The 144,179-nt window shown below is 44.1% G+C and overlaps 1 long non-coding RNA gene across 1 annotated transcript; it reads right to left on the bottom strand.

Annotated features, from left to right (window-relative positions):
* Positions 1-76,774: 76,774 nt before the first annotated feature.
* LOC122802583 lies at positions 76,775-136,127 on the bottom strand. The gene is made up of 2 exons (XR_006364960.1): positions 135,373-136,127; positions 76,775-77,714 (listed from the first exon to the last, which is right to left on the bottom strand). It is a non-coding gene; the product is annotated as an uncharacterized LOC122802583 (long non-coding RNA).
* Between the last annotated feature and the right edge of the window lie 8,052 nt (positions 136,128-144,179).

Below are 144,179 nucleotides of genomic sequence, written 5' to 3'. Positions count from 1 at the left end.
TGATCCTTTCCATAGCTTTGCAGACCAAGCTAGTCAGGCTTATGGGGCGATAGTTTCCAGGATCCGTTGAGGCACCACCTTTATGGAGAGGGACCACTGTTGCTGTACGCCACTCTTTGGTCACATATCCTGTAGTAAGGCGGAGATTGAACAGTAGTTTTATGTTTGGGTTTAGCTCTTCTTGGAGTTCATGTAGGACGCAGCCCGGGACACCGTCTGGTCCCATTGATGCTGTGTTTTTTTGCTTTGGAGAGGGCGGCTCTTACCTGAGCATCTGAGATGTCAGGGGGGCAGCACTCTGCTGGGATAGATATTTGCCCTTTTGGGGGGGGGGTGGAGTTTGCGCTGAACCTGTCAGCTAGGATGTTGGCAATGTCTGTGGGTTCGGTGTATTTTTTTTGTCATTTTGGACTAATTCTGAGCATATCTGGGAATTACCACCCAGGTTCCTAACATAACTAAAGAAAGCCTTGTGATTATCCTTAGTGTCCTGTGCAATTTTTCTCTCGAAGCTGGCCTTAGACAATTTTGTGCGTGTCCGTAGTTTTTTGCTAATACTGATCAGTGATGCCTTCCCTTTTTGGGATTTTGCTCCATCATTTAGTAGCTTCCTCCTTCTATTGTATAGTTTGTTTATGGCTGGGGTCCACCAGACAGGAAGTCTCCCTTTGGAGGATTGGGTCTTGGTTTTATTTGGGATCGCATGATCCATGCATTCCTGAAGGTGTTCATAGAATGCGTTTATAAAGGATTCTGCGGTCTGGGCCGTATTTTCCACAGGCCGGGGGGCTTTGAAGGATTCCACCTCAGTTTTGAGGAGTGTGAAATTTGCTTTAGAGAAGTTTTTCACTGTGGTTTTCTGGGCAGGGGGTGGGGTCGGGATGTGAATATCCAGTGAGATTAGTTTATGGTCTGATCTTACCAGTGAGGGATACACTTCTGGTCTGGAGCATAGAGTCCCCATGTTGGTGATAAGGTTCAGTATGTTTTCCCCTCTTGTGGGAGTGGTAATAAATTGTTCCATAGCAGAGTTTATAAATTCTAGGAACCTTTGGGCTAGGGTGCTGGAGCTAGAGTAATGCTCCCAGTCTATGTTTGAGTAGTTGAAGTCGCCCAATATAATGGTGTTTGGAGAGACCTTCATATTTTCCAGTGTTCTCAGGAAGGCTGAGTGGGGTTCCTGGGTTTGAGAGTGGTCTGTAGCAGGCTATAAACTGGAAGGCAGTTTTACCCACTGTTAGTTGCACATGGATAGTCTCTGATGCTTCGTGCTTTGCCACCAACCTGGAGGTGTGGGTATCTGATGAATATCGATACTCCCCCTCCTTTTGTGGTTCGGTCCAAGCTTTGGGGCCGAAAAGCATGGTATGAGGTATAACCTGGTAGTGCTGGGGTGCTCTCGGGAGCCCTGAACCAGGTTTCTGTTACTGCACAGATATCTATGTTCTCCATGCTAAGGAGAGTTTCGAGTGCATGCATCTTGAGGTTTAGACTTCTGGCGTTGAGTAGCATTACTCTTAGTTTCTTATCCCTTGTGATACCTATGGAGGTGGGTTTGTCTTTTGAGCCTTGCCTAAAAAAGGCACTATGGGGGTAGCAAGAGCCTTTGCCAATATCCGAAAGCCCAGGGGTGACAGGTGCAAGCCGTCCCTAGCGAAGCATCGTGGCTGGTCGAGCATATCATCCCAAGCTGACAGGCTTTGGATCCCCTTTGAATGACACCAGTACTTAAGCCAATTGTTGAAATTGATCATCTTGTCTTCATATTGTGGCATCATTCTTGGTGAGGGTAAGATGCTACTCAAGGTCAGGGTCATACCGGCCTGGACTACATGCTCAGAGAGCTCCTTTATGTCTCTTTTCATGCAGTCCAGGGAGGTACGTCTCAGGTCATTCACACCAGCATGGACAATGAGTCATATTTGTACTTGCCTTGGAGTGACCCGAGTGCTTGTGTTATGTGGCGGATCCTAGCGCCCGACAGGCTGCTCACCGTGACCCTCTGAGCGGGACGTCAGTGTGCCTGACGATAGAGTCACCTATTACAAGTGTATCAGGTGTGTTGTTTAGTCTTAAGGGCTGTGACTGTTCGGCACACTGGCTTTGAGATGTGTTGCGCGTGTTTTGTTTTGGGGTTGCGGCTGCTTGGGTGTCCGCTTTGGAGGTCTCTGCTGCTTCGGCAGATCTTTATTTAGAGCCTCAGAGTATGTTTTTGTGTGATTATGTGTTTGCTTTGCTGTTGTGGTAGGTCTATGTGAGACTGGAATTGTAGTGAGTGTGGTTTCCTTCTCCTCCTGACTGGTTATACCAGTACTGAGTTGAGAGAGCTTAGCCTCCAGTTTAGCTATATGGTTGCATCTCTCATGTGTTGGAATTTGTTGGGAGGAGGAGAGGGTTGTCTGTGTACATGAGGCAGTTGTAACACTGCCTCAATATTCCCAGATTCACCAGCTGGACCGGAGAGGAGATTGACAACTGACCTTTGGACATGCTAGAATAATATTGGGAATTCCTTTGGACATGCTAGAATAATATTGGGAATTCCTTAATTGAAAACCAGGGCCAGTGGGGAGTGAGGGTGTAGTGCTTTTAATTTTTAGTGCTGACTTATATAATTGCTTTAGTGAGCAAGTGCCAGGTAACTTAAGTGCAATGTGTTACAGGTAACTTAAATGCAAAAACGACAAACAGTAACTTTCAAGTGAAACAAGGAAATAAGTACAGTAAGCAATGCAGATATCACTAGCGATCCACAGAAGCGCTGAGAAGCTGCGTATTAGGTGGAATTAGCGTTCCAGGAAAATAACAAGCAAACAAACAACAAGCATATAAACAAAGCTAGATTCAGCAGGCCTGGATCTAGTCTATGCTATAGCAAACAAGGTGTACCAATTTCAGTAAGATACAGTTCAAATATTCAGGCACTATAAACCTTCAACCAGAAGTTCCCAGCTCAGAAGGGCAGAGTCCAGCCTCTTCTCCCACAAGAGTGCAGACCACAAACCTTCTTAATGTAAAATAACTGGCCTGAAAGCCCAAGTGCTTAAACCAGAACTAATACACTTTAAGAACAGACACTGGGCTCTCAATCAGCAGTTCCCAACTTAGGATGAAAGCTACCTGTCCTGCCACCACAGTGCATGCCACAAACCTTCCTAATGTAAAACAACTGGTCTGAAGCCCAAGTGCTTAATCCAAAAGACTTAGAATGATAGCTACACTTTAATCAAGTTACTACCAAGCAGTAATAAATACAATTGAATACTTTAGAGAATGCCTGGATTAGTGCTCAAGTTACACGAGCAAAGCTAGATCCAGCAGGCCCGAATCCAGTCTATGCCACAGCAAACAAGGCGCACCAACTTCAGTAAGAAGCAGTTCAGATATGCGTGCACTATAAGCCTTCAACCAGAAATTCCCAGCTCAGAAGGGCAGAGTCCAGCCTCTCTTCCCACAAGAGTGCAGACCACGAACCCTCTTAATGTAAAGTAACTGGCCTGAAAGCCCAAGTGCTTAAACCAGAATTAATACACTTTTAGAATAACAGACACTGAGCCCTCAATCAGCAGTTCCCAACCTAGAAGGATGCAAGCTACCTGTTCTGCCGCTACAGTGCAGACCACAAACCCTCTCAGTGCAAAACAATTGGTCCGAAGCCCAAGTGTTTAAACCAAAAGGCTTAGAATGAGTCTTCAAAAGGGGAGTAAGAATGTTCCTGATCATCAGAATGCTCTGAAATAATGGAGCCCTGATCAGAGGAGGGGGAATCTTCCTCCACTTTGGGCCTTTTGTCCGGTGGGGGCTGAGAACCTCTGATAAGAGTAATTAAATCCTCAGCCATTTTAAGCATCTGTTCCTTAGGCATGGGACCTGGAGATGGGCCCTGTGTAGCTGGTCTCAGAGTGCATGGTTGCTTTAGACTTTGTGAAAGCCTTGATGGAGAAAGAAGAGGAAGGTCTGAAGACCCCTTGAGTGGAGGTGGACCTGTCCACATTCTGAGATTCAACGCCAAGAGTGGCTTCGGTTTCTGTAGTCGGGGTGTGGGCCAAGCAGCCTGCGACCTCGGGCACAGGAGACACCGTCAAAGAAGTGTCGTCGGTAGTCAGGGGCTGCATAGGCGCCTCGCTGAGAACCAGACCACGTGTAGTCGGCTTTGGCGTGGTGTCGGTAGAGGCCGCGGACCTCGTGTGTCTGTCCTTGTCTTTGCGTTTTTTAGACAAAACCGGAGTCGGAGTATCCGACGACATAGTATAGTTAAATGCTTTCCCAAAATAATGCGGGGCGAACTCCGCCCGACGCTTAATAGTGCGTTTTTTGAATGTAGCACAAAAACCGACAGACCGAGACGTCGTGGTCTGGGCCTAAACAAGGTATACAGAGGGAATGGAAATCCTTATACGGTATTTGCTTCCCACAAGAAATACAATTATTAACTTTGTCTGACATCGGTCTGAGGCAAGAAAAGTTTCCCCAATGGGGTACTTAGCTTTTAAGACTACTTCGGTTTCCAAATTTTCGTGATCTCAGGAGCTGGCCGACCGGCACTTGCGAACTGCTTCTGCTTCGGGCACCGTGCGGCAAGAAAGACTGAAGAAAATGGCGTTGGCTGGTTCCTTTATACCCCTGTCGCACTGACGTCAGGGAAGAAGCGACAACAACCGACGCCGGAGCTAGACTTTGGAATTCGGCCGACCGAGGGGTTCTTCTGCCGTCAGGCGAGTCATCTGTTATGACTGCAGCTGTATGCACGATGAACATCCCCAATCTAGTTTCTATTTGTGTGTGTTCTTGCTCAACTTGTCTGCCACACAATTTTACCCTGACAGAAAGCAGGGTGCTGTATCGTGAAATTGTCCTATAAAGTTATATCCTATGCTAACACGGCCAGTCTGCAAGGGGGAGCGGGTTACTGTTTCCCCCTTGATAGCTGATGTTCCACATGACAGTGGTATTAGTTTTAATAAAGTATAAAGATCCAGGGGACCAAAGATTACTCAGAAAATTGAGTGCCTATTTATATTTATGCACTTATCTTTTCTTGGGTTCCCAAAAACACTGCACATTTATCCCTCCTGACACTTCTCCCAAAGAGAAGTCCAACACATCTTTACTAACGGACTGCTTTGAAGCAGGGAGGGAGAAGCGGTGACCTGGACTTAACACTTCTCTTCAGATAAATTCTAGCACTGGGATTTGAAAAGATAAAGGGTGTTGATGCTGGGACCAAACATATTTCAGATACCATCGTCTCTCTCTCATGTGGAGTCTTGCCAGGGGCATCCTAAGAATCATATATGTCGTGAGACCCAAAAAACTGAGGTATTCCCCTCGCAGTGGCCAAAGTCTGACAGATATACAGGTCTAGATAAAGATCTATTTTTTGCCTGAGTAAGAAAAGCTCTTGAATAGAAGTGTCTAGTAGACATCCTTCAAGAAGACTTCTGAATTTTCTCTTGGAATCCTAGCTTATATAAAAGCTCTCTCACCAGAGAGAGATTTCAAACACTTTGAAAAAAACTCTGCAAAGATATTCAAGTCATCCAAATATGGAAAAAATGTAGATAGCCCGTAACCTACATCAGCTATAACTTTAGACACTGTGAGCACTCTTACTGCAGTAAATAATCCAAAGGGTAAGTCAGAGAAATAAGGTTGTGCCTGGATAACATTAAAAAACGTCTAAAGTCTGGAAGAAAGGAATGTGATGAGCATATTTTAAGTCTAGTATTACCAAATAACTTGGCAGGAGAAGAAAAGACGACAAGTTGTGAAGTGACATCATTTTGAATTTGGGCACCATCACTAACAGGTTTAGTAAAGGAAGATCCATAACTGGCCTGAAAGTATTTTCTCTGGCATCGCTGCATAAAAACCTTTCCCAAACGGGAAGGAGGAACCAGCTCTATTATTCCCAGAGATGACCTGTTTAAGTACAGGAGTGAAATAGAGAAGTCTGGTCTAGTGGAGGAGGAATTTCCTCATACTGCCATCAGAAAAGTACAGTTTTGTACCTACCATAAATGTAGATGTTCGAAGATCCACATTGCTGCAGTCCTTACATATGGGTAGTCCGCTGTCCTCGGTCGGCCCGAATACCAAAGTATTAGGCTGACGTCGGTCAAGGCGCTTAAGACTGACATCAGGACGTCAGGGTACAAATGCGCATGACCGACGTCATATCCTCAGTCTTTTCTTGCCCCAGATGTCAGAAGGCCCTAAAAAGAAAGGCCAAAACCAAAAGACAGCAAAAAACAACCAACCACCCCTGCACTAATCCTATTTACAATATTTACAATATTCACAACCCAAACCACACAACCGCCTCTAACTACAGAGGGGAAGGAGGGAGGGTAATTGGACTGCAGCAATGTGGATCTTGAACATCTACATTTATGGTAGGTACAAAACTGTACTATGTTCTTCATCTCACATTGCTGCAGTCCTTACATATGGGTAGAATCCCAAAGCAGAGGTAAGGGAGGATGGCAAAACTATAAAGCATTAGGAGCTGCCAAAATGCCCTGTAAAATTGCAGTGGCAAAACCAGCCCTAGATTTAGAGTAAAGTGGAAGGTGGTAATGCTTAGAGAAAGTATGCACTGAACTCCAAGTAGCTGCCTCCAAAATATCTTTAGTAGCCACCCCTTAAAAAGCTGTAGAAGTGGCAGTAGCCCTAGTGGAATGAGGCCTAATCCCAGCTGGAATCTCCTTACCATGATGGGAATAACAGAAAGCAATACAAAACCAATCCACTTAGAAATAGTTTGTTTTGAAACAGGCTTGCCCTGAGAACCCAAAGCAAATGAAACAAATAACTGCTGAGACTGCCTGAACCCTTTAGTTCTGCTCAAATAATATCGCAACTGCCTGTGTATATCCAAAGTGTGCAAAATCTTTTCCCCTTTATTTTGGGGGTTTGCATAAAAAGTAGGCAAATGAATAGTTTGGTTTAAAGCCACACTAGAAACCACTTTAGGCATAAAGGAAGGATTAGTACGCAAAGATACCCTATCCTTATAGAAAATTAAGAAAGGCTCAACCGCCATAAGGGCCTGTAATTCAGAAACCCCTCTCGCAGAGGTAATGGCCAACAAAAAAGCAGTCTTCCATGATAAATATTTCAACTCGGCAGTAGCTGCAGGCTCAAAAGGTTGTAGAGTGAGTTTCTCCAACACAAAATTGAGATCCCAAGCAGGAGTAGGAGCTCTACGTGGGGGTCTTATATTCTTTGCCCCTCTAAGGAATTGCTTAAACAAAGGATGAGAAAACAATGGTGGGTCACAGTCATAGTGAGCAGAAATTGCTGCAGCATGAAGCTTAGAGGAGAAGGACAAACCTTTGTCCAGTAACTCAGTAAGATATTGAAGAGCCACACTTAAATTAGGCTTAGAAACATCAAATTCCTCTGCTGTACTCCAAAATAAAAATCTCCTCCATTTATCTGAGTACACTTTCCTTGTACTAGGCCTTCTGGCCTCCAAAATAACATTCAAAACTTGCTGTGGAAGCTGAGACCCTCCAGGGTTTAAAACAGAATATGCCAGGCTGTTAGATGTAGAGAGTGAAGTTTGACAAAGAGTAAATGACTGTTCTCCTGAGACAGCAGGTGTGGAATCGAAGGCAAAGGCCATGGAGGCTCCCGTACCAGACTTCTCAGTAATGGGTACCAGTGCTGTCGAGGCCAATCTGGAGCTATTAAAATCATCTTTGGCTTGTCCTGTCTGACCTTCAGGAGTACCTTTGGGAGGAGAGGCAGAGGTGGAAAGGCATACACATGAAGATTGCTCCAATTGAATGAGAGAGCATCCACTTTCCAGGCTGTGGGATGAAACCTTTTTGTGCAAAACTTTGGCAGCTGGTAGTTTAGTGGAGAAGCGAACAGATCTAAGCCTGGAGTTCCCCATAACACTGTCAATTTCTGAAATACATGAGGATCCAATTTCCACTCGTGGGGATCCATAATTTGTCTGCTCAACACATCTGCTAAGGAGTTCTGTGCTCCCGGCAGAAACCTTGCCTGAAGATTTAGCTGTAAACTGAGAGCAGTCTCCCACAAAATCATTGCTTGTCTGCATAGAAGATAAGAATGCGTTCCCCCTTGCTTGTTGATGTACCACATGACAGTTGTGTTGTCTGTTAGAACCAACACCTGCCCTGGAAGAAGTAAATCCTTGAAAGCTATTAATGCAAATTGGACTGCTAACATCTCCTTCAAGTTGATATGTAGATGTTGAAGTCTGGCAGGCCACGTGTCTTGTACCCACTTTCCATTTAGATGAGCTCCCCAAGCTTTGTCTGAGGCATCTGTCGTTAGAATCTGACTCTCCTCTGGCCGGGTCACAGAGAGTCCCTTGTTTAGGTGACATTCCTGAGCCCACCACAAAAATTCCTTTTGAATGCAAGGTATTATCTGAATGACAGTGTCCATATCTTGGCAGTGCTGTGTCCATACATTCTTGAGATACCACTGTAGCTTCCTCATATGCAGTTTGGCATTGGGAAGTACCAGAATACAAGATGCCATGAACCCCAAGGCTTGAAGGACTGTCCTTGCAGTCAGCCTGGACTGACGAGACAATTGATGGAAGTAAAGAGAAAGATTCTTTTGTTTGTCCGGGGTCAAAAAGGCCATCTGGGATGCTGTATTCAGTCTCACACCCAGAAAGCACATGTCCTGAGAGGGTACTAGACTGGACTTTATTTCGTTCACAGAATACCCCAGGCATCTTAACACTGCTATCACATACTGCAAATGATGAAGAAGTTCGTCCTTTCCTTGGGCCAGAATCAAGCAATCGTCCAAATAAGGATAGATTTGTATTCCTCTTAGCCTGAAGAAAGCTATCACTGGAGCCAGAACCTTCGTGAACACTCTGGGCAGTAGATAAGCCAAAGGGCAATGCAGAGAACTGATAATGAGAAGTCCCAGCCCGAAAACGCAGATACTTTCTGCAACTGAGCCTGATAGGAACATGAAGGTAAGCCTCCTTGAGATCCAGAGTCACCATCCAGTGATCTTTGCCCAGCAGAGGTAAAAGCTGTTGTAACGTCAACATTTTGAACTTGGGAATGTCCAGATGTGTGTTGAGGATAGATAAATCCAAGATTGGTCTCCACGTGTTCCCTTTCTTTGGTACTAGGAACAGGCGAGAATAAAATCCTAGGCCCACTTCTGGCAGAGGGACCGGTTGTATGGCCCTTATTTGAAGTAGCAGAGAAATTTGTTTGTGAGCCTCTAGTCTTTGCTGAGGAGGAACGTCTGGCATGCCTTTGAAAGGAGGCAAGGTATGGAAATAAAACTTGTAACCTCGGTGAATGATATCCAATACCCATTTGTCTTGGGTAATCAAATTCCAATTTTCCTTGAAGAGTGCCAACCTTCCTCCCAAAGGTGCTGCCAGGCAAGAAGGATCTGGCAGCTGAAAAGGTAGGTCATTGGGCCTGTTTACGAAAGGACTGGCCCCTGCCCTCACCAAGATTGTGCAGGTGAACTCCCTGTTCTAGGTCTGAAAGAACTCTGAGCTCTGCCCCTACCACGTCTAGATCTACCCCTAGACTGAGAATCATAAGAAGGATACGTCCACCCCTTAGCAGGCCAATTCCTACTAAACTTCGGAGGCTGAACTTGCAAAAAATCTTTAACAGCCTGCATAGACTTAGCCTTGTCTTCCATTTTCTTCAAGACTGACTCCACAGGTGAACCAAACAAATCAGACTGTAAAGGAGCATCCAAAATCCTTGTCTTAACATGGTCAGATAAATTCTGATCCCTCAGCCATGCGTGCCTGCGAAGAACTGAACCAGTGGCAGCCACCCTAGACGAGGCCTGTACAGCATCAAAACCACATTGTAAAGAATGCTTACCCACCTGTTCAGAAACATGCACCAAATCTTGTAATTCTTTACACTCAATGCCTTCCGCCAGAGCATCCACCTTAGACTTCAATTGAGAAAGAAGATAGTTTTGATATTTCACCATATGAAACTGGCAATTCAAAGCCCTCATAGCTAAGGTAGAAGATGTATAGACTTTCTTTCCCCATCTATCCAAAGCTCTGGCCTCTATCTGGAGGAACCGGATTTTTTACAACAGAGGCCTTGACACCCTTAGGTCCCTGACTAACAGTTTCTGGGTCCACCCTAGGACTCTTATAAAGATATTTATGAGCCTCAGGCACCCTGTAATACCTATCCGGTTTAACAGGAGCAGGAGGCAGAGAATCAGGATTAAGTGAAGCCTCTGCAAACACATCTTCCACAACATCCAGAACAGGGGGTATAGCAAAGGGCCTATGCTGGGGTAATAGCAAAAATTCCCTAAGCCTTTTCCTGGAATCAGAGAAGTCCTGACCTTCCCACTTAAAATGCTCCCTCACGGAATGAAGAGTCTCTGAAAAAGAAAAATCCTCTGGAGGAGAAGCAGGAGTCGTCGAATCATCCGCATGAGAATCAGAATAAGGAGAGTACTCCTGCAAGTCTTCAGCCGAAGACTCAGAAACATCCGAAGCCTGCTCAAAACTCCCCAACTCTGGCTCCACCCTAGGCCTCTTATCAGGAGGGGGCAAAGAACCTCTAATCAGAGTAATCAAATCTTCTGCCATTTTAAGCATGTGCTTCTTGGGCACAGACCCTGCTGCACTAGGAGTGACACCAACAGAAGCTAAACCTGGCCTGCCTCTGGGAGAAGCCTTTGAAACAGAAGGAGAGGGCCTAACCACCCTAGGAAGGGAGGGGAGTACAGTAACCTGAGAAGCCCCTTCAGCCTGACCTGCCTCCTGAGAGGCCACATCCTGCAATATCAAAGTCTCCCCCTGGGACTCCAGAGAAGCCTCCGTCGGAACCACCGATTCCACTGACGCCTCTAAAGAACCGGCGTCCGGAACAGACGACTCTTCTTGCCTGGGTTTAACTGCTTTGTCTTTGCGCTTCTTCGAAGAAGCGGGCGCCGGAGAATCCGACGGCATATTATAATTGCACCGCTTCCCGAAGACCAGCCTAGCACAATCTAACCTTCGCTTAATAGTGCGCTTATTGAACCTAGCACAAAAGCGACACCCAACAACGTCGTGCTCAGGCCCCAAACAAGGAATACACAAAGAATGATAATCCCTATGCGGTATCTGTTTCCCACAAGAAATACAGTTATTCACTTTTTCTGACATCCGGTAAAACACTGAGGCAAGACAAAACCAAAATATTCCCCAACGGGGTACTTAGCCAACTTTGATTCGGTCTGAAACTCCGAACTCGAAAAATTTCAGAACGCCGAACGGCACTTGCAACGCTGCTTCTGCATCGGACCATGCGGCAAAAAAGACTGAGGATATGACGTCGGTCATGCGCATTTGTACCCTGACGTCCTGATGTCAGTCTTAAGCGCCTTGACCGACGTCAGCCTAATACTTTGGTATTCGGGCCGACCGAGGACAGCGGACTACCCACATGTAAGGACTGCAGCAATGTGAGATGAAGAACATCTTTGAAGAATGATCTTCAGTACTCATTTGTCTGAAACTGTTGCCAAAAGACAGAAGTGCAGATTCAGAATTTCTGGAGGGGAGAAGGTACTGCCAGGGCAGGAGGGGGTCCAAGGTTCCTTTAACAGTCATTTTGACTGGCTGGATTGGCCTTTTAGGGGAGTTCCTGATTTGCAGCAGTGGGACTAAAAACTAAATTTCTATCCAAAGCAGAATTTAAAAACTCATTTTTCACATCCTCTGGGAGGTTCTGAGAAACCAACCAGGCAAACCTCGTCAGAACACTACCATTGGCCACAGGCCTATTAGTAGCATCACAGTTACATAAGTCACCTTTAACAATAACTTGTGACCTGTACAATAGAGAGGAAAGAAAACACATACACAAGACACACACAGACGCACACCAATTTCCCTTTGCAAGAAGAAACTGCAGACAAAATATTCCTCATATTTTCACAGTTAGCCGGAATGTACTTTAACACACGAGCCCAACAATTCAAAATTCTGAAAATCAAAGTTGTAGACGTATACATCCCCCGCCCAGTACTTCTTAATTTCCCATCCCTGCCAGAAAGTTTAAGACTGGATTTAAACAAACGTTTAGCAGCATAGGATTAACTAAAGCTGTACTGCTGGGTCAGGTTTACACTGTGGGTATAAAACTAAAGAAGACTGAGGAACTTGATAAAATTTAGCTGCCTTTCTTAGGGGCAGCAGGTTTACTATCAGGAACATTGCAGGGAGTGACACACACATCCTCCAATGCTGACCAGCACTGGAGGAATGGGTGAAAGTTTGTTGGAAATTCCATTTAAAACAGTTCATTATTTTCTGAGGGACTAAGAAATTAGAAGTTATGTACTCACCATAACGTTCCATCTGAGTAGGTGTATTCATTTGTCTGCAACCTGTGGGTTATGGATCCGATATCGGATCCGAACCGGCATAGTTTTCCAGCTATGGATCCAAGCTCTCAGCTCCTCCCCTCACCCATAATGCCCTGCTCTACCCTCATGACCTCAGATCGAGTTTGCCAAAGCAACAATACCCTCAAAAGGGTAACAAGTAATATGCAGGAAACTGAAAGGCCAGGGGGATAGGAGGGCGGGATGGTTGCAGACAAATGAATACACCTACTCAGATGGAACGTTATGATGAGTACATAACTTCTAAATCTGAAGTAGGATATTCATTTGTCTGCAACCTGTGGGACAGAGTCCCCAGCTACCTGAATCTTGGGCGGCCATCATGGAAGGATATTCCGGAGCACCGCGGAGCCAAAGGATGCTCTACCCCTAGATGCAAGATCCAACTTATAGTGAGAAATAAATGTATGAGATGAAGCCCACGTGGCTGCTGCACAAATATCATCTAGAGGAATCCTAGCCTTGAAGGCTGCCGAGGTAGATACTGACCGGGTTGAATGGGCATGAACACCCTCCGGTGCGGCCTTCCTGACGCTTGATAAGCCAATAAAATGCACTGTGAAATCCAGCGGGACAGAGAAACTTTAGAAATTGGCTTGCCCAAATTGAATTTTGCAAAGGAAATAAACAGCTGGTCGGATTGCCTATGACCAGCTGTCCTGTTGAGATAAAATCTTAGTTGCCTGTGAACATCTAGTGAGTGTAGCCTATATTCACCTTTGTTTTCATACTTAGGGAAGAAAACAGGGAGGTTAATGGATTGATTGATGTTTGCTTCAGAAGCGATTTTAGGAAGGAAGGACGGGTTGGTCCTGAGGGAGACACGGTCCGGATAAAACCAAGTAAGGAGGTTTAGCTGATAAAGCTTGAAGTTCAGAAACTCTCTTGGCTGATGTAATGGCTACCAAGAAGGCTGTCTTGTAAGACAAGAATTTGAGATCCACTGTAGCCGCGGGCTCGAAGGGGAGCGGTCAAGGCCTGTAGGACCAAAGAAAGGTCCCAAGGAGGAACTGCTTGCTTTATAGGGGCCTGAGAAGGAAAGTACCCTTAAGAAAAGTTTTGCACAATTTGGCTGACATAAGAGGATTAGACTCTTGACCAATGTGATAGTGAGAAATAGCCGCCAGTTGAACTTTGACTGTGGAACTGCTGGCACCATCATTAAAGAGAGAGGTTAGAAAATCAAGCACTACAGGGAGAGGAACCGTGAAGGGATCTAGGCCTTGCCGCTCCGCCCACACAGAGAAGCGTTTCCATTTGCTTGTAAACCTTTCTAGTGGATGGTTTATGAGCCGCCACTAAAATAGCCTTTACGGAGAAGAAATACCGGTAAGTCCTTATCAAGAGTGGAACTGGAGCAGCCAAGCGGTCAGCTTCAGGTTGTCCAGGTTCGGAGGAGGAATGCAGGAAGGATGGGATATCAGATCCGCAATGGGATCTAGAATCCAAGGAGGATTCACCGAGTGAGACCTTAGGAAGGGGAACCAGATCTGTCGAGGCCAGAATGGAGCAATGAGAATCATTCTGCAACCCAGCCGAGAGGCTTTCTGAAGAACTTGCAGCATCAGAGGCAAGGGTGGATAGGCATACAGAAGACCGGGTGGCCAAGTATGCACCAGAGCGTCTCTTGGGGTACCTCCGGAGGAGGTATTAGAGCGAAAAACTGTCGCACTTGGTGTTTGAGGGAGAAGCAAAAGATCGCATGAAGGGTTCCCCACCGTGCGAATATGCGTTCGCTACTTGACAATTGAGAGACCACTCGTAAGGTGTCAGAATGGTGCGACTGAGCTTGTCCGCTAGGATGTTGGACCGACCGGAATGTGCGTTGCTATGAGAAAGCGATTGGTGGAGGTTGCCCATTCCCAAACTCTCATGGCCTCTCGACAAAGAGGGTAAGACCTTGTTCCCCCTTGCTTGTTGATGTACCAGACAACAGACATATTGTCCGATTGAATCGCAATTGTTCCCAAGGGAAGAAAGTCCTGAAGTGCTAGCAACGCTAAGAGCACTGCTCTCATCTCTAGAACATTGATATGCAGTAAGGTCTCTGAATCGTTCCACGTGCCTTGGACTGTCCGGCCATAAGTGCCCCACCCGAGGCGGGGCGTCCGTGGTCACCGTGGCGAGAGGGGAGAAGCACAAAATGGGCGACCCTGTGGAGATCCGGGAGTGGAGCCACCACAAGAGGGACCGCTTGCAAGCCTTGCTGATCGCTATGGGATGATGCATGGGGAGAGCAAGGTATGACCACTGAACTAAGAGCGTCCACTGTAGAATGCGATATTGAGCCTGGCAAGAGGAAGAAGTGCTATCGCGAAGCCATGGACCCTAGAGCCCTCAGGACCAACTCCGCTGGAACAGAACATGAATGGAGAATGGCCCGCACCTGGAGCTGCAGATTTAGAACTCTGTCCGCAGTGAGGAAGGCTCGTAAACTCCTTGTGTCTAGTCTGGCCCCTATGAAATCTAAGAGCTGAGTGGGTGCCAGGTTGGACTTGTTTGTATTTATTGTGATGCCCAGAAATGGAGCAAGATGGAGAAAGGAGTCTCGCCGAGAGAAGTAGATGCCTTGTTGGGGCGTAAGGAGCCAGTCGTCCAGGTAGGGAAAGACCTGCACCCCTGAAGCCTCAGGTGGGCCGCTACCACTGCTAGTACTTTGGTAAACACCCTGGGGCTGTGGTGAGACCAAAGGGAAGGACCCGAACTGGTAGTGACTGGCTCCCAGCCGAGGCGGAGAAACCTCCTGGAGCGTCTGTCCATTAGGATGTGGTAGTACGTCCTTGAGATCTATCGAGCACATCCAGTGGCCTTCTCCCAGAAGGGGAGAATAGATTGTAGAGTGACCATTCGAATTTTTCTTTGGGGACTGCCAGGTTCAAGAGAGAGAGGTCTAGGATTGGTCTTAGTTCCCCGTCTTTTTGGCACTAAAAGAACCTGGAGTAGAACCCTGATCCGATCTGGTCTGGGGAACGGGCTGGATGGCTCTTTTCTCTAGCAGATGGCCAATTTCTGCCAAAGCGGCCTCCCTTTGACCGGGTGGTACGTCTGGGAGGGACTTCAACTTTGGAAGGTGAAGGAAAGGAATGCGATATCCCTGGATATGATTTGGAGAACCCAGCGGTCCGATGTTATGGACTCCCATGCCGCTAGGTGCCCCGAACGTCCCGACTGCCTCCAGAGTAGAGCAGTCGGGCAACCCTCAGGGTTGCTGCGCTGGCCGTTCAGAGAAAGGTTCCCTGGACCCGAAGTTTCTGGGAGCCCCTCTGCCTCTAGGGCGGCGTCCTCCCTGTCCTCCTCTGCCACGGAAGGACTGGTTGTCCGGAGCAGGCTGGGACTGCTGCGACTTCGGAACCACATCTTCTTCTGACCCTTTTGGTTCCTAGAATAGGGCCTCTGGGGTGCAGAGAAGCGGATTCCGACGGCAGACAGCGTCTTCCGTCCTTCTCGCTCTGGGTCAACGTCTCGCGAACGGTCTTGCCAAACAGAGCAGAACCATCAAAGGCGTTCGCAACGACGCCTTGAAGGGCTCAGAAAAATGCAGTGGCGGAGCCAGGCCTGACGTCTAGTGACCAGTCCTGTCCCAAGCAGCTCTAGCGGCGCCTCCGTAGCATGGGAGAGTAGCCGCATAGAAGTATTGTGACTGACCTGAGAGTGGCCATTTTGGTGGAGTGCAGAGCTCTGTCCTCCTCCGAAATGGACTCAGGGGGGGTTGCAGCGTACTCCTTAATAAGGTCTCGCTGCATCCGAATAACATGTGCCAAATAGTTCAGCCCTTACCGGCAAGGTGGCCGAACTGAACATCCGCTTCCCAAGCGGTCCATCATCCGAGACTCCTTGCTCGGTGGGTGGACTGAGGGACTCTCCTGAGCCAGTTCCCTCTTTGTGGCCGCCATCAACATGGCATCTACAGGAGGCCCCTTACTCCAATGGGTCCTGTCAGAAGGCGGGCTAAGGATTCTATCAGGTCTTTTGGGAATTGGCTCCACGGTGTCCGGTTCCTTCCACGCCCTGGTGGTAATAAGGTCCACCAGGGGGTCGGCAGGGGGGGACACCCAAGAGGTAGACGGGCCCGTTTCGAATGCCTCCAAGAACACGGACTCGTCCGAGGAAGACTTGGGGGCAGACCACCCCCCCCTAATACGGAGCATTTCCATGATGTCTCCGAAGGAGACATCCTCGGGGGGTGACCGTGGGGAGCCTTCCCCTTCCTCCAAGTCCGTGTCTTCAGTGAGAGACTCAGGGGAGTCAATGTGCCTCCTTTTGCACGTATGCTTGCGAGCCTCCTCTGGGGGCTGTCAGAGGAGTCCTCAGCAGCAATTTGCTCCATGGGAGCAACTTCGGGCTCGGATACGGGCAGTCCCAGGGGCCGGATGGTCGAAGCCTGGGGCAGTGCAGAGGGAGCGGGCGGAGCCGAAGCAAGTGCCGGGGTCCGGAGACCCTCAACAGAGCCCTCTCCACTACATCAAAAGCGAAGGGAGCCGACTCGACCAAAGGATCCGACAATCGGCTCCCCTCGGATCCGAAGAGTGGATCGGAGCCGGCGCCAAGCACTCGGATCCGGCGACAGTGCGCTCCGACACAGACGGCGCCCGAGGAGCACTGATCCCCGGATCCGGCTCGGATCCAGGCTCCGAGATCGGGTCCGACGCACTGAGGGCATGGTCGGATCCGGTACCAAGTACTATCGGCTCCGACCTCCCCGCCCGGCTGCTCGGCTCCAGTTGCTCCGAACCCGGAAGCGGGTCGGAGAAGGAGCAATAGGCTTAAAAAGGGTGTTGAGCTCCCCGAGGGGGAGGCAAGAGCACTCCCATCTGCATCTGGGCCTGGATGAACCTTCTCATCATCCGGTCCAGATCAGCATCAGGCTATGGGTAGATCTCGACGAGGCTACCGAGGTAGGCCTGGAATGCCTCCTCGATAGCCTCGACGGATCGGGTCTCCGCCTCCTCAGGACCCGGTGAGAAGCACACAGGTGACCGGAGCCGGGAAGGAGGAGACCGCACCAACAAGGAAGCCGGGAGAAGCCGCTTGGCTGGCGGGGCGAAACAGAGGTCTCGCCCGCCGCTTGTGGTGCTTCTCCTCCGGTCCTTTTAGATGCATCCCTCTCCTGTCCTGAAGCGGGAGTTTGAGTCCCAGGAGCAGGAGGGGTGCCACAGGGAACAACTGCAGCCAGGAGTCCCGAAGGAGCGGAGGTCGAGCCGAGTCGGCGGTAAAGACCCGCCAAGACCAGCTTGGACCTCCGCTCCCTCAGTGCCCTGGGGTTGAACCCTGCACAAATGGAACAACCAGATGTGAGGTGTTCAACCCCAAGACACTTAACACACCGAGTGTGGCCATCAGCCGGTGAGAGCTTATGGCCACACTCGGAGCATTTAGAAAATATTGACTTAGGCTGTTCAGCCATAGTCACTAAATTTAACCTAAAGTTACAGAAAGTAACTTAACAATAAAGAAGCACACAGGCCTCACACACACTCTACGCACAGCGAGGGGAGGGAATAAAAATTACTACTGAAAATTAAATTAAACTAAAAACAGTCAATAATAATAGGAAACCTACAACTTTCACACAAAAAAAGTTAAAGAAGGAAAAAATTCTCTATTTTTTAACAAGAAAAATCCACTTAGCTGAGAGCTATGAAATCCACATCTAGTTACCAGCGCGGCAAACAAGATCTGAGGTCATGAGGGTAGAGCAGGGCATTATGGGTGAGGGGAGGAGCTGAGAGCTTGGATCCATAGCTGGAAAACTATGCCGGTTCGGATCCGATATCGGATCCATAACCCACAGGTTGCAGACAAATGAATATCCTACTTCAGATCCTCTGTTCTCCCACTGCAAACACTGGAACGTTTTGGAAATAGTTACAGAGAAAGATCAACTCAGAGAGGATCAGATGCTGTGCTCGCTGCTCAATCTGAAACAGAAATCTGAGGGGAAAAACCCTGCATCTATCCCTTCATCTTCCTGCCCACATGCAGAATCTCGAATCTCATCAGGAAAAGAAGCATTTTACCAGAAATCACCTTATAAGGCTCAGCAGACTGAATTAGACCCTTATGCCAGATCTAAAAAATTACTCTCGTCCAGAGAAATATGAGCAGCAGCAGGGACATGTTTAGTGCTCCGTTTCTTCAGATAGGAAAAATGAGGACAACAGGATTGTTAATGGCAACAGCTTCCACAAGGATGGGTACATCATTCTGACTAAAGAGGGAAGACTTTCCTTCTCCCAAGACAAATAATAGGGTATCTCCTTTGCCCACTGTGGATCAATGTGTGTGCACATACCTTTAAGAAGCTATCCAAGGGCTTGCACATATGTATAAATAATGAGCATGTGCAAGTCAGACTGCCAGTTTGTAGTTCGCTGTTACAGGCGCAAAAGCAAGGAGTCCCGAAACAGAATTTTCTTAAATTTACTATAGTTGGGGGGGGGAAACCAGATCTGCCCAATATTTTGCTCACAGATGGACCAATTCCTGGAAAAACTCTGAGCTTAGCTTTCCATTCCTGTGGGTCTGTCCTCATCCTTTTTATCTTATCAGATACTTTCCATCAGAGTAAAATATAGTAAGTAAACTAACAGGGGGGGGGTTAGAACCTGGTTACCCCCTAACTGTTAACAGGGTCTGGTACTGATGGATAGCTCAACGATTTAGGAAACTTTTAGTAGATTCATCATCTGTTAAAATTTACATATCTTTTTAAATTTCATGGTTGTTTCAGAGACCTTGAAATTTCTCTCTCTCAGGCACAACTATCCAAAGACTGATGAAGTGAGTACAGTTTGGAAACCTTTTAGTTATGTACTCACCATAACTTCAGATGTTTGGGATCCATCTCGCCTACATTCTGTACTGATGGGTTCGGAGCCGATCCCTCGGCTCCGACTCGGCACGCTTATGCTATAGAGCGAGGCCTCTTATTGGCTGAGCTATCTTTATCCCAGGATGCACCACCACTAATCCCCCAGATCTTGTTTGTCCGCATTCATGCACACATGCACAACTTGATTATATAACATTGTTAGATGTTTCAAGATGAAACAGGATTCGGACCTTCTGATATCCTCTGAACTCCAAGGAAGGGGGAAGGAGGGTGGGTTATTAGGAATGCCCATTCCCAAACTCTCATTGCTTCTCTGCAAAGAGGATAGGATCTGGTCCCTCCCTGTTTGTTCAGGTACCAAACAACTGACATGTTGTCTGAGTGAACAGCAATTACGCCGTGAGTGAGATAATCGTGAAGGGCTTGAAGGGACAGAAGTACTGCCCTCATTTCCAAGATGTTGATATGAAGCAAAGTCTCTTCCGGATGCCATTTGCCTTGGACTGACCTGCCCAGGGAATGCCCCCCCCCACCCCGTCTGGGAGGCGTCCGTGGTCAAAGTGGCCGCCGGAGGAGGAAGAACAAAGGGTCGTCCTTGATTCAAGTTGGAGGGCACTAGCCACCAACGATGGTCCCGTCTGCAAGATTCCGTGATCCATACAAGGTGACTGAGGAGAAGTTCCTGAAAGGACCACTGAGCTGAGAGAAGCCACTGGAGAATTCTCATGTGCAACCTTGCCAAGGGGACTAGAAGAACCGTGGCGGACATGGATCCCAATAGCTGCAGAACCATTCTGGCTGGGGCTTTGGATCTGGGAAGTAAGGCTCGAACTTGAGCCTGTATGGTTTGTATCCAGTCTGTAGGTAGATAGACCCGCATTTGGTTTGAGTCTATCTCTACCCCTATGAATCTTATTCGTTGAGATGGCAGCAACACAGACTTTGGCCAATTGAAGGTGATTCCAAGGGAATTGCCCAGTGATACAGTGGCTTGTAGGCTCCGCAGAAGTAGATGCTTGGAGGTGGCAGTTAGGAGCCAGTCGTCTAGATACGGAAACACCTGGAATCCTAGACTTCTCAGGTGAGCAGTCACGACTGCCAAACACTTGGTGAACACCCTGGGGGCTGTGGTGAGACCAAAGGGCAGCGCACGGAACTGAAAAGGACTGCCAACTAGGCTGAAGCGCAGATGTCTCCTGGACGCTTGATGTACCATGATATGATAATAGGCGTCCTTGAGATCTATGGAGCACATCCAAACACCTTTCTCCAGCAATGGGAGAATGGTTTGTAGGGTGACCATTCGGAACTTGGACTTTCTGACTGAACGGTTTAGGATGCTGAGGTCCAAAATGGGCCTCAAGTCCCCGGTCTTTTGGCACCAAAAGAATCTTGAGTAAGTCCCTAATCCGATCTGGTCTGCGGGGACCGTTGGATGACTCTTTTGCAGCAGCTTTGAAACTTCTGAGGCTGCGGTATCCCGTTGACTGGGTGGCGGGTCCGGGATTTTTTTGGACTGAGGGGGGGGGGGTGAGAGAATCGGATGGAGTAACCTCCGGCGATAATCCGAAGCACCCATCGGTCCTGAGTGATACCTTCCCAGGCCTTTAGGTGCTTGAGCGACCCCGACTGGCTCCGAGCAGCACAGCCGGGCAATCCCTCAGGGACTATGAAAGGCTGAAGAGCCACGAAAGGACTCGCGGTCTCCAGTGTTGCGAGGGTCTCTGCCGCCCCTGGGACGGCGTCTTCCAGATGAATTTCCCCCTCCTCTGCCTCTGGAAGGGGAACCCTCCTGCTGAGAGGGGCAAGGCTTCTGAGATCTACGGAACCACATTTTCCCTCCTCTTTTAGCCTTGGGATAAGGCCGAAAGGGAGTAGAAAATCGTGCCCCTACGGCAGTCAGAGTCTTACCCTTCTGTTCACAGCGGGTTAGTGTGTCCTTTACCTTGGGTCCAAACAGGGAGGACCCATCAAAAGGGGCGTCGGCAAATGAAGACTTAAAGGCCTCTGCGAAATGACACAGACGGAGCCAGGCTTGTCTCCGTAGAGCAATGCCTGTACCCGCCGCTCTACTCGCCTTCGCCGCATAAGAAATGAGCCTCATGGACGAGTTCGAAATGGACGACATTGTAGCCAGCTGAGAGCCAACCGTCTGGGCCAGCTCCTCAGGCAGGTTACCCAAGAGGGTATCTGATCGCTCCTAATCAGATCCCTCTGAAATCTGGTAAAGTGCGTAAGGTAGTTCAAGGACCTCAGTGTAAAGGCCGCTGAACTGAGGGTGCGCTTTCCGTACCGATCCATGCTCCTAGACTCCTTATTAGGAGAATGGACGGACGTAGAAGCCTCTGCTACATCTTGCTGGGTAGCAGATGCCACCACCAAAGCATCTACAGCCACACCTTTAGTTAGGAACTCTCTATCAGGGGGCGCCGAGAGAAATTTGTTCGGACGAGCAGGCACCGGTTCCACCGAGTCTGGGTGTTCCCACGCCCTTCGACAGATCAAATCCAAGAGCTCGTCGAAGGGCGGAGACACCCAAGAGGTGGAGGGCCGAGCCCCGAAGGCCTTCAGGAACACCGACTCATCAGCAGAGGGAGGTTTGGACTGCCAGCCGCCTCGTTGTTTTAGGGCTTCCAGGATGTCTGCAAAGGAGACATCATCCGAGGACGACTTAGGGGACCCCTCTGCATCATCGAGATCAGTGTTGGATGTCAGAGACTCATCAGGGGAGTCAACGTGCTTCCTCTTGCACGATCTTTTCCTGTGGGGTTCTTCCGAAGAGGCTTCAGAAGGACCTCCAGGAGGGGGAGAAACCCCAGCGGGGGTAACCTGAGGCCCGGGGGCTCTGCCGTCTAAAGACAGGGGGACTGCCAACGACCCAGTTTCCATATGCAGGGAAGGAGCTGGGGAAACCATGGAGGTAGCCAAGGAAGATTTGGCTAATGCACTCCTCATAGCCCTGAAGGCGGGACCACCAGAATCCTGGGAGGGTCCCACCTCCGTGGCCATGACAGTGGACGGCACTCCCGCCGCCGACGCACCAAGAGGGAGACTTGGGACCGAAAGCATCAACCCCGAAGCCTCCCCCCCAGGGCCGAAGGAAGAAGTCCGTGTACTGAACTCCGACCCAAGAGCCGGAGTTGGAGCAAGGGTCGGGCCTGACCCTAACACCTCCACAGGTTCCACCAGCACCGGCTCCAACGGTGCCGAGGCTGTTGGAGGAGGAACCACAGAAGGGGAGTGGACCATCGGCTCCGAAGCCAAATGGGCTGGAGCCGAAACTAGCTTTTGGAACGCCGGAGACTGGAAGAGTCGAAGGAGCACCCTGTCCATGTCCGAATCAGACATCTTGGATGATCTATCGATACCGATCGGGCCCGAACCGATTTCTCCATCGGCTCCGAAGGGCTCGGGGACCGGCTCCGAATGGACTGAACTATCGGCTCCGAGGAAGGTTTCAAGGAAATTTCCCTCGGTGCCGATAAGGACTTCGGCTCCGAGGGGGAAGAGTCGGAGCCGGTAACCCTTATCGGCTCCAATATCAGTGGAGCCGATGAGGGTGACCCGCCTCTCGATGCCCCAGACCTCGGCTCCGAAAACAGAGGGGTCGAGGCTGGAGGCATCGAGGCAGACCGTTCCGACCTCTGCTCCGAAGTCCGTGGAGCCGATGGAGAAGTCTGCTTAGATTTTTTAGCGGTCGGTTCCGACTGACTGGTCGGAGCCGACGCTTTCTTCTTTTTAGAAGGAGACTGAGAGGAAGATAAAGCCTCCTCGAAGGAAGGCTTGATTAATCCCTTGAGGATTAATTTGTTTTTCCTCTCCTGGAGGACTCTAGAAGAGAACGCGTGGCACACACTACACGACTCTTGTAGGTGCTTAGCACCTAAGCAATACGACGAGGAGTGGTCGTCCGTTATGGACATTTTAAAACCACACCTCGTGCATTTCTTAAACCCGGAGGGTTTGTGTTCTTTAGACATAACTGCTTTGCTTTGCCACAGAACCTAAGTGAAAAACACTAAACTTTAGTTAAAGGTAAAGTTAAATCCAACAACTTTAACAAATTATTATTTTTTTTTTTTTTTTTTTTTTTTAACTAAACAGTTAACAGACAAAAAAGAGAGAAAGAGAGTCAAGACCCTCTAACTTAAACGGGTACTTGACCCAAGAAAGATACACAAGCAGCAAAGTAACAGGGGAAGGCCCCTCTAACTGAAACGGGAAACCTTCCCTGACTAAAAAAATCACTAATTTACCAACAGAAATTCACCAATCACACTAATATAACAATAGCTGTTAAAACAGCTTTTGGGTTCAAAGTAAGGAAATTTGTGACAGGAAAAAGCCTAAATAAATAGTACTTAGCCCAGCCAATGGTGAGACCACGTCTAAGCTTGTTAGCGGCAAACGAGATCTGGGAGATAAGTGGTGGTGCATCCTGGGATAAAGATAGCTCAGCCAATAAGAGGCCTCGCTCTATAGCATAGGCGTGCCGAGTCGGAGCCGAGGGATCGGCTCCGAACCCATCAGTACAGAATGTAGGCGAGATAGGATCACATAACATCTACTGTTTAATCTGTTACAAAACCAGCATGGCAAACAAAATCAAGAAAAAGTACAGTTTTGTACCTACCATAAATGTAGATGTCCGAGAGGTATGCATCTGCAGTCCTAACAAATGGGTTGTCCTGCCTCAGGCAGCCCTTCGGTCGGCCGGATTCCAAAGCCTGGGTCTGGCCTCGGCTGATGTCGCACTTCACCCGACGTCATAGCTGCAGTTCAGCGGGTATAAAGGCATCAGCCGACGCCATTTTCCTCAGTGTTTCTTGCCCCAGATGCCAGGTGCCCTCTAGGAAGGCTAAATTTGGATAAATGCTTCCAAACAATAGAGAGCAAATAGAAATAAACATGTATATACATATATACAAACAAATACACCATAATAGATTCCCCCAGCTAGCTACAAGATGGGCAAATACCCTAGGAGTACCACAGAGGGGAAGGAGTGTGGGTAATCCTGACTGCAGATGCATACCTCTCGGACATCTACATTTATGGTAGGTACAAAACTGTACTATGTCCTTCAAGGATGCATCTGCAGTCCTAACAAATGGGTAGAATACCATAGCCAAACTCGGGGAGGAGGCACTAAGGAGGCACTAAGAGTTTATGGTGTAGTTAAGATCCCTTGCAAAACAGCAGTGGCAAAACCTGCTCGGGATCTGGAGTATAAAGGTAGATTATAATGCTTGGCAAATGTATGCACGGAGCTCCAAGTAGCAGCCTCTAAAATGTCTTTGGTAGCCACTCCTCGTAAGAAAGCTGTAGTAGTGGCTGTAGCCCTTGTGGAGTGAGGTCTGGTGTTTTCTGGAGTTGCCTTTCCATGAAAAGAGTAACAAAATCTAATGCAATTTCCTATCCATTTTGAGATTGTTTGTTTGGAAATTGCTTTTCCTTCCATTCCTGTCGCATATGCTACCAGAAGCTGGTCAGTTTATCTATTGTTCTTGGTTCTGTCCAAGTAGTAGCGCAATTGTCTGTGCACATCCAAGGTATGCAGTAATCTTTTCCCCCCTGTTCTGCGGGTTGAGGAAGAATGTTGGTAGGTGTATTGCTTGGTTTAAAGATACCCTGGAGACCACTTTTGGCATAAAGGTAGGATTAGTTCTCATGGACACTCTATCCTGATGGAAGATAAGGAAGGGTTGTACTGCCATTAATGCCTGTAATTCAGAAACCCTTCTAGCTGAAGTGATTGCAAGCAGGAATGCAGTTTTCCAAGGTAAGTACTGTAATTCTGCTGTTGCTGCTGGTTCAAAAGGGGGAAGTGTCAACTTTTCTAACACAAAGTTAAAGTCCCATGTAGGTAATGGTGGTTTCCTTGGTGGCTTTACATTTTTAATTCCTCTCAGAAACTGCCTGAGTAGAGGTTGAGAAAAGACTGGAGGATCCATGTTGTATTGTGCTGAAATTGCTGATGCATGAATCTTAATGGAGGAGTAAGACAGGCCATTGTGGAAAAGCTCTGCTAAATATTCCAGGATGTTAGCTATGTTTGCCAATGATGCATCTACTCCTTTTGTTGTACTCCAAAGGAGATATCTTTTCCATTTTGCTGAATAAGTTTTCCTTGTTGGGTCTGCGAGCCTCCAATATAATGTCTTTAACCCTTTGAGATAAATCTGGGTTATGTTGGCTTATGTAATGTTCCAAGCAGCTAGCTGCAGTGTTTTCAAGTTTGGATGCAGGATTTTGAAGTTGTTCTGTGTTAGCAGCAGAGGTAGTAAGGGTAGAGGCCATGCGTGTTCCCGAGACATACTCCTTAGTAGCGGGTACCAATGTTGCCTCAGCCAGTCTGGAGCTATCAAGATGATCCTTGGGTGATCTTCTTTGATCTTCAGTAGCACCTTGTCCATCAAAGGGAGAGGTGGGAATGCATATGCTGTCAGGTTTTCCCAACTGAAGGATAGGGAGTCCACCTTCCAAGCAAGTGGGTGGTATGTCCTTGTGCAGAATTTTTTCAACTGGTGGTTGTGTGGGGATGCGAACAGGTCTATTTCTGGTAGTCCCCATTTCCTTGTAATGGATTTGAAGATGTCTGGATGCAGCATCCATTCGTGGGCATCCGTGGTAGTTCTGCTTAAGATGTCTGCTAGAATATTTTCTTTTCCTGGCACAAATATGGCCTGGAGCTGAATGTTGAGGTTCAGGGCCACATTCCAGAGGTCCATTGCCATCCGGCATAGAGGATATGAATGTGTGCCTCCCTGTTTGTTGATATACCACATAACTGTGGTGTTGTCCGTCCTTATCAGCAAATGACCCTGTTGAAGAAACTGTCTGAATGTCTGAATTGCCTGCTTTACTGCCAGCATCTCTTTTTGATTTATGTGTAGGTTCATCTGGTCTTGAGTCCATAAGCCTTGTATGCACTTGTCCACCATGTGTGCCCCCCAACCGAGGTCTGAGGCATCCGTGGTGATGGTCTGGTTTGGGTGAGGCCTGTGGAAGGGCAGTCCTTTGTTCGATTGACAGGCCTGGGCCCACCACTGGAATTCTTGTTTCAGGCATGGAATTATTGGAATTTGGGTTTCTAGGCTGTGCTTGTGCTGAGACCATAAATTCCTCAGGTACCATTGCAACTTCCTCATATGTAGTCTGGCATGTGGAATCAATATTATGCAGGATGCCATGTAACCCAGGGCTTGCATGATTTTTCTTGCTGTAAGCTGGTTCTGTGCTGTTAATGCCATGAAATAAGGTGGTAGTTGCTTCTGCTTTTCTGCTGTGAGGAATGCCATCTGGTTTGATGTGTCCAGTTCTGCACACAAGAAAGTTATCCTTTGGGATGGGATCAGCCTTGACTTTTTTGTGTTGACTGTGTATCCCAGGGCTTGTAGTAGGTGAATAAACTTTTTCAAGTCTTTTGTTAATTTGTCTTTGCTGTCCGCTTGTAACAGGCAGTCGTCCAGGTATGGATAAATTTGAATTCCCTGAAGCCTGCAATGAGCAATTACTGATGCCAGGCATTTCGTGAATACTCTGGGCGCAGTAGATAAGCCAAAAGGCAATGCTGAGAATTGATAATGCTCTGATCCTGCAAGAAATCTGAGGTATCTTCTGCAATTTGGTCGTATGGGGACGTGCAGGTATGCCTCCTTGAGATCCAGAGTCACCAGCCAAGACTCCTTGCCCAGCATGGGAAGAAGTTGCTGTAGGGTCAGCATCTTGAATTTTGGAACAATAAGATATGTGTTCAGAGCGGACAGGTCGAGGATAGGTCTCCATTGGTTTTCCTTTCTTGGTACCAGGAAAAGCCTGGAATAAAATCCTTGTCCTTGTTCCATAGCCGGTACCTTTTCTATAGCTCTCATCCTTAGTAAGTGGTCTATTTGCTGCAGAGCGTTTGTCTTTTGGTTTGGAGGTAGGTTTGGCATTCCTCTCTTCCTTGGAAGAGTATGGAAGTGAAACCTGTAGCCTTTGTCTATTGTCTGCAAAATCCATTTGTCTCCTGTAATGTAATGCCAATTTACTGAAAATATGGCTAACTTTCCGCCTAAGGGTGCTTCTAGTTGTTCCCTGGTAGGCGGTTTCAGAGCCAAGTCACTGTGATTGTCCTGTGGAAGTGGTAGTGGCTGGATCTGTGGCAGTACTTCTCTGGCTGTTAGGCTGCCACTGACGTCCCCTGTAGGCACCACTGAATTGACCTCTGCCTCTTGGGCGCCTATTTCTGCTTCTCTGTGCTCTGGTGGTGTCTGGAAAGGACCAATTCTTGGAAGGCCAGTTCCTACTAAACCTCGGAGGCTGGACCTGTAAGAAATCCTTGACTGTCTGGACAGATTTAGCTTTTTCTTCCACCTTCAACACTTGCTGTGCAGGGGAACCAAACAAACTGTGCTTTTCCATGGGAGCATCTAGAAGCTTGGACTTTACATGGTCTGGTAAGGATTGCTCTTTTAACCATGCATGCCTTCTGATCACTGTACCAGTCATAGCTGATCTAAAGGAAGCCTCCAGTGCATCATAGCCGCATTTTAAGGAATGATTACTGACCTGCTGAGTGTTATGTACCAAATCCTGAAGGGACTTACGGTCTAAAGGCTCAGGTGAGGACAGTTTTTTAGTTAGCTGATCTAACAGGAATTCCTGATATTGAATCATGTGGAATTGACAGTTTAAGGCCCTGGCCGAAAGAGTAGCATAAGTATACACTTTTTTACCCCATCTCTCCAAAGCCCTAGATTCTCTTTCAGAGGGGAGGGGGTTTTTGGTAGAGGCAGCTGCTACAGCTTTGGGGCCCTGTGAAATAGTTTCAGGATCTGCAATAGGAGCCTGATACAAGTGATAATGGGTGTCCGGAACCCTGAAGTATCTGTCGGGCTTAGCAGGGGCCGGAGGAAGAGGGTCAGGAGCAGTACAAGCATCAGTAAATGCATCATCCACAACTGTAAGTACTGGAGGAATGGCTAAAGGCCTATGCTGTGGCAAATGTAAAAAGGTCCTAAGCCTTTTCCTAGAGTCTGAAAAATCCTGGCCCTGCCATTGAAATTGTTCCCTCATAGCATGCAAGGTTTCCCCAAAAGAAAATTCCTCAGGAGGAGAGGCAGAAGGGATGGAGTCTTCTGCATCCGAGTCCTCATATGGAGAATAAGGGCCTTCTGGGGGATTTGTGTTGTCTGAATCATCAGAGGAGTAATCAGTAGAAACTGGCTCAGGGGGCTCTGCTCTAGGCCTCTTCTCTGGAGGGGGGTGAGAAGCCCTGTCGGGGTGAGGCTGGGATCCCCTGATCAAAGAAATGAGATCCTCTGCTAGACTAAGCATTTGAGTACTAGAGCTAGGCCTGTGAGAGGGGGTTTTAGCAGGCACGGCCTTTGTTGATTTAGCTGCTTTAGCCCTGGCAAAAGCCTTAATTGACATGGATGCAGGGGGCCTAGCAGCTCCACGTGCAGGAGTACATATATCTAAGGGGATAGTATCTGATAAATCCTGAGAACCTGTAAGAGCAGGTGGAATTTCCGTAGCAGATTCAGCCATGCTGGATGAGGCCTCGGTAGGAGGCATGCTTTCGGCCAAAGGAAGAACCGCAGACTCTGTTTCGGCCGAAACCGAGACACTCACGGTTGGCTTAACTGCGGTTTCGGCCGAAACCACGGACCGCGAGTGTCGGTCCTTTTCCTTACGCTTTTTAGTAAATTGTGAAGTCGGAGTCTCCGACGGCATGATATAAGCAAAAGCGGAGCCGAAAAACTCCTCTGCAAACTCCGTCCGACGTCTAAGTGTCCGTCGGTTGAAGGAAGCACAGGCTAGACAAGCTGCTACGTCGTGGTCTGGGCCTAAACAAGGTAGGCAGTAAGAGTGGAAATCTTTATGAGGTATTTGTTTCCCACAAGTTAAACAGTTATTCACTTTTTCTGACATCGGCTGAGGCAAGAAAGAGTCCCCAACGGGGTACTTAGCTTTTTAGAAGTCTTCGGTAGTAGCAATCTCTGGTTCTGACCGACCGGCACTTGCGAACAGCTTCTGCTTCGGGCGCCACGCAGCAAGAAAGACTGGGGAAAATGGCGTCGGCTGATGCCTTTATACCCGCTGAACTGCAGCTATGACGTCGGGTGAAGTGCGACATCAGCCGAGGCCAGACCCAGACTTTGGAATCCGGCCGACCGAAGGGCTGCCTGAGGCAGGACAACCCATTTGTTAGGACTGCAGATGCATCCTTGAAGGACATCAGTAAAGGTCCTTAAATCTCAAGTTCTGATAACCTCAAGTTATGATAATTTCCTAAGAAAATGTCAGATTTGGCTCGGAAAATCTCAAAAATTGTTGCTAGAATATTTCACTTTTTCCTATGAAAGGGAAACCATTATAACAAATGGGTTTTTTTTCAGACATCCCATAAAAACATTTCTAAGCAAAAGAATGAGAAAAGATGTTTCTCAGTCTGACAGCCAATCACAGAAAGAGATCCTTTATTTGGGAAAGAAGATTTAAGAAGTTGTAAATCGATATGCACAGATAAAATTAGTTGTCTAATGTAGAAATAAGGGACTACCCTGCTGGCTGATACAGCCCATTACAGGAGCCAGGCCCTCTGGAAAACTCAGAGCAGTTGACACACCAAAGAGTACGCCAGAAAACAGAAAATCTGAACCAGACCCATAAAAACTGCAAGCATGTCAAGCTATCACGATCCAGGTCAAAAGTCCAAACCACTATAGGTGAGAAAACTGAAGACCATCTTACCTCCCACCAGGAAAGTTAAATGTTTAAAGTAAAATGGTTTAACGATAATCAAACATCTTGGCTCCAACACTTAGAAGCCAAATCTGGGAGAGAGAAAATGCACTTTTACAGAGAGTAAATTACTAGGGAATATACACACGGAACCAAAACTAGTTTGTAAACAAAAGATGACTGTCAAACAGATAGACATTTTTAAATAAAGGTAAAGGTATGAACATAAAAAACTAAAGGATGAACAAAAAAAGAATCCCTTGACAAAGTGAGAAAGGCCACTGCCAGTTACATAACGTAAAAGAATCTCAGTCTTCGACTGACTGAAGACCGCTGTAGTCACAATGGAAAAATAAGGCCAAGACTTTGGAACATAACATAATAATGGCAGGGTAGGAAGAGAAAAGAACAATTGGGGGGGGGCATATAGTATCTCTGCTAGCTGAGAAACCCTAAGGTCTATGAAGGACTTAAATTTCTCAATGAAACTTCCTGCCATTATATCATGAAACCGCACTCTTGTGTTGAAAGGCTTAGCAATATTCCTGATTTCCAGGAAGACTGCAAAATATACAGAGACAAGGGAAACCCTAGTCCATAACCTTATCTTGTCACTACTCTTTGTTAAGGCCTCAATACAGGAAAGACCAGATAATGCAGTCTACCAAGGAAACTAAAGAATAGCTTAGCTTCGATAAATATGAGCATGTAAGAAGGCATCTGTTCTCATCACTATCCCCCATGGAAACTGCTATTAGAAAGCAACATTAAAATAACCAGCAAAAAGGCAAATCTGTGGGTCTGGAGTTGTAAATACTTATTTAATGGACTTATTACAGATAGTTGTCAGACTGTCAAAGTTCAATGCAATACGCATCTTCAAAGAATGTCCACACAGAAGGAACAGCTGTAGAAAACCCCTTTACTCCTTCCTAAAAAAAAAAATTCTAATTTAAGAGACAAGCTCTCTCAGAATACTATTTTGTGGAAGGTAATCCCCAGTAAGGAACACATCTGTCCAGGCCTGACAAAATTCTAGTTTCCTGTGGTCACTCTCTCAAAGACAGCAGAGGAACATATTGCGACAGGAAGAAAGTTCTGAAACTCTGATGCCATAGCCAGAGTTTATCCTGCTCACTTGTTCAGGATACTGGCTAGGGCACACAATGTGGCCAAAAGTTTTGAAGCTTGCAGACGAGTCTGATTCTTGACAGGACATCCCATATTGCTTAGGCTACTGCAGCAGTGATCCAATGGTGGACATCCAGTCCTAAGGAATTGGATAGTAGGTGGGAGGGGGCACAAAGAAACACCCCTGTTCATGAGATGAATGTGCCCTGAAGCAGAGGGGCTAACAAGTCTAATTGTGGAGCTCATCGCTGGTGGACCACCTCTAGCAGCAGCGGTCAGTGTAGCTCACAGAGACTGTAACGGAGTTCTACTCTGATGGGATGCAAGTTGCCTGAAAAAAAAAAAGTTATGTTTAATTGCCAAGTCACATGCAAGAATGACCAGTCTGCAAAGGGAAACGGTTTATGCACCACATCATACTGGTGTTGTCTGTAACCATCAAAAGTGATCCTAGGACCACAGCTGTATACATAGCATTTGTAAGAATCATGCCCTTCGGGTTAATATTTGTGACAGTGATGCGACTCCCAGATTCCCTGCACCTGTCCACCCTGAGAAACAATATTTCAAGCAAAGTCCAAAGCATCTTTGGCCACTGTCTGAGATGGGCTGACAGGAGATAAATGGAGTCTTGGGTTGCAAAGTATTCAAGTAGCCCACTAAATCTGAGAACTGGTAAAGGAAAGAAAACAGGATAAGAGTGTCATCTAAATTATTGGATACCCTAATGAAATTCACATGGACTCCAATATCCAAAGGGTAGAAGAGACCATAAAAAAGTGTCACAAATTCTTTTCTTGCTGCAATCAACCAGAGTGAAAGTGATGGAATGCTAATAAGGCTTTTTTTTTTCTGGAAGGAAAGTGGTCAAAGTATCCAACAGAAGACCTACCAAGAATACTAATCAAGAGGTTGGAACAAGGGATGAAATGTTTAGATTTAGCGTGAATTCCATACTTGAAAGATCTGTGGCATACTGTAAGGTTGCGATGTCCAGAGAGGCAAACACTGATCGGGGAATCATCCAGATAAGAGAAAATGGTGTCCGCCTTAAAGTCTGCAATGAGCTACCACTAGAGCAAGGCATTTATAGTGAAGAGTCTTGGGGCAGTGGAGAGACCTTTTCAGGAAAGACTACATCTTGCAAACTCTAGCTCCTTCTCTATCCCACAAACCCCAGCTCCTGACAGGTTCCTGATAGAGTGCGGAAGATTAGCCAACATACATACACTGTAAATGAAGGTAACAGTAGAACAACATGCAATTAGGAATCAAAGTGGAAACGAGGCCTCTAGGAATCAAAGTGGAAACAAGGCCTCTGGTATTCCTACAAATTCTTTAAGTGTTACACTGGAGGGGATTAGGTAAATGGCTTATTTCAGTGCCCAGACAGACCAGATAAATCCAACATTCTGGTCAGTACATAACTTGCACATTTTATCTGGTCCTGTCCATACAATGAAAACTGGTGGACACGATCCCCAGACCACCTTGGGCAGTCTAGGACAATAAGCATTTAAGAAAGGAGGCTCCAAATGAAGCTCAAGCTCTAGACAATGAACCCTATTAATAATGCTTGGCAAACAAATGAAAGCTTGCAGAATGCAGCAGAGGTTATAATCTATTCCACATGGAAAATGGTGCGGAAAGGCAGTGGAAGCAGCCTAGGCCCTGAGAGTGTGCGCGCTTTTGGCTTAGTGATAAAGGGTCTCGCCACAGAGAGCAACAATAAATCAATACAACTGTACTTTTGTTTTCTAATGCCAGCCAGAAAATGTCCAAAACAAGTAATCTTTCCTGATTTTTTTGTGTGTGTGATAAAGGTAAAATCTAAACTGTCTGTATACATTCTCAGCACTACAACTGATAATGACCTTTCTTAGACTAGTTCAGGTCAAACGTGACTATGTCCTGATGGAAAATCGGGTAAATAAATTTAGAAGATAGAGCGGCAAAGTCATTCTGCAGAGTCTTTTCTACCAGATAAGAAAATGGGTTTATATTACGTGATCGAACATGTAATAAAATCGACCCCTAAATCTCGAACAGTCAGAATGTCGAAAGGTTCAATGGAGATCTTCATACAGTCCGGGCATGGAAGTTTTCCATTGTCTCCATTGTCTGTGTGATCTCAGAGTTGGGTATATTTAAGTAGCAGGGGGTGTGGGGGGAGCTTGCCCCTCATTTAGAGCATTTTAATGGTTTGTTTCAGTGTTTTTTTTTTTTGCCGTTCGACATTACAGCATGTTGATATTTAGGGGTCGATTATTACATGTTCAAACATTTGACTGTTCGATCACGTAATAGAGACCCAAGAAAATTTAGTATCTGTGGAATTTATTGGCTGAAATGGTCAGTCAAGCTCTTTAGTACAAAATACATATCCTCATGGGGATCACGACAAACCAAGGGAGATCTGAAGTAGAAAACTCCTTTAAAAATCCTTTGCTTACCTTATGTGACACTAGGGAGGCAAAAGAAGAAACTCCCAGATGAAAAGATGATGTAGCTGATAAACTCTACCAAAAAGAGTAATCAGCTCATTTTTGAATATGTCTAGTTAAGCTGGAAATGTGTCTATTTTACTGATGAGCCTAAACTGAATTTTTTTCCACTTCCCTTTATAAATGCTCATCAAAGGTCTTAGAGAAACACTTATCAGACTGATTTATCCCAGAAGAGAGTGACTTGTCCTTCCTGCTCATCACTGGAAGTGGGAAAAAAACAATGTGGTCAAGTATAGGGACCGCATGTCCAGGGGAAGCTACCTGGATGGATGAGAAAGCAGTAGAGGGTTATGTGAAAGACCTTCTCAATATTGGTCCATAGTAGGGGTACTGTATCTGGCATGGCCAGAACAGAGTTATGAGAATGACCTTTGCTCTGCACACCCTGGATTTCTGTAGGAATCCAGTTACTGGCAAAAATGGGGGAAAGCATACAGGGGACCTGCAGGGCCAAATGTGGGAGAAGGCATACAGGGGACCTGCAGAGGCAAATGTGGGAGAATGAGTTTCTAGGGGGTCTCTCTCTTGGGGGACAATGTCAACGTCAAGTCAAATCAAAGTAAAAAGTAACTTTACTGTCATTCAGATCTACACAAGTGTAGATTAAATGAGATTCCATGCAATCAGCTCCTCATAAGACAGACAAAAAAAAATGAAACCACATACATAGCAAGACATAATTTAAAACAAAATACTACCATCATCTTATAAATCAACTCTACACTTAAGTATAGAGCTACATATAATCCTAGAAACATACACTTAAGATACTAAACACACACAATTAGCAGCAAAGTTCAAGTAATTGTATTGCACATGAAAAATGAACCACATTATGAGTGAACAAGCATATAGCATTAGCAGCTAAAAAAAATTGCACCTCAATTACAACGGTTAGCTGGGCTTAATAAATAAAATATCACAAACTGAATGGGAAGTCCCAACATCCTGACCTGCATGCTGAATGGTTGAACAGACTGCAAAAGTTAAGTCTCCACCTCTTCAACACCTTCTAGGTTACCATCTTGTTGAGGGACCATTCGTGTGGAAGCAATGCCAGTCTGCTCAAACTATCTGCAATCATGCTGCATGTTTCCAGCATATGTGCTGCTGTGAGTGATGTAATGTTAAAGCCCATTCCATCAAGGGTGGTCTGCAAATGACTTAAGATAGTGCTCTGCACTTTTTTTTTTATGCACCACACCACTGCAATGTTGTCAGAAGATGGATACTGTACCACGGCAGAGCAATTTTTGAAATTTCAACAATGGTTCCTTACTGAAATGTTAGCACTCATCACGTTGAATTCTGAGAGAGAAGAGAGAAATTGAAAATCCAGGAAAAGATCTCATCTTGCTCTACTCCTCCTCTGAATTTTATTGTGGGGGTCAAGCCCCCCTACATACCCCAGAACTTGAACTTTGTATAGTACACCAACTCCATGATTATCATGCCTCGGAGAAAAGGGAATATTATCAGGAAATGGCAATAGCAGTTCATTTTTTCGTACAGTCTCTGTGTTGTTTCGGGACTTGCTCTAGTGGGTCCCAACATTTCAAAAGGTTCTTTGCCAGCAGTACAAGGATGAGTGCTCTCATCTCCAGAATACTAAAGTATGATATGGTCTCTTGCGATGTCCATGTACACTGAACCATCCCACCTAGACAATGATGCACAGACAACACTTGTCAAGTTTAACAGACTCCCTAGTACAGGAGAGGGGCAGCTTCAGCACCCCCTGGAGACTTCATGCTTGGTGTCAGCAGACACCATTTTGGAATCTATAATTCGTCATTTCATTCCGTCTACCTTTGGGATCTGCAACACGCACTGGTTTTAAGGGGACATCCATGTCTTTCTATACTTTGACGTGCAGCACGTCCACAAGTTGTTAGAAAGAAAGCCAAACATCATTTGTGCGTTTTAGGGACAGGGAGGGAATAAGGGATGAAAAACTCGAGAGAAAGAAAGACATGTATAACGGCCTTCGTGATAAGTTCTGAAAACAGTATAAATTTAAACAGTAATAAACAAGACTTGAAAAGTACAGCTGTGTACACTTACCATAAATTTAACGTTAAAAGTGTATTCACTGTTGCAGTCATTACATCTGGGTTATCTGCTTGCAGGTAGCCCTCAGCCAGCCCGATTATCAAAGTCTTGGGTCCTGCGTTGGTTGCAGTCTCTTCTTCCATGACGTCAGGTAGCCAGAGGTATAACGCATGCAGTCGACGCCATTACATCAGTTTTTCTTGCCCCAGATGTCAGGTGCCCTCATAATGGGAAGCAATTATATACAAGGCTACACCTCCAACTATAGGCAAATACACCAGAAAGCTTAAATATAGTAAACAAGAAGAGAGGTATAGCAAATAGAAGTCAGGGGGCTGGAGGGTAACCAGGACTGCAACAGTGACTACACTCTAACATCTACATTTATGGTAGTGTACACAACTGTACTATGTTCTTCATGTTTCACTGTTGCAGTTGTTACATTTGGGTAGATTCCCAAAGCTAAGGAAGAGAGGAGGCAATTAGAGAGCATTAGGACCAGCTATTAGGCCCTGCAAGACTGCAGTGGCAAATCCGGCTCTGGATTGAGAGAAAATAGGCAAGTGGTAATGCTTGGTGAAGGTATGAACAGAACTCCAGGTAGCAAGTAGATGCAGCCCTGGTGGAATGGGATCTTATCCCCTGTGGGGTAGGTTTTGCATGGTGCTTATAGCAGAAATGAATGCAATGGCCTATCCATTTAGAAATGGTTTGCTTTGAAATGGCCTTCCCCTCTGCCCCTGCAGCAAAGACAACTAGCAGCTGTTCAGTTTTTCTGAGAAGCTTAGTCCTGTCCAAATAAAAGCTAAGTTGTCTGTGCACGTCCAAAGAGTGCAGTATTCGTTCTCCTTTGTTCTGTGGATTAGAAAAGAAGGCTGGCAAATGAATGGACTGATTAAGGGCCACACTGGATACCACCTTGGGCATAAAGGAAGGATTGGTCCTTAGGAACACCCTGTCTGCATGGAAGATGATGAAGGGGCTCCACTGCCATGAGGGCCTGTAATTCAGACGCTCTTCTTGCTGAAGTGATGGCTAGAAGGAAGGCCGTTTTCCAAGAAAGGAATTTCAACTCTGCAGTTGCAGCTGGCTCAAAGGGAGGAAGAGTGAGCTTTTCTAATACAACGTTAAGGTCCCAGGCTGGAGTAGGGGCTCTCCTGGGTGGTCTTATAATTTTGGCCCCACTGAGTAATTGCTTCAGCAGGGGGCGGGAGAAGAGGGGTGGCTCTGTATTACAATTTGCTGAAATGGCAAAGACATGAATTTTAATAGAAGGGAAGGAAAGGCCCTTGTGAAGCATCTCTGTTAAGTACTTAAGAATATGCGGTAAACTGGGCACTGTTGTGCCCATTCCCCCCCCCCCCCCCGAGTTTGGCTCCAGGAACAGAATCTTTTCCATTTTTCAGCATAGGATTTTCTAGTACTAGGCCTCCTTGCCTCCAGAATGACATCCAGCACTTGTTTACTGAGGGATGGTAATAGAGAGCTCAGGTAATTAGCCAAGCTACAAGGTTCAGGGTTTGAAGCTGGGGGTGCAGAATCTGGCCCCTCCTACTGGGACAGCAGGGAAGGGGTCTGAGGCAGGTGCCATGGTTTCAGCAGTGACGCTAGGGGGCACCAGTGTTGGCATGGCCAGTCTAGTACAATGAGTATTGTCCTTGGTTTGTCCTATTTCATCTTTAGTAGAACTTTGGAGAGGTGAGGCAGAGGGGGAAAAGGCATAAACTGGGAGGTTTTTCCAGGTGAAGGACAGGACACTCACTTTCCAAGCTTGTCTGTGGGGAGTCCTTGTGCAGAATTTGTTCAGTTGGTAGTTCTGAGGGGAGGCAAACAGGTTTATCTCTGGGCTCCCCCATTTATTTCTCAACATGTTGAATATCTTTGGTTCCAGTTTCCACTTGTGTGGGTCCATGAGATTTCTGTTTAAGTCATCTGCCAGTGAGTTTAGCCTGCCTGGCAGGAATTGAGCCTGTAGGTGCACTTGGTAGCTCAAGGCCGTGTTCCACAGAGCCATGGCTAGTCTGCAGAGGGGGTTTGAGTGGGTTCCCCCCTGCTTGTTTATGTACCACATAACAGTGGTGTTGTCTGTTTTTACCAATAATTGTCCTGGAAGGATGTGGTCCTTGAAGGCTGTTGGAGCATTCTGCACAGCTAACATTTCTTTTCGATTGATATGCAGGTGCATTTGAATCTGGTTCCATTTGCCCTGAATGCACTGCCCTGCAAAGTGAGCCCCCCATGCATAGTCTGATGCGTCTGTTAGGGTTTGGGTGGCAGTGGATAGAGTGAATGGCAGTCCCTTGTTGAGTTAAGCAGGCCTCTGCCCACCAAAGGAATTCTGTCTTTATACAAGGGATGATGGGAATCGCTGATTCCAGGTCCTGAGAAAGTTGACACCATAGGCTTTTTAGATACTGTTGTAGTTTCCTCATATGTAGTCTTGCATATGAAGTTAGTAGGATGTAAGAGGCCATGAACCCCAGAGCTTGCAGTATTTTCCTTGCAGTTACCTGGATCTTTGTAGCCAGTAATTTGAAGTAGGCTGTCAGATAAACTTGTTTCTCTGGCGTGATATAGGCCATCTGGGAAGCTGTGTTTAAGCTTGCTCCCAGGAATACAATTTGTTGGCAGGGTACTAGATGAGATTTCTTTTCATTTATGGTGTACCCCAGTGAGGTTAGCAGTTTCTTTACAAATGCCAGATGATTTAATAGAATGTCCAGGCTTTCTGCCTGAATTAGACAATCGTCCAGGTATAGGTATATTTGAATATTTCTTTGCCTGCAGAATGCAATGACTGGAGCTAGGCATTTTGTGAATACCCTGGGTGCAGTAGATAAGCCAAAGGGCAGTGCAGAGAACTGATAAGGGATTCTTGCAGAAAATACCTATTGGGATGTGCAGGTAAGCTTCCTTTCAATCCAATGTTGCCAACCAGGCATTTCTGCCTAGCATGGGAAGCAGGTGATGAAGAGTTAGCATTTTGAAGTTTGGAATTACAAAAAACGTTGTTTAGGATAGATGGGTCCAGGATAGGACGCCAGTTGTCTTTTCTGGGTACCAGGAAAAGTCTGGAGTAAAAACCTTGTCCCCATTCTTCTGCTGAGACAGGTTGAATTGCCCTAAAACGTAGAGCTAGAACCTGTTGTTGAGCCTCTGCCCGCTGATTTGGGGGTAGGTCTGGTAAGGTGTGGAAGTGGAATCTGTATCCTTGGGAACCATATTTAAAACCCATTTGTCTTGGGTAATGAGTTCCCACTTTTTTGCATGCAGGGCGATCTTTCCCCCTAAAGGTGCGGTCAGTTGAGCAGGGCTTGGAAGGTTTAAGGTTATGGGGGGTGTCTTACTGCTTCCAGCTTTGGAAGCGGGAGCCCCCCACTGCTTAGGCCTGTGAGTACCTTGAGACTGTGGCCTAGGTGGTCTGCTGTTCCTGGGTTTGGACTGAGAAGGCCTGGAAGAGACAGGAAAGGACCAATTCTTAGAAGGCCAATGCCTACTAAATCTGGGAGACTGTACTTGCAGGAAATCTTTAACAATTTGCATAGATTTATCTTTTTCCTCCATCTTTTTAAGAACTTCTTCTGCTTTGTTGCAGAACAAGCGGTCTTGGTTTAAGGGAGCATCCAGTAATTTGGCTTTAACATGATCTGGCAGTTTGCTCCTTAAGCCAAGCCTGCCTTCTAAGAACAGACCCAGTAACAGCAGCCCTACAAAATGCCTCTAAGGAGTTAAAACCACACTACAAATTATGTTTGCCAACTTGTTCAGCAGAATGCATTAAATCCTGTAATTCTTTACTTTCAGCACAGTCAGGAATCAACATCAATTTCTGTTTAAGTAATCCAAAAATATGCTGCTGGTACTTTAACATATGAAACTGGCAGTTTAAGGCCCTAATGGCCAAAGCAGCAGAAGAGTATACCTCCTTACCCCCCATCTGTCCAGGGACCTGGAATCTATCAGAGGAGGTAGGGTTTTTGGCAGTAGTAGCCTTAATGCCTTCGGGTCCCTGTGAAATGGTCTCTGGGTCCGCAGTAGGATTCTTAAAGAGGAACTTGTGAGAATCAGGTACTCTGTAATACCAGTCAGATTTCCTGGGAGCCGGAGGTAAGGCATCTGGGGCCAGGCTAGATTCCAAGAAAGAATCATCTACAATGTCCAGTACAGGGGGATAGCTAAAGGCCTGTGTTGGGGCAGGAGTAAGAATTCCCTAAGCCTCTTTTTGGAGTCAGAGTAATCCTGGCTTTCCCAGTGGAAATGCTGCCTAAGAGTGGGCAACGTTTCACCAAAAGAGAAATCTTCTGGAGGGGAAGCAGAGAGAATGGAGTCCTCTGTATCAGAACCCTCATAGGTAGATAAGGGCAAATCCTGGTCATCAGAAGAAACAGAAATTTCAGAATCCTGATCAGAACAATCGGAACAATCGGAAGGAAAATCAGTTCTAGGTCTCAGAGTGAGAGGGTTGGCTTCCCCTAATTAGAGTAATAAGGTCTTCAGCCATTCTTACCATTTGCCTTTTAGGCATATGGGCCTGACCATGCGGTTCCAATGTCTGTTTTCTAGGTGTGGATCGAGTTTTAGGCCTTGAAGAAGATGGCATCTGTTTGATATGCAAGTCAGCAGGTCTGAATATACCCTTCGAAGCTGGTGCCTGCTCAGCGGCTCCGGACCCATCCAAGGTAGAGACATCCACAGGTTCCATAGCCGAAGAAGCATCTCACGGCATACCGGACTCCGAATGGGTCTCAGTAGAGGCCTGTGTATCTGAAGTAGCGGGTATCAGGGGCTGCGAAAGCACCTCACTGAGTACCGGCAAACTGGCGACTAGCTTAACGGAAGCATCGTCGGCAGCTTTGGACCTATGCGGTCTGCGTCTGTCCTTATCTTTACATTTTTTTCAGAATGTCAGTAGTCTGATGGCTTACCGAAGCCATTTCTGGACAATTAAACAAAGTACCGAAATAGATGCGGAATGAACCGACGACAAATAGTATGACGACTGAATAAGGCACAAAACCGACAGCTAGGGACGTCGTGGTCTGGGCCTAAGCAAGGAATGCAGTACGAATGAAAATCTTTGAGGTATTTGCTTTCCACAAGTAATACAATTGTTAACTTTTACTGACACTGACAGAGCAAGAAAAAGGATCCTCAACGGGGTACTTAGCTTTTTTGAAGACTTCGGTTCTGAAACTCAGAAACGAAAATTTCAGGAGTTGGCCGACCAGCACTTGCAAACCGCTTCTGCTTTTGGGCACCGGACGGCAAGAAAGACTGATGTAATGGCATTGGCTGCATGCTTTATACCCCTGACTACCTGACGTCATGGAAGAAGAGACAGCAACCGATGCAGGACCCAAGACTTTGATACTCAGGCCGGCTGAGGGCTACCTACAAGCAGATAACCCAAATGTAATGACAACAGTGAACAGATAACCCAAATGTAATGACAACAACAGTGAAACACGAAGAACAACCAGAGGCTCAGGTGAAAGGAGACGCACAATGTAGCTGCAATAGCACCAACAAAACCTGGAGTTCTCTTTGTCTCCAAGTCTTTTGGGTTGCTAATACCATGGCGGAAATGGACCCCATTCTTAAATCAAAGTGCAATGAAAGTTCATGAAATTAGTACCGTTTCAATCTTTGTCAGCCAGAAGTGGTCTTTGCAGCACCCACAATGTGCCCAGCAATGACTCTTTCTGCAATTAATACATGGTTACATGTATTGGTAACATAAGATACGACTGTAAATTATTTTTTATAAGACTTGTTGCTTCTACTGCTATTGGAACTGTCTGGGTATCTCATCCACACTGCTCTCGTTTCTGCCTGCAAATTCTGATATTTAAGACTTTGGGTGTGGCCATTTCGATGATCAATGCCACGTTTGTCTTCTTTTCATGGACCACTGTATCTGGTTTTCTAGCATCTATCTTTTGAACTGCTGGTAATAGGTGATCCCATGTGATATAGACATTTCCTAGGATGCTCTGCGGCTCATGTTTCCAGTGATTTTCAGCCACTTCAATACCATAAATGTTTGCACACTGCAGTGCAACAGTCTTGCTACATTATTTTGCCTTTCAGTATATAGTCTTTCTGCCATTAGTATGTCACAACCAGCAAAGAGGCGTGCAACCGTTTCCAATTCTGTTTTACAGAACCTACATTTGTCCATTCCTCCCACATGTTCAACGAACTTTGTAAACCAATGTATAACATAGCCCACTATCTTAGGCCGGCAATGTTAACCTTTCATCTCTTGGTTTGAATCAATTTCAAGGAGGCCATCCCTCCTTCAGAACAGAGAATATATAATCTTGGTATGCACTGACTTTTATAAATCATTTGGCGAGAATGAAGCATCCTTCTTGTTTTCCTGTCTAATCTATCCAACACATTTAGGGCCAGTCAATCACTCCAATACTAAGTCAGGACAGGAAGAGCAAACTGGTCTAGAGCTTGAATTTTGTTCCTAGATGTCAACACTGTTTTCAGGATTAATTTACATCTTCTAATGAATTTTACTAAGAATTATTCACATTTGCTCATGTTTTATTGTTGATCCTTCATCAATTCCCAAATATTTATACACTCCCTCTTGCTCAAGTTTTTTTTTTATATCACATTCTTCTTGATGCTACAGTTCTCCTGCTTTAAAGGTTGCGTTTGCAGATCAACACCAAGTAACACTCTTATCAGAAAAAGTTTTGGCAACTTGCAGTTGTGCTTTCAGTTCCTCATCTAATGAGCTATATAGTTTTAAAATCGACAAAGAGAAGATGAGAAGTCTTTACACTGTTTTCTAGCAGCCAAATTATAGCCATTGCCTAAGCTGTTAAGAGGACAGCTTAATGCATTAAATGCAAAGCAGAATAGCAGCAGTGACAAAGAATCACCCTGGAATAGCTCCTTTTGAATTTTTATCCCTGGGATAATAACTTGTCCTTTATCACGACTTAATTGAAAAGTAGGTCTGCTACTGTTTCATGATCACTGTAATGTAGTCAAATCAATGTAGGGTCTATCTTATACATTTTTAAGCACTTTTATCCATGAGTGTGTGATACTATCAAATGCTTTTTTGTAGTCCCATCCATGCCATACTTGGAGTATTCCCCTTTTTTACAGTTCTCCACTATGACTAACAAATTATCCTCGTTCCATATGCCTTTGTTTATTGTCCTTTTGTTTTACTGCCATAAAATGAGTTTTCTTCTAAATGACTATAAACCCTGTCGGCATCAATTCCAGTGTACAGTTTAAACGTCATCGGAAGGCAAGTTACTGGTCAGTTTTTAGGGTAGCTTACGTAGGAGCATTGTTTTCCCAGTTAGCCATGTTTGAGTCTGTTCTGGGTGCGCATATAAATAGTTGTTACTCATGGCTAAATCTCCATGCAAAGATGTTTATACTGTTAACCAGAAGTTAGATACTGCATCTGGGCCTAAGGTTTTCCTATTACAGGTTTTTCTTAACTTTGTTTCAATCTCTCTGGCTGTTACTTCTACTAAGTTCTCCTCTGAGGAGCAGGCATTTATGAGACAGAGGAGGAGGAGCACAAAATTGCGAGGAGTTGCTGCTGCTGGAGAAAAGGCACCAAGGCAACCAGTCCAGTGTCTGGACAGGACCACATTAGATGCAGTTTAAAGTGCTAGCATTTTCAACTTTGGGATGAAAAGGAAAGTGTCGGAGTTAGACAGATCTAAAACTGGGCCTCCACATACCTTTTCTGGAGACCAGAAAAAGCCTTGTCCTGGTTACTGTAGAGGTACTGGTTCAATGAGGACCTGAGACAACTCCTCTACAATAGATTTGAAGCATAAGATGGATCTGGGTCTTTTGGGGGTAGAGGAGATTATGCCCACTGAAGTCTATCATGTTCAATGACACCCGTCAGCCAAGAGTCTCTGGTTATCGGTTTTCTGGCAAGAAGGCATAGGGAAAAACAACATGCAATTTTCAAGAAAGTCCCAGGTAGGAAGGGCAGTGGAGATACGAAAAGAAAAGTCACAAGTCTTTCTTTTGGGTGGTGGATCCTTGTAATTCATTTTCTTTTTGCCTTTAATTTGTCATCTGTTTAAACTCACTTGTCATTGTTTTATTAGCCTGACTTGAACAGCTTGCAAAAAATGTTCCAGGATTACAAGGGTAATTTCTCTGGTGTTTGGAAATGGGAGACAAGAATAACTGCTAGACTGCCAGCATAATTTTACCCCTCTCCAAGACTTTTTGGGTAGACTTAGCACAGGAATTACTAAACAAAAGGTCCTTTTCCAGAGTGGAATTTATCAATTCACCTTTGACATCCTCTGGGAATGTATCAAGTCATATCCAGACATGTTCTCTCATGACTGTCCCAGTAACAGTTGCCCTAGAAACAGCATCTACAGCATCATAGGCACATTTAAGAACATTTAGTGACCTAAAATGCTGAATTTAACATTTCCATAAGACTAGATTTAACCCCCAAATGAGGAAGGCTAGCCAAAAGAAAGGGATACCTGGAAAGTACAGCTGTGTACACTTACTATAAATGTAGATGTTAGAGTCTATTCACTGTTGCAGTCCTAATTTGTGCGATTTCCTGTTGTGGAAGTCCTTAGCCAGCTCAACTACCAGAGTAAAAAATCTTCCTCATGCTAAGAATGGCAGATGCCCTACCCTAACATCAGTATGCTTGGGTATAAAGAGAACCAGTCAACTCCATGACATTTTTTTTCTTCCCCCTTAGAAAGTAAGAGCCCCCCAGGATGAACCATAATTAGAAGTTATGTACCTACCATAACGTTCCATGTTGTCTTCTTCTCGCCTTCTTTCTTGCTGGATGGGTTCGGAGCCGAACCTCGGCTCCGACTCGGCCACTCTAAAAGCTCAAGAGCTAGTTCCACCGGCTCGAGACTCCCCTATATCCCACCATGCTAGGCGGTAACTCCTCAGATCTCGTTTGAAAGCTAGGCCAAGCAGGAAAAAACTCCATAACATGGAGAAAGGTAACCCACCTCTATAAAGCTGAGTGTGAGGTGTCCTAAACCTAACAGAGGCGTATATAGAGGTGGTAGCATGGGAGAAAGATAAAGAGGTCACAAGACAATCTCCTCTAGGTCTGTCCAGGCTAGGGGGAAGGAGGGTGGGACGCAAGAAAGAAGGCGAGAAGAAGACAACTAACATGGAACGTTATGGTAGGTACATAACTTCTAAATGTTAAGTTGTCTATCTCGCCTTCATTCTTGCTGGATGGGACCGCGTCCCTAGCACCTTGTCCCGGGTGGCCTATCGGAACAGACTCTTGAGTACAGTGGAACCAAAGTTGGCTCGGCCTCTAGAGGCCAAGTCCAACTTATGAGATATGAAGATATGGGGAGAAGCCCAAGTAGCTGCAGAACAAATCGAATCAATAGGCAGTCTGTCTTGAAAAGCTATAGATGTGGCTAAAGCTCTAGTCGAATGAGCCTTGGGTTTGGATGGCAGCTGTTGATGTCTGATCTCATAAACAAGGGTAATCAACGAAGTAAGCCATCTAGAGAGAGACACCTTAGAAACTGGAAGGCCCATTCTACCTTCTGCATAGGACACAAACAGTTGATCGGATTTCCTGGATTGTTTGGTCCTGTCTAAATAGTACCCAAGTTGGCGATGAACGTCCAAGCAGTGTAATCTCTGTTCTGATCTGTTCGAATAGTTAGGGAAAAAAACTGGAAGATCAATGGTTTGATTCAAATTTGCAGGTGATGCTACCTTAGGCAAAAAGGACGGGTTAGTACGTAAAGATACCCTATCCTTATGAAACAATAGATAAGGGGGTCGACTACACAGAGCATGGAGTTCAGAGACTCCTCGAGCTGAAGTGATAGCTACCAGCAAGAGTGTTTTCCAAGATAGTAACTTCATTGAGCATGAAGCCGCGGGTTCAAAGGGGGAAAGAATTAAGGACGCCAGAACCAAGTTGAGATCCCATAGAGGAGGAGGATCCCTGATAGGTGGTTTGAGGAGAAAAAATCCCTTTAGAAAAGCTTTGCAGAGCTTGTGAGACATAATGGAAGACTCTGAGACACCGACATGAAAGTTAGATATAGCCGCCAATTGAACCTTGATGGTGGACGGAGATGAACCTGAGTGGAAAAGTTCGGCTAGAAAATCCAAAACAGACTGAATAGCAGCAGTGAAAGGATCTATATCCTTTGACTGTGCCCAACAGGAAAAACGTTCCCACTTACTATTATAAATCTTCCGAGTGGATGATTTATGAGAGGCTATCAAAATATCGCGAACTGAGTGAGATATTAGAGGAAGCCTGGCTAAAGTTGGAATTGGAGAAACCACGCTGTGAGGTTCAGAGAAAGGAGGGAGTGGTGCAACTGTCCCGACTGATGGGTCAGGAGGTCTGGAACTGGGTCCAGATGCCAGGGTTGCTCCAACAGATAACGGTGAAGAAATGGGAACCAAACCTGTCGAGGCCAGTAAGGGGCAATGAGGATCATGGAAGCTTTCTGAGCGATGGCTTTCTGAATTAGTTGAGATATCAGTGGGAAGGGTGGAAAGGCATACAGAAGTCCCCGGGGCCAAATGTGGACTAGAGCGTCTCTGCTGGGGTGGCCTGGTTGGGGAAAGAGGGTGAAGAAATCGTCGCACTTGCTGTTTTGGGGAGTAGCAAAAAAGGTCGCAGCAAGGCCGGCCCCACTTTTGAAAAACTTTCTCCAACACTGAATTCTTCAGAGACCACTCGTGAGGCATGAGAATAGCTCTGCTCAATTTGTCCGCAATCACATTGGACTTCCCGGGAATGTGCGTTGCTAGCAGAAATCGCTGAGAAGAAATCGCCCATTGCCACAGTCTGAGTGCCTCTAGACATAGGGGGTAAGATCTGGTTCCGCCTTGTTTGTTGATGTACCACACTACAGACATATTGTCTGTCTGAATTGCTATAGTTCCCTTGGGAAGAGAGTCTTGTAAGGCTTGCAACGCTAGAAGCACTGCTCTCATCTCTAGGACATTTATGTGCAAGTGGCACTCGAAAGGTTGCCACATGCCTTGGACCGTCCTGCCCTGGTAATGCCCCCCCCACCCGATCAGGGAGGCATCCGTTGTCACTGTAGCAACCGGAGGGGAAGGAACAAAAGGTCTCCCTAGGAAGAGCTGGGGAGATGTGATCCACCAAGAGAGATGATTCTTGCAAGATTGTGTTATCCGAATAGGATGGGACATTGGAAGTCATTGGAAAGACCATTGTGTGAAGAGCATCCATTGTAAGATTCTCATATGGAAGCGAGCTAATGGTAGAAGAGGGATGGCCGCTGCCATTATCCCCAAGACCTTCAGGATCAGTCTGGCTTTGACTTTGTTGCTCTGCAAGACAAGAGAGACTTGTCTGCGTATGTCTGCTATTCTCTGCTCTGTGAGTCTGGCTGACATGTTGACTGTCTAGATTTGCGCCTATGAAGGTAATAACATGACAAGGCGACAAGACAGACTTTTCGTAATTTATTGAAATGCCTAGTGTTTGACGTGTGTAAGGTGTAGTCTCTGGCTAGAAGGAGAAGATGCTTGGTGGGGGCTGTTAGGAGCCAGTCGTCTAAATATGGAAACACCTGGAATCCTTGTTGTCTCAGCTGAGAGGCGACCACTGCCATGCATTTGGTAAACACTCGGGGGGCTGTAGTGAGACCAAAGGGCAGGGCCCTGAACTGAAAATGACTGGTTCCCAGCCTGAAGCGGAGAAATCTCCTGGAGCGTCGGTTCATTCTGATGTGATAGTACGCATCCTGGAGATCTATAGAGCACATCCAGTTGTCCCGCCCCAGAAGGGGTAGAATGGACTGCAGCGTGACCATCCGAAATTTTGTTTTCTTGACAAACTTGTTCAAGTTGCTGAGATCCAAAATAGGTCTCCAGTCCCCTGTTTTCCTTGGAACCAAAAAGAATTTGGAGTAGATTCCGGATCCTTGTTTGTCTGCTGTAACTGGTTGAATAGCTCTTTTTGCTAGCAGCTTTGAAATTTCTAATGCTGCTTGCTCCATTTGACTGGGTGGAACGTCTGGAAGGGATTTTCCGGACTGCTTTGGTATGCGAAAGAAAGGGATTTTGTAGCCTTTGGAAATGATAGACTGTACCCAATTTGTCTTGAGTAAGGGAAAGCCAGGCTTCTGGGTACAGAGATAATCTTCCCCAGACTGCCTCCGAAGGTGGACAGTCGGGCAACACCTCAGGGATGCTGAAAGGGCTTGTCAAAGAAGGATTCTCGACTGCCCTGATTCTGCGGGCCCCCTCTGCCTCTAGGACGGCGTCTATTATTATTGCTCCCCCCTCTGCCTCTAGGGGGGAACCGACTGAGTCAGGCGAAACTCCTTGTGGTTGTTTGCGGAACCACATCTTTCCCCCCTTCTGGCCCTTGGGGTAAGGCCTAGGAGGAGTAGAAAAACGGACTCCGACGGCAGAGAGAGTCTTGCCATCAGTCTCGCACCTAGTCAGGGTTTCCTTCACTTGAGGACCAAAGAGGGATGATCCATCAAAAAGGGAGTTAATGAAGGATGCCTTGAAAGGGTCTGCAAAGTTACACAGCCGCATCCAGGCGTGCCGACGTAATGCCACACCTGTACCTGCCGCTCTACTCGCCCCATCCGCCGCGTATGAAAGAAGGCGCATGGAGGAGTTAGCTATTGAGTTGAGGGTCGCTAGCTGAGAGTTCATTCTATCCTGAAAACCTGCAGCTGTTGGATCCTTTAACATTTCACTCGCTTCCTTGAGCAAATCCCTCTGGAGACGAGTGAAATGACACAGGTAATTCAGCGAGCGCATAGAAAAGGTCGCTGACGAGAACATCCGCTTCCCGTACCTGTCCATAGTCCTAGACTCCTTGTTAGGAGGATGAACAGGCACTGAAGGATCAGCAAGCTCCTTCTTGGTGGCTGCAGCCACCACCATAGCATCAACAGAGATGCCTTTGGTCAAGAATTCTTTGTCTTTGGGGGCAGTGATAAATTTTGATGGTCTCCTGGGGGTGGGTTCCACCGAGTCAGGAGCCGTCCAGAACTTCCTCGCCACCACTTCCATGAGGGGGTCAAAGGGAGGGGACACCCAGGAGGTGGAAGGGCGAGAGCCAAACGTCTCAAGATACACTGACTCATCCTCTGAAGGGTTGAGGGCTGGCCAATTCTCCCTCTGTTTTAAGATTTCGAGGATGTCTGCGAATGAGACATCTTCAGAGGGGGAACGAGGGGAACCTTCAGAATCCTCTAAATCAGTGTCAGAGGTGACAGACTCAGGGGAGTCTATGTGCTTCCTCTTGCACTGCCTCTTCCTAGGGGGCTCTCCTACTGGGTCAGGAGAGGCCTCAGAAGAGGAGGAGATCCCCACTGGGGATACTTGAGGCGCTGGCTCTCTACGATCCGGGATGAGGGAGTGAGAAGAAATCACCGCAGGCACCGTGGAGGGAGGGGCAGATGGAGCAGACTGTGGGGTTGAACCAGGTTCCAACACGCTCCTCATGACCTCAAAGGCACCCCTGTCAGGCAGAGCCAGAGGTCTCCACTCCAAAAAGCTGAAAACCTCCCTCAGCACCGACAGTGAAGGCTCCGAGGTCTATGTCTGAGCCAAACTCACAAGCGCCGAAGCACCGAGAGGGAGAGCGGGGTCGGACAAGGGTCCGATGCCACTCGCCCCCTCGGAGCCGACGAGGGAAGTCCGGTGCAGAGATTCTTCCAAAGAAGACATCGGAGCAGACGATGGCACCGAAGACAAAGGTATTGGTTCCGACGCACCCACAGTCTCGGGTCCGAGCTGCCCCAGCTCCAAACTCGAGAGTCAGAGGAGGAACATTCTGAGTGACAGGATTAGCCATCAACTGTTGTGTCGGGCTCTGAAGCATTTGGGCCAGTGCCTCGGACTTAAGTCGACTCACTACCCTCTGAAGGTCATGATCTGACAGTCTCGATGACCTAGAGGAGTGAGATCTATGGCTCCATTCAGACAACAATGGAGATGCTGGAGCCGAATGAACGGAGCCGATAGATGGTGACCTGGACCTCTTTCTAGAAGTCGGTTCCGATAGTCTTATCAGAGCCGACTCAGCAGTGACTACCTCGGCTCCGGCCAGAGCAGAGGGAACAGTGGAAACATGTGTTCGAGAATCATCGGCTCCAGCCGGAGCCGATGTTCGAACTGGTTTCGAAGTCCCCGAAGACAACTCAGATACAGGAGCCGACGGTCTGGTAGGCTTGGAGGGTTTCCCCAAAGATTGAGTCAGGGGACCCTCAGGCTTCAATAAGCCTCTTAAAATAAGCTTATTTTTTCGCTCCTGCAGGACTCTAGGGCTGAAACCATAGCAAACAGCGCATGAGTCCTGCAGGTGCAAAGGTCCCAGGCAGTATACACAAGAAGTGTGACCGTCTGTCAGAGACATCTTCTGACAGCACGAGTCACACTTCTTAAAGCCTGAGACCTTCGATTCTTTAGACATTTCTAAAGAAGATAGTGTAATCACTCACACAGATTACACTAAATGAAATTAAACTGAATTAATTTAAATTAAACTAAATTAAACTAAATAATTAAACTAAATAATTCCCTACAGAAAAAAAAAACAGTCACTCCAACTACTAGGAAGGGAGGGACAGGGCCTAAAGGCCTAAGGGAAGAACTCTAAAAGTTCTTGGAAAAAGGGGGGATAATTTGCAAGGGAATGTTAAAGAAACTACCTAACTACGTAAATAATACAGAAAAACTAACTTAAAGGGGTCTAACTTAGTTAACTTTGTTTTTAAAGTAACTAACCTGAAGAGCCGGTTGGAAGAGCACCTCGATCGCTAAAGCGGCAAACAAGATCGAGTTACCGCCTAGCATTGTGGGATATAGGGGAGCCTCGAGCCAGTGGAACTAGCTCTCGAGCTTTTAGAGTGGCTGAGTCGGAGCCGAGGTTCGGCTCCGAACCCATCCAGCAAGAATGAAGGCGAGATAGACAACTTAACATGCAAAGGACAAAGGTAGAAAAGTGGGCCTGCAGGGTAAACACCCAGGGGGTCCTATGGTTAGTGAAGAAAATAGAAGCAGACTACTGTAGGCAAAAGGTGGAAGGAAAGTAGACTGCAACAATGAACACACTCAAACATCTACATTTATACACAACTGTACTATGTTCTGTGTATTTCACTGTTGCAATCTTAACTAGCGGAATGATTCCCAAAACTGAGATTAGTGTGGAAGGTAGATTATAGAAGAGAGGATGCCTGCAAGATGGCAGTGGCAAATCCTGCTCTAGACTTGGAGAAGGCATATAAGTGGTAGGGTTTGGTAAATGTATGCACAGATGACTAGGTAGCACCTTCCAAAAATGCCTTTGGTAGGAACTCCTTTCAGGAAGGCAGCAGAGGTAGAAGTGGCCTTAACAGAGCGAGTCCTTATAGTTTCAGGAGGCTTTTGCCATTCTGGCTGCAACAAAAGAAAATACAGTAGGAGATTTACTTGGAGATGGTCTGTTTGGAGACTGGTTTCCATTCAAAGCCAACAGCAAAGGACAACAGTTTGGTCGGATTTTCTGAAAGATTTAGTTCAGTCAAGATAGTACTGAACCTGTCAGTGTACATCCAAGGAGTGAAGGAATCTTGCCCCCCCCCCCCCCCCCGGTTCTGAGGCTTGTGGAAAAAGGTGGGCAAGTGTACGGCTTGATTTACAATGGGTCAGTGACCACACTGGGCATAAAGAATGAGTGGCTACACATTAAAGTGTGACAGCCTTTTCTGATAGTTTGTAGTCGTTTAGAGCTGTTTTGAGTGCATTTTATTTTACTGTTTTTGATTTACCTTTAAAAAAAAAAAAAAAAAAATCCTTGTTTCCCACCTTTCTAAGCTAGTCTACTATAGTCCAGTTTTAAGGGTAGTGCTGAATTCAGGGCTGTGATACTAGTTTCTGAGTTGCCCATACCTTACTTGGATAGAAGGAAGTTTCTCTGTTCACCTGTGAGAGAGGGGAGCTTTGAGCAACCTATCTGTCCTTGGAGGAGTGGTTCCAGCCCAGAAGTTAGTAGTTTACTGGCCATTTTGGGCTAATTTCTCTCTCATTTCCCTACTATAAAAAACTGCGTTTGCACGGTTTTGCGCACCAGGCAGTGCCAGTTAGCTACAGTTAAATTATTCCCAGCTCCACTAAGTCTCCTCTTCAGTTTTTCCCTTGAAACTAGTCTAACTCTCAACCTAAGCACTCAAAGTATCTTACAGCCCAGCACTTGCTCAGACCCAATAGCAAGCACTAATATACCCTGACACTGATTGCCCAGCAGGGCAAGGCTCTTTATTCACCCCTCACCAACTACGCAGCTCACCCTACTATTCAGGCATGACCAAAGGGCAAATTCAGGTGCACTCTCCAGTCCAGCTGGTGAATCTGGGTATCCTGAGGCAATGTTACAACTGCCTCATGTACACAGATAACCCTCTCCTCCTACCACAAAACACTAACAAATGCAAGAGATGCAATTATACAGCCAAACTAGAACCTAAGCTGTCTCCAATCAAGACTGGAACAGACAGTTAAGAGGAGAAGGTTAACACTTGCACCACAACTCCAGCCGCACACAGACCTACTAATACAGCACTGGCAAAAAAATACACAAAATCATACTCTGAGACTCTAAATAAAAACCTGCAAAAGCATCAGAGACCTCCAAAGCAGACACCCAAACAACCTGCACTTCCCGTCACAAACCAGACAACACATAAAACACAAAATCAGCGTGCTGCACAATCACAGTCCATAAGGCGAAATAACATACATAACACACTAGTAATAGCAGACTCTATAGTCAGGCACACTGACGTCCCACTCACTATAATGGACAAGCAGAAGATTACTGTGAGTTGTCCGTCGGGAGCCAGAATCCATCACATAACACAAGCATCCAGGTCACTCCAGAACAAGTACAAATATGACTCTTGTCATTGTTCATGTTGGTGTGAACGACCCGAAACGTACCTCCCTGGACTACATGAAGAGAGACGTGGAAGAGCTCTCTGATCATGTAGCCCAGGCTGGTATGACCCCGACCCAGAGTAGCATCCTGCCCTCACCAAGAACACCACCTCAGTATAAAGAAAAAAAATGATCAATTTCAACAATTGGCTAAGCTTCTGGTGTCAAAGAGAATCCAGTGTCTGTCAGCCTGGGACAACAAACTCGACAAGCCGCGTTGCTTCGCAAGAGACAGCTTGCGCCCGTCACCCCTAGGCTTTAGAATACTGGCCAAGGCTCTTGCTGCCCCCCATAGTGCCTTTTTTAGGCAAGGCTCAAAAGTGAAACCCACCTCCATAAACAGCACAAAAGTACAGTTTTGTACCTACCATAAATGTAGATGTCCGATAGACATGCAACTGCAGTCATAACATGTGGGTTGTCCTGCCTCAGGCAGCCCTCGGTCGGCCGGATTCCAAAGTCTGGGTCAGACGTCGGCTGATGTCGCATTTCTCTCCGACGTCAGAGCGGCTGGAGTACATAAGCATCAGCCGACGCCATTTTCTTCAGTGTTTCTTGCCCCAGATGCCAGGTGCCCTCCAAGGAAGGCTGTAATCAAATTGGAAGACAAAAACAGGATTCCAAACAAATAAATGAGCAATAAAACAAATACACCATAACAGATATCCCCAGCTAAGAGAAACAGGGATAGGAGTGGACCCTAGGCATGGAGGGGTATGGAGGGTGGGAAAATCCGACTGCAGTTGCATGTCTATCGGACATCTACATTTATGGTAGGTACAAAACTGTACTATGTCCTTCAAGAATGCAACTGCAGTCATAACATGTGGGTAGAATACCATAGCTTAGCTGGGGGAGGAGGAATGCTCTAGCAAAAAGATGGTGTGGCAATCAAACCCTGCAGGACTGCCGAAGCAAAGCCTGCTCTGGATCTGGAGTATAGAGGGAGATTGTAGTGTTTGGAGAATGTATGCATGGAGCTCCATGTAGCAGCTTCTAGAATGTCCTTAGTAGGCACCCCTCTTAAGAATGCTGTAGAGGTGGCTGTAGCTCTGGTGGAATGTGGTCTGACATTGGCTGGAACAATCTTTCCATGAAAGGAATAACAGAATCTGATGCAATGTCCAATCCATTTTGAAATAGTCTGTTTTGAAATTGCTTTTCCTTGGACTGCAGGGGCGTAAGCTACAAAAAGTTGTTCAGACTTCCTACTGGCCTTGGTTCTGTCCAGGTAGTAACGAAGTTGTCCGTGAATGTCCAAGGTATGCAACAGTCTTTCCCCCTTGTTCTCAGGATTGGGGAAGAAAGCAGGCAGATGAATTGCTTGATTTAAAGAAACCCTAGATACCACTTTTGGCATGAAAGTAGGGTTGGTCCTTAATGAAACCCTGTCTCTGTGAAAAATAATAAAGGGTGGTACTGCCATTAGGGCCTGTAGCTCCGAAACCCTTCTTGCTGATGTAATTGCCAACAGGAAAGCTGTCTTCCATGAGAGAAATTGCAAGTCAACTGAAGCTGCTGGCTCAAATGGAGGTAGAGTCAGTTTTTCTAGGACAAAATTGAGGTCCCAGGCTGGCACTGGGGCCTTTCTTGGTGGCTTAATGTTCTTGATTCCCCTGAGGAATTGCCTTAGTAAAGGGTGTGAAAAAACAGGAGGATCAGTGTTGTATCTAGCTGAAATAGCAGATGCATGTATCTTTATGGAAGAATATGAGAGGCCGTTCTTTAACATATCTGCCAAATACTCCAAGAGGAGTGGGATGTTCAACAATGATGCATCATGTCCCTTGCTGGTATTCCAATTGCTGAATCTTTTCCACTTTGCCAAGTAAACCTTTCTGGTGGATGGTCTTCGAGCCTCTGTTAGTATCCGCTGAACTTCCTTGGAGAGAGATAGGCTGAAGTTATTTATGGGATCTCCCAGGCTGTTAGCTGCAGTGTCTGTAGATTTGGATGCACTGTTTCGAAGTTGTGTTGAGTCAGAAGTAGAGGCCATTGGGGAAGGGCCCACCTCCTGGTGTGACATATGCTCCGTAGTAGTGGGTACCAGTGTTGTCTTGGCCAGTCCGGAGCTATTATGATTCCCTTGGGTCTCTCTGCTTTGATCTTTAGTAATACTGAGGTCATCAGTGGCAGAGGTGGGAATGCATAGATTGTTACAGAGTTCCAGTTGAATGAGAGGGCATCTATTTTCCAAGCTTTTGGATGGTATGTCCTTGTGCAGAATTTTGGTAGAAGATGGTTGAGATGAGAGGCAAATAGGTCCACTTCTGGCTTGCCCCATGTCGAAGGGAGTTGTCTGAAGGCCTTCGGATGTAACCTCCACTCGTGTGGATCTGTGAAATTCCTGCTTAAGCTGTCCGCCAACACATTGTCTTTTCCTGGAACAAACTGGGATTGTAACTGGATGTTTAGGCTCAGTGATTTCTCCCAAAGACGCATTGTCAGTCTGCAAAGGGGGTAACAGTGGGTGCCCCCTTGCTTGTTTATGTACCACATCACAGTGGTGTTGTCTGTCCGTATCAGTAAATGTCCTTGCTGGAGTTGGTGTTGAAAAGCCTCGATGGCATGCATTACTGCCAGCATTTCCTTTTGGTTTATATGCAAACGTGTTTCCTTTGGAGACCATTCTCCTTGTATACACCTGCCTTCCATGTGCGCCCCCCCATCCAAGGTCTGAGGCGTCTGTGGTCATGGTCTGTGTTGTGTTTTTTTGAATGACATACCTGTGTTTGCCTGGCTCACCGAGGCCCACCATAGGAATTCCTTTTGTAGGCATGGAATGAGCGGTATGATTGTCTCCAAGTTGTTGCTGTGTTGAGACCAAATGCTTTTTAGGTACCATTGAAGCTTTCTCATGTGTAGTCTTGCTAATGGAACCAGGAGAATGCAGGATGCCATGTAACCCAGGGCCTGTAGGAATCTCCTTGCAGTCATCTGGGTGAGTTTTGCTAAACCTTTGAAGTAATGAGTTAACTTCTCTTGCTTGTCCTCTCTCAGGTAAGCCATCTGAGAGGCTGTGTCTAGTTTGGCTCCTAAGAAGATTATTTGCTGGGATGGCTGCAGTCTTGACTTTTGGAAGATGACTGTGTATCCCAGAGCTTGAAGTAATCGTATGACATAATCCAGGTTTTTTGTCAACAATTTGTCGTCCGCTTGTATGAGGCAGTCGTCCAGATACGGGTAAATTTGTATCCCCTGGAGCCTGCAATGAGCAATTACTGAAGCCAGGCATTTTGTGAATACTCTGGGCGCAGTAGATAAGCCAAATGGCAATGCTGAGAATTGATAATGCTCTGGTCCTGCAAGAAATCTGAGGTATCTTTCTGCAGCTGTGTCTGATAGGGACATGCAGGTATGCCTCCTTGAGGTCCAGAGTAATCAGCCAAGACCCCTTGCCCGGCATGGGAAGGAGTTGCTGTAGAGTCAGCATTTTGAACTTTGGTACTATGAGAAAGGTGTTTAATGCAGACAAGTCCAGTATTGGTCTCCATTGAGATTCTTTTCTTGGAACAAGGAACAGTCTTGAGTAAAACCCCTGGTCTTGTTCTTGTTGTGGAACTCTTTCTATTGCTTTCATCCGAGTCAGCAGAGTGATTTGCTTGATAGCCTCTGCCCTCTGGTTTTGTGGTAGGTTTGGCATGCCTTGTTTTCTTGGTAAGGTATGAAAATGAAACCTGTACCCTCGGTCTATAATGTCCAAAATCCATTTGTCCTTTGTCAGTCTGTGCCAATTTTCTGCAAACAGAGATAATTTCCCAAGGGAGCTTCTATTTGTTCCCTGGTAGGCGGTAGTAGAGGAAAGTCATTGAGATTGTGGTTGTGGGGCAGGTGAAACCCCTGCGTCACTTCTTTGGTTTCCTGGCTGCCATTGTCGTCCCCTGTAAGGGCCTCTGTATTGGCCTCTTCCTCGGCCACGTCTGTTCTTACCCCTTTGAAACTTTTCTGCATTAGGAAAGGACCAGTTTTTAGAAGGCCAATTCCTACTGAATCTGGGGGGTTGAACCTGGAGGAAATCTTTCACCGTCTGAACTGATTTTGCTTTTTCTTCGATGGTCTTTAACACATCCTTAGCATTCGCACCAAAAAGCTTGTTCTTTTCTAAAGGTGCATCCAGAAGTTTTGCTTTTACATGATCTGGTAGAGGTTGATCTTTTAACCAAGCATGTCTACGAATGACTGCCCCGGTCATAGCTGCCCTACATGAAGCTTCCAGTGCATCATATCCACACTGCAGGAAGTGATTGCTTACTTGCTGAGTGTTATGTACAGCTTCCTGCAAAGTCTTCCTGTCTAAAGGATCAGGAGTGGCTAAGGTTTTTTGTAATTCTTCTAAAAGGTAATCCTGATATTGTAACATATGAAAAAGGCAATTTAAAGCTCTCATAGATAAGGTAGTGGATGTGTAAACCTTTTTACCCCATCTCTCTAATGACCTGGCCTCCCTGTTGGAGGGCAATGGATTTTTAGAGGTGGAGGCTGAAACTCCTTTAGGCCCCTGTGAAATAGTTTCCAAATCAGCAGAATGGGCCCTGAATAAATGGGAATGAGTTTCTGGGACCCTGTAATACCCGTCTGGCTTGGCTGGAGCAGGAGGAAGAGAATCAGGGGTAGCACTAGAGTCAGAATATAAATCATCCAGAACATCAAGTACAGGAGGAATAGCTAAGGGCCTGTGCTGGGGCTTCTTAAGGAAAGTCCTCAGCGTTTCCTAGAATCAGAATATTGCTGACCTTGCCACTTGAAATGTTCCCTCATGGTGTGCAGAACTTCCCCAAAAGAAATATCCTCAGGAGGAGAGGCCGAGGGGATGGAATCTTCTGCATCCGAGTCCTCATAGGTCTGGAAGAGCTCTTCCTGGCTATCAGAGTGGACAGAGCCCTCAGAATCTTCATCTGAAGGAATAGGTTCAGAGGGTTCAACCCGGGGCCTATTATCAGAAGGAGGCTGGGATCCACTCTCAGGATGGGCCTGTGAACCTCTAATCATGGAAATTAAATCAGCAGCCATGGACATAATTTGTGTCTCTGGAGTAGGCTGAGGTAAGGATATAGAAGTAATATGCTTTGTTTTGCTGGCTGCCTTAGCCCTAGTGTAGGCCTTAATAGACATGGCCATAGGTGGCCTGGCAGCTCCACGTGGCAGGAGTGACCTTGTCTACAGCAATGGTCTCAGGCATTTCCTCGGTTTCGGTATCTGGAGGAAAATCGCTAACTGGCGAAGTGATGTCCGGAATCGGAGTAGTCGGTAATGCGGTGTCTTCGGTTCGGAGCGGTGGAGAGACTGTCTCAGAGGGAACCAGAGCACTCGCGCTAGGTTTTGGCGTGGAATCTGTGGTAGACGCGGACCGAGGATGTCGGTCCCGGTCTTTTCGCTTTTTGGGAGTTTGCGATGTCGGAAGATCCGACGGCATGGTGTAAGCAAATTTATCGGCAAAAAAGTCGCGAACTCCGCCCGGCGCCTGAGAGTGCGCTTGTTGAAGCGAGCACAGGCTGAGACGTCGAGGTCTGGGCCCAGGCAAGGAAGACAGTAAGAGTCGAAATCCTTATGAGGTATTTGTTTACCACAAGAAAGACAATTGTTAACTTTTTCAGTAATTTCTGACATCAGCTGAGGCAAGAAAAGGTCCCCAACGGGGTACTTAGCTTTTTTGATGACTTCGGTATCGAAGAATACAGGAGCTGACCGACCGGCACTTGCGAACTGTTTCTGCTTCGGGCACCGCGCGGCAAGAAAGACGGAAGAAAATGGCGTCGGCTGATGCTTATGTACTCCAGCCGCTATGACGGAGAGAAATGCGACACCAGCCGACGTCGGGCCCAGACTTTGGAATCCGGCCGACCGAGGGCTGCCTGAGGCAGGACAACCCACATGTTATGACTGCAGTTGCATTCTTGAAGGACATCAACAAAAAACTGAGGGTTATGCTACTCAACGCCAGGAGTTTAAACCTCAAAATGCACGCACTCTAAGCACTCCTCAGTATGGAGAACAGACATCGGTGCAGTAACTGAAACCTGGGTCAAGTCGCCAGACAGCACCCCAGCACTACCGGGCTACAACTCATACCACACATTTCAGCCACAGAACACAGACCGAAACAGAAAAGGAGGGGGTGTATCCATATTCATCAAGGATACCTACACCTCCAGGTTAGTGGTGCAGCATGGTACCTCTGAGATCATCCATGTGCAACTAACATCGGGCAAATCTGCAATGCAAATAGTGGCCTGCTACAGATCACCCTCCATGACCCAGGACCACCACTCCACCTTTCTGGAGACATTGGAAAACATGAAGGTCCTACCAAAACACCCTGACATCACCCTACCATTTACTGGGAAAACTACTAGATTACAAATTCCCAGGCCCAGCGCTTCCTGGAATTCATCAACTCAAACGCCCTGGATCAGCTGGTAAACTCCCCTACCAGAGGTGAAATCACATTAGACCTGGTCATCACCAACATGGGCAACAGGTGCTTCACACCGGAGGTCAACCAGTCATTGATTAGATCAGACCATAAACTAATCACTCTGGATGTCCACACCCCACCACCCCCCCAACTAAGAAAACCACAGTAAAAAACTTTTCTAAAGCAAACTTCACTTTACTTAAGACAGAGGTGGTAAGTTTCACAGCACCCACGCTAAAGGATAATGCTGCCAAAGATGCAGAAACCTTTACACATGCACTCTGAGTGCCTACAAGGATGCATGGATCGTGCCATCCCTAGCAAAACCAAGACTCACTCCTCTAAGAGAAGGAAACCAGTTTGGTGGACCCCTGCAATAAACGGGCTACACAATAGGAGGAGGAAACTAGTTCAGAAAACAAGCAAATCCAGAGGAGGAAAGACATCCCTGATCAGTATCTGTAAGAAACTGAGGTCCCTCATGAAATCATCCAAGGCTAACTTCAAAAGAAAAATAGCCAAGGATCCAAAAGATGACCACAAAGCCTTCTTTAGCTAGGTTAAGAATCTAAGTGGCAACTCGCATATATGCACTGAACTAGTGCAAAATAGCACAAAATATACTGAACCTACTGATATTGCCAACATCCTGGCAGACAGATTCAGTGCAAACTTCACTCCTCTCTCACCTCCAAAAGGGCCCACAACGATACCGGAAAAAGTGTCCCAAAAATCAGACACACAGGTGAAAACAACCCTTTCAAAAGCCAAAAACACAGCGTCAATGGGACCCGATGGTGTCCCAGGATGAGTCTTGTACGAACTACAGAACGAACTACCCCCCCCCCCATCTAAACACACTGTTCAACCTCAGTCTCTCCACAGGCTACGTGCCCATAGAATGGCGCACAGCTCTCCACAAAAGAGGGGCCACAACCAACCCTGGTAACTATCTCCCCATAAGCCTGACTAGCCTGGTCTGCAAGGCTATGGAGCGCATCATCATGGAACTCATTAAAGACATTGGGAACCTCCAAACACTTGACCCAATCCAGTTTGGCTTTAAGGGCAGATCATGCCTACTAAACCTGATTGGCTTCTTCGAGACGGTCACAAAGGCCACAGACGAGGGAAAGGTGGTTCACACAGCCTACCTTGACCTCGCCAAGGCTTGACACCATTCCCCACTCGGGTATTACAGAAAAACTCACCAGCCTGAGCACAAACCCCTACTTCACGAGCTGGGTTTCCAACTGGCTTGCAGACAGAACTCACACGGTAAGATAGCAGGGTCCAGGTCTGACTCCAGTCATAAGTGGTGTCCCGGAAGGCTTGGTCCTGGGACCCCTACTGTTCGGCATTTACTTCTCAGAAGTACAGGCAAACACAGGAGGACTATGGCTAACCAAGTTCACCGATTACTGCAAACTGGGAGACATAACTGACTCTCTGGCCGACACGGACATCCTCCAAAAGGGCCTTACTGAGAGACGCCTGATGTCAAAGTCATGGCCTCAAGCTAGATGGCAAAAAAATGCATAGTCATCCTGTTTGGGAAAAATAAAACACCCACAAATTACCACATAGGTGGCAGCCCCTGTAATACAAAAGAGGTAAAAAGAGATCTGGGGACCCAGGTAGATAGTAATCTCTCCTTTGACAATCATACTGCCAAAGTAGTTAGGAAATCCTTCTACGTGGCCCATCTAATTACTAAAGGGTTCGCATCTAGAAATAAAGAGGTTACAGTGCCCCCTCTTCTAGTCACTCAGACCAATCAGAGCACAATGCCCCATTTGAGATGTACCTCACAAGACACTTCCAACAGCTGGAAAGACCACAAAAGTGCCTCACCAAGAGGATTACTGGTATCAAACATATGTCCTATGCAGCCAGACTGAAAAAAACTCCGGCTGTACTCAGTGGCATATCACTTACTCAGAGGTGATCTCTGCCTGACTTACAAAGCCATGTCCAACTCAGAATTGATGGACATGCTCCACCTATAGAAATCCAAGTCACTGCGAGCCACGCACTCTAGTGAGCTAAACCTCGCCACAACAATAAATAGAACATGCTGGAGGGATAGATCCCTGTCACAAAGACTCCCCATGCTTTGGAACAAAATTCCAAATTACATCAGGCAGAGCTCATCACTAACATTCTTAAAGAAAAACCCTGACAAGTGGATGGGCAACAGAAAATACACCCCTGGGATCACTTCATTGGCTCTGCTTGACAGAGGATCAGTTAATCAATGAGGCGGCGAAAGCAGACACTCTGGCTAGGCTTATAAATGCCCTCAGGCAGATAGGTTCATAGGTAGGTACTAGGCTATTTGTCCTGAGTAATACTCTGTCTGGGTGGAATAGAATAAACGGTTCCACTGCTATGACAGCTTGCAGCTTAAAGGCCCGCCTAGCTGAGGTGATAACCAGTAAAAGAGCAGTCTTCCAGGTTAAAAAATTAAATTCAGCAGAAGCTTCTGGTTCAAAGTGCGGTAGAGTCATTTTTTTTTTTAAAACAAAACTGAGGTCCCATGGAGGTGTGGGTTGCCTCCCAAGAGGTCTGATGTGAACCACTCCCTTAAGGAATTGCTTCATCAGGGGTAGAAAAAGATAGGAGGAAGAGTAGGGATGTGGGTTAAAATGGCAGAGGCATGAATGCTGATGGAAGAAAAGGACAGGAACTCTCCACCACAATAGCCAGGTAATCTAAAATGGCAGACATACTGGCCAAGTTCAGATTCAGGCCTTGCTGCTGACAGCAAATGAAGAATCTTTTTCACCACAGACTCTTGAGGTATCACTGGGGCTTCCTCATGTGTAGCCTAACCAGAGGGATTATGAGGATACAACACGCCATGTAGTCCAGTGCTCTCAGGAATTCTCTTCCTGAGAGGCACCGTCTCTGCATAATGTTTTGGAAGTAGAGAGTCAAGGAGATCACCTTTTCTGGAGGGAGGAAGGAATCCAGAAGAGCCCCAGGAAAAAAAGTACAGTTTTGTACCTACCATAAATGTAGATGTTCGAAGATCCACATTGCTGCAGTCCTTACATATGGGTAGTCCGCTGTCCTCGGTCGGCCCGAATACCAAAGTATTAGGCTGACGTCGGTCAAGGCGTTTAAAACTGACATCAGGACGTCAGGGTACAAATGCGCATGACCGACGTCATATCCTCAGTCTTTTCTTGCCCCAGATGTCAGAAGGCCCTAAAAAGAAAGGCCACAGCCAAAAGACAGCAAAAAACAACCAACCAGCCCTGCACTAATCATATTTACAATATTTACAATATTCACAACCCAAACCACACAACCGCCCTAACTACAGAGGGGAAGGAGGGAGGGTAAATTGGACTGCAGCAATGTGGATCTTCGAACATCTACATTTATGGTAGGTACAAAACTGTACTGTGTTCTTCATCTCACATTGCTGCAGTCCTTACATATGGGTAGAATCCCAAAGCAGAGGTAAGGGAGGATGGCAAAACTATAAAGCATTAGGAGCTGCCAAAATGCCCTGTAAAATTGCAGTGGCAAAACCAGCCCTAGATTTAGAGTAAAGTGGAAGGTGGTAATGCTTAGAGAAAGTATGCACTGAACTCCAAGTAGCTGCCTCCAAAATATCTTTAGTAGCCACCCCTTAAAAAGCTGTAGAAGTGGCAGTAGCCCTAGTGGAATGAGGCCTAATCCCAGCTGGAATCTCCTTACCATGATGGGAATAACAGAAAGCAATACAAAAACCAATCCACTTAGAAATAGTCTGTTTTGAAACAGGTTTGCCCTGAGAACCCAAAGCAAATGAAATAAACAACTGCTGAGACTGCCTGCACCCTTTAGTTCTGCTCAAATAATATCGCAACTGTCTGTGTACATCCAAAGTGTGCAAAATCTTTTCCCCTTTATTTTGGGGGTTTGCATAAAAAGTAGGTAAATGAATAGTTTGGTTTAAAGCCACACTAGAAACCACTTTAGGCATAAAGGAAGGGTTAGTACGCAAAGACACCCTATCCTTGTGGAAAATTAGGAAAGGCTCAACCGCCATAAGGGCCTGTAATTCAGAAACCCTTCTCGCAGAGGTAATGGCCAACAAAAAAGCAGTCTTCCATGATAAATATTTCAACTCGGCAGTCGCTGCAGGCTCAAAAGGTTGTAGAGTGAGTTTCTCCAACACAAAATTGAGATCCCAAGCAGGAGTAGGAGCTCTACGTGGGGGTCTTATATTCTTTGCCCCTCTAAGGAATTGCTTAAACAAAGGATGAGAAAACAATGGTGGGTCAGTCATAGTGAGCAGAAATTGCTGCAGCATGAACCTTAATAGAGAAGGACAAACCTTTGTCCAGTAACTCAGTAAGGTATTGAAGAGCCACACTTAAATTAGGTTTAGAAACATCAAAGTCCTTTGCTGTACTCCAAAATAAAAATCTCCTCCATTTATCTGCGTACACTTTCCTTGTACTAGGCCTTCTGGCCTCCAAAATAACATTCAAAACCTGTTGTGGAAGCTGAGACCCTCCAGGGTTTAAAACAGAATATGCCAGGCTGTTAGATGTAGAGAGTGAAGTTTGACATTGAGTAAATGACTGTTCTCCTGAGACAGCAGGTGAGGAATCGAAGGCAAAGGCCATGGAGGCTCCCGTACCAGACTTCAGTAATGGGTACCAGTGCTGTCGAGGCCAATCCGGAGCTATTAAAATCATGTTTGGCTTGTCCTGTCTGACCTTCAGGAGTACCTTTGGGAGGAGAGGCAGAGGTGGAAAGGCATACACATGAAGATTGCTCCAATTGAATGAGAGAGCATCCACTTTCCAAGCTGTGGGATGAAACCTTTTTGTGCAAAACTTTGGCAGCTGGTAATTTAGTGGAGAAGCGAACAGATCTATGTCTGGAGTTCCCCATAACACTGTCAATTTCTGAAATACATGAGGATCCAATTTCCACTCGTGGGGATCCATAATTTGTCTGCTCAACACATCTGCTAAGGAGTTCTGTGCTCCTGGCAGAAACCTTGCCTGAAGATTTAGCTGTAAACGGAGAGCAGTCTCCCACAAAATCATTGCTTGTCTGCATAGAGGATAAGAATCGTTCCCCTTGCTTGTTGATGTGCCACATGACAGTTGTGTTGTCTGTTAGAATCAACACCTGCCCTGGAAGAAGTAAATCCTTGAAAGCTATTAATGCAAATTGGACTGCTAACATCTCCTTCAAGTTGATATGTAGATGTTGAAGTCTGGCAGGCCACGTGTCTTGTACCCATTTTCCATTTAGATGAGCTCCCCAAGCTTTGTCTGAGGCATCTGTCGTTAGAATCTGACTCGCCTCTGGCCAGGTCACAGAGTGTCCCTTGTTTAGGTGACATTCCTGAGCCCACCACAAAAATTCCTTTTGAATGCAAGGTATTACCTGAATGACAGTGTCCATATCTTGGCAATGCTGTGCCCATACATTTTTGAGATACCATTGTAGCTTCCTCATATGCAGTTTGGCATTGGGAAGTACCAGAATACAAGATGCCATGAACCCCAAGGCTTGAAGGACTGTCCTTGCAGTCAGCCTGGACTGACGAGACAATTGGTGGAAGTAAAGAGAAAGATTCTTTTGTTTGTCCGGGGTCAAAAAGGCCATCTGGGATGCTGTATTCAGTCTCACACCCAGAAAGCACATGTCCTGAGAGGGTACTAGACTGGACTTTATTTCGTTCACAGAATACCCCAGGCATCTTAACACTGCCATCATATACTGTAAATGAAGTTCGTCCTTTCCTTGGGCCAGAATCAGGCAATCGTCCAAATAAGGATAGATTTGTATTCCTCTTAGCCTGAAGAAAGCCATCACTGGAGCCAGAACCTTCGTGAACACTCTGGGAGCAGTAGATAAGCCAAAGGGCAATGCAGAGAACTGATAATGAGAAGTCCCAGCCCGAAAACGCAGATACTTCCTGCAACTGAGCCTGATAGGAACATGAAGGTAAGCCTCCTTGAGATCCAGAGTCACCATCCAGTGATCTTTGCCCAGCAGAGGTAAAAGCTGTTGTAACGTCAACATTTTGAACTTGGGAATGTCCAGATATGTGTTGAGGATAGATAAATCCAAAATTGGTCTCCACGTGTTCCCTTTCTTTGGTACTAAAAACAGGCGAGAATAAAATCCTAGGCCCACTTCTGGCAGAGGGACCGGTTGTACGGCCCTTATTTGAAGTAGTAGAGAAATTTGTTTGTGAGCCTCTAGTCTTTGCTGAGGAGGAACGTCCGGCATGCCTTTGAAAGGAGGCAAGGTATGGAAATAAAACTTGTAACCTTGGTGTATGATATCCAATACCCATTTGTCTTGGGTAATCAAATTCCAATTTTCCCTGAAGAGTGCCAACCTTCCTCCCAAAGGTGCTGCCAGGCAAGAAGGATCTGGCAGCTGAAAAGGTAGGTCATTGGGCCTGTTTACGAAAGGACTGGCCCCTGCCCTCACCCGAAGATTGTGCAGGTGAACTCCCCGTTCTAGGTCTGAAAGAACTCTGAGCTCTGCCCCTACCACGTCTAGATCTACCCCTAGACTGAGAATCATAAGAAGGATACGTCCACCCCTTAGCAGGCCAATTCCTACTAAACTTCGGAGGCTGAACTTGCAAAAAATCTTTAACAGCCTGCATAGACTTAGCCTTGTCTTCCATTTTCTTCAAGACTGACTCTACAGGTGAACCAAACAACACATCAGACTGCAAAGGAGCATCCAAAATCCTTGTCTTAACATGGTCAGATAAATTCTGATCCTTCAGCCAGGCGTGCCTGCGAAGAACTGAACCAGTGGCAGCCACCCTAGACGAGGCCTGTACAGCATCAAAACCACATTGTAATGAATGATTACCCACCTGTTCAGAGACATGCACCAAATCTTGTAATTCTTTACACTCAATGCCTTCCGCCAGAGCATCCACCTTAGACTTCAATTGAGAAAGAAGAAAGTTTTGATATTTCAACATATGAAACTGGCAATTCAAAGCCCTCATAGCTAAGGTAGAAGATGTATAGACCTTCTTTCCCCATCTATCCAAAGCTCTGGCCTCTTTATCTGGAGGAACCGGATTTTTTTACAACAGAGGCCTTGACACCCTTAGGTCCCTGACTAATAGTTTCTGGGTCCGCCCTAGGACTCTTATAAAGATATTTATGAGCCTCAGGCACCCTGTAATACCTATCCGGTTTAACAGGAGCAGGAGGCAGAGAATCAGGATTAAGTGAAGCCTCTGCAAACACATCTTCCACAACATCCAGAACAGGGGGTATAGCCAAGGGCCTATGTTGGGGTAAAAGCAAAAATTCCCTAAGCCTTTTCCGGGAATCAGAGAAGTCCTGACCTTCCCACTTAAAATGTTCCCTCATAGAATGAAGTGTCTCTGAAAAAGAAAAATCCTCTGGAGGAGAAGCAGAAGGAGTAGAATCATCTGCATCAGAATCAGAATAAGGAGAGTACTCCTGCAAGTCTTCAGCCGAAGACTCTGAAACATCCGAAGCCTGCTCAAAACTTCCAAACTCTGGATCCACCCTAGGCCTCTTATCAGGAGGGGGCAAAGAACCTCTAATCAGAGTAATCAAATCTTCTGCCATTTTAAGCATGTGCTTCTTGGGCACAGACCCTGCTGCACTAGGAGTGACACCAACAGAAGCTAAACCTGGCCTGCCTCTGGGAGAAGCCTTGGAAACAGAAGGAGAGGGCCTAACCACCCTAGGAAGGGAGGGGAGTACAGTAACCTGAGAAGCCCCTTCAGCCTGACCTGCCTCCTGAGAGGCCACATCCTGCAATATCAAAGTCTCCCCCTGAGACTCCAGAGAAGCCTCCGTCAGAACCACCGGTTCCACTGAAGCCTCTAAAGAACCGGCGTCCGGAACGGACGACTCATCTTGCCTGGGTTTAACTGTTTTGTCTTTGCGCTTCTTAGAAGCGGGCGCCGGAGAATCCGGCGGCATATTATAATTGCACCGCTTCCCGAAGACCAGCATAGCACAATCTAACCTTCGCTTAATAGTGCGCTTATTGAACCTAGCACAAAAGCGACACCCAACAACGTCGTGCTCAGGCCCCAAACAAGGAATACACAAAGAATGATAATCCCTATGCGGTATCTGTTTCCCACAAGAAATACAGTTATTCACTTTTTCTGACATCCGGTAAAACACTGAGGCAAGAAAAAACCAAAATATTCCCCAGCGGGTACTTAGCCAACTTGGATTCGGTCTGAAACTCCGAACTCGAAAAATTTCAGAACGCCGAACGGCACTTGCAACGCTGCTTCTGCATCGGACCATGCGGCAAAAAAGACTGAGGATACGACGTCGGTCATGCGCATTTGTACCCTGACGTCCTGATGTCAGTTTTAAGCGCCTTGACCGACGTCGGCCTAATACTTTGGTATTCGGGCCGACCGAGGACAGCGGACTACCCATATGTAAGGACTGCAGCAATGTGAGATGAAGAACATCTAACCTGGTGGATGGGTGTGTTATACTTGCAAAGATTTATGATGAACCCCAAGGAAGTAAGGAGGGCCTGAGTGAAGGCCAGATCTTTGACAGACTCATGGCTTGAATGCGGCAGATGTCTAGATAGGGGTAAATCTGGATCCCTCTTGTTCTACAGAAAGTGATCACAGGAGCTAAACACTTTGTGAAGACCCTGGGAGCAGAAAACAAGCCAAAGGGCAGTACAGAGAAATAAAAATAACTGGTACAATCTCTGAAACGAAGAAAACTTCTGCAAGATTCCACTATGGCAGTGTGCAAGTAAGCATCTTTTAGATATAAGATGACCATTAAGGCTTGAGGGGCTAACATGGGAAGAAGTTTCTGAAAATGTCAACATTTTGACTTTTAGTACCAACAGGGATTGACTGAGGGTGAACAGGTCTAGGATATGGAGCCAAGAGCCTTCCTTTCTGAGAACCAGGAACAGTCTGGAGTAGAACCCTTTCCCTATTTGATGATGTGGTACTGGTTCTACAGAGCCCTGTAAGCACAGATTGTGAATATGAGAAAGGGCCTCTGCTCTTTGATTTTGTGGAACATTTGGCTAACCTGCTTATCTTAATGTCTCTTTTGAAAGTGAACCTGTAACCATCTGAGAACTTTCAGAATCTACTTGTCTGAAGTAAGGAGGGACCAGTTTTCTTTGAACAGGGATAGCTTTCCTCCCATCTTTTCTAGAGAGTGTGTGTGTGTGTGTGTGTGTGTGTGTGTGTGTGTGTGTGTGTGGGGGGGGGGGGGGAAGAGGCACTGCTGTTCTCTTCCAAGGCCCTGTGGCCTACAACTTCCCTGCCTTGGAGTTCCTGAGGACCACTTCCTGGAACTTTGTGACTGATGCTGCCTTTGAGGCCTTTCCCTCAGAGGTTTCCTTTGGCTGCCTATTAAGAGGGAAAGGACAAGTGTTTAGTGGGAAAATTCCTACTAAACCTAGGAGGAAGTACTTTAAGCTTCATCTTCCATTATTTTTTTTTCTTTTAGCATAGCCACAGCCTTTGCCCAGAAAGGAAGTACTTATCCAGGGGTGCATCTAGACATTTGGATCTGACATGGTCTGGAAAGGTCTGCTCCCTATGCCAAGCATGCCTTCTAATGATAGAGCCTGATACAGCAATTCAGCTAGAGACCTCCATAGCATCATAGCTACAATGTAATGAGGGTCTACCCACCTAGGAGCTGAATGGCAAAGGTCCAAAAATTCCTCAGAAATGTTCTTGTCCTCCGAGGAGGATCTTTTGCTTCATTTTATCTAAAATACTCTGTTGATATTTTATCATTTGAGACAGACAGGTAAGGGCTCTCATGACTAGGGAGGCAGAAGCCAAACCTATTAAGGATCCTGCTTGCTTTATCAGTAGGTAAAGGGTTCTTTGAAGATCTGTCTCTTGCTCCCTTGGGACTGGGAGCAACAACCTCTGGGTCAGCAGAGGTTTTTTTTTTTTTTTTAAAAAGGTATTTATGCGAGTCTAGCACCCTGTAAAACCTGTCTGGTTTTCGAGGGGCTGGAGGTAGAGAATCTGGTTTCAGGGAAGAGAGTCCATAAAAACATCACCAATACAGGAGGAACAGCTAAATGTTTGTGTTCTGGGATGTCAAGGAACTCCCTAGCCCTGTCGGTATTCCTGTGCCTCCCACTGGAAATGTTTCCTCATGGCATGGAGTGTTTGCCCAAAACTGATGTCTTCAGGAAGTGAAGTTGAAGGCAGATTCTCCTCAGAATCTTAATCTTCAAAAGTAAGGAAGGGTCCCTCCTCAAAGACAGACTCTTCAGGTCAGAATCCTCATCTGAATCAGGAGGTTCAGAGAAAACTTCAAGGGTAGAACCTCTCTTCCTTTTCCCTGGGGAATGCACCAAAGGGGGTTGCCTAGCTCTGACTAAGGAGAGAAGGACGTCAACCAACCTTACCAGGTCTTGCTGATAACCTGCTGAGTGGGAGCCACTAGGCCTAGAAACAGGACACTAGGTAGAACCCTTCTTAGAAGTAGCTTTGGCCTTGGGCCTAGGTATTTCCACAATCCTGGCACCAGTCTCTTTGTATGGTAGAACACTGTTCAGGGTGAGGAGTAAAACTTCAGGCAAGGCATGACTTGAGTAAGCTATTGAATAAATAATTGTCAAGAAAAAAAAAAACACACACGGATAGTGTAAGAAAGCAAAAAATCTTTGCAATGGTTTATTTGCATTCTCTTTTATAATTGTATGGGTACCTATGGCATTATGTAATGTGAAATTAAAGGGGTCAAAAAGGGAAAAAAGGTTAACAAAGGACTGAGTCATTAAAAGGGGCAAAAGATCCTTAGACACAAGAGTTTGGCAATTTATGGTCCTAAAAGGAAGGTGGACATAGTATAACCTCTGTTGCCAAGTCTGTCAAAAGGCTCCGTTGACCTTATTAATGATAGGCTTGGAGAAAGAAAAGGTTATAGTACTGCTCTGTTTCTAGAAAAATAACAGCAGGGTCAGTGGACAGGTTCTTATAAAAGGAACTTAAGGTTATCCAAGACCTACAGAACCTGCCAGGCTTCTTTAGAGCAGGATGCTAGGAACCTTACAACTTAGACACTGTGAAGAACATGTCTTTCAGAACCCCAAAACTTGGAGGAGTCTATATTGAGAAGTCGAATACTTTTTTTGGGTTTCAAGCACTTCTTTACCCTCCCCACTTGAAAGTCTCCGAAATGGTGTTACCAAAGGAAATTTCTAAAGAAAGGGCATCTTCCTTTTCAGGTTCACTACCTGTAGGGGAAATCTGAGAAGCATAATCTAGCTTTTCATGCCCAGATTTGGACAAAAATATCTCGCTAAAAGTGGAAGATGAAGAAGCAGGAAAAGACTGGATGGCTTTGCATAATCCTTACATTAACCCACTCCTCAACTCCCTTTCTGAAAAGGAGTAGTAGGACAAATGTTTTGTCTTTTCAGTACGCTTTTTAGGTATCCAGATGTATGGGCATTGGATGTTGAAGCCATAGGTTGAGACCTCCATTAGCAACCTGCCGTCTTCCCTCACCAACACCTGAGGTATGTCGCCATCACTCTCACAGAGTGATCTGTGACCCTCCCTTTCCAGCTGACTCTACTGGATGAATGATCTGTCCAGATGTGTGGGTCCTGAGCCAGAGCAGCCCTGGAGATGCAAGCCGACAGTCTAAGGGTTGCATAAGCACCCCAGCAAAGTACTCCGCCATAGATCGTATGACAGAATTGAACACACAGACATCTTCACTCACCTCTCTCATCACCTTTTCCTTAACCTGAGGAGGGGTGGTTTACCACACAAGAGTCAGCCAACATGGCAGCTCATGCCAAGTCTCTCAGGCATCCGTTTTCAAAACACACACTAAGAGTTTGGTCTACTCTTCACATTTTTAGCATGAGACAGGCAAACAAGTACATGACCCACCCTGGTTCTTCCCCCAAAGAGTACAACTAGCATGGGAGCCTTTATACAAAATTTGGCCCGCAGAACTACACTTTTCCTTTTCTGAAAAGCATAAGCCAAGATTTCACACAAATAGAACTAAGAATGGTCTCCAATGGGGTACTTATCTGCTTGACAGACAAAGTAGCTAAAGGTAACCAATGGAACTACTAGACAGAAGGCTGACAAGAGTCTGTACAAGCTTATTAATGGCAAAGTTTGTAACCTGAAATAGGTACTGTAAATAGTTTGTATTTGTCTCATGTGTCATTAGTTGTGATTGTGTTAATTTCATTGTCCTATCTAGGAGCTTATCTCCCCGGGCCTCTACTGAAAATGGACATGTTATCCAGTTAGACTAGCCCGGTAAACAAATGTAAAATAAATAAAGTTTGTGTGTGCCAACACCTTGAAATGAATTGTGTACCAGGAAGGAGACAGAAGCTTGACAAACTAGCAGGATGCACAGTATTCTTTGACATCTGTCCCATTTGGTAATGGCTACTGCAACAGTGATTTAATGAACAACAAAACGTTCCCAATTCAAAAGTAAATGCTCCAGGATATGGATCTTAATGGTTTCCTTTTGCCTTCTGTGAATACTCTGGCTAAAATCTTGATAAAACTTGCACCTACCTAAATTATGGGACTCACACAAAACATAAAGGCACTTGTGTGTACCTACTGGCTGACAGAATGGCCCTACAGTAGGCTCAACTAGGTAAATTGTCAGAGACTGCACATATAGGGCTTAGGCCCTAACCTTGTCAACAGAACAGAAAGGTGGGCAGAGTTTGACAATGAAAAGACAAAGTTCTCTCATACACGCTGTTTTCACTGAAGGGGAAAAAAGTCAAACAGCCTGGGGCTACTTATTTTAACCAAACGTAAAGCATTGCAAAGAAGATCTGGGGAGACAGGCATGTATGATGCATGCAGCATAATGCACAATGAAGAGGGAAAGACTCATTAGTAGCCTTAGTCGTATGCTGGGAAATCCCAATGCTTGGGGCATCAGTAATGCTTACTACAAAAGAGGTTTCTTAACAGTGCTTTGGTTATTACTCTTTCATGGGTATACAGTTTTTCTGTGCACACCATTCTTGACGAGCTTGATTATGTGGTATTTATCCCTTTTAATGCCATGATGCACACATTATGCTATACAACAAACCACTGCTTTCTCCAAAGTGTACATGATAAATACATTCCAGACTTTTGAAGAAGATCTAAGGTTTTACCTACTTTTTAATGTACTCATAATTGTTAACCAGGTGAATGCACTGATACAGAGCACCCTCTCATTCATGGCCTGGGCAATTTGGCAAGGAGTAGATTCACTGATGATTTACAAAGAAAAACATAGCACAAGACAAACAGGTGAGCATGCATCATTAAACAAATAGTTGGTGCACAAAGAAGTATGGATAAGCTTTATCTTATTTATAGCCAACTCTGAAGCCATTACTGCACAGCTTCACTAAGTTGATCTCTAGGTTACTTCTACTATTTCAGCGTACCTGAGGATCCCTTTTTGGGGTACCAACTTACCATTACTCTATTTCCACATTTTGTCTGCATGGTCCTGCCAAGATTAATTTAACTTGTTCTGCTTTGATGGGAACCAAAAAAGAGGTAGTGACTTAACGCAAGAACTCTATCTTAACAGGAACGAACTCTCATTCACTTTAGTCACTTGTCTGTACATATGCAAGTTAACACAGTAAGTCATAGGTGAATGCCTTTACTGGTTTACATGCTCCTGAAGGACACTTTTTAATGGATGGCATACATGGAATCTTGGTGGTTACTATCATTACTTTCATCTGTAGCTTTCATCTCCACTGTTTGCATACAACCTTGAAAGGCTTTCATCTCCACTGTTTGCATATAATCTTTAAATGCCATATCTTTTGTTTCAGTAAAGATAGTTGTGGCTTGTCCTCACTGCTTCAACATGTCATGCTGCATTATTTTGCATTTGAAGTAACCCTGCAATTTGTGGCTGGAATCCTTGTCTGCTTTTGGGTGACTACTGCAACAGTTTGCTTTACTCTGACTGGCTTAATGGACATATGTCCATGCTTCTTCATCTTCAAAACTAGTACCAAAGTCATCAGACTGCATTAAATGCATCTTGTTTTTCTTTAAATTGCCTTGACATTTTTTTTCCAGTTTGTTGTGGAAAGACTTCAAAAAGTAAGATCAAATGCAAGAGTAAGTTTATGTAAAGAATTCTAGTTTGTTCTCCACTGTTTTAAGCTGTAACTGAAACTGGACTGCCTTTGTACTTTTATGACATAACATTTTTCTTCTCAGAAGGACTTGGAACTTGCCTCCTCCACTATTTTCAGTTACACTGGCTACAACTCTGTTCCATGCATTTTTCAAAAGTACTTCTCCATTCTTTAACATCTCTGATGGTAGATGACTGGCTTCTTATATTCTACCTGCCCCCACACACATACTTAGGTAATCTGAAGGAGACTAATGCTTATCTGCATAACACCAATCAGCACATCAAAACGAAGTCTTGGGTGTCATCCAAACAACCACCAGAGAATTCTTCCAAACCAATTTTGCTTCTCTGTGTAGGCTGTACAATCTAACAATGTTTGAATCTTTATTTACATGAAGATTTCCTTGGGGAACACAGACAGCTGTGCAAGACACATGGATCCCATAATATTCCTAAAGTTTGGCAGACAGTTTTCAGTTTGCCCTGATCGTTGTGGCATTTTGCAAAACGCCAAATGTCAGCAACAATTCCCACAGACCTTGTGAAAAGCAGTTTTACAACTTCATTAGGTAAATATTAGATGCAATGTTAAATCTTCTCAAAATGTCCCAGCTCTTCCAGAGGCTCTTTGAGAATCAGATAGTTAACCGAATAGCATGATGAACTACTAGTACCTTGCTGATGTGACAACTCTGCATCCATGTACATCTTTTTCTCATGAGTGCTGTAACACAGGCTTATCCAACGCCTACCAGAAACTGTTTCTTTATGGTCAAACACAACAAACTTTTATACACTGCATCGCCCTTTGGAGCGGCTTTTAACTCTTGCAGCTGTATCGCCATAACTGGTGATGTGGCGTGTCGATTATACTCTGATACAGTTGTTGCAGATGTGAGAAGACAACTACATCTCTCTCTTTCTATTGGCAAGGCCTCAGCAGTATTTAAGAATTTCCTTGACTGTACCTCTTGTGAACAGTCTGCCTCCAAAGGATCACATTTAATGACATTTTAGGTAACAAGCACGATTTTCCAAACGCTTAAAATATTTCAACTATCAGCATGTTACTACAACAGAGCTTTACAGTGGCAGAACACACATGAAAGGGGTGGGCAACAGACTGTATAATAGCTTTCCAATGCAAGACAAATCAGGTACACAAGGTCTGTAGCAAGACATAAATCCTAATACATTTCTCAGTTCATTCACTAGTCTGCTTTGTCTTTAAAAGGTTGAAACACAACAATTTCTGCAAGTTCCATTATATGCCATCTCATGAGTCTTCCAAGGAACTGTACCCATTTTAAGAAAATGCCCAGCTCCTCCATTACCTTGACCCCATACTGCTGGCAGCAATGAAGAATTTCACAGGGGCTCCCAAGCAGCCTATAAATCTGCAGCTGTGCACCAACCACACTGTCACCAAGATTGGCATATATTCACCTGTAGCCCATACAAGTAAATATGAATATTCTTCTGAAACCAAGTGTGACAAAGGTATCCTGATTGACATATACAAACTCCAGGGTGTGAAAAAGGCTGTGACACTTCCATTACTCTTCTCTAGGAAACTTGATTAAGTCGGAGACTCATGCACTGTCACACAAGCTGTCCAACCCACAGTCTGAATGTTGGAAATGAGACTGCCAGGAAAAGACTTTGGTTCCATTCTTTATAAAACAGTAACGAACTGCTATGCTTTCCACACACCACTGGGGAGAAGTACTGCAATTTTGTACTTTTGTTATCCATCTTCAGATCTTTAAATCTTCCAGCCCCTCTTTCACCTGTGTGTGCAAAAATTTTGGTAGAGAGAGATTCCAAGTGTATCACATGAGTGATGTCCATCATTCTACCTTTTAGACTACTGACTGGTTGCAGCCCACATCTCCTGAAAATGCACCACATTAACATATGCGTCTGGGAAGACACTGTGTAGTTAAATGGAAATCCAAAATTCCTACTACTTTCCAAGCCTCTTTTCCACCCGTGTATGGTTTCCAAACCAAAAGCCAAAGGCCTTGCTGCTGACATAAGTTTACCCACTGGACTGGTCCAACATCTCTTCATAAGCTGAAGGTGATGTGACAAGTTTAAATGCTCATCAGGTACAGCTATGCTGGACAACATTCCACTTCTGATTACTTAAAGCATTTCTAATATATCCAGGATGAGACTCAGCAAGCTTCCTGCTTTGCTTTTGTTTGGTCCAAATGGTAGCATTTTCTTAGCTCTCTCTCACTGCTCCATCACTACACGTCAAATCACACGTTCTAATCAGCTGCATCAAAATGACGGAACATTTTGACTTTCACTGACAGTGCAATACCCTCTGTCAATAACTGCCCAATGAAACAATGTCTTACAATGGGTTCTTCAGCTACGCTGGACTCATAAGCTACAAGCATTAATCATGAAGTGCAAAAAGTAAGGCTTTCATGTAGGATATTCAAAGTTTCACTTTTACACAGCAATCCCTTCTGTAGGTTGGGTATCTCAGATTTACCAGTGTAGCAGTCTCCAAAATGTCTTATGTGCTATGCATGTCTGTGAAGCAGCTATATGCCCACCTGCCAGTTCACTAAAGGAACAGAAGTATGCAGTTATGTCTATAAAGCTCAGGCCTTTCCACCACTGAACAGCTGACCATACATTTTCCCCCAATGATACTTAACCTAGAGTGGTACTTTTTTGGAACAGGAGAATGAAAGTTGGCCTCCTCTTGCACCTCAGCACTCAAACAGTGCAGTTTCTTGAAACTCTGTACTGCACTGAATGGTTCCAACCTGATTGAAGGTGTGAGCTACCATATAATCCGCTACATTTACTTTTCACCTTTCTCACAAACTTTAAATGTGTGACCTTTACAGAAAACGTCCTGCTTGCCGAAATAAAGGAAAAGTGGCCAGATTTTGCAATGCAATTATTCTGTCAGTCTTCCCTTCTTAGTGCTACGAATGAGACAGGCACAGATATCGGAATTCTCCACCATCGTTTTTCACTGTTCCTCATCTTCTCTCCTGTGAGGTTTTATTACTTCATACATTTGTCTCCTTCTGCCATGACCCAGTTCTCATTCTGACTTATGACATACACAAGGCCCCACCGAAGTTTTCTGGAATCTGCAAACCACATGTGCCTCGGTCTCCATTCCGCTGCTTGTTTTCATTCTGCACTTTCAAACTTTGCTGTGTATCCTACTCAAAGCTGGTGGCATCACTCTGTCAGTGTCTCATCTGCAAGCTTCTGAATATCGAAGCAGTCTTTAGCTGAAAAATTAACAACCACTCAGAAGTCCAGTGCTTACTGCTCTTAAAACTCTCTACGATTGACTATGGAGCTGTAATGTTCTTAGATTTACTCTTTCGCAGTTTCCAAAAGTCACTCCTTTAACTCAATAGCTCTCAATTGGAAAAGTTTAGGGACTTCCAAGAATACTTTAGTTTACTCGCTTGATGCAGATCAAGGATTTTGCTTTGCTAATGACTACATTGCATCACAAGGGCTTCAACAGTATTCTAGTTACAGGTTTGTTGGTTTACTTTTGTGGTTTATACCCCAGTTTTGCTTTAACCGTTGGACCATTTTCTTGCATTTCGTACTTTACCATTTATAAATTTAAGTGCTTAGACTATTAGCGCTACAAAACTTGAACTTGGAACAAATCAGCTGAACTGTTCTTGAAGGTAAATTTTCAACTGGGGAAGGATCAAATCCACTCTCAACTTCTACTGTGTCAGAGGTTTACTCCAGGGTTAAAAGTTTGTCCAAACAATTTCTCTCTTCCCAGTCTGACCACTGATTTGGAATTCCTGCCTTACAGCTACTGAAGAAACCCATAAGTAATGGTCAGCACCATCTGTTGGGCAACACCTTCATGTTCACCCTCGTTGATATTCACTTTCCTGCCTTAGTTTCTCACTCTGACGTCTTAAGTCAGTCTGTAGATCAAGTAAGGTTTTTGCGGGTTCACAAACTCGGTCACAAACATTTCACCATTCCTCAACTGCAAGAGTAGTCTTTTAGCTTAAAGCTCAACATTAGTAAATCCATTACATACTTGAGCCACGACTCCCTCCACACCCTTAGCAATTCTCTTCAATGGCTCACTGTTCAGCTGAATCAGCATGTGCTTTTCCTCGGTTAACCAAGATTTCTGCAAAAGCAGCCTCCTCTTAAAGCAATGCTGTCTCCAGCTGGAGAATACCCTATACCACGTGGGCATGGATCCAATCTAATCCACAAGTTGAAAGTAAGGGCTTCACACCCTCTGCACCACTATTTTTTTTTTTTTTTTTTTTTAAACTCCCCCTTTACTGGTCAAGGCACCATGCCAGAGCCCAATGGCTCTTCTGCCCCTGTGTAACATCTTGCCAGGCTCTCACGAAATATTTCCTTTGGGGTGGCTTGCCAATATTTGCTACACACCCAAATAATTTGCCCGATCAAAAGCACAACAGTGAAATTAGAATTTATTCATGTCTTCTTTTCATCAATCCGTGCAACACCTGCAATATTGGGAGAAATGACAGCTCAACGTTGGTACAGCAAACTTTTAAACTGTCACTGTCCTTTTAAGTGCAGTATAAAAATGTTATAATAATACATGCATAAATCTGTAGCAAACAAAAACATGTTTAAAAGCTTACACATTTCTATGTCGACTACTCCAGCACTCTGGAAAGAACACTCACCCGTTTACACATTTCTGTGTCGACTACTACAGCACTCAGGAAAGAACACTCGCCTGTTTACACATTTCTATGTCGACTACTACAGCACTCCGGAAAGAACACTCACCTGTTTACACATTTCTATGTCAACTACTACAGCACTCAGGAAAGAACACTCGCCTGTTTACACATTTCTATGTCGACTACTACAGCACTCCGGAAAGAACACTCACCTGTTTACACATTTCTATGTCGACTACTACAGCACTCAAGAAAGAACACTCGCCTGTTTACACATTTCTATGTCGACTACTACAGCACTCCGGAAAGAACACTCACCTGTTTACACATTTCTATGTCAACTACTACAGCACTCAGGAAAGAACACTCACCTGTTTACACATTTCTATGTCGACTACTACAGCACTCAAGAAAGAACACTCACCTGTAACATTGAAGTTAATAGAAACTAAATTCCCACATGGCAAGCTTCTAGTAACAGCTACCTGTCCTTTGAAGGACCTGAAGGAAACTGCCCCAGGACACAATGCTGCAGGCTTAGCTCTCCAAGTGACATTTGAATTTTCTTTAAAGTGCAACTGTCTCCTAAAATGTTGTTCTTCATATTCTTAACTTTACTGCCTTCCAATGCCTCTGCATCTATCACCATCATCTAAGGGGTTACACCCCAAAAAGCCTTATGGAGGCCAACATGACATATGATTTCATTTTACATTCATAGTTTGCATCCTAAAAAAAAAAATAGTCAGGAAGGTGGAAAGAGTGAACTACTTAAGTGATCATTTCTCTACTGGCTTACAATGAGTACTATGATTTTTCTACTTTGACAATCAGCTGCAAACTTTTTCCTCACAGATTAACCACTTCTGAATTATTGCCACAATCTGTATTATTAGCATTTTAACAAACACAAAGCTTAGAAGAAAAAAAAGATGATTTGTTTTATTTTCAAACTCACATAGTTCCAAGTCAGTTTCTATCCAAGGTATGAAAAATTTGACACATGACTGATGGGTTTTATTTGGGCCTAGTAGACATGTAGCAGTGTAACAAACATTGGTTCATTTTGTAAGCTAAAACTCGTGCCTTGCATAACCATTCTTCCCCTACTCACCGACTTGCCTCAGCAAAATGGTGCATACATAATATAGCAGACATTGTAACTTACATTAAAATAAAACTTATTTAGATTCACAGGTAGTGACTAAGCATGCAGTCCAGAATATCAGTGAGAAGCCCAACTCAAATTTCCCAATTTGTCAACCCTGGCTGTTTTTTGCTGCAGTTGGATTGGTCTAATAAACTGGACCAGCTACTATTCTGCACTGCACCCATCAAGGCAGTGATACCAAGGTTTAGGCCTGGACAAAGCTTAAAACGTGTGTACATCAAATGTCAGGGATCTCATCAGTGCTGTTAAGGCAGCATGCATTTTTGATTTTGTATCATGACTGAAGGTGGATGTGGTATTGTTACAAGAAACAAATGTTTCATAAAAGACTCAACTGGGTGGGTGATATGAAGGAAAACTTAGCACCTCAAAATCCAAAGGTGCGATTACCATGGTGAGTCAGTCTATAGAGTGGTCTAGCTATATGTTACGGTAAGCAAGGACAGCAGATGACCTGTGCTTAAACACGTTAGATAATCAAATGGGATCTTGATTTTAGGCAACTTACGGCCCAAACAATCATGACCAAATGCCATTTATGAATTTCCATTGGGGGGGGGGGGCATCTCACCTTCTAGTAATAACTGGCAGTGATTTCAATACAATCTTAGACCATAAGTGCAGCAGAATTCCAGTGTGTAAACCCAAGCCAAATAAACAAAGAGTTGATTTGAGAGTGGCTGGACGATCATTCGGTTGATATATGGAGATAAGCATAATGGGGAGGCACTTTTCACCTTTTATGTACCATAAAGTGGAGAAATAAGCAGATTAGATTTTTTTTCATGTAAGCTATCACATTGTACAGAGTGTGGGATGGTCACAAATTATTCCATTATTCATATCATTGTCTAGCAAGTTCAAGGACAAGAAGGATTGACCCGCCTCCTTCCCTACTAAAAAAGTTGCCTTTATTTCAGAGACAAATCATGAGTATGGCACTACTGGCCCAATATAATTGGACAGAATAAGGACATCTGGTATCACTGGAGTTTTCAAACTTGGTCTACTGTCTTTAACCAATGACAGGGGACACATGTTCGCTGAAGTTCAGCCCAACTATGTATCCGAAATACAAAAAAGTACAGTTTTGTACCTACCATAAATGTAGATGTTCGAGGATCCACATTGCTGCAGTCCTAACTATTGGGGTAGTCCGCTGTCCAGTCGGCCCGAATACCAAAGTATATGGCTGACGTCGGTCAGGGCGCATTAGACTGACGTCAGTACGTCAGGGTACTAATGCGCATGACCGACGTCATATCCTCAGTCTTTTCTTGCCCCAGATGTCAGAAGACCCTAAAAAGACAAGGCCCAATATACCTGCACCAAAAATATGTACAATATATACAAAATTATCAGCATATAACCTCACCTACACAACCACCCCTAAACACAGAGGGGAAGGAGGGAGGGTAAATTGGACTGCAGCAATGTGGATCCTCGAACATCTACATTTATGGTAGGTACAAAACTGTACTATGTTCTTCATTCCACATTGCTGCAGTCCTAACTATTGGGTAGAATCCCAAAGCAGAGGTAAGGGAGGCTGGCAAATCATAAAGAAGCAGGAGCTGACAACATGCCTTGCAAAATAGCTGTGGCAAAACCAGCCCTAGACTTAGAGTAGAGAGGAAGGTGATAATGCTTAGAGAAAGTATGCACTGAACTCCAAGTAGCTGCCTCCAAAATATCCTTAGTTGCCACCCCTTAGAAATGCTGTTGAAGTGGCAGTAGCCCTAGTGGAATGAGGCCTAATCCCAGCTGGAATCTCCTTGCCATGATGGGAATAACAAAATGCAATGCAAAACCCAATCCACCTAGAAATAGTTTGTTTTGACACTGGCTTGCCCTCATGAACTCAAAGCAAAAGAAACAAACAACTGCTGAGACTGCCTAAAATCCTTAGTCCTGCTTAAATAATAACGCAATTGCCTGTGTACATCTAAAGTGTGCAAAATCTTTTCCCCTTTATTTTGGGGGTCTGCATAAAAAGTAGGCAAATGAATAGTTTGGTTTAAAGCCACACTAGAAACCACCTTAGGCATAAAGGAAGGATTAGTACGTAATGATACCCTATCCTTATGGAAAATCAAAAAGGGCTCTACTGCCATAAGGGCCTGCAACTCAGACACCCTTCTTGCAGAAGTAATAGCCAACAGAAAAGCAGTCTTCCATGACAAGTATTTCAATTCAGCAGTAGCCGCAGGCTCAAAAGGTTGTAGAGTAAGTTTTTCCAACACAAAATTGAGATCCCAAGCAGGAGTAGGAGCTCTACGTGGGGTCTTATATTCTTTGCCCCTCTAAGAAACTGCTTGAACAAAGGATGCGAAAACAATGGTGGGTCACAATCATAGTGAGCTGAAATTGCTGCAGCATGAATCTTAATGGAAGAGAAGGACAAACCTTTGTCCAATAACTCAGTAAGATATTGAAGAGCCACACTCAAATTAGGCTCAGAAATCTCCAAATTCTTTGCTGTACTCCAAAATAAAAATCTCTTCCATTTTTCTGCGTACACTTTCCTTGTACTAGGTCTTCTAGCTTCCATAATCACATTTAAAACTTGTTGAGGAAGTTGAGACCTGCTGTGTTTCAACACAGAATATGCCAGGCTGTTAGATGAAGAGAGTGAAGCTTGACATTGAGCAGATGACCGTCCTTCTGAGATAACAGATGTGGAATCAAAGGTAAAGGCCATGGAGGCTTCCTTACCAGACTCCTTAGTAGTGGGTACCAGTGTTGCCGAGGCCAATCTGGAGCTATTAAAATCATCCTTGGCTTGTCTTGTCTGACCTTTAAGAGCACCTTTGGAAGAAGAGGCAGAGGTGGAAAGGCATACACATGAAGATTTTGCCAACTGAAAGACAGAGCATCCACTTTCCAAGCTGTGTGATGAAACCCCTTTGTGCAAAACTTTGGCAGCTGGTGGTTTAGTGGAGAAGCGAACAGATCTATGTCTGGAGTTCCCCATGACACTGTCAATTTCTGAAATACATGAAGATCCAGTTTCCACTCGTGGGGATCCATGATTTGTCTGCTTAACACATCTGCTAAGGAGTTCTGTGCTCCCGGCAGAAACCTTGCCTGAAGAGTTAGTTGCAAGCTGAGCGCAGTCTCCCATAAAATCATTGCTTGCCTGCATAGAGGATAAGAATGTGTTCCCCTTGTTTGTTGATGTACCACATGACAGTTGTGTTGTCTGTTAGAATCAACACCTGCCCTGGAAGAAGTAACTCCTTGAAAGCCATTAATGCAAACTGGACTGCCAACATCTCCTTCATGTTGATATGTAGATGCTGTAGTCTGGCAGGCCACTTGTCTTGTATCCACTTTCCATTTAGATGAGCTCCCCAAGCAATGTCCGAGGCATCTGTCGTTAAAATCTGACTCGCCTCTGGCCGGGTCACAGAGAGTCCCTTGTTTAGGTGACATTCCTGAGCCCACCACAAAAATACTTTTGAAGGCAAGGTATTATTTGAATGACAGTGTCCAAATCCTGGCAGTGCTGTGTCCATACATTTTGAGATACCATTGCAGCTTCCTCATATGCAGTTTGGCATTGGGAAGCACCAGAATACAAGATGCCATGAACCCTAATGCTTGAAGGACTGTCCTTGCAGTCAGCACGGACTGATGAGATAGTTGATGGAAGTAAAGTGATAGACTCTTTTGTTTGTCCGGGGTTAAAAGGCCATCTGGGCTGCTGTATTCAGTCTCACACCCAGAAAGCACATGTCTTGAGAGGGTACTAGACTGGACTTTATTTCGTTCACAGAATACCCTAGGCATCTTAGCACTGCTATAACATATTCCAGATGCTGTAGAAGGTCTTCCTTTTCTTGAGCCAGAATCAGGCAGTCGTCCAAGTAAGGATAGATTTGAATTCCTTTTAGCCTGAAGTAAGCTATCACTGGAGCCAGAACCTTTGTGAATACTCTGGGCCCAGTAGATAAGCCAAAGGGCAATGCAGAGAACTGATAATGAGAATTTCCAGCTCGAAAACGCAGACACTTCCTGCAACTTAGTCTTATAGGCACATGAAGGTAAGCTTCCTTGAGATCTAAAGTTACCATCCAGTGATCTTTGCCCAGCAGAGGTAAAAGCTGTTGTAACGTCAACATCTTGAACTTGGGAATGTCCAGATAAGTGTTGAGGATAGATAAATCCAAAATTGGTCTCCACGTGTTCCCCTTCTTTGGTACTAGGAACAGGCGAGAATAAAATCCTAGGCCCCTTTCTGATACAGGGACTGGCTGAATGGCCCCTATTTGGAGTAACAGAGAAATTTGCTTGTGAGCCTCTTTCCTTTGTGGAGGAGGAACGTCTGGCATGCCTTTGAAAGGGGCAATGTATGGAAATAAAACCTGTAACCGTGGTGAATGATATCCAACACCCATCTGTCTTGAGTAATTAAATCCCAATTTTCTTTGAAAAGAGACAGTCTTCCTCCCAAAGGAGCTGCCAGGCGAGAATCTACTGGCAGCTGAAAAGGCAGGTCATTGGGTCTGTTTACGAAAGGACTGACCCCTGCCCTCACCAGAAGTCTGAGCAGGTGAACTCCTGTTCTAGGCCTAAAAGAACCTTGAGCTCTGCCCCTACCACGCCTAGACCTACCCCTAGACTGGGAATCATAAGCAGGATATGTCCATCCCTTAGTAGGCCAATTTCTACTAAACTTGGTGGCTGCACCTGCAAAAATCTTTAACAGTTTGCATAGACTTAGCTTTGTCCTCCATTTTCTTTAAAACTGCTTCCACAGGCGAACCAAACAACACATCAGACTGTAAAGGAGCATCCAAAATCCTTGTCTTAACATGCTCAGCTAAATTCTGATCCCTCAACCAGGCATGCCTGCGAAGAACAGAACTAGTGGCAGCCACCCTCGAGGAGGCCTGTACAGCATCAAAACCACATTGCAAAGAATGCTTACCCACTTGTTCAGACACATGAACTAAATCCAGCAACTCTTTACACTCAATACCTTCCGCCAAAGCATCCACCTTAGATTTCAATTGTGAAAGGAGATAATTTTGATATTTTAGCATGTGAAACTGACAATTCAACGCCTCATGGCTAAAGTGGAAGAAGTATACACTTTCTTTCCCCATCTATCCAAAGCCCTTGCCTCTTTATCAGTGGGAACAGGGTTTTTAACAACAGAGGCCTTAACACCTTTAGGTCCCTGAGAAACAGTTTCGGGTCTGCCCTAGGACTCTTAAAAGATACTTATGAGCTTCAGGCACCCTATAGTACCTATCAGGTTTAACAGGAGCAGGAGGCAAAGAATCAGGGTTCAGGGAAGCCTCTGCAAAAACATCTTCCACCACATTCAACACAGGAGGTATAGCTAAGGGCCTATGCTGGGGTAAAACAAGAATTCCCTAAGCCTTTTCCTGGAATCAGAGTAATCTTGGCCTTCCCATTTAAAGTGCTCCCTCATGGAATGCAGAGTCTCTGAAAATGAGAAATCCTCAGGAGGAGAAGCTGTAGGAGTGGAATCATCCACATCAGAATCAGAATAAGGAGGATACTCCTGCAAGTCTTCCAGAAGACTCAGAAGCCTCTGAACACTGTTCAAAACTCTCAAACTCAGGTTCCACCCTAGGCCTCTTATCAGGAGGCGGCATAGAACCTCTAATCATAGTAATCAAATCTTCTGCCATTTTAAGCATATGTTTCTTAGGCACAGAACCTGAAGTGCTAGGAGAAGCCCCCACTGAAGCTAAACTTGGCCTACCTCTCAAAGAAGTTTTGGAAACAGAAGGAGAGGCTCTAACTACCTTGGGAAGAGAGGGAAGAACAGTCACCTGAGAAGCCCCCTCAGCCTGGCCTACCTCCTGAGAAGGCACATCCTGTAACAGCAAAGTCTCTGCCTGAGACTCCAAAGAAACTCCTGGCAAAACCTCTGGCTCCACTGAGCCTTCTAAAGAACCGACGTCCGGGACTGCCGGTTCATCAGCCCTAGGCTTCGCTGTTTTGTCCTTGCGCTTTTTGGACGAAGCGGGCGTCGGAGCATCCGACGGCATTTTATAATTACAACGCTTCCCAAACACTAACCTGGCACAGTCTAACCTCCTCTTAATAGTGCGTTTGTTAAATCTAGCACAAGAGCGGCATCCAACAACGACGTGCCCAGGCCCTAAACAAGGTATACACAAGGTATGGTAATCCCTATGAGGTATCTGTTTCCCACAAGAAATACAGTTATTCACTTTTTCTGACATCCGGTTAAATACTGAGGCAAGAAAACCAAAATGTTCCCAACGGGTACTTAGCCAACTTTGATTCGGTCTGAAACTCCGACTTCAGAAAATTTCAGAACGCCAACCTGCACTCGCAAAACTGCTTCTGCATCGGACCATGCGGCAAAAAAGACTGAGGATATGACGTCGGTCATGCGCATTAGTACCCTGACGTACTGACGTCAGTCTAATGCGCCCTGACCGACGTCAGCCATATACTTTGGTATTCGGGCCGACTGGACAGCGGACTACCCCAATAGTTAGGACTGCAGCAATGTGGAATGAAGAACATCTGTCAAATCACTAAAGAGAAAATAAATTTAAGGACTGACAAACATGTTAGGAATTAAAACATCTTAGAGACAGGTCAGGAATATAGTTATGCAATATAGTGGCAAAAGTGGGAAAGGCTCAGAATATTCTGTCCTAGGCGAAAAAGCCTGCCTAAACTCTTGGCACTGAGGTTAAGGGAGAGAAAGCAAATGCTCTTGATGAAAAAATTACACTCACTGAAATCCACGGCACCATTTCTTCTTTGCAGGCAGGAAAAATCCCAAGGCCCAATAGTTTTCCAGTGAAGTTGTAGAAAATAATCAGGGTAGACGCAGCAAATAGAACAATTCTATCGGAATCAATGGGTCCCCTACGCTACAGTCTAGAATTGTCAACACAGTCACTTTTCCTGTGGAAGATGAAGATCCAGTCGAACCACAGAACTACAGCCGATATCGTTACTTTTGAGGAAAATCAAATTGTTATTAAAATATCTAGTCCAGGTAGAAGGAAAATTTTATGTAAGCTAGTGGGAGAATCAACAGGAATTTATCCAGAGAGGAACAGGCCCTCTGGGGCTGGTGACACCATTCTTCCAATATACAACAACTTTGCGAGTTACCCAGTATTCCTACAACAACAATATTTGATGCATTCTATTGAGATTACATTTGGGCAGGACTGGAATGCTTTGGGAACCGGGAGCAATTTTGAAATGGTGTCAACTGCTTTATGCTGGGACCCAGGGGTAGGTACTAAACAAACTTACTCCATCAAGGGTGGCGATAATCTCAGAGATTCTGTGTTTGCGGAGCACTGTACACTCCAGTCTGCAAATCTGCAAGAATATTTACCTAATATTATCCAGTTACTTCAAGATTTTAGCAGTTTGTTTATATCAAGTCTCGACATTTCCAACATTTTAACACCACGTTTGGACTCTATAAACTTTTTTATATTTGTAAATGCAATTCCAGAGTCTGCCCACATTGGGATGGCATCTTGACTTTAGTCAACCTCCAGGTATACCACAATGCAATGTTTAGCTTTTAAATACATCACAGCCCCATATACTCCTGTCAAAGAGCCAAATTTACATACGTTTTCATAGGAGGTTACTAGGCTAATGGCCCTGGGGCCCTTACAAGCCTAGCTAAGAGAGTTTACCCACAAAAAAAGAAACCTTGGTCAGCACCTGTCACCCCTATCAAGGACACAGGTGGAACCCCTGGGACAAATTTGTGGTTTCCCATCCACTCATCAAGGTTGCGCTTGAAAAGGTCAGCAACATACTCTGACAGGTGTGGGAAGTCTATTCCAGAGACAGGGCAACCTCTGGGAGACCAATCTCTCTCTCCAGCAGCTTTTGTTAATATCACATATTAGATTTAGGCCTTTCAAGTGGGTAATGCGTGAGGAGTTAGACTTACGGATAGGGAGCACCTCTATTGGGGCAGGGTCAGAGATTGCCTTGGAGGCGGAGATATAGATCACCTCTGAGCAAACTGTACGACAGCGAGTAGAATGACAGTGATTTTGTCCTGTCCGCAACACATCTCTTAATTGTGAGCGTCTAGAGCTCTTGTCTGGGACAATAAGCAACAAAGAACAAACAAGAAAAAGTTAATGACATCTACTAAATTTGGAGGACTTGGGAGTTTCTGACCTAGCAAGACATACCAAAGTGGCGGATACTGACCACTATGGGCAAACCAAAGTCAAAGCTGGTTTGGCTACTCCGAGCTTATCCTACTCTCAAAGACACTGCCCCTAGAGAAAGGAGGAAGGTGTGGGATCCAGCAGGCTTGGAAAAGACACCAAAAGCCTTCTTAAGTCAACAAGGACCAATTAAAAGTCAGTCAGGGTTATGGAGCCAGAGTTGGACTGATGATAAATGCTGAATAGATAGCGGATCCATATGCTGGGAAACCTGGATAGTATGACTTTCTCTATTCTGGAGGGATGTGGTTCATTGCAATAGGATGAAACCCTTTATATACTTGTCATTTGTTAATCAAGTTGGTCCAGTTGAGCTAAGCTGAAGGCAGATTTTCAGTGGAGACCCGAAGAAAAAAAAGCTCAAAAAAAAGTATACAAGACAAACATGCATAATTTCAAAACACAAGCTAGGTTACATAGTTACATCATACATTCATAGAGTAGGAAAACTTGCATAATTCTGTCTGTAGAGCGAAAAGACCAGGTGAAAAACATGAGCAAAATCAGACGGGTTCACGCTAGTAGGTCACAATATTACAGTAAACGCATCTAGATTAATAGTGAAAAATGTGTTGTTGTTATTAAGAGAGAGAGTTTAGGTAGTACAAGGCTGCAAGCTTTGGAATAGGGAGGGGTAAAGAGAGGAGGGGAAGGATTAAGTAGAAGTCAGAGAGCCTGAGTAGACAGGGGGTGAGATTAAGTAGGGTCCTGGCATGGGTAGGAGCTACAATTAAGAAGGCAATTTTAAATTCTACTTTGAAGCGGGTTGTACATTTGATGTTATGAATATTTGGTGGGAGATTGTTCCAGGCTTGGGCCACTGTGGTAAACTTCTATATAATAGCAATGTTTTTCTTGGTTTTATAAATATTAAGGAGGAGTTTATCAGAGCTACGTAGAGTTCGGGGGGGGGGTTGCAGTGGGATACAACAGAGGAGAGCAGACAGGCTAAGGGTTTATAAAGTAGGGTGCGAGTGAAATGTAGTTGGGAAAGAAGAAGTTGTGGGAACTCAAGCCACTGCAGTGGTTTTAAAGTGAAGCAGTGATGGGATTTGTATGGTTGATTGCTGGCAAATCGAGCTACGTTGTTATAGGCTTGTTCCATTTTTGTTAAGGATGAGTGTTGAGATGCGAGTACGAGTATTGGAGAGGCGTACAAAAGACAGGGTAGTAGGAGGAAAGCCTATGCCAGAGAGGGTTTGGAGTTAGAGGCTAGAAGTTTGTGTTTCTATAGAGTAGACCCATTTTTTTATTTGTCTTTTTAATACAATGTTGGATATGGAGGTCACATTTTAAATTGGTCATCAATTATAAAATACCAAGAGGTTTAGTGTGAGAGTCAGATTTGATAAGGGCTTGGCATGTGATGAGATGGTAAAGGTGGCTTTATGGTGGGAGAGGGGTTTAAGGAGGAGGTTGTTTTTTGGGGGTTAAGGATGAGCTGGTTGTCAACCATTGTTCAACGTTGTGAAATGTGTTTTGAGTGATAGAGTGGAGGAGAGAGATGTCATCACAGCAGGAGAAAAGGGTAGAGTCCTCTGCATATTGTATCAGGGAGAAAGTGGAGGTTGTTTATGAAGATGCTGAAGAGAAGAGGTCCCATAATGGAGCACTGTGGAACACCAGTCTGGATGGGTAAGAAAGGGGAGCAGTTGGAGAGCCATGTGACTGATTGAAGCCTACTGGAAAGGTAGTTTGAGAACCACAGGATAGCAGAGGAGAAGCTGAGGTCAGCTAGTAGTTTCGTTTAGTGTGACACTACCTCTCAAAAGCTTTTGGCACAGAGAAAAAAAAGACATAAGACAAGAAGGTCTTTGTCTCTGGCTTCTGCAACAGCATGTGTGAAAGAGAGAAGGGCGGTGGATGTGCTACGTTTTGGCCTGAAGCCATGTTGAGTAGGTGTCAGAAGGTATTTGCCTATTAGGTAGTTAAGAAGTTGATTATGTATGCATTTTTCTAGAATTTGAGAGAGTGGCGAGAGAATGGCTATGGGTCTATAATTTGATGGATCAGTGGAGTTACCTCCTTTGTGTAATGGTATGGTGCGATTTCCAAATGTCAGGGACCATAGATTCTCGGATAGAGACAGGGTAGGCAATCAAGTGAGCTGAACGTTTAAGAAAGAGAGGAGGAAGCTTATCTGAAGAGGGAGAGCATGGTTTTAGTTTAAGTAGAAGAGATTTTATGTAGATAGTGGAAATGGGGTTTAGAGAGAAAGGGAAGGTACTGGTGGAGTTAGGACAGATGGGAGGAAGATTACTATTTTGATCTGTGTGATTAATCAATAATCATCCATTAACTGGTCCAGTTTCAGTGAAATAAGAGTCAAGTAGAACAGAGGTATCTTGAGGAATATTGTTTGGATAGGGGTTAGGGGTAATGGGTCTTCCAGGGTGCAGATCTTGTCAATGATACACCAGAATTTTTTTTACAGTTAGAGTTGTGGATGAATCGGGCTTCATGGTAGAATTTTTTCTTGTCCGTCTCCATATGCTTTTTTTGTGAGATTTCTGAGCTCTTTATATTTTTGGAGTAATACAGAAGATTTGTTTTTTAGCCAAAGTTTCCAGGTGCTATGCCATTTTTCATAAGAGTAAGGGAGTCAGAGCCAAGAAATATGGGTCGTTTTAATCCTGACTTTCCTAAGTGGTGCCAAGGTGTTAAGGACATTAAGGAAAATATGGCTGAATTCTAGAACTGCATCATTGAGAGGAAGGTTTTTTGAATCTGGACCAGTTAATGGATGAGTGCTCATTACTGAAAGTTTGGACATCGAAGGAGGAGAGGTTGTGACTGTTTGTGTAAAATGTGAGCTTTGGGTATATGTAGGGAGTGCCTATATACAAAGATGAAGAGGGGGTCACTTAGGGTGTCTGGGAGTGTACTGAGTTGATTGAAGCCATGGAGACTGATAAGTTAAGGTGCCCAGAGTACATTACTGCAACTCCTCCCCCTTTTTGGTGTTTCTATCTAGGATGGTAACTGCTGCAGTGGGGTGCTGGATTTCTGAATTAGAGATATGTGGTTTTAGCCATGTTTCAGACAGGGAAAGGATATGTAGAGAGTAGTGGGCAATCCAAGAGTGTAGCTCTGTAATAAGCGTGAGTAGCACGCCAAAAATCTATCAGTAAAGTTACGAAAGTTAGCCACAGAAATATTGTATTACAACCCAGGGAAAGTAGCCAGTATCTGGTCAAAACTAAACTAAACTAGTCTGACCATGGGAGGCTGAAAGGATAGGTTAAGGTAACAGGAGGTAGAGCTGATATAACATGCAGTATGCTAAAGTTAAAAATAGCCAAAGATGAGGGACAATAAGGTTTTTTTTTTTTTTTTTTTTTTTTGAGAGCAAGAAAGGAGGGATAAATATCTAGAGCGAAAAGACCAGGTAAAATTACTTGCAAAGGGGGGGGGGGGGGGTGGAGAAAGCAAGAAGCTAGTGTAAGATAATAGGATATAAATTTGGAGGAAAAAAAAGACCTACACACTATGCAGAGTGTAGACAGGAGTAAGGGGAGCTGGAAGTTTGAGTGGCAGGAGTAAGACGGCCTAGAAACAGGGTTGTTGTGTACACAGAGCCGGTGTACCCATTTAGGTTTAAGATCACTTTCAGAGCAGCTACGTACACTTTCAGCAGCAGAACTGTATGTGAGCTTTCAGGGTTTGTTAATAAAAGGAGTCAGTGCCATCCATCCAGCAGTGTTCTGTAGGCTTGTGACTCTGGGAAGAAACCAGGAGCAGAGTGGATAACCGCCTTAAGCAGAGAGAAAAGTACAGTTTTGTACCTACCATAAATGTAGATGTTAGAGTGTTCACACTGCTGCAGTCATTACACTTGGGTTATCCTGCCGTCAGGCGGTCCCGCAGTCGGCCAGAGTTCAAAGTCTTGGTCCGGCGTCGGTTGCTGTCACTTCTTCCCTGACGTTAGTGCGCCAGGGGTATACAAGATGCATCCGACGCCATTTTCAGTTTCTTGCCCCAGATGTCAGGTGCCCCCCAAGTAGGTAGGCAATACATATTGCTAATAAAAAAATATACATATAAAATAAGAACAATACCTTCAGTTACAAGCAAATACACCACAAAGATTGTATAGGATAGAAAGGTATAGATAAGTCCAGTTAGTTCAGAGGGGATGGAGGGAGGTAATCTGGACTGCAGCAGTGTAAACACTCGAACATCTACATTTATGGTAGTTACAAAAAACTGTACCATGTTTGTGTTACACTGCTACAGTCATTACACTTGGGTAGAATCCGAAAGCTAAGGTTGGGTGTCTGGTCTATAAAGAGAGTTCGGATTGGCTATGAGGCCCTGCAGTACTGCAGTGGCAAATACTGTTCTGGATTTAGAGTAAAGAGGCAGGTGGTAATGCTTGGTAAAGGTGTGCACTGAACTCCAAGTTGCAGCCTCCAAAATGGCCTTGGTAGGTACTCCTCTGAGAAAGGCTGCTGCCCTGGTAGAATGTGGCCTAATGTTATTTGGGACTGATTTTCCATGGTGTGTGTAGCAGTAACGAATACAGTGTCCTATCCATTTGGATATAGTCTGCTTTGAGATAGCCTTGCCCTGTGATCCTGCAGCATATGCTACAAACAGTTGCTCAGTTTTCCTGAAAGCTTTTGTTTTGTCCAAGTAGAAGCGTAGCTGCCTGTGTATGTCCAACGAATGCAGAAGTTTCTCCCCTTTATTCTGGGGGTTTGGATAAAAAAGTTGGCAAATGGATGGTTTGGTTAAGAGCCACACTAGATACCACCTTTGGCATAAAGGTAGGGTTTGTCCTTAAAGAAACCTTGTCCTGATGAAAAATTATAAACGGTTCCACTGCCATTAATGCCTGTAGCGGAGACTCTTCATGCTGAAGTTACTGCCAGGAGCAGAGCTGTTTTCCATGATAAAAATTTTAGATTGGCTGGCTCAAAAGGTGGCAAGGTCAATTTTTCCAAAACGAAATTGAGGTCCGAAGTTGGTGTTGGTGCTCTCCGGGGCGGTCTTATGATTTTAGCCCCTCTGATGTACTGCTTTAGCAAGGGATGAGAGAATAATGGAGGATCCGTGTTGTAATGTGCTGAAATGGCAGAGGTGTGGATCTTAATTGATGAGGAAGGATAGGCTTCTGTCCAACATCTCCGTTAAGTATTGTAAAATCTGAGGAATGTTTGGAACAAGAGGGTCAAGGCTTTGAGCCTGGTTCCAGGCGCAGAATCTCTTCCATTTTTCTGAGTAAGCTTTCCTGGTGCTAGGCCTCCTGGCCTCCAAAATGACATCCATAACAGCTTTAGGAGATATGTGTTGTCTGTTTTGACTAATGAATCTACCATGCAGTCAGGTTTAGGGTTTTGAGCTGACCGTGCAGGATCAGATTGCTTTATTGAGCCAGAAAGTGTGGAATTTGAGGCAAAATCCAAGGTGGGCCTTGAGGCAAGTTCCTTAAGATAGGGTACCAGTGCTGGCATGGCCAGTCTGGAGCAATCAGGATCATCTGTGTTTTTTCTTGCTTGGCTTTTAGGAGTACCTTTGAAAGGAGAGGTAGTGGCGGGAAGGCATAAACTTTTAGGTTTTTCCAGCTGAACATGCTTGTTTGTGATAAGTCCTTGTGCAGAATTTTTGTAGTTGGCAATTCAGTGGGGAGGCAAAAAGATCTATATCTGGGCACCCCCATTTTTACATTACCATGCTGAAGATTTGTGGATTCAATTTCCATTCATGAGGGTCCATGATATTTCTGCTTAGATAGTCTGCCAGAGTATTTTTCTTTCCTGGCAGGAATTGTGCTTGCAGGTGAACTTAATACGTTAGAGCTGTGTTCCACAAGGTCATGGCTTGCCTGCATAGCTTGTTTATGTACCACATTACTGTGGTGTTGTCTGTCTTATAGTTGTCCTGGATGCAGAAGATCCTTGAAAGCTGTTAGGGCATTTTGAACAGTCAACATCTCTTTTTGACTGATGTGAAGATGCATCTGGTCTGTGGTCCACTTGCCCTGAATGCATTTTCCTGCCATGTGTGCTCCCCAGGCGTAGTCCGAAGCATCTGTTAGAGTATGTCTGGCTGTGGGTAGGGAGAAAGGCTAACCCTTGTTTAGGAAACATGCCTGTGCCCACCATCGAAACTCCTGTTGTAGGTAGGGAATCATTGGTATTACTGCTTTTAAACTGTGAGAGTGGAGAGTCCAAACACTTTTTAGGTACCATTGTAATTTCCTCGTATGCAGTCTGGCATATGGTATTAGTAGTACGCGGGATGCCATGAATCCCAGGGCCTGCAGATTTTTTGCAGGGAGATGGGACTTTTTTGCCAGTAATTGAAAATATTGAGTTAGTTGAACTTGTTTGTCTGGCATACGGTAAGCCATCCGGGCCGTTGTATTTAAGCTGGCACCAAGGAATACAATCTCTTGTGAGGGCACTAGTTTTGACGTCTTTTCATTTACTGTCTACCCTAGAGAAATTAGCAACCTTTTTACAAATGCCAGATGCTGTAGAAGAGTGTCCTTTGTCTCTGCTTGAATGAGGCAGTCGTCCAGGTATGGATATATTTGTATTCATTTTTGTCTGCAAAATGCAATTTCTGGCGCCAGGCACTTTGTGAAGACCCTGGGTGCAGTAGATAAGCCAAAGGGCAGTGCAGACAATTGGTAGTGCATTGTACCAGCTTTGAATCTGAGGTATCTTCTGCAATTTTGTCTGGTAGGGACATGCAGGTATGCCTCTGAGGTCCAGAGTAACAAGCCAAGCCTTCTTGCCCAGCATGGGTAGAAGCTGCTGTAATGTCAACATTTTGAATTTCGGAATATCCAAGTAAGTATTTAGAATTGAAAGGTCTAGTATGGGCCTCCAGGCCTTGTCCTTTCTGGGGACCAGGAAGAGTCTTGAGTAAAATCCTTGTCCCCTTTCCTGTTGTGGTACTTTCTAAATAGCTCTCATGTCCATGAGGGCTGAAATTTGTTTTTGTGCCTCTGCCCATTGATTTTGTGGCAGGTCTGGCATTCCTTTTAGCCTTGGTAAAGTATCAAACTGGAACCTGTAACCTTGAGTCACAATATTCAGAATCCATTTGTCTTGGGCGATTGTTTGCCAGTTTTGAGAAAAAGTGCTAGTTTCCCCCCTAAGGGGGCTTCTAAAAGGGAAGCGCTTAGCATACGAAGGGGGAAGTCATTGTGATTTGTTCCTGTAAGGTTGAGACTTGTCCTCACCTTCTTTTGGGGTTGAGGTGCCCCACTGTTGTTGTCTGTTTGAACCTTGGGTTTGAGATATGCCTCTTGGGCGTCTGTATCTGCCTCTCTGTGGCCTGTCTGACACTGGAAAGAACCAATTCTTTGTTGGCCAATTTCTGCTAAATCGAGGTAGCTGTACCTGTAAGAAATCCTTGACTGCATAGATTTAGCTTTATCCTCCATTTTCTTTGACACCTCCTCTGCCTTAACACCAAACAAGGTATCATGCTGTAAAGGAGCATCCAATAACCAAGCATGTCTTCGAATCACAGAACCTGTAACTGTGGCTCTACAAGAGGCCTCTAAAGAATCAAAACCACATTGCAGAGTATGCTTTCCCACCTGTTCAACTGCATGCAATACATCCTGCATTTCTTTGCAATCGGGAGCTTCTGAGCTTGCAAGCATTTTCTGTTTTAACGGAGCCATTAAATATTGTTGGTACTTAAGCATATGAAACTGGCAATTTAAAGACCTTACTGCTAAAGTTGCAGAAGTGTATACTTTCTTCCCCCATCTATCCAAAGCTCTGGAATCTCTGTCAGAGGGTACTGGATTTTTTGCAATGGAAGCCTTAACCCCTTTTGGACCCTGGGAAATAGTTTCTGGATCAGCAGCAGAAGGGTTTTTATAAAGAAACTTGAGTCAGGAACCCTATAATACCTATTTGGCTTGGCTGGTGCAGAGGACAAAGAATCAGGAGATAAGCTGGATTCAGAGAACACAATATCTAGCACAGGCGGAATAGCCAGGGTCCTGTGCTGAGGCAATAAAAGGAAAACCCTGAGCCTTTTCTTGGATTCTGAGTAATCCTGGCTTTCCCAATGGAAATGCTCCCTCATGGAATGTAAATTTCCCCAAAAGAATAATCCTCAGGAGGAGAGGCTGAAGGGATGGATTCTTCAGCATCAGAGTCCTCATGGGGGGGGTAGAGAGTATCCCTGGTCTGAAGAGGAATCAGAGGAAATGGAAACCTGATCAGAGGAATCATAGTCTGTATCCTGCCTAGGCCTTTTCTCAGGAAGGGGATGGGAACCCCTGATTAGAGTAATGACGCCTTTGACGGCCATTTTAAGCATCTGTTTCTTAGGCATGGAGGACTGTCCAGGAGAATGCTGTACTTGCTTCTTTGTCTTTAATGGTACTTTTGTCTTGGCTGTTGCTTTAATGGTAAGTTGTGAAGGACTGAAAACACCCTCAGAAGCTGATGCCTGCTCAGCAGCTCCAGACCCATCTGAGGGATTAGTTTCCGTAGGCCCAATACTTTGGGTTTCCAGAGGCCTAGTTGTCTCCACGTGGGAGACAGAGGCGGCCTGTGTCTCTGAGGTAGCGGGTGTCAGGGGCTGCGAAACCGCCTCACTGAGAACCGGCGACTGGCCTAGAAGGGGTTTCGTCGGTTTTGGACCTTGGATGCCTGTCTTTATCCTTGTCTTTGCGTTTTTTCGGTATTGCGGTCAGTTGATCCGACGGCATAGTATAATTGAACCTTCGGCCAAAGTAGTGCAAAGCGAAATCAAAACGTCTTTTTATAGTGCATTTGTTAAATCTAGCACAAAACCGACAACTAGTGACGTCGCGATCAGGGCCTAGGCATGGAATACAGTAAGAGTGGAAGTCCTTATGAGGTATTTGCTTCCCACAAGAAGTACAATTATTAACTTTTTCTGACATCGGTCTGAGGCAAGAGAAAAGTTTACCCAACAGGGTACTTAGCTGTATTGAAGGCTTCGGATCTGAAATTCGACTTCGAAAATCTCAGGAGTTGGCCGACCGGCACTTGCGAACTGCTTCTGCTTCGGGCACTGCACGGCAAGAAAGACTGAAGAAAATGGCGTTGGATGCATCTTATATACCCCTGGCACACTGACGTCAGGGAAGAAGCGACAGCAACCGACGCCAGACCAAGACTTTGGCCGACTGCGGGACCGCCTGGCGGCAGGATAAGCCAAGGTGTAACACAATGAACATAGTCACTTTTATACCACCAATGGCTGTAGGGGAGGCAGGTATTAGGGACAGAGTGAGATGACGCTCGCTTTACTTCTTATGATGGTAAAGCAAGTTTAAAAGGAACAAAAAAATAAGGTGTGGTCGCAATATTTGCAAGATGCTAGTATACACCAGTCAACTGATACAAGTACAGCCCCTACAACCAAACATTACAGTGATTGTAAGAACATAATTTAAAACCACACTTTAGGTCCATCCTATGCAAACTATCAGACAATGTCACCACCTCAATTTTTAAACAAGACAGAACTTAAATGAGAGAAACTACTTCAGGAGGAGATAAGGGAAGAAGCATGGAAAAAAAATTGTTATTACACCCTCTACGTTACACATTTCTAGAAATTACACTTTTGGCACTTTACTCCACAGTGAAGAGAAAACAGGGGATGGGGAGAAAGTAGCTGTCAGCTTCTCCGAAGCAATGGTGCAACTACCTACACTTACTCTTGCACTGCCCATATATAGAAAGATTTGGCACAACTATCTCAGCTGTAACCTCTGCATTACACATGCCATTTCCGTCCCGTTACGGACACCCAATATTGGCTGTTGGACATTCAGGGTTACTGCTCACCAGCTGTTAGATGAAGTGGTTTCATGCATCAACTTTTACCTTCAAATAGTGGAAGAAGATGCCTTATTTGTGGACTTGCACTCTTTATAATCAACCATGCAGAGATTTAAATGCACAGTGACAAAGCCACTTTCAATAAATATTGGAGTATCTTTATATATGCATGGTTCAAGTTCACTTAGATGCTTACGAGTAATTTATGTTAGAAAAATCTATACAGCAGCTCTTGTAGCTACTGTTCTTGTCCGGCACGTTACATAGTTTTTCATTTTGTGACAGCAATGAAGACTTTTTTTTTTTTTTTGTAAAGCAAAAAAAAAAAAAAAAAAAAAAACAAACACATCTGGTTTAGTGACTTGCTTAAGATCACACAATACACAAATTAAGACCAAGGGAATCAAACCTTGTATCAAATAAAACAGCTCGATAACAGCTCAGCCTTAATCCTTTGCATAAACTGCTTGAGAAAATACACTGTATGAACAAGAATACAAAATCAAATGTCAACAGAAAACCAGGAGAGTAATTAGGGCACGTAATACTTTTGGGACCGAGTAACAGAAAGGCTAAAATTTATAGTAAGAAAACATTTGAATGGAATTTTCTTTTCCATCTACATCTGAAATGTAAGCTTAATGCCCTTGCTTTTGCGCATAGTCAGAACTTTAAAGCCAAACAACTGTACTGATTTAAGATATGATGTTGATCAAGTAAGGACTGGTAACGTTTACCTACTTAGCAAAAGGCTGATCCTGGATGAGGAGGCCCAACTTCATTAGCAGCCAGCTAATGCAGTCACATTAGGCCAGCTCAACATCTAATGTCTTCCCCAGATAAACCCCTACCCGTTACCCAAAATGTTCTGCTTGGAACCTTCTTTTCTAGATTTCTAGTATACTGTCAATGGAAGAGAAAAGTAAACAAACCTCAAGACCAATTAAGCAAGATGAGACAGAAAGAAACTAAGGATGAAGGGTAAGTATAATTAAGAGGGCAACAAACCTACCATCCAGATGCATCATTATGATGATTACATAACCTTCGCATCAAGTGTAAGACAATTCATCCTCCAAAAACAGAAGAGTCCAAAGCTAATCTTCACTTTAAATTTCCCCAAATGCTTAGAGTTTTCTTCCCCTCCTCTGTATATCTTGATGGGAATGGATCAAATTCATAATTAAAAAATTCCTGAAATCAGTACTGCTTCAATCTTTGATGACTGCAGGTACCGAGAAAAGCATTCCTGGCTATATGCCCAGAACTACCTCGTCCTGCAGATCATATGGGGCTACATCGACTGGTAGCAAATATAAATACAACTGCAATTTTTTTTTTTTTTTTTTTAAGTCCTGTTTCTCCTTGTACTGCTACTGGAACTGTATGGGTATCTCTTTCACATTGTTTTCACTTCTGCTTGCAAATCCTAGAATTGTAAAGACTGTCTCTCACTCTAACTACTGACACCTCAAACTTTGATTGGTGGGCAGTTTCACTGGTGGGTAAAGATGCAAAGCCTGTAGGATTCCTCACACAGACCAAAGCACAAAGTTCAGAAAGACTGGTTGTGACCTATGCCTTAAAATCGCTTCCATTATCTATAGTCCCCAAGACCTCTCCACGTGATTATACAGGACACCACAGTGACGTGTGTAGTAATTTCAATTATTATTACATTTGCCTCTTTCTTGTACTACTTGCATCTGATTTTCTTACAACTATCTTTTTGAACTGTTGGTAATGGTTGAGCCCATGTGATACAACTTCAACACTGCTGATAACTCATGCCTCCAACACTTCCCAGCTACTTCTATACTGTAGTGTTTGCACAATCCCCAGTGCGACAGTCTTACCACATTACTGTGCTTTTCACTATACAAACACCCAGCCACAAGTGTATCAAACCCAGCAACATGATGAACAACTGTTTTCAGTTCTGTTTTACAGGACCTACATTTGTCGGTTTTTACTCACTTTTCAATGGACTTTGAAAATCTTCCCAGGTGATCTCCCACAACTGTACTATGTTCATCATTTGCACTGCTGCAGTAAACATTAGGCTGTATGCGGCGATTACCAAAGCTCATCTAACCTAGGAAGGTCCTACCAAAGCCAGTCTTGGATCTAGAAAAAGAACCTAGTTTGTAATGCCATGTACAAACGACCAGGTACGAGTCTCTGGAATACTTAGTCCAACCCCTTCCAATATGCCATCAAAGATGTCAAGGCCCTGGTAGAATGGCCTTGATACCGCCTGAACTGGTTTACCATGGTGACCATAGCAAAATACAATAGCAAAGAATAATTGTTTTGACAAGGACTGTCCTTTCATTGTCTCAACTTAAGTAAATAGTTGATCAGCTTTTCTAAAGGGCATGGTTCTGTCAAGATTGGACCTGCATATGCAGCTCCTATATGGAATATGTAGAATCCTCTCTCCCCGATTCCGAGGGTCTGCACAGAACACCAGGAGTCTGGTTCGAAGTACACTCAATCTTGGGAATGAATGAGAGATTTGTTCATAACCACACCTTATCCCTACTCAAATCCCGATATGGTTCACCTACCATGAGAGCTTGTAACTGTGATATTTTTGCAGAAGTCAGGAGATAGCGATTTTCCACGTAATGAACCTTAAGTCTGCTTGATGTGCAGGTTCAAATGGAAACACAGTTAACAGTTCCAGCACAAAGTTAAGATCCCAGCCAGGAAGGAGCAACTTGTCCAAGAGGTTGTCTTGGGTATAGCAACTCTTTCAGAAAATGTTTTACCAAAAACATTTGACTAAAGTGAAGGATCCATGGGCATACATACAGAAATGGCCAGAAAGTAGTAACTCGCACATATATTTCAGCACCAGTGATACATAATCCCAGATATGACCCTGATGATAAGCCAATATTCAACTAGAAAATATCCTCCACTTGCCCATATAAGGTTTTCTAGCAGCAGATTTTCTTGTCATCTTTAGAATCTACTTAAAGTCCTCTGAAAAAGAGGTGCCTAAAAGAAATTAGAACAGAGTCATCCAGGCAGGTAGTTGAAGACGTTAGAGACCTGGGTGCCTTGTGTGGGTAGATTCAGGTTGTGATGAGGCTTATGCCAATTGCCCTTGACCAATCCCATAAGAAGGGAGAACAATGTTCCCGATCCAAAAAGGGGTCACAGCAATTACATCTGGAGAGTCTTTCTGAAACTTACACCATACATCAAGTGGAAGGGGTGGAAATGCATCAAGGAACATTTTCGTTAATGGTTATAAAAAAGCACTGGTTTTCCAGGCCTGTTTGCAAGGTGCCCCCCACACCTGGATCGATATTTCAAGGACCATCTTGTTCAATTTCCAATCATGAATCTGTCCTTGTCCTTCTTAGCTTACATGCTCCTATGTTTTGCTCAGACAAAGTATAGGTGGTTTGTTGGGTTATGGAGTGCTGAAAAGCTACTCTCAAGCCTTCATTGCCGGTCTTAACTGAGGGTATGACCTTGTACCCCCTTGCATGTTAATATAAAACATCACTGGGGTGTTTTCTGTAATCACTTATTTTATTTTTTAGTTATTTAAATTTGTTGACCGGGAGTGTCCGACTGGACGTAGGTCCATTTTCAGCAGAGGCCCGGGGAGAAAAGCTCCACAGTAAAATAAAGACAGTAGTTGCATTGGATTTCATAGCGATTAACAATTTAACATAGCAATTACTTACAACATATTTACAGATTAAGAACATAATACATCAGTAGACAACTAGAATCTTTGTCTGTGAAGTACACAACAGACATTAACAAATGTTACAATGAGAAGTTCCTGCTGTAGAATAAGTACTAGGCTTATGAGCATCTGAGCTTGCTATAATCAAGGTAGTTAGTGGAGTGGAGAGAAAGGTAGTGGTTGGATGGGGTGGATGATATTAGAGTGGGGGTTGCAAGGGCACAGCCAGCATGTTTTTAGGTGCGCTTTTAGTAAAGTTTTGAAGTGGGTGCATGATGGTACGGAGGTAATTGTGGGTGGGAGCGAGTTCCATAATTTGGCTATGGCGCAAGAGAATAGTGCTTCACCAGCAGAGTTATTGGCTTTAGTGATCTGCAAGTGACTTTTGTTGCTGGATCTTAGTGGTCTGGTGGTGCGATAGGGTTGGAGTAGATTCTGGAGGGATGGGACATTTAGTGGATGGTTTACTAGTTTGTGGGCGAGTGAGAGTTGATACCACTGAAGGAGGCGAGGGAGTTCAAGCCAGCCCAGTTCAGCAAGTGAGAGACAGTGGTGACTACGGTAGGATGCCCCTGTGGCGAATTTGGCGATTTTGTTGTAGCAGGTCTCTAGCTTGTTTAGATCACATTGCCTTAGGTTGGTATATATTGGAGGGGCATAAAGTAGGGTGGAGATAAGGTGGGAATTTGCTACTGAAATCTTTGCTGCTTTGGTGAGAAATTGCTTATTTCTGTATAACGCTCCTAGTTTTTTCTGGACTCTTTTTATGGTCATGGATATGTGAATGTCAAATTTTAGTTTATTGTCTATTTCCACTCCTAGCAATTTGGTGTGTTCAGTTGGGTATATAGTGGTGTTGTCTTTTGCTGTGATGTTAAAGTGAGAGTTGTTTTGAGTATGTTTGGTGGGTTGGAAGAGGAGTAGTTTAGTTTTGTTTGGGTTAAGTATTAATTGGGCATTGGATAACAATGTTTCAACAGAGGAAAAGGCTTCCCGTGTGACTTTTTGCAGTTTGGGTAGGGACTGGGCAGAGCAGATGATGGTCGAGTCATCTGCGTATTGTATGAGTGGGCCATGTTTGGTGGCAAAGGCTAGATTATTGTGTTAACAGAGAAGAGTAGGGATCCAAGGATGGATCCTTGGGGAACCCCTATGGAGACAGGTAGTTGGGGAGATCTGTCATTCTGCCATACAACGGATTGTTGGCGGGTCAGACCGGTACCTCTGAAACCAGTTGGTGACTGATTGTGAGGAGGATAGGTTATTGAGGACAGAGATAAGTTGTGTGGGACCATGTCAAATGTTTTAGATAGGTCTAGGAAAGTAGCAGAGGAGAGATAGCCATTGTTTTTTATGCTGAAGGATAGTGTTAGTAAAGGAGAGTAAGGCAGTGGTGGTGCTATGGTTTGGTCGGAAACCATGCTGAGTACTGGAAAGGAGGTTGTTAGTAAGTAGGTAGTCGGAGACCTGAGAGTGTATGCATCTCTCTAGTATTTTGGAGAGTGGGGAGAGAATGGCTATGGGGTGGTAATTGGTTAGTTCTGCGGAGGGTCCGCCTTTGTGGAGGGGAATTATATGTGATACTTTCCACAGTGTGGGAACGTAACTTTGACAGAGATCGGTTAATCAAGATGGACACTGATTAGGCCAGAGCATCAGCTGCGATTTGTAAGTATTCACTTGGGAGGTAGTCTGTTGCTAATTTGGTGGGTTTAAGTTTAGTTAAGAGTTTTTATGTTGGAGGTAGGTACAGGAGAAAAAGAGAAGGCAGTGGGGAAATTACTAGTTGAAGGTGTGGGTTGGAGGGGGGGGGGTTTGTGTTGTATAGCTAGTGATAGTATGGTTTGGGTGAAGTGTGTGTTGAATGAGGTAGCAATATTTTCTGAGGAGTGAGGGATGTTAGGAGGAGGGGTACTGACTTTACCTGGGTGGAGGATGGAGTTTATGGAGGACCCGAATTGTTTGGGGCTGTGTTGTGAGGAGTCTAGGGCAGACTGGTAGTATTGGAATTTGTCCTGTTTTATTAGCTTTTTGACTCTATTGCGTAGTTCTAAGAATTTCTGTCTAGCTGAGGGGGTTTTGGTTTTGCGCCAGTGCTCCCAGGCTTTATCCCTGTTTTTCATTTCTGACTTAGTGGTTTTCTGTAGCCATGGGGAGGGTTGTGCTTTGGTTCTGGAAAATCTTATGGGGGCATGGTAATTAAGGATGTTCAGGAAGGTAGTATTAAAAAATTCTTGAATGATCATGGGTACCCACAGATGACACTAAGGCACGGCTCACAGAAAACATAGCGGGCATCTGTGTGTTTTGGTCTGCCTGAACAAATCCCACCAATATTGCACCATTAACCCCAATGAATGTGCCCTCCCAAAAGGAAAACCTTAGTAGTACAGAGTTAGACATTGGCTTGGCAGTAGAGGAGAAAAGGGGAAACCTGAATTTGCTAGTATTTGTAGTCTCCACCACCTTTTTTTTTTTTTTTTTTTTTTTTTTTACACTTAACAGCCCAAAACTGGAATCTGAAAATCCAGAAGATGAAAATGTTGGGTCAATGTGCCCCGTTTTTGTTCTTGATTTTTTTTTTTTTTAAACTAAGTCCTCCACATGCACAAGCTGGAAAAAGGAATCATAAGGATCATAGATGCCATAAAGGCCAAGATAGTACAGTTGTGCAAGTAATTTTACCAAAACAGTGGATGCTTGAATTATCACTTCTGCAGTAGGCTTCGTTATATGGATTATACACTGCCAAAGATGCAACAGTTTGCTAGCTTCCAAAACGTCAGGGCACATTTCACCCTCCCAGTCAAATCAGATGAGCTGACAAACAGAAATGTTCTAGCACCAAGACCTTCAGAGCTTCCATGCCAAGAGAGATAGAGTTTAAGCCCTGAAAGGACAATGGTGGGAACAATAAAGAATTACTTGAGCCCTGGCATAAACACACCAAGAAACAAGGGGGGTGTGGAGGGTTGTGGTGGCTACTGCAGCAGGATGAAACAACCATCATTACGGAAGGTTTACTTACATAGTTGTACTAAGTTCATTTTGATCACTGCAGCAGTAGCCCTAGCTATATGCGTAGGTTAAACTAGCTTCCAACATTTGAAAAGTGGAAAAGTCCAGGAGGCCTTAGAGAATGGTCTAAGCAAAGCCGGATCCTTCCCAAAAAGCCATAGATGAAGCCAAAGCCCTTGTAGAGTACGCTTTGACCCTGCGAGGAATAGCTTTGTTATGGTGAGAACAAAACTGGACAGCCTTAATTTGGAAACCGTTGTTTGACAACAGGCTGTCCCAGAGTCTTAACTTTCACAAGAGGTCCACAACTGACCAAAAGGTGTGAAAGATTTTGTTCTGTCAAGGTAGTACCAGAGCTATATGTGGACATCAAGATAGGACCAGAGCTGTATGTGGACATCCAAGGAATGAAGAATACTTCAGGGGGGTGGCTACTTTGGTTGAAAGTAAACTCAAATTAGTAAAACTGTTTTCCATATTAAGAACCTCAAGTCAGCTGGTTCAAATGGAGCAAGAGTTAGCTTCTCTAATATACAATTAGGATCTCAAGCAGGGTCTACCAGTTTTCTTTGAGCACTCTTATGCAAAAACAATTACAAAAAATGTTGACAGGCAAATGCATTGAGAGAGGAGGATCCATGGGTAGATGTGCTGAAATGGCTGGCAAATTAACTTTGATGGAGTAAGAAAGGCCATTGGATAACTAACTCACACAAACATTGTAAAACTAGAGAACAATTAGCCCCGAGTGGCTACTGGTTAATGTTCTTGGCACCAACCAGAAAATCTTCTCCATTTGCCAATATGATTTTCTAGTAGCAGGCTTTCTTACCAACATTAGTACCCTCTGCACATCTTCAGTAAACACGTGCCTATCATCCAGGCAGTTAGCTGAAGTAGAGTTGAGCTGGGGTGTTTACACACTTAATCTTGTAGTAACTAGATCCATTCTGATCCATTCTGGAGGAAGTGTGGGGTAATTGCCCCCGGCTATTATCAAAAGATGGGAGAACCATTGCTGCCCAAGCCAGAAGGGAGCCACCACACTAATCTTAGGAAATTCTTTGAGTCTTCAGAAATACTCTGGATATCAGTTGAAAGGATGAAAAAGCAGAGAGGAACATTCCTGTCCTAGGAAAAGAAAACATCTGATTTCTAGGCCTTCTTGCATGGAGTACTGCAGCAGAATCTTGCTAGCTGATCATTCAAAGAGGGGGGCAAATGGGTCTACTTGAGGAACTCCCCACAGATTGATAAGATTTTGGGAGACACCACTCCCACTTCCAAGACGGCTGCACACTGTACAACAGCTTAACTTCAGCTCTCCCTCTGTGAAAAAAGAAACTGAGATAAAGGGCCTGCAGCTCTGCCAGTTTTACTAAATTCAATTAGTGGCAAGTAAGTATACTGCCTGGATGCCGGCAAAGAAGAATTTAGAAAGCCTGAAAGAAAAAAAACTAGAAAGGTTAAAGAGAAAATACTGACTGGAAGAGTCCTGTAGCTGTTTATTTTATTTACTGTTTTTGTTTACAGGGAAAGTCCGACTGGGCACAAGTCCCATTTTCATCCGAGGCTGAATAAGAAATACTCCCTTTTACAGAATGAGTAGAAGGCAGTTATACAAGTTCTACATAATAAATATGCGGTGGTGGTCATGCGGTAGCATTGTCGCCTCACAGTAAGACGTTGTCCAGTTTGATTCTCAGCTAGAGAGTCTTCTGTGTGGAGACATGCGTGAATGGGCGTACCTTCGTTGAAGGTTGTGTGTCAGGGCCGGCAACTCGGCATGTACAAATCTACTGCCAATAATTAGCAGACCGGAGTTCCGCTGTGGCAACCCTTAACTGGGAAAAGCCAAAAGAAACACAAACTAGTAAAGACATGACAAAAAAAAAAAAACAATAAATGTGCACAGAACAGTAAATATGCATATATCAGAATTGTCATGATATGGCAGTTACTGAAAACATGACCATTATTATCCAATATGAAGCTTATAACAGTCTACTTCCAAATAGAATCTGCTGAAAATAGACATTAAAGAGAGTATAGGATGAAGATGGTTACAAGTTTTGAATGAGCATTGGGAAGGACCAGGTAAAAAAGGAGACGCAGAGTAGTGGAGAGGAACAGATAATAAATTAGAGATGGTGAAGAAGCTGTGTTACTGACAGTTTTGCAGACTATCTGGAAACATCACATGTACAGAGCTGGCAACTAAGCAAGACTTTAGCTAACTAGAGTTTTAAATGATTTTAGGGAGTGTTCTTGTATTGCTAATGGGATGGAGGTGGTGGGAAAAATAGTGATTGTAAACAGAATTGTTGTGTTTGGATAAATATAATAAAGGTATTTCTCTGAAGAAAGCAACTACATGGAAGGGTTATATACAGCGGATAAAAAAAAAAAAAAAAAAAAAAAAAAAAAAAGTGTACACACCCCTGTTAAAATGCCAGGTTTTTGTGATATAAAATGAGACCACAATAAATCATTAAAAAAAATTTTCCCACATTTAATGTGACCTATAACCTGTACAATTCAATTGAAAAAACAAATCTTGTTAGGGGAAAAAAATGTAGAAAAATACAATAAGCTGTTTGCACAAGTGCGCACACCCTTAAACTAATACATTGTTGAAGTACCTTTTGATTTAAAGTACAGCATTCAGTCTTCTTGGGTACACACCTGCTATTAATTAAAGAGACTAACCCCAAATAAAGTTAATCTGTCCTAGTAGGATTTTACAGACATTTGCTCAGTTGCCTGCTACAGCAAAAGTTATGGTTCACAGACAGCTTACAAAGCTTCAAAGGGATCTCTGATGAAAGTATCAGTCAGGAGATGGGTACAAAAAAATTTCCACAGCATTGGATACACCAAGGAATACAGTGAAGTCACCAAAAAGTGGAGAAAATATGGGACAACAGTGACAAGAACTGGCAACCCTGCCCCCTTAACCCATTTTCTTCTCTCTCTCATTCTTCCACACCATGTTAGTACAGTCAGTCATCAAATTTGGCCTGCCCCTATCAAAATGCAAACAGGCAAAAAAAACACTAAATTACTCAAATGCCTATACTGCTTCTATTTTACCATCTCACTGCCTAAGAACAAACACTTTACCATGATATTCACTACCCAAATGGTCAAACAGACACCCACAATTTCACACAACACCAAACACTTTCTTACCCAGCACACAGACGATGCCACCCTCTATAAAATACCTCCCCTGTACAGCCACAAAACATAATCCTAAAGACAAAGACTATATAAAGCTTATAAACAAATTCCTAAAGATCAGAATATCCTGTCACTATAAGCTTATAACACATGGAGACATTCATCCCAACCCTGGCCCACACACACCTAATAACCTCCACTCCCCTACCATAAGTCCCACAGTCAAGCTACACATGAATACTCTCACTAGTTCCCTCCTAGCATTTCACCTAAATATTAGAATTAACAATAAGATTCCCAATCTACACGCCCTCCTAGCAACCCACTCCCCAGACGTTGTGTGTCTTATGGAAACCTGGCTAAAACCCAGTACTACTGACAATGAGACACTACCTCCAGGATACAATATTCACCGCTTAGACCGTGCTACAAGGAAAGGAGGTGGGATAGCAGTCCTTTACAAAAATACTCTAACCGTTAATAGGGACACCATTTAACCTCCCCAATTCAATAACGCGGAACTCCTCATAACCAAGCTACAGATTAACCAAAACAAACACTTGAACATAGTCTGTGCATACATTCCACCAGGCAACAACCTAAATACCCTAGAAGATCTCCTTCACTGGTTATCCACTACCTATCCCCAAGAAACCACAGTTCTTGGTGATTTTAACACAGACTGGCACCTCTGCTCCTCCGACCCCCCCTCACTCATATAAACTTATCTGGGTTTAAGCAGACCATGATAAACAAACCAACGAACAAGGAAAGTATCTTAGACTGGATCCAAGTTAATAACCAACCCCAACTGTACACAGCTGGTACTCTCCCCAGTGACCTCAGCGACCATTGTCTAACCTATATATCATAAAACATAAGGCAGAAAACACTCACCAGCCCAAATATAAAACATTTAGAAACAGGAAAATCTTTAATGCTGCTATATTCCAAAATGAATTAAAAGCAGTTGACTGGTCAAAACTAAAAAAATCTAACATTAGAGGCGGCCATAGATCACTTTAACACTAAATTCCCAAGTATCCTCGATTCCCATGCTCCAGCATGTACAATAAAAACTAGGTCAAATATAGCACCATGGCTCACAAGATATACCAAAACCTAAAAGTCAAAACTAGAAACAGAGCCTGGGCCAGCTGGAGAACAACCAAAGCCCCACTTGACCATCTAATATATCGTCAACTCAGGAATGCTACAAAAAAATCTATTTTACTGGATAAAAAAAGCTTCTACCAAAATCTCCTACAAAAACACCACAACAACCCTCAAAAGTTCTGGTCAAGCTTAAATCAACTGCTTTGTCCAGGTCACTCCACCACCCCAACCTCAGCTAACTACACCCATAGTTCCCCAGAGACCATAGCTAGCATCTTTAATACCTTTCTCACTGAAACAATCCAATCCCTAGCAAATCAACTAACCCCCTCTAACTTAAACCACATGCCTAATCTACCCAATCAACAGGAATTTAGTTTCCGACCAATATCCACTAGTTTTATCAAAACACTTCTAAAAAAAAAAAAAAAAAAAAACCCCGAAAATCTACCACCCCCGCTGCTGACCACCTCCCTGCAGAGTACCTACAAATAGCTGCAGATGCCATTGCATATCCCACATCTATCCTCAACAGAACCTTATCGAAAATGCTATCCCATCCCTCTGGAAAATATCTCACGTCATCCCACTCCATAAAAGTGGTAACTCCTCAGACATCTCCAACTACAGACCCATTGCCATTCTTTCCCCACTAGCCAAAATAAAGGAGAAATGTGTACACAAGCAACTAATGCAATACCTTTCACAGAATAACTTGCTATCCAATTCCCAGCATGGTTTCAGGCCATACCACAGCACCACCTCAGCCCCCCCTTTCCTTTACTACTGCCATAAACCAAAACAGGAATGGCAACAGGCTAACCTCTGCCATCTTTCTTGACCTATCAAAAGCATCTAACATGGTCAACCATGAACTTCTCATTCTTTCACCAAAATCTATTTCAACAAGCCTGCTATCCAGTGGTTCCAGTCCTACCTGACTGGTAGACAGCAGGCGGTAACTATGGCAGGGCAAACTCTCCAGCCAGTTACCTCTCACACTTGGTGTCACTCAAGGGTCCATACTAGGTCCACTACTCCTCTATTTTTATCAGCAACCTCCACACAGCTATCCCTAAAGCCACCTGCTTCAATACACAGATGATTCCATTCTCATCTACTCAGCCACCTCCCCATCCGACTTGCAAATCTTAACCAAAAATACATTTAACACTATCAAGAACTGGCTCACCAACCAACGCCTACTTCTGAACCCCAATAAAACTAAACTTCTATTCTTCTCTCCCACTAGTAGATCCACCACACTTTCATTCTCTGTCGCATCTAACAATGGTGCCACTATTTCCCCAAATAATCACACCAAAATGCTAAGGGTTATCATAGACGATCTCAAATTTGACCTACAGGTCAACAAAACCATACAGACCATCAATAAGAAGCTTGGATCACTGTATAGAAACAGGACATTTTTTAACCCCACTGGCTAGGACTGCAATTGCCCGATCACACCTACTTTCTACTGTTTTATATGCCTCGCTTGTACTCTCAAACCTCAACAAATCTTGACTAGGTAAGCTGTCCCATAGCTACAATCATATTGCCAGATTGGCTCCACCTATAGAACCCACCAATGCCAGAACCTTAAACTAGAGTGGTTAGAACTGCCCAGCTTAATTCAATTAACTCTTTAATAGCGCACAAAAATTTGTACCACCCGGAGGATACCCCCTCACTTAAAAATATTATTAAACCATATAGCAACCTAAGATCCCTACGTTCAGCCGATAAAACTATATAACCCTACAATCCTCCAAAAGTCTCAAAAAAAAAAAAAAAAAAAAAAAAACTCACACAGTACCTTGGCTATGCCCATGTAACAACCCTGATCAAGTTATAAATTAAAAGCACATTCTGCAATTATCATAACTTGCAACTACATCACCAAGCTCTGCTTCCAATCTGAGGTCTCCTACTTTTAATTGTCTGTCCAGGAGAATTGTATATAATCACTTTGTTTTTATAACTGTTTGCTAACTCCTGTGTAATCTATATAAGTTTGTCTATGTGGAGCTTTTCTCTCTGGGCCTCCGCTGAAAATGGACATGTATCCAGTCGGACTATCCCAGTAAACAAATGTAAAATAAATAATATTTGTATAACGTTGGAAATGAATAAACAGTGGTTAGGTTTATACACAATGTTACGGATTTGTGAAAGCTGTGAGTAGGTTAAATAATGTAGGAATTCCAGCCACTGTAATTCCCTTAGGACGGCACAGTGGTGCACTCTACTTGGTAGACAGGCAGCGAAAGGTGCTATTTTCTAGTAAAATGACTCAAGTTAGTTTAGTAAGGTCACTTTGACATTAAGGATGGGAGAAGAACACGTTAAGAGTAAGCAAGAGGAGAGAAGAGGCAATGTGCTTTCTTACAATGTCTGAGAGGAAGGGTTTCACACTAGAGAGAAAATGCAAGTTTTTGGTTTAATTTTTTCACTACATTTTGGATGTATGTGTATCAAAATTTTAGGAACTCCTCTACACAGATGCCTAGCAGCTTAGTATGTGTGAAAAGTTCAACTTTTGTTGGCGGAGGTAACAGGGAGAGGTTTTGATTACAGGCCGTTTGGGAGTACATGGGATTAGTTTGGATTTACTTCAGTTAAGGAATAAACTTGACAGACAGGCTTCTATAGAGAACGACTACTCCTGGTAAGTTCTTGTAGTTTGTTTGCAATACATATAACTGTGGCATCATCTGCTCTGCTAGGGATGCAGTTTCACAGGCTTTATGTAGGTCACTGAAGATGGTAAAGAGAACGGGTCCCACGACTGATCACTGTGGTACACTGACTGGGACAGGAAGGAAGGATGAGGTGCCTTTTTGCCACTTGACAGCTTCAGTTCTATTTTGGAAGTAGCTATGAAATCATGGTATAGCAGTGGTGTCGAATCCTAGGTTATATAGTTTGCATAGAAGAACTGAGTGAGACACTGCGTCAAAGGCTACTGTTTGTAAAAAAGCAGTTCAGCTCCAGCTTTGGTGCAAGACATGGCTTCCAGAAATAAAAATTGGAGACAAGTGTTTCGAAAATAATTACTTGCTGTACACACCAGGCAGAAAACAAGCAACTCTATAAAAACAATCAGCAGATGGAGATTCAAGTTGCTGTATCCAGCTGTCTTCAGATTTTTTTTATGGATCAAACCAATTTTCTTGATGCAGAACAGGCTATGGAGGAAATACAAAAAAGTTTGCCCAACAAAGAAGTGAGCCATCAAACAGAAGGGACACTGCTTCTCTTTTCTTTGAGAAGCCTCACATAGAAACTTTGCCAGTAAAACTTTTTCCAGTCTTTCAAAGGAAAATGCTTGAGGGGCAGAAAAAAGCACAAGAGTTGATTAGAAGAATCAGGAGTACCGTGGACTTGAACCAGAGTCTGGGGTTGGAACATGAATTTGTTGACCGTTAAACCTGGGGCCACTAAAAAAGCATATGCTCCACTTCATATCTGGCAAGACACTAAAATGAAGAGATGATGACAAAAAGTAATAGTTAATAAAAATTGTTCTTAATGAATGTATAAAACATTTACCGATATAAACTACATGTTATCTAGCACAGTATTTTGAGTTCTTGCTGTATGCAATAAAGATAATGAAGTAAACATATGTATGCATTTTTTTTTCCTTTTAAGATATGCAGCCATTGCAATGTAAAACAGAAGACTGGACAAAAACATGTTTAAAATTAAAAGGCTGTAATCTTGGGTTGTTGAGGTGGAGGGTGGGATGTAAATGTATACAGATATAATGTAAAGTTGATATGTTTACTCAAGTTTTGCATAGCTTAATGTCTGGGTTAAGGACCTTGGCTTTATCCAATATGTTTTTAGGGTAAGCAATTAAACAACAGAGCAGTAAATGTAATGAAAATGTTTTCCTTTAACAAACAAAAGTTCACCGAGTTGAGAAGTCTGCAGCTGAAGGCAGCTGTACATTTTGGTCTTAAGTTTCCATGGAGACAAGCTGGCTACAGCACCAGGCAATAAAAGCTAGATCAATTTGTTAAAGCTAAAAGTTAATGTTCCCTGAAAGCATACAGGCTGTTTTTCACACCTGGCAAGGGAATAATTAAAAGACAAGGACAGCAATTAATGTAAGTAGGAGTCCAGGCTGTAACATAAGTCTTCATAGGTGAATACTTGGCTAACCACCCCAAAGGCCATTTTAAGCCTAGCCAATGACTTGAGGTCAGAATCAAACCCTGTACCTATAAGGCAAAGCATTTAACTATTATGCCAAATCCAACCCTAAAACAGTAAGTATTACATGACCGCTAGCCTTGACATGAAATGCAGAATCACATTTTGTGCACAATCATTGCTGTGTTACTCTCTGCACACACTGCAGAATTATGTACACTAACCGGAGAGCAGACATTAAAACCTACAATTATAAGCCATTTTTGCACTACAAACCTGAACCCTACCAGCATAGCTAATCCATCTTAGCCATGGACAACTTTAACTTTAGGTTAGGTAATGCCTGTGTATACAGCTGTTGATTTGGGACAATTGTTCCCATCAGAAGAGTCACACAACTTGAAGATGTACATAGTTTTGTATGCTTGCTTTAAAATGTTATGAGAGTGTTCTGAGTGTGCGCTTGCTTTAAAACAGGTTGGAGTGTTCTGCGAGTGTGCTTTGTTTTAATGAAACTCCCCCCAACAAAATTAAAATGCGTCACAGGTTCAAATGGAGGGTACAACAAACTGTTTGGAAGGTTGACCTTTTATATATATTAGTAAATACATGCAACACAAAATCTGGAAATAAACACTAAAAAATATATATCATATATAATAGGTGGGAATAATGACTTCATATCATAATGGCAACACTCTCCATGCTATTTTGGAAAAAGCATGGTCACACAGGTACAGACAAAAAGGACAGCACTGAATTATATTAAAAAAATGCTAGGAGACATTTCGGGAAAAAGCAAGCAAACGAATTTGATAAAGAAAGGATTTCAGGATGGATATTTAGTAGGACTAGCAGGGTCACAGGAAAAGTAGAATAGTTATACTAATTGCTACAGGTGTTCCAACAGTGAAGGAAGAGGAAAAACAATGATGGTAATTGTAAATTCGAGGTAGTAAGGAGCTACTGGCGAGGGAGGAAGATTATGCTGGCATGAATTTATATTCCACTTAAAACTGCTATTATGAAGCTTAAATGTTTCTGGGAAAAATACTCCGCTTGGGATTTGATTTGCAAAAGTGGGGAAATATCAGGGGGAATCAAGAATGGAAAAAAATGAGAGAGAGTGATAAGTCGAGAAATTTATGAAAATATTTGGTGTGGGGGACGTATAATCAGTAGTAGGAACTCAGAATTTACATATATTCCCCAAGGGACAACAACTGGGATAGACTAGGCAGAAATTAATTTCACAGGAACAAAAGCATTCAACTGAAAGCTTCATCACACATCCAATGACTATTTCAGATCATGCACCAACAACAACGAAGATAAAAATGCAGGACAGTTAAGTAAAACTGAGACACTGGCATACCTCTCAACTAATTAAAAGCAAGAAATCTTGACAAAGCCATAATGGGACAAAGGCACACAAAAATAGGAACTCTTTACAGTATTGCTCGTACAAATTGATAGAACAGATTTTGCATTAGCATGAATTTCCTAAACGGTATGCAGTCTGAAACTCAAATGTCTGTCACTTTCAGACTTCAAACCTAAATGATTTGCCAGAAACCACAATTTTTAATGAGAAACAGACCAAAAATATGAGGCAAAAATCTGGGCATTCTACGAAAATCTGTACAGTTGATAGGTATGGCTGGTGTTCCCCAACCTACTGTTGAGAGAAGAAATTTGAGGAATGGACAGTGGAAATTATTTGGGAAGACAGAAATTATACCTTGCGAGTACGATAAAAATTAAAGTGGAGTTTAAAAATATAGTAAAAATAAAAGGGAGATATGGTTAAGTAATGGGAATTATAAAGAATGACTGACAAAGGTAAAAACTGCAGAATAAGTGAACACCACAGAATAAGAAAAGGCTCAACTTCTGACTGCTAAAAAAAAAATATATATAGAGTATCTGGATAATATGCCCGAGTTTAGGAAGACTGCTGTTAAGCAATTGTTTTTTGATAATCCAGGAGCACAAAAGTTTTGGGCCTGTTGCCAACCTTCTGGAGCCTAGAACAAGAAAAATACCCAAAGATCATGCAGAGGTGTTGGAGAGGTTTCAGAAATGTTACGAAAATCTGTGTAAACCACAGAAATGTGGAAATCAAGAAAGAGCACAAACAGAAATATTTGTGGAAGGCTTAATTATGCAAAGGTTAACTCTAGATTAGGTTCAACAATTAACAGTTCAGACAGGAGGAGCAGAGATTCAAAAAAATGGTGACGTACAGCCAATCTGCAGGAAAGTCTCCAGGAATGGTATTCCTGTGAAAGTAAAGCTAGGAGGGAGGGAAATCTTTTTTAAAATAGTGTGTCAAAAAAAGGGAAAGCACCAACATCCTGGAAGAAACTGTGGTGGCTGTAATACCTACATATAGTAAGCACATCAGATCCAGCTTCATATAAAGCCCATTTCAATTTTAAAACACTACTACAAATTGTGTAAGTCTATAATAACTAAAAGAATGCCAAAGGTGATGCCAAAACTGATATAGATATGGATCAATGTGGTTTTGTTGAGTGGAAGCAAACATTTGGCAATATTAACAGAATGATGATCCACAGGAAAGGAGACTAAGGAAATACTGGTGGTGGTGTGTGGGTCTTGATGCAGAGAAAGCACTGACAGAGTAAACTGGGATTTTACAAGTATGGCAATGGAAAACATTTGCATTTCCTAATACAACAAGGTCAATTAGGAAGATCTCAGAGGAAGAAATTAAAGTGGGGGTCCTCCCTGACAAGCTGTATCTGAACAGAGAAACCAGACAGGGATATCTCCCCCATCTACTTTATATTTAGAGCCATTTCCAAAGGAAAAAAGGGACTTAGGAAAATCAAGACAAGGTGGTTCACTTGCAGACTATATGATTTACTATGGGGTGCAGGGATCTGGTATGGCTTAGTGGTAAATCACTTTGTCTATAGGGTGCAGGATCCTGGGTTTGAGTCTTGCAGAAGCTGTTTATTGCTCTGCCGTGATGGCTTAGTGGTTAACTACTGTGGCTTAGTGGTTAACTACTGTGACTATAGTGTACAAGGTCAAGACCTGCAAAAGCTGTATATGTGGGGGTGGAAGGATGACATAATGGTGAAGACACAAGGTGCAGGGTTTGATTCTCACATGGGGTAAATGGCTAGGCTTCAAATGGCCCAAAAGGGCAGTTAGGTTCATAGATTAGTACTAGGCTATGAACTACCCAATAAAACCAGAAAAGGGCATCTCAGTGTTGAATAGCCTGATACAGTTACAAATCTTACTGTGATATAAACAAGGGCTATAGCTGTAAATTATATAACCACACATGGAAATGGTCCAGCAATATCCACATTTATGGGGACACGAAACATTTACGACTATGGATTAATAAGGACTCTGTTATGGCAGCTTAAGATATGTGGGAAGAAACTAAGCAAAACATAATACAAAAACTGAAAAACTGGGAGCTCTTGTTTATGGATAACAAGATAATCAGCAAAAATGTTTTAGTTCCCTCAGTTTAATATACAGGTCAGGCATATGTTTTTACTAACTACAAGAAAAGTAATGGACAACAATTAATAAAAAGAGTTGAAGGAATTTGGGAAGGGAAGAGGGCAAGGGTCAAGTGGAAGAAAGTTGATCCTTCCAAAAATGGCAAAGTGGTCTAGAATTACCGGATTCGAAGTGATATTTTACAGAGCTACATGGTTAAGGCTCATATACATAACACAAGCAGAAAGCTATAAATCAACGTGGAAAAAGAGAAAATGATGAAAAATTGGAAATACAAGAAATAAGAAGAGTGTGGAATTTTGGATAAAGTTTCTTAAAGAGAATAAGCAGCAAAAAGTCTTCCAAGAGCTAAGCCAACATGAATGGAGAAAAGTAGATTTTGTCAATAGGAATGACTGCAATTACAGGTACAGAGAAAAGGCAAGACAAGGCTGGAATTTATTGGGAAAACTGGCAAAGGGACCAAGGTACTGGGAGAAAGTAACTAGAGGGAAAGGTAGTAGAATGGGAAGAGGCCAAGATGACATTTGCACTGCAGGCTAGAGACTGCCTTTCATATCATTGTGTGTGAGTACTGGCAAAGAGAAAGGGATTAGGTTTAGGTTCATACTAGGCTATCTGCCCGAGGGCATTTACAAGCCTAGCCCATCGTTTTGTGGCTTACGCCACCCCTTTAGTATGCGGAACTATACCCATTATTTTGCTGTGCCTCTGTCGAGCAGTGACACTGAGGTAATCCCTGGGGTGTATCTGCGATCTCCCATCCATTGGTCAAGATTTCTCTTGAACAAGGCCAGCGAGGTGCTCTGCCTCACATATACCGGGATTTTGTTCCACAGCATAGGGAGTCTTTGGGTGATGAATCTATCCCTCCAGCACGTCCTATTAATAGCCGTGTCGAGGTTTAAGTCTCCCACCCTTGTGGCTCTGATGGATCTAGATTTTTTGAGGTGAAGCATATTAATCAAATCTGGGTTTGACATGGCCTTGTATGTTAGGCAAAGGTCACCTCTGAGCAAGCGGTAAGCGACTGAATAGAGCTGGAGTTCTTTCAGTCGGGCAGCAGAGGACAGATTTTTGAGACCCTTTATCCTTTTGGTGAGGAACTTTTGTGGCCTCTCCAGCTGCTGCAAGTGTCGAGTCAGATACATTCCGAATGGGGCATTGTACTCCATCATTGGTCTGATGAGTGATGAGTAGAGGGAGACCATGACCTCCCTTGATCTAGATGAGAATCCCTTCATGATAAGGTGGGCAATGTAGAAGGTCTTCCTAACTACTTTGGCTACATGGGTGTTGAATGACAGACTACTATCAACCTGGGTCCCCAGGTCCCTGATAACTTCTTCTGTGCTCAGTGGATTGCCACCTATTTGGTAGCTAGGGGTAACCTTGTTTTTCCCGAAGGGTATGACTATGCATTTTTTGGCATTTAACTTTAGGCCATGGCTCTGGCACCAGTTATCAGTTTCTGTGAGACCCTTCTGAAGGATATCTGTGTCAGATGTGTTTTCTACTATGGCGCCCAGTTTGCAGTCATCTGCAAACTTTGTCAGCCATAACCCTCCTGTGTTTGCTTGTACTTCGGAAAAGTAGATGCCAAACAAGAGTGGGCCCAGGACTGAGCCCTGTGGGACACCACTTGTGACAGGCTTCAAGTCTGACATGGCGCCAGCAACTCTGACCCTGTGGGTTCTGTCACTCAGCCAGTTTGCAACCCATCTTGTGATGTATGGGTTAACATTTAAGCTGTTGAGTTTTTCAATGATACCCGAGTGGGGTATTGTATTGAAGGCCTTCGCCAGATCGAGGTAGGCTCTATGGACTGCCTTTCCCTCATCAATGGCTTTGGTGACTGTTTCGAAAAAGTCAACCAAGTTTAAAAGGCATGATCTGCCTTTGACAAAGCCAAACTGGGTTGGATCCAAAGTCTGCAAATTCCCTATGTCTTTATTTATGAGGTCCATTATGATCCTCTCCATGGCTTTGCAGATAAGGCTTGTCAAGCTAATGGGCCGGTAATTTCCAGGGTCGGTGGAGGCACCGCCTTTGTGAAGTGGGACCACAGTTGCAGTGCGCCACTCCTGGGTGCGTATCCAGAGGTAAGACTTTGATTAAACAGCTGTCCTAGCTGTGGGTTTAATTCCTCATTGAGTTCGTGGAGCACACAGCCGGGGACCCCATCTGGTCCCATGGATGCTGTGTTTTTTGCTTTGGAGAGAGCAGTTCTCACTTGGGCTGGAAATGTTTGGGGGCTGCAATCGTTTGGTATAGATATCTCTCCTTTTGGGGGAGAAGTTTGCACTGAACCTGTCAGCCAGTATGTTGGCAATGTCTGTAGGATCAGTAATCTTCACATCATTTTGAACTAGTTCTGAGCATATCTGGGAATTTCCTCCCAGGTTTCTAACATAGCTAAAGAAGGCCTTATGATTGTCTTTTGAGTCTTTAGCTATTTTTCTCTCAAAATTTGCTTTGGATGATTTTATGAGAGCTCTTAGTTTTTTACTTATAGTGATCAAGGGTGTCTTACCTTTTAAGGATTTTGCTCTATCTTGTAGTAGCTTCCTCCTTTTGTTGTAGAGTTTGTTTATGGCTGGGGTCCACCAGACTGGACGCTTGCCTTTGGTACAAAGAGTCTTTGTTTTGCTTGGGATTGCCTTATCCATGCAGTCCTGCAGGTGCTGGTAGAAGGCATTTGTAAGTGATTCAGCGGCTTGAGTACTGTTTTCCCGGCTCGGGGCCTTAAAGGAGACCACACTAGTCTTTAGAAGTGTGAAGTCGGCTTTGAGAAGTTCTTTACTGTGGTCCTTTTATTTCAGGTGGGGGTGGGATGAGGACCTCCAGCGAGATTAGTTTGTGATCTGATCTCACCAGTGAGGGGTATACTTCGGTGTTGAGCATTGTGCTCCCATGTTCGTGATGATGAGATCAAGTATGTTATCTCCTCTTGTGGGGATGGTGACTAGTTGTTCCATGGCATTTGAGTTTATGAATTCCAGGAACTTTTGGGCTAGGGTGTTTGGGCTTGAGTAGTGTTCCCAGTCTATATTAGGGTAATTGAAGTCACCTAGTATGATGGTGTTTGGTGATACATTTATCCCCTCTAGTGTTTTCAGGAAGGCCATTTGAGGTTCCTGAGTTTGTGAGGGTGGCCTGTAACATGCTACAATTTGCAGAGCAGTCTTGCCTATGGTTAATTGCACCTGGATGGTCTCCGATGCATCGTGCGTTGCTACCAATCTTGAGGTGTGGGTGTCCTTGATGAATATGGATACCCCCCCTCCTTTCTTGGTATTGTCTGGATTTTGGGGCCGGAATGCATGATATGAGGTAAAACCTGATAGTGCTGGGGTGCTCTCATGAGCCTTGAACCAGGTTTCTGTCACAGCACAGACATCGATGTTCTCCTTACTGAGAAGGGCCTCGAGTGCGTGCACTTTGAGATTGAGACTTCTGGCATTGAGCAGAATTACCCTTAGTTTTTTTCCTTTTTTGTGTTCTAGGGTGGTAGGTTTAGAATTTGAGCCTTGCCTAAAAAAGGCACTATGGGGGTGGCAAGAGCCTTTGCCAATATTCGGAATCCCAGGGGTGACAGGTGCAAGCCGTCCCTTGCGAAGCAGCGTGGCTTGTCCAGCATGTCATCCCAGGCAGACAGACATTGGATCCCCTTTGAATGACACCAGAGGGTAAGCCAATTGTTAAAGCTGATCATCTTATCTCTGTATTGTGGCATCATTCTTGGTGAAGGTAGGATACTGCTCAAGGTCAGGGTCATACCTGCCTGGGCTACATAATCAGAGAGCTCCTCGATGTCTCTTTTCATGTAGTCCAAAGAGGTACGTCTCAGGTCGTTTACACCAGCGTGGACAATGACTGAGTCGTACTTGTACCTGCTGTTGAGAGACCCGAGTGCTTGCGTTATGTGGCGGATTCTAGCGCCCGACAGGCAGCTTACTGTGACCTTCTCCTTACTCAGTCTGGTGAGCGGACGCCAGTGTGTCTGACTATGGAGTCACCAATGACTAGTGTGTTTGGCATTGTGTTTGGCCTTAAGGGCTGTGACCGTTTGACACTCTGACTGTGAGGTCTGTGTGTTGCAGGTGTTGTGTTCTGAGGTGGTAGTTGTTTGGGTGTCTGCTTTGGTGGCCTCTGCTGTTTTGGTAGATTTTTGATCAGAGCCTCCGAGTATGTCTTTGTGTGTTTATGTGTATGATTTGCAGTTGTGATGGTACTATGCGAGACTGGGTCTATAGTGTGTGTGGTAACCTTCTCCTCCTGTCTGGCCTTGCCAGTCCTATGTTGAGAGAGCTCAGCCTCCAGTTTGGCCGTATATTTGCATCTCTCGCATGTATTTGTGTTTTGTGGGAGGAGGAGAGGATTGTCTGTGTACATGAGGCAATTGTAACATTGCTTCAATATTCCCAGGTTCACCAGCTGAGCAGGAGAGGACACTAGCAACTGATCCCTAGACATGCTAGAAGGAGTAGACAAAAAAACTTTAAAAGAGATTCAGGGGGATGTGGGTGACCGAGAAATGGGGTTTGCCTTTTTGGGGTACTATCTATAACAAGAGTGCTGTATCAAGGTGATAAGTACTGGAGGAGCAAGTGATAGGTTTTTCAGATAGAGTATAGTCTACTTGGAGTCAAGTAGAGATGATTTTTTTAGTTATAGGATACGCTGATTAGATCAGTAGTATAATTCGAGGAAGGTAGTTTTAAGGGAAAATTTGAAGAGTGGAATTTAGATGGCCCAAATAGTTTAAACTTTGCTGGCCGGCGCTGCCCTAGTGTGCAGCGGTGGCAACTCCGCGCTAAGTCGCGCTAACGCGCGTATAGCGCATTTTATAACAGGGGGCTGAAAAGAGCTACGAATTGGCCCAAAACGACCAATGGGCTACTAGTTACTGGCTGAAACCTTACCAGATCAGACGAAAAGGCCGCTCAGTGCTACCCACTCCCACTGGTTAGCAAAGAAACTTCCCTCCTTCCAAATATGGCAGTGATTCAGTATCAGGAACTAAAAACAAAGTCCAGGGATCAGCAACTCTGAAACTGGACTATTCTAGTTCAGTGAGGCGGGAAAACAAGGGATAGTGTTTTTTTTTTTTTTTTTTTTTTTGTAAAGAAACAGAAAAACAGACAGTAAAAGCTTTAAATCGGCTAGCGCACTTTAGTGTGTAGCCTACAGAAACAATTTGCAACAAATAGAAACTTTAAAGTGCAATAAACAATGTTACAATGCAAAGTTTGACTTAAGTAGCTGTAAATCAGGCAAAAAGCAGTAGATCAGGCGAAAAATGCAGTCGCTAGCTTAAATACAGTTGGAAAGCCACAAATAATACTTATATCAGGTAGAAGGTCACTCTTTTAGCCTTCTGCTGCTTGGAACTCTGCAGGCCACCACGCGGAAAATCCACAAACACATACTTGCATGCAAGGCTGGTGCACCAGGCCAAGAAACGTGAATGCAAAAAAGTCAAAAGGAGGCCAGCACCAAAGAGGGAGTACTCAAGATAAACTTTAATGTGACTTGATCCAAAAACTCAGACCGGTTTCGGCATCTTCGCCCTCAACAGCGATACAACGATACAACACTACCACATAAGATCTTATAAAGCATGATCAATAAAGGCAATTAATTAGAAAATGAATCCTAACAGAAAATTTAAAGTGACAGTATGAATAGAATACAACTCAAAACACATCTCCTGATAGGGGGCATAGAAATGCACACACTCGTGGGTCATAAGTGGTCATTAAGACTTGGGGAAAACAGTCCCCCTAACTTAATAATCCAACCCCTCTCCTTAGTATTCAACAATCCATGCCACCCCATTTTGTTGGATCTGTCCCCTAAAATATTATCTTCTTCTTTCGGCCTTTTCCCCGGTTAGGGGTCAACACAGCGGATCACCTGTCCACTCATGATTGGCAGTAGAGTTTTACAGTGTCGAGTTGCCAGCCCGGTGCCCAACCTTCCACTGAAGGCACACACGCACACACTCATACCTAGGGCCAATGTAGAATGCCCAATCCACCTACTGCATTTCTTTGGGATGTGGGAGGAAACCCACGCAACCACAGGGAGGACATGCAAACTCCGCACAGAAGGCACCCCAGCCAAGGATCAAACCGGAGAACCTCTTGCGGTGAGGTGACAACGCTAACCACTGCACCACCGTGGCTGCCCATGATGACAAAATGGAATTTGAATGTTTTGTGTTTAAGCACATGTTTGTACAGGGCATTAGTCATGCGTTTGTTTCAAACATCACTGAAGTGTTCAGACATTCGGATCCTTAAGGGTCTAGATGTCTGACCCACGTAAAACGCGGAACAGGTGCAGGTGGACAAATAGACCACCCAGTCCATCCCACAATTCCCACATCATTTAATATCATAGACCTTACTGCTATTCTTACTAGAAAAGTCCTTGGATTTCATCACATATGTACAAAATGAGCAGTGTCCACACGGGAAGGAACCTAATAATCTATTCCCTATTAGAGTCATTTGATGGCTAAAGCCCAAAACTGATAGACCGGATTTATACTGACTGAGGAGGGAACCCAACGTAAGTCCCCTTCGGTAAGAAAAATGACACTGATTAAAGAATGTTCCCCAACTCCCAATTGGCCAAAAGAATAGTCCAACTGTCATCAACATTTCTAATGACATTGCTATTTCAGCCATATGTTGTCACAAACCTGATCAAATTATCCTCTGTATGTGTTTTTTGTTTGTATTCTAATAGCCCAGCTCTATCCTGTTGTGTAGCCCACTTACTTGTGGCCATAATGTAACCAGACTTATAGCCCCTATGATGAAACCTGTTTGAGATCCCGTTGATGTTGATCTTAATTCTCAGAGCATATTCTCTTCATTCTCAAAAACTGGGATTTTGGTATATTTCTAATGATATGGGGAGGGTGTAGGCCATGAGTATGAGGGATGAGTAGAGAGGATTAGCCTGGACTTCTAAGTAGGTGTCAAACAGGAGAGGACCAAGGACTGAGCCTTGTGGTATTCCACTTATCACTGGTCTGAAGTTGGATTTGGAGTCGGCTACTTTCACTGTGTGGGTTCTGTCAGTGAGCCAGATGGCCGCCCATCTTGTGACATAGGGATTTATCCCCACTCTGGTGAGTTTATCTATAATTCCAGAGTGGGGATGGTGTTGAAAGCCTTGGCGAGGTCAAGATAGGCTGTGTGCACCACCTTACCCTCGCCCACGGCCCTGGTGACTGCTTCAAAAGAAGTCAAGTCAGGTTTAGGAAACATGACCTATCTTTTACAAACCCAAACTGAGTGGGGTCCAGAGTTTGGAAATTACTATGTCATTGTTTATAAGCTCCAAGATGATACGTTCCATGGCCTTGCAGACCAGGCTTGTCAGGCTAATGAGGTGGTAGTTCCCGGGGTCCATGGTGGCACCCCCTTTATGGAGTGTGATAACCATCGCTGTGCGCCATTCAGTTGACACAAAGCCTGAAGTGAGGCTATGACTGAAGATGGTACTTGGGTGGGGTGCCAGTTCATTCTGTAATTCATGCAGAATGCAGCCTGGGATTTTGTCAGGTCCCATGGATGCTATGTTCTTGGCTCTGGAAAGTGCCATCTTTACTTGTGCAGCCATGATTACAAGGGCTTTGCATTCTTCCAAAAAAGTGATGGGCCCTTGGGGGGGGGGGGGGGGGGTGAAGTTTGCACTGAACCTGCCAGGATGCTGGCAATCGGTTGGTTCTGTATATCTAGTGCCACTGCACTGTAGTTCAGAGCAGATGCGAGTATCGCCATTGAGATTCTTGACATAGCTGTAGAATGCTTTGTGGTTGTCTTTAGAATCAGTGGCGATTTTATTTTTGTAACTAGCTTTGGGGGATTTTATGAGGGATCTCAGCTTCTTATTGAGGCTGACCAGGGAGTTCCTGCAATCAGGGGATTTTACTCTTTTTTGCAACAGCTTCTTCCTTCTGTTGTAGAGTTTATTTATAGCAGGGGACCACCAGATTGGCTTTTTTTTTTTTTGGTTCTGATGGGGATGGCACGATCCATGCACTTGTGCATGTGGTTATACACTGCATTTGTATAGGATTCAGCAGTCGTACCTCTATTTTCCATCTGTATGGGTGTCGTGAAGCTTGCCACTTTTGTCTCAAGAAGCATGAAGTTGGCTTGGAAGTTTTTTTTACGGTTGTTTCCTTAACGGTGGGGGGGGGGGGTACTGATGTCTAGGGTGATTACTTTGTGGTCGGATCTGACCAGCGAGGAGTTGACCTCTGGTGTGGAACATCAGTTGCCCATATTGGTAATGACCAGGTCCAGGATATTCCTTCCCTTGGTGGGCATCAAGGGATAATTAGTAGGGCATACAAAACACTGCACAGTAACTATAGGAATTACAGGAGGTTAGGAAAAAAAAAATTCTGGAGAGAGACTGGGTAAGAATTCACAAGAAAACAGTGGGAAGACATATGTAGGACGCCCAAGTTTGCAACAAAATCTAGAAGATTTAGGATTTTTGCTTGGAAATGTTTACATAGGTAATTTTATACCCCAAGCCACCTACAAAGAATTCTTCCTCAAATAGATGGCAAAATATTGGAGGTGCGATGGGTGTAACTGAAGAACTATTTAGCTCTGATACAGGATCTGAATTGCCTAAACAGAGGGGCGGGAAAACACACACACCAGTATTTGGAAATATTGTAAAAGATGCCCCCATTTCCAATTCTTTTTCTGTAGAAAAATGGTAGGAGCAAACTGCATAAAAATGGAAATTGCGGTAGCAATACATACAGAATGTTTTGGAGAGGCAGCAATTCAATGGAAGGCAGGAAATGAGCAATGTTGATTGATGACAGTTGTACAAAAGTGATGCATGATGTTTATAACTATAAAACATAATAGGGTTTGTTTTCTTTTATATAAATGTTTGTCTATATATTAAAAAGACAATGAACATTGACGCTGGGAACAGAGAGAGTTCAGATATGAACGTATCCTTCTCATGCAGAGTCTTGTCAGGGGTACCATGAAAATTATAGACTCCCATGATACTTAAAACCCTGAGTTATTCCCTCACAGTGACCAAAGTACGAGTGGAAAACCTTCAGAATAGATCTTTACAGATTTGTTTTCATTTGGAAAAAAACTCAGAACTGAAGTGACTGGCAGACACCACAGGTACACAATCCTGTGTGGAGGAGTTAAAAAAAAAAAAGAAGATTTCTGTATGTTCTCTTGAAATGACAGCATACAAGATCTCTCATACAAGAGAGATTCCTTACAATATGAAAAAGACTCTGCAAAAATAAACAAGTCTAAATATGAAAAAAGTCGATATCCTGTGGCCTGCTAGTCAGTTTTTGAACAGTTTGGTGCAACGCATAGATCAATGGGACAAGAGGGAGAACTGACAATGTTCTGTGTTTCTGGCTCACATTAACAAATATCTGAAGTCTGGATAAAAATGGATGTTAAGATAAGCATCTTTTACATCTAGTCTTACCAGGAAATTTAAATGAGGAAGAAGAGGGTAATGGGTTGTGAACCGACAGCATTTTGAACTGGTGTACTATCACAAACAGGTTTAGGAAAGAAAGACCCAGAAGTGGTCTCCCAAGCATCATCTTTCTTTAAAATCATCCTTGAATAAAATACGTTCCCGACTTGGAAAACAGGAACTGGTGCTATCACTTTCTGGAATAGTATGTACTGAAGGCCCGGGGGAAACAAAAAGTCTGGTGAAAGAGGAAATGCCCACAGGAAAGGAGGGATTTCCTTCCACTGCATCTGTAACCTAGACAAACGACCTTCAGAAACCATTTGTCCGAGATTGAGATCATCTATTCCCAAAGAAAAAAAGTGAAGATTCAGACTTTCTGGAATGAAAATGGGACTGGCGGCAGGGGGGGGTCCCTAAAATAGTCATTCTGACTTGTTGGCCTACCCTTGGTTTTCAGGGGTTCCACTTCTTAAACATCCGTTTACCTACATTTTGTTGAGACTGTTTATTTTGTGCCAAAACTGGATAAAGGTTACAGAATCCTTTAGAAATTTTGGAAAAGGAGGGCTAAAAAATTTCCAGAATCATCTTACCCCTTTCATCACACTTTTTGATTCCATTTGCTGCAGAGGTAAAGTGCAGTTGTGTAAAATCATACCATAAAAGTAGATGTCATTATGTTCACTGTTGCAGTATTCTTTACATAATGGATCTCCTGACAAAAATAGCCCAAACACCCAGCCAGTATGCTAAAGCCTTTGGAATTTATAGATATTGTACTTAACATGTATGCTCCCCGCACAATGCATAAAGGTGAAAGACAGACTCCATAACTCAAGAGATGAAAAGCCCAAAGAGGAAAAGAATGTCACTAGGGGCCAAGAGGAACATATGTATCCAGAAGGAGAAAGGGAAAAAAAAAAAAAAAAAAAAAGGGTCCTTGACCAAGAAGGCAAGCAGAATAAGGCAGAGCACAAGGAGTAGGAGGAGGGAGGGAATGAATACTGTAACAGCAAAGAGAAGGACATCTACTGTATATGGTAAGATTTTTCAAAACTGTACTATGTCCTCCCATATCACTGCTGCAGTATTTTTTTACAAAAAGCTTAACAGGAAACTTGGGAAGAGGAAAGCACAGAAGAGCCCTCTAAAAACACATGCAGGATAGACCTGGCAAAGCCAGCTCTTGCTCTAGAAATAAAATCCAACCTGTACCGTTTACTGAAGCCATGGACAGAAGTCCAAGTAGCAGCCTCAAGGATAGAATTGGTGCAGCCCTTTGAAAGAGGCACCAGAGGAAACAGCAGCTCTGGTAGAACGAATCTTTACAGAGGCAGAAATATATTTACCATTATCCTTAGACAACCATTTGGAAACAGTTTATTTTGACACAGGCTGTCCCTTCTTACCTTCATAAGAAATTAACAACCGATCCAAAGATCTGTAAAGTTTAGTTCTGTCAAGACAGTACCAGAGTTGTCTGCGGACATCCATGGCATGGAGTACCCTTCCTCCCTCATTTTTAGGTTCATGAAAGAAAACTGGGAGATGGGATAGTTTGGCTGAAAATAAATTCAGATACCACTTTAGGGATTAAAAAACAGTTAGTTCTGAAAGAAACCCTGCCCCTATGGAAAGGCAAGTAGAGCTGAGTTACCATAAGAGCTTGCAACTCAGGATACCATTCTTACAGATATAAGATCTATCAGTAAAACTGTTTTCCCATGTTAAGAACCCCAAGTCAGCTAAATTTGCTGGTTCAAATAGAACAAGTGTTAAATTCTCTAACAAAAAATTAAGATCTCTTGGAGAGTTCACCAAATTACTTGGAGGGCTCTTATGCAAAACCCCTTTCAAGAACATTCTGCCATGAAACTGCCCTGAAAGAGGAGGATCCATGGGCAGACAAGCTGAAATGTCCAATAAAAATACCTTGAAAGAGGAATAAAAAGGCCACAGGATAGTAACTCTCACAAATACTGTTAAACCAGGGAACAACTAGCCTTGAATGGGTGCTGGTTATGTTGCTGGCACCAACTATAAAACCTTTTACATTTTCTAATGTACGATTTTCTAGTAGCAGACTTTCTTGCCTCCACTGGTACCCATTGTTGCACGTCCTAAGACAACAGGTGTCTAAAAGGAATAAAGACCCTATCATCCAAGGTAGTCAATTGAAGATGACTGCTGTCACAGTGCATCAAACACCCCTGTTCTTGTGTGAGCAGATCTATTCTGTGAGGAAGCTTAGCAATTTCCAAAAGAAGAGAGAGAACCATATTTGCTTGAACCAGAAAGCAGTCACCACAATGATATTGGGGGATTCATTCTAAAGCTTCACAAATACCCTGGGTATTAATGTAAAGGCATACAAAAACATTCCTGTCAAAAAAAAAAAAATAAAATATCTGCCTTCCAAGCCTTATTACATGGAGTCAGGGAACAAAATGTTGTCAGTCGATTGTTCAGGCAGGAAGCAAATCTCGTAAGACCCCCAATCCAGTTTCTATTCATGAGGATCTGTCCTGGTCTTGCTCAGCTTGTCTGTCACACAGTTTTGCTCAGATGGGATGTAGCATGCCGATACAACGACATTATGCTGTGAAGCTATACCCCAAGCTAACATGGCTAGTCTGCAAAAACGACACAACCTGGTTCCTCGTGCATGCTGATGTACCATACGCTTGTGGTACTGTCTGTAACCAAGAGGTCCTGAGGACCAAAGATGTTTAAGTGAGTCAAGTGCCTTGATCAGCAGAGCATCTCCTTGATATTTACGTGCTTGCATATGTCTTTTGTGTCCCACAGCCAGTGCCATTTTACCGCTCCCAAAACTGCTCCCCAAGCAAAGTCCAAAGTGTCTGTAGTGACTGATGCTTTGAAGCAGGGATGGAAAAGGGGAGACTTGGATTTAAGGATACCCGTTGCCTCCACCAAAACATTTCTCTAATAAACCACAATCCTGGATTCTGAAAAAGGGTGTTGATGCTGTGACCAAAAATATTTCAGATACCACTCTATCTTTATCATGTAGATTTTTGCCAGGGGTATCATGATAATCAGATGCCATGAGACTCAAATTTCTAAAGTATTCCCTTGCAGTGACCTAAGTCCGAGTGGAAAACCTTAGACATAGATCTAGATAAAAATCTATTTTTCCCCCCATGGAAGAAAAGCACTTTGAACCAAGGTGTCTAGTTGATATCCCAGGAACATAATCCTGTGTGAGGGAATAAAGAAAGAATTTTGAAAGTTCTCTTGCACAACTGGGATTCCAACAGACAGACTACTGACATTTTGAAAAATACCCTGCAAAGATAATTAAGTCATCTAAATACAGAAAACGTGGATACCCTGCAGCCTGCAACAAACTAGAATTGCAGCCAAATACTTTAGCAACTGTACCAAACGTGTTCACAAAGGGGATGGCAGAGAACTGATAATATGATCCAGACACACAAAACCTTAAGAAATGCCTGAAGTCTGGATAAATAGGGAGGTGATAAACATCTTAAATCCAGTGTTACCTGGAAATCTGAAAGAAGAAGAAGAGGTGACAGGTTGTGAAGTGTCATTTTGAATTTAGGCACCATCACAAACAGGTTTAGCAAAGAAAGATCCATAACTGGTCTCCAAGCATTTTTGGTTCTACCACTCCCTGGGACAGGATGTGATGAACAGGAGGAAACAAGGATAGTCCGATCTGCAGCATGATGAATGACCCCTTAGAATGGAGGAATTTCCTCCCAGTGCAATCTAACCCTGTTGAATGATTTTCAGAACCCATTTGTCTGAAACAATATGTTGCCAAAGGAAAAAAAATGGAGATTCAGCCTTTTTTTGAAGAGAATTATGGACTAGGCCGGGGGGGGGGGGGTCAAAAGGTCTTGAACAGTCAAGTTTGAGACTTTTTTGGAACCCCGGATGCCCCTTCTTACACATCTGTTTATTCCGTTTTTTTTTAAATCATATGGGAGGTTCTGAGAATGCAGCCAAGCAAACCTCCTTCACAGTACCACTAGCCACAGAAAAAGTACCAACAGAATCATACAAACACTGCAAACATGGAGTAGTGACCTGTGAAACAGAAGAAACCAAGTTATTTAAATCATTTTTTTCTTCACAGGAAGAAACTGTACATAAAAAAAAAAAAAAAAAAAAAAAAACACATTCATACTTCCACAATCTGCCAGAACAAAACCACCACATGATCCTGACAATTTAAAATTCTGAAAATCAAAGTTGCAGAAGTACACTTTTTTTCCATGCAGATTAATACATTTTCTCATCCTTATTAGAAAGGGTAGGATTGGAATTAACTAATAAGTGGCTAGCAGCAGTGGAGTTTAAGGCTGGGTCAGGTTTGGGAACAAAGTATAAAAATTTACGAGACTGAGAAACTTTAAACATCCCATGTGCCTTTTTAGACCAACAGGAAAATTCTACATCAGATGGGATTCTGAGATATAAGTGCAGTTTATAAAAATTCTTTTGTAACAACTCATAGTAACTTGAGGGACATTCTAGCAATAGTCTCACAGAAACAGAATCCCCCACAAGAAGAAATCAGAAACTGAGCTCTCCTCAACATCTGAATGAGAAAGCAGAAGACAAAACCCTGATTCCATCCTGCATCTTCCTGTTCAGATTCAGAATCTTGAAACTTTTCAGGAAAAGAAGCACCCCTATTTCTTTTGTCAGAAACTAGTCAACAGGAAGGATTAATAGCCAGAATTAAACCCTGAGTGAATCCCAATAATTTATTCCTATCCAAAGAAATTTGAAGAGTAGAAAACATGTTTGGTTTTCTGGTTTCTTTTTGACAAGTAAAATGGGGCCAACCGTGTTACTAATGGCAGCTGCTGCTTCCCCAAGGATGGGCACAGCATTCTGACAGAGAAACCTTCCCAGTTTCCCACTCTCAGGACCAACAAGAGTGGCACTCCCTTGCCCACAGAGGGGACTCCCAACAACTGTAGAGGAAGTGGCTAACCCCTGATCCATAGTGGCTGTAGGTATTACCTCAGAGGGATTTGGGGTAAAAGAGGAGTGGTCTGAGGTACAGATGGCCACAGCAGTCTCACCCACCCGCAGGTGAGACAAATTGCTAGCCTGCTGTGGTGAAACACTGTTTGCTTAACATTTTCTTCTTAACAACACTACCGATCTAGAGCCAAATGTTCAAACCACTAGGAGGCTAGCCATGCCACTGTTTTTCCATACTACATATACACACAAAAACTTGAGTGTCCAATCAGCCTACTGCATGCCTTTATAATGTGGGAGGAAGCCAAAACACTGGAAGAAAATCCACACAAAGGGAGGCCATGCAGACTCCACACACAAGGCACCAAAACTGAGAATCAAATCAGAGTACTTCTTGCTGCGAGATGACAATGCTACCAACTGTGCTACTGTGCTGCCCAAATAATGAGATAAAAAAGTAACATGCTTGCTATAGAAATGTGTGTGTGCACGTCACTTATCTTTTAATAAACACCAGCAAAAGAAATTCATCATCTTCTAGCAGAACCCATGCTATTCTTGCTTTCCCAAATGTTTTTCGCTACAACATGTGGAGGATGCCACACAGCCACAATACCAACATCAACATTTCTGGCATCTGAACTTCTTGGATTTAGAACTCCAACATCAGAAGTTAAATACTGAACTGTCAGCCTTAGTCAAACACCCAAGATAACAAGTGTCAGTAGGCATTCTACACAGAATTATATGGCAAATGGATCACAGATAGAAAACAGAAGGGAATTATCACAAATCATTTAATAATCATCACAAAAACCACAGAAAAATGCACCAAAACAATAAAACTGCCATGCAGGTAAGAACAGCAACAACTCACTAACAGTAGCCTGTCAATCCATATTAAATGCACTGGGTGAAACACTGGTTAAGTAACCAGACGGAAGTTGGGAGTGTCCCACACAGCTCTCAACTGTAGTCACTTTGAGTACTTCTTTCAACTATGAAATGTGCGGAACAAGCTCTAGTTACCAAATTATGATCACTCCAATCGGGTAGAAACTACTTCAAGAGGAAAGGTCAGTGACCTTGTCTATAATACCACAGCATCATAATACCAGAAAAAAAAAGTGACTGGAAGAGCAAATATTAAATTACAGTTGCCAACACTTGCTTTTTATAACATACTTCCCATGATTAAGGAATGCATCAGAATAGCCAAGTTTTTCTTATAAAGTGGTCATTGTGGGGACAGCAATAATGCAGGGGTTTGGTTTTTTTTGTCTCCCTCTCCTTTTCAGGATAAAATATGTATCACTACAACAGCGCAGGATACAGAAGTATACTAATCCATTTACACCACTGTGGAGGAGATTGAAAACTGCACAAGTAAAATAATAAGATGAGTGACAACACTGCACCCCACTAATACACATTTATTTTAACTATGAGAACATACCCCCTTGGACAAAAGGCATACACATACTCTAATCGGGAGTTCATGCAAACAAACAAAAAGCATACATTGTTTTACACAGAACACATACTGCTATCTCAGAAGCTGTAGGTTCCCAAGTACATACAAAGCTAATGACCACTGGGGCCTTTATAAGCCTAACCATGCACCCCTCATATCTTCTTCAAATTTAAGCCTCAAGAGATTATTTTCAGGGGTACATGTAAGCCAGGATATGATATGCAGACTGCTGCTGTCCATTAGATACACAGGTGCTAGACCCAGGGTGAATTTCCAATTTCCCATCCACTGGTACCGCTTATGCTTGAATAAGTTGGGAAGCCTGTTTTGGAAGACAGGAATTCTCACAGACATACTTCTCTCTCCAATATGTCCTATTTAATTCACAAGCAAAGTTCAAGACCCAAGGTTGTGTAGTTCGCTACTGGTTTTGCAGATGTGCACAGGTCCACCACAGCAGGATCCAAGGATGCCATGTATCCTAGGCACAGATAGTCTCAAAACAGTAAGATACATGTGCCTGGACAGGTACTCGATAATGGGTCTGACGAAGGCCCAAATACAGAGGAATGATGTCCTCCACGAACCTAGACGCAATGCTCTAGCTTAAGCAGACGGCTGAGATCCACTGACAAAGTGTTATTAACTAGTGCAAAAGCTAACTGCTTAGCTGATGACTCTTTGTACTGCCCTTTTCTGGCCAAACTTTGGAACTCCCTTTCTCCCTAAGAAACACAGTAAATACTGTCTCCTAAGGCACAAACAAGAGAATACCAAAAATATACCTGCCTCTGTACAAGCACAACTCCTGGATGACAGATGTCCTCCACCCTTTTCTCTCCAAGCACTAGGCACTCTCACTTTTAATACTAATCCTCCATCTTTCTCCTCTTATCGCCTATCAAGTTAATTTCCAAATATGGTCAATAGCTCTTTACATTATGCTGCTACTAAATTAATGACCGTGTTTAAATTTTGCATCTTTGTTGATTACTTCTATACTTATGTTTACAATGTTCTTTATATAATGTTGAAATTTTTGTAGAGCTTTACTCCCCGGGCCTCCATTGAAAAGGGGTAACTTTCTGCTCAGTCGGACTATCCCAATAAACAAATGCAATAAATAAGACGATCAAGGTTGAATGATTTCCTTACTACCTTAACCACATGTTGGTTTAAAGCCAGGTTACTGCCCACAAACACCCCAAAACCCTGACTACTGGGCCCACCCTTACGTGCATGTTATAGTTTCCTAGGGTGGCCAACTTCCCAAAGGGTACTATTATGCATTTCTTGACATCGTGTTTTAAGTTGTGTCTGACATTAGTCATTTGTCTGAGCTAGTCCTTCCTGTAGAACTTCGTCTTACGGGGAATTCTATGATTGTTCCAAGTTTGTAGTGATGGGCAAACTTGGGTCTGCCAGTGGCCTTTGAAGTAGCCCGGTACTCCAAGTAAATGTCAAAACAAAGTGGGCCCAGCACAGAGCCCCGAGGGACTCTGCAAGTGACTGGCCACTGTGGAGGTAATCACTCCCACCCTAGCTCCCTGATCCTATCAGAGAGCCAGCTGTCTATCGAGCGAGGAACATAAAAGAGTTGATGCCTAATTTCTTGAGCTTGTTTACAATGCCCAAATGGTGTACTGTATCAAATGCATTAAGCAGGTTAAGGTAGACAGTAAACACTGCATTGTCCTCAAGCACTGCCAAAGGTTAAGTAGGCATTATCTGCCACTGAGAAGCCAAACTGGTATGAATCCAGTGTCGGAAGGTTTACTATTTCATTATTAAATCTCATTCTTTCCATGGCTTTGCATACAAGAGTAGTTAGATTTACAGGTTTGTAGTTCCCAGGATCTGTTGCTGGACTGCCCTTGGGATGAACACCACAGTCCTTTATTCACATTGCACAAAGTCTAGCTGGAGGCTATAAATTAAAGATGAACTCTAGATGTCCAAAGAAACAATATTAAAAATTATTTAGGAAGCATCCTTGGCTAATATCCCATCGATCATCATCTATGCAGTGTTCTAAAACGTGAACAGTGCATTTAGGACCTGCTCCCCAGTAATAGTTGGGGGGGGGGGGATGAAACTGAAGCCAAATCTCTGTCATCTAACAAAATTGCTACACAGTCTAACTCCATGAAAACGGCTCCACTAACAAATCAGTCCTGTGCACTGCTGTATAACACCTTTGAGGTTTCTGGCACAGCTAAAGACAGTCTCCTAGGCCAAGGACAACCACAAGGCTATCTGTACCTCAAGATTGGCTTTCATAACCTTCATTTTCCCCGAATTGTTGGTTTAGCCTGCCAAGACAGTTTAATCCTGATGGGCATTGTACAACAGAACGAAAACTATAAAGTGCAATCTGATTCCACACCCCTGCAATTATGATACGGAAGGAGAGAGACTGAAATTAAAGCATTCCACACAATGGCTGTGTACAGAATGGTGCCCCCCCCCAAAAAAAAATAACTACCAAAAATCGAATGTGTCCCACTTTACACATACCACAGCACCTGCAGTACACTACTAGACCTCACTGCAAAACATTCCTACAAACAACTCCCAAACACATTCCGCGTGGCACACGCACACCATACTCCCAACCTGTTGGTGCAAGTAATCCGGAAAAAAATAAAATAATGGGAGGAACAAAAATAGGGAATCTGGACATTCTGCGAGAATACAGGAATAGTTTTGAGACATTTCTAGAGTCTAGCCAGTTAATCCAAGAACCTAATCCAGCAGGTAATGAGTGGAATGCGCACACACCAATCCAGGACAGGGTACCAGTCCACTGCAATATACATACAGCACTAGTGCCCTAGAATAATTTAGAGATAAACTACTCTGGCCGTTGCGATGATGAGAACTGGACCAAAATAGCCACTGAAATCCCATACTGACAGAAGAATGACTTGCTGGAGCTATACGAATGCACGGCGACCAAAAAAAAAATGTCAAACTAAGCTGGAAACGCAAAAGAACCACTGCTGGCTGTTACTACAGTCTTGAGCTACCTACACTGAAAAGACTAAAATTTTGTACTACAGCTTGTAAATTCAACATTACTCATGGGATACTGCGCATTCCCAAATCATAGGTGTGCAGTAGAGGAAACCCCACCATAAAACTGCACCACCAAAAACAATGAAAGCGTGCAACAAAACCTTTCAACCGTCCCTCCCCACCGAGTACTTCTGATCCTGTGACAAAAAAGTGAAGGTCACAATCAAGTAGACAGTGCTGGAGGGTGCTGTCAAAAGCTCCTTACTCTACTGACACATCACAACAATGTAAATTGCATTACTTAACATGTTAACTAAATAGAACAAAACTTAAAAAGTCGACTAACCATTTCTGATGCAAAACAATGAAAGCACCCAGACTAAAAGAAATAAAGCATACTGCAGTTACAGAAACCTCAGCCACAACACTTAATTAAAACGTGCACAAGATTTCATAAGCCAGGATTTGCAAAGCAATACATTGGCGTTTCAAAATTCAAAAAAAGACACCAACATAAAAAACACACGTGCTAAACTGCGATGAAAGAGACCCAAATATTAAAGTTTTAATTACCTCATCAGCGAAGTGGGTTTCAAAACAAACCTTTTGTTCTAAACTAGTAACTTCCTGTCCCCTGCCAGGCCGTGCTCTGTCTGACATAAAACACCATCACAAATTCGAGAAAAGTGATCAGGTCGTCATTTACTCACAACAAAAAAAATAACTACAACAAGTAGTGATAAGCTGCTCTCCAACAACTTACACGTACAGTTGCAAAAGTGAATACTTATGCCAAAAATGTACACATTGATAGACTTCCAAAGTTCCCCGTACGAGCAAATTATTCAACGTCTAATACAGAAAAACGTAAAATGACCCGGAAGAGAACGTTTTACGCTGGGACTTCCGGTTTTCCTTTTCACGATGTAGAATGGTTTCTAAGTCGTATATTACCTTCATTTTTTGTAGTTCTTATTAGGGTTAATACTTGTTAGGTTTTATTTTTTTTAACTCGTTTGCACTTGAAGACAATGGTATAATGTTTGGAAGGAAATTCAGGCACAGTTTTCCTACATTTCATCCCTTGAAACAGCTAAATTATTCTGATAATATAACTACTCACTTTTCTAGTATATGGTTCACCCAGTTTGACTAACACCCAAACCACCCTAAACATCTAAAGAACAGTAATATCGCTAGATTTACAGCTCACACAAGTCCCAGAACACATTGTTGCCCACACTAAAAATTATACAAACTGTCTGAAATTATTCCACCAACTAAATTATACCCGACTTCTCTTTAACACAACATATATTTAACCCCAGTTCCTGCCCAGCTATAGGTTCATAGATAGGTACTAGACTATCTGCCCAACGGCATTTATAAACCTAGCCGGAATGTGTTGGCTTTCACCGCCCCCTTAGATTAGTTCCCTGTTTCTCTGTCCAGCAGAGCCATTGAAGTGATCCCTGGCTGGGTTAAAGTTTCTGTTTCCCATGCACTCGTCAAGGTTTCTCTTGAAGAGAGTTAGTGAGGAGCTCTGCCTAATGTAGATTGGAATCTTGTTCCAGAGCATGGGAAGTCTCTGGGACAGGAATCTATCCCTCCAGCACGTCCTATTTATTGTTGTGGTGAGGTTTAGATCCCTGGAGCATGTGGCTTGAGGGGGTATGGTTTTCTTTAGGTTGAGCTTGTCCTTCAATTCTGGGTTGGACACGGCCTTGTATGTCAGGCAGAGTTCACTTCTGAGTAGGCGGTATGCAACCGAGTACAGCTGGAGTTTCTTCAGTCGTGCTGCATAGGGCATCTGCTTGAGGCCAGTGATCCTCTTAGTGAGGAACTTCTGTGGTCTTTCCAGTTGTTGCAGGTGTCTTGTAAGGTACATCCCAAATGGGGCATTGTACTCTATGATGGGTCTGATGAGTGATGCGTAGAGGGGCCCAATGACCTCTTTCGATCTGGATGCAAACCCTTTTGTGATTAGGTGGGCCACATAGAAGGATTTTCTAACTACTTTGGCAATGTGATTATCAAAGGAGAGGTTACAATCTACTTGGGTCCCCAGATCCCCTATTACATCTTCCGTATTTAGGGGGCTACCACCTATGTGGTAGTTTGTGGGTACTTTGTTTTTTCCAAAGGGGATGACTATGCACTTTTTGGCATTTAGTTTGAGGCCATGGTTTTGACACCAGGTATCTGTCTCAGTGAGACCCTTTTGGAAGATGCCTGTGTCAGCCAGAGAGTCAATTATAGCCCCTAGTTTGCAGTTGCCTGCAAACTTAGTCAGCCATAGTCCTCCTATGCTTGCCTGTACCTCTGAGAAGTATATGCCTAACAGGAGGGGTCCTAGGACTGAGCCCTGGGGAATGCCACTTGTAACCGGTTTAGAGTCAGACCAAGCTCCGGCAACTCTTACCATATGGGTTCTGTCCGTGAGCCAGTTGGCAACCCATCTCGTGACGTAGGGGTTTATGTTCAGGCTGGTGAGCTTGTCTATAATACCTGAGTGGGGAATGGTGTCAGAGGCCTTTGCGAGGTCTAGGTAGGCTGTGTGGACCACCTTTCCCTCATCTATAGCCTTGGTAACTGTCTCAAAGAAGTCCACCAGGTTTAGGAGGCATGATCTCCCCTTAACAAAGCTGAAATGGGTAGGGTCCAGTGTTTGGTGGTTTCCAATGTCTCTGTTAATGAGATCCATGATGATGCGCTCCATAGCTTTGCAGACCAAGCTAGTCAAGCATATAGGGCAATAGTTCCCAGGGTCCGTTGTGGCTCCACCTTTGTGGAGCGGAATAACCATTGCTGTGCACCACTCTGTGGGAACGTAGCCTGTGGAGAGACTGACTTTAAACAGTGTGTTTAAGTGAGGGGTTAGTTCATCTTTGAGCTTGTGTAGGACACAGCCTGGGACACCGTCCGGTCCCATTGATGCTGTGTTTTTGGCTTTGGAAAGGGCTGTTTTAACCTGAGTGTCTGTGATTTCAGGGGTACTACATTCTTCTGGTATAGTTATGGGCCCTTTTGGGGGTGAGAGGGGGATGAAGTTTGCACTGAACCTGTCTGCCAGGATGTTGGCTATATCGGTTGGTTCAGTGTATTTTGTGCCATTCTGCACCAACTCTGAGCAGATCTGAGAATTGCCACTTAGATTCTTGACATAGCTAAAGAATGCCTTGTGGTTATCTTTGGAGTCCTTTATGCAAGAACGTAGTTTCTTGCTGATACTGATCAGGGATGTCTTCCCTTCTTGGGATTTTACTCTTTTCTGTACTAGTTGCCTCCTTCTATTGTATAGCTTGTTTATGGCAGGGGTCCACCAGACTGGTTCTCTTTTCTTGGAGGAGTGAGTCTTGATTTTGTTTGGGATAGCATGATCCATGCATTCTTGTAGGTGCCCGTAGAGCGCATTAGTAAATGATTTTGCAGCTTGGACAGCGTTATCCTTTAGTATGGGGGCTTTGAAACTTCCCACCTCGGTCTTAAGTAACGTGAAGTTTGCTTTTGAAAAGTTTTTCACGGTGGTTTATTTGACAGGGGGTGGTGGCAGAATGTGGATATCCAGAGTGATTAGTTTATGGTCAGATCTAACCAGCGAGGGGTTGCCCTCTGGTGTGGAACACTGGTCGCCCATGTTGGTGATGACCAGGTCCAGTATGTTGTCACCTCTGGTGTGAGTTTTGACTAGTTGATCCAAGGCATTTGTGTTTATAAATTCTAAGAAATGTTGGGCAAGGGAGTTCATACTTGAGTAGTTCTCCCAGTTAATCTTTGGGTAATTGAAATCACCCAATATCAGGGTGTTTGGTAGGACCTTTATGTTTCCCAATGTTTCCAGGAATGCAAGTGGGGGTCCTGGGACATGGCGGGTGATCTGCAGCAAGCTATAATTTGAATAGCAGTTTTGCCCGTTGTTAGTTGCACATGGATGATCTCTGAAGCATCGTGCTGTGACTCTAACCTGGACGTGTGGGTATCCTTGATGAATATGGATACTCCCCTGCCTTTTGTATTTCAGTCCGGGTTTTGTGGCCGAAATATATGGTATGAGTTGTAGCCTGGTAGTGCTGGGGTGCTCTCTGGAGCCTCAAACCAGGTTTCTGTTACTGCACATATATCGATTTTCTCCATACTGAGGAGTGCCTCGAGTGCGTGCATTTTGAGGTTTAGACTTCTGGCATTGAGCAGCATTACCCTCAGTTTTTTGTTACTTGTGCTATGTACATGTAGATGAGGGTAAGGTGGTTCACACAGCCTATCTTGACCTCGCCAAGGTTTTCGACACCATCCCCCATTCTGAAGTTATAGTTAAACTCACTAAACTAGGTATAAATCCCTATGTCACAAGATGGGTTGCCAACTGGCTCACTGACAGAACCCACACTGTAAAAGTTGCAGGCTCCAAATCTGACCTCAAACCAGTGACAAGTGGAGTACCACAGGGTCCAGTCCTGGGACCTCTCCTGTTTGGTATCTACTTCTCTGAAGTACAGGCTAACACAGAAGGCCTCTGGCTAACAAAGTTCACAGATGACTGCAAACCAGGAGCCATATAAGTACAATTCTCCACCACTACCACCTAATTTGTCACCTTCCATCTTCTGACAAAAATCTGCTTGACATCTATAAGCTTTACAAAATACTAAAGCCAAAAACACAGCATCCATGGGACCGGACAATATCACAGGCTGCGTTTTACACGAACTTCAGAACAAACTGGCTCCCCACCTAAGCACCATGTTCAATAATAGTCTCGCATCAGGCTTTGTGCCCACTGAATGGTGCACAGCAACAGTTATCCCACTCCACAAAGGGGGAGTCACCACTGATCCCGGGAACTATTGCCCTATTAGCCTGATGAGCCTGGTCTGCAAGGCCATGGAACGTATCATCATGGAACTCATAAACAAAGACAATTGGTAACCTCCAAACTCTGGATCCCATCCAGTTCGGCTTTGTGAAAGGCAGATCATGCCTCCTGAATCTGATCAACTTCTTTGAGGTAATCACCAAAGCCGTAGGTGAGGGTAAGGTGGTTCACACAGCCTATCTTGACCTTGCCAAGGCTTTCGACACCATCCCCCATTCTGGAATTATAGCTAAACTCACTAAACTAGGTATAAATCCCTACATCACAAGATGGGTTGCCAAATGGCTCACTGACAGAACCCACAATGTAAAAGTTGCAGACTCCAAATCTGACCTCAAACCAGTGACAAGTGGAGTACCACAGGGTTCAGTCCTGGGACCTCTCCTGTTTAGCATTTACTTCTCTGAAGTACAGGCTAACACAGAAGGCCTCTGGCTAACAAAGTTTGCAGATGACTGCAAACTAGAAGCCATAGTCAAGTCCCCAAATGATGTGGACATCCTACAGAAGGGTCTCGCAGAGACAGATGCCTTGTGTGAGAGCCATAGCCACAAACTCAATGCCAAAAAGTGCAGTGTCATCCCCTTTGGTAAAAACTCTGTACCCATGAGCTACCACATAGGCAGTAATCTACTTAACACCGAATGCGTGATAAGAGACCTTGGGACCCAGGTGGAAAGTAGTCACTCCTTTGATAGTCACATCGCCACAGTAGTCAGGAAGTCTTTCTACGTGGCACACCTCATCATAAAAGGATTCTCATCCAGGAAAAAAGAGGTCATTATTCCCTTCTACTCGACATTCATTAGACCCATTATAGAGTACAACGCCCCTTTTGGAATGTACCTCACAAGACATCTGCAGCAGCTGGAAAGGCCACAGAAGTACCTCACAAAGAGGATTACTGGCCTCAAACAAATGCCCTACACTGACCACCTCAAAAAACTCCAGCTTTACTCCGTAGCATATCGCCTACTCCGAGGTGATCCCTGCCTAACATATAAAGCTATGTCAAACCCAGAGCTGTTGGACATGCTACAGCTAAAGAAATCTCAGTCCCTCCGAGCTACACTCTCTAGGGACCTAAACCTTGTCACCACAATAAACAGGACATGCTGGAGGAATAGATTCCTGTCCCAGAGACTTCCCACACTCTGGAACAGACTACCTATCTATGTCAAGCAAAGTTCTTCATTAGCACTCCAAGAAAAATCTTGATGAGTGGATGGAAAATAGGAAATACACCCGGGGATCACTTCTGTGTCTCTGCTCAACAGTGGCACAGGAAAATAACTTTCTTGGGTGGTGTAAGCCAGGGAACCTTGTTGGCTAGGCTTACATAAGCCCTTGGGCCGATAGCCTAGTACCTACCTATGAAGCTAAAATCTGTGGTCAAAGTCAGTAGTCACATTGTGTAGCAATAGCCTGGAATACCATCCTTGCACTAGTCAGGGGAATACACAACATTCAATTATTTTCTGCAACTAAACTAATTCCACTCTAACTCTTGGTTAAAATTTTAGTTATTTATTATTTATTTATTTTACATTTGTTGACCGGGCTAGTCTAGCTGGATACATATCCTTTTTCAGTAGAGGCCCGAGGAGAAAAGCTCCAATAATGAGAAAAATAACACACTACAACTAGAGAGAGGAACAACATTATAAAGATAACAAAAACGGTAAGACATCAGTATATACATGCTATAGAGAGAAAAAAAATGCTAAAACTAGGAAGGTGACAGGACAAGCTGTGTTGGTAACATGACATGGGTACAAGTGGAGGAAGTAAAAAGCTAGAGGATAGCTTGTGAGTGAGAAGGGTAAAAGGAACTAAGAAACCTATAAGAATTAGTCTGGGTTAAGACATGGGCACAACCAGTGGGACTTTAAATATTCTCTGAGATTATTTTTGAATAGGTTAAGTGATGGCATGAGTCTAAGGTAGTTAGGAAGGGAGTTCCATTGCTTTCCAATAGAGTTAGCATAAAGAGCATCACCGCCCAAGTTATTAGATTTGATGGTTGATACTTGATTACTGTTGGAAGACCGAAGGGAACTTAAGTTGGTGTATGGAGTCAGGATTTTGCTCAGTGAGGGGGTTTTGTCTGGTTGATTTATAATTTTAAATGCTTCAGTGAGTTGATTGAATTTAAGAAGATTGGGCAGTTCTAACCAGCCTAGTTTCATGAGGTTGAGGCAATGGTGAGTACGATAGGGTGATCCTGTAATGAATCTGGCAATATGGTGGTAGGTGGAAGAAAATTTATTGAGTTCAAATTTATTAAGGAAGGAAAATATGGGGGAGGCATACAGAAGGGTGGAAAGGAGATGAGTGCGGGCAATGGTTAATTTAGCATGAGGAGTAAGAAAGTTCCTGATTCTATACATTGACCCCAGTTTCTTATTAACTGACTTAATGGTTTGGGCAATGTGCATATCAAATTTGAGCTTGTGGTCAATAGTGACACCTAAAAGCTTGGTGTGGGAGACGGGCTCCATGATGGTGCCATTAAGGGATTCGACAAAAAAGGACCTAGGATTTACAGGTTGTGGTTCTGGGGGTAGGAGAGTGGTAGATGAGGGGAAAAATAGAAGTAACTTGGTTTTAGCTGGGTTAAGTATGAGTTTCAGGTCAGAGAACCATTTTTCAACTTTGGCAAAACAAAGTTGGGTGGCTGATTGGAGTTTCTGGAGAGAGAGATCAGAACAGATCAGGGTGGAGTCGTCCGCGTATTGTATGCAGGTAGTTCTAGGGATGATTGTGTGTAGATCATTTATAAAAACAGAGAAAAGAAGGGGGCCAAGTATGGAGCCCTGTGGGATGCCAATGTTGTTAGGGAGTAGTTGAGATAGACTATTTTGCCATTGGACTGCTTGGTGCCGTCCAGAAAGGTAATCCTTGAACCAGTTTAGTGTCAAGTAGTCCAGATGAAAGGTTTGCAGGGTGTGGAGTAATAGCTGGTGGTTAACCATATCGAAAGCTTTTGATAGATCAAGAAAGAGTGCAGAGGATATAAGTTTATTGTTACGGTTGTTGTTTATTGAGTCGACAAAAGAGAGGAGGGCAGTAGTAGTACTGTGATGGGGCGAAAGCCATGCTGGGTAAATGATAGCAGATTATTGATGGTGAGGTGGTGGAGGAGTTGTTTGTGAATACACCGTTCTAAAATTTTTGCTATTGGAGAAAGTATCGCAATGGGCCTATAGTTAGATGTTTCAGTTGAGGAGCCTCCTTTATGAAGTGGAATGATGTATGAGATTTTCCAAATGGGGGGAACGGTGGCCTCAGTTATGGATCTGTTAATCAAAATTGATATGGGATAGGAAATGACATCAGAGGCTAATTGGAGGTATTCAGCTGGGAGACGATCGGCCGCAAGGGTGGACGGTTTCAGTTTTTTTAGTAGGGTACGAATATAGAAGGTAGATACTGTTTGTAGGTTAAAGGAGAGAGGAGGTGAGTCAGGAGTAAGAGTTAATGATGAGGAAGAAGTGGGTAGATGATTGGCAAGGGACTGGATGGACTCCGTAAAAAAATAGTTAAAGGAATTGGCTATCTCTTCAGGTTTTTTACTAGTAAGTTTCTCAGGTATAGGGGTAGAGGATTTACCAGGATGGAGGAGGTTATTGAATCCGGCCCAGAACTTTTTTGGGTTAGTCTGATGTTTATCCTGGAGGTAACAGAAATACTGTTTTTTATCTCTAGCGATGTCTGATTTCGTGGAGTTTCTGAGAGATTGAAATTTAATACGATCTAGGGGAGTTTTGGTGGCTCTCCATTTATTCCAAGCCTGGTCACGGAGTTTAATTTTTGCTTTGGTTTCACATGTTAGCCAGGGAGCTATGCGGTTCTTGGTTCTAATTAGTCGATTTGGAGCATGGGAGTCAAGGATGTTTAGGAAAGTGTCATTGAAGTATGACACACTCTCGGCTAGGGGAAGAGTAGTTAGGGAAGACCAGTTGCAGAATTTTAGTTCAGCTAGAAATAGATCTAGGTTAAACTTTTTCCTGTTTCTGATAAGTTTATATAGGGGTGGATTGGAAGTACAAAGCTTGTGCTTTATAATGTAAGTAACAAGGTGGTCGCTTAGGTCATTGGGGAGGGTACCTGTAGAATAATTGTTAGCAGCTTTATTGGTGAGAATCCAGTCAATGATACTCTCCTTTTGCTGTGTATTACCAATTCTGGTAGGAGCCGTGATATTTTGGGAGAAGCAATATAGATTGATTGGATGGGGATTTGTCTTGGCAGAGCAGTGGGACCAGTCAATGTTGAAGTCCCCTAGAATAATGGTTTCCTGAGGGTAGTTTGAGGCTAGCCAACTTAAAGTATGCTCAAGGTTTTCAAGGTTTTTCCCTGGTGGGATATAGATTACAACTAGATTAATACATTTATGGGAGTTTAGGCAGATCTTCAATGCAATTAGTTCAATGTTAGAGACCTGGGGGGGGGGTACAATGTGTTCCTAATGATGTTAAGTCTATTATTAAACATAACAGCTATT

Source organism: Protopterus annectens, chromosome 5.part0, assembly GCF_019279795.1.
Source record: "Protopterus annectens isolate FY-2018-M chromosome 5.part0, PAN1.0, whole genome shotgun sequence".
NCBI lineage: Eukaryota > Metazoa > Chordata > Ceratodontiformes > Protopteridae > Protopterus > Protopterus annectens.
Note: the sequence above shows the minus strand (reverse complement) of the source record. Positions and strands in the feature narration are given on the sequence as shown.